This window comes from Hyla sarda, chromosome 12, assembly GCF_029499605.1.
Source record: "Hyla sarda isolate aHylSar1 chromosome 12, aHylSar1.hap1, whole genome shotgun sequence".
NCBI classification, from domain to species: domain Eukaryota; kingdom Metazoa; phylum Chordata; class Amphibia; order Anura; family Hylidae; genus Hyla; species Hyla sarda.
The window spans coordinates 44015222-44159400 of record NC_079200.1 but is presented as its reverse complement, the minus strand read 5'-3'; the positions used below and the strand labels follow the sequence as shown (position 1 = coordinate 44159400).

Genomic DNA, 144179 nt, shown 5'->3' with positions numbered 1-144179 from the left:
ACAGCTTAGATAAGTAAATAGGGTTGTCCCATAAGTGACTATGACCAGAGCCGTACCTAGTGCCCCTGGCGTGATGCTATATTGGTGCCCCCAACCCTGCCCCTGTAGGTAAATCCCCCAGATAGCTGCCCCTGTATGAAAACCCCCTATGTAGGTAGTAGGTAGCCCTCATATTAGTTTGGTAGTTTGTCTCCATATTAGCTAGGCAGGAACATAGAGTTCCCCCACAGTAGGTGTAGGCAGCAGGGTCCCTCCACAGTAGGTGTAGGCAGCAGGGTCCCCCCACAGTAGGTGTAGGCAGCAGGGTCCCCCCACAGTTGGTGTAGGCAGCAGAGTCCCCCCACAGTAGGTGTAGGCAGCACGGTCCCCCCCACTGTAGGTGAAGGCCACAGGGTCCCCCACAGTAGGTGTAGGCAGCAGGGTCCCCCACAGTAGGTGTAGGCAGCAGGGTCCCCCTACAGTAGGTGTAGGCAGCAGGGTCCCCCTACAGTAGGTGTAGGCAGGAGGGTCCCCCACAGAAGGTGTAGGCAGCAGGATCCTCCCCACAGTAGGTGTAGGCAGCAGGGTGGAGTAGAGTAGGTGTAGGCAGCAGAGTCGTCCCCCCCCCCCCCCCCCCCCCCGTAGGTGTAGGCAGCAGAGTCCTCCAAAAACATATATCAAAGAAATGATAATGGGGGAGGTACCTAAAACTTAAATTTTAATTGCACCAGATAAAATTCACCACATAAATAATAATCCAGTGCTCTAATGACCACATTCAAACAATAATAATAACTTGGCTGTCATATAACCAGATAGAAATCATAGATGGTATGCACAATCATTTTAGCATCAATCATCACATGTAAATCCACTTTAAGCAAGTCTCAACGCGTTTCCACCAATATTGATTGGCATCCTCAGGGGATATATAGAATGGATACTATGATAATCGTTATGTTTCTGCTCATAAATGCTTCAAGATGTATAGCAACTCATAGATTCATAGTGAATTGCAACAACAATCATATCATATGTGACAGTGTGGCAAGGAAAGGGTGCATTTCCCACACTGATTCTGCAGAAATCTCCACCTGTGGACTAATCAATGAGGCAGCAGAAAGGGGAAGGGTCCTTAAAAGCAAGAGAAACAGAATAATCTGGGCTCTCCCCTAGACAGAAGGGGCTGTTAGAGGGGGGAGACACCGTGTCCAGTGCCAGGCGGGCACAGCAAGGGCTGCTGAGGACAATAGCGTGGACTCCCGGAGTGAGAGACGCGGCTCCTGTAACATATAGCAGGTGGCTGTACGAATGGGACTTTATTTTCAAATGTGAACTGTGTCTTATAAGGCTGCAGGACTTATTGTGTTTAAACTGGCAGGGAAAAACCCATCAGTTATTAGTCAGGGCATGCTACATGTGTAGTGAGTGGATAGACAGCCTAGGAGTTATTTTTATGTTTTGTTTATTTTGTTTATCCTGCACCCTGTTTAATAAACTTGGCAAGGAGCCAGAATTGCAGAAAGGACTTGCTGTTTGCCGGTTTATTGTGGAAAAACGTGTCCTTTGGCTACGGCAAAGGACGATCCCAGAGTGAAACCCTTTACACATATTAGATTATGTGGTCAGATGTAGGGTACCCTTGGGGCATGGCAACCCCTGTCAGTAACCCTCATACAGTAGCAGCAGTGATCGCCGGTACCTGCAATAAAAACATAAAGAAAGGGGCTATAAACACTATGGGGGAGATTTATCAAAACCTGTCCAGAGGAAAAGTTGCCCATAGCAACCAATCAGCTCGCTTCTTTCATTTTTTACAAGGCCTCTTCAAAATGAAAGGAGCAATCTGATTGTTTGCTATGGGCAACTGGGCAACTGGGCAACTTTTCCTCTGGACAGGTTTTGATAAATCTCCCCCTATGTCTCAAGATCTCATCCTTAAATGCACAGTCTGTCACACACATGGCCAAAGAAGATCTAAAATAGACCTGCAAAAGAAAATGCCCTATCACTCTCCATGTTCCAGGTACCTGTTAGAAAAAAGATCACCGCACACTATGCCGCTTGGCAGCTTACTCACGATTACACCGTCGGTTCAGTAGATTCCACGATGGAGCTCATACCCGCAGTGGCAGGGAGCTGTGTATTTCTGACAACTACTGAGCGCTCTGTCTGATGTCATATCGTTTGCAGATGCACCACGTCAGCATGCCACGCCCTGCTTTGACGTAGCAGCGGTGCGGGTAATGGTTAGCTGTAAATGGTACTAAGTTCCCAGCCGGAAAAAAAAATGCGCATGCGCAAATCATGCATATAACAAAATAATTTAAGCTATGCGTTCAAAATCTTGTAGTGATTTTAGACTGGTAAGTATTAGGGATGTCCCAATACCATTTTTTAAGACCGAGTACGAGTACCAATACTTTAATTCTAGTATTCGCCGATACCAAGTATGAGTACTTTTATTTTAAAGGGAATCCGACCCCAGGGTGACCCGGTCTCTGGCGCTGCTTACCGTGCTGATATGTGGGTTGTTGTGTGGAATGGAGGCGGCTGCTGAAGTATGAGCCAAGATCTCTCTTCTCCATTGGACAGAACAGGGAATTTGCATTGGCGATGTCTCTGGAGCAATTATAGACAGCAGGCCCCCCTTATAGACAGCAGACCCCCCCTTATAGACAGCAGCCCCCCCCCTTATAGACAGCAGCCCCCCCCCTCCTTATAGACTGCAGCTTACCCCCACTTATGGACAGCTCACCTGCGGCTGTCCTCTGGTGTTGCCGCTCCGCGGTCCCGTTCTCCCGATCGCATCATGGCGTCCTACAGAGGAGCATGTGACATACACGTCACTCTGCTTCCTCCATAGCGTTACTCTGGGCGCAGGGGAGGAGGAGTGACGTGTGTGTCACATGCTCCTCCATAGGATGCCATGATGCGATCGGGAGAACGGGACAGCAGAGCGGGGCCGCACAGCAGCAGGTATCGGACATGGTATCGGGGACATTAAACGAGTCCCCGATACCTTGCAAATGCTGAGTATCGGCCCCGATACCGATACTAGTATCGGTATCGGGACATCTCTAGTCTGCCAAGTACATATTGAAAGAGTAAATGAGATATTAAAACACTGTGCTAATACCCTGTTATAATACACAGAGTGAGTGACCACAAGAACACCAATGCTGATAAATTACTATAAAGTGCAGTAGGGATTATTATATATAGGATCCAATAGTTAATCATGAACCCATATGTCTGATATAATATCCAATGGGGACATGTAGTGGCAATATCGATCAGTTACCTCAGGTATCTGACCTAATATAAAAGGGATACTCAATTTTCAGCTATAGTCGGTGCTGATCGACTATACCACTCAGGGGTGTGGAAATTTAAAAAAAAACTACTTGTCCAAGGGACTAAAGCGGAACACAATCCACTTGTCCCTCCAGAAAATCCACTTGTCCTGGCAGATAAAATAATTTCCACCAAAATAGTCTGATCCCCCCCACTAGACCACCAGGGATGGATATAAAATCCCTTTAGACACTGCTGACAGCGGTGATCTAATGGGTTAATAGGTGATCGCAGTATGTCAGGCTATTAGTGGCGGGAGAGCTGTAGTTCCTCTTACATCCCAGACAAGCCCAGATAAGTCTAGATGTAACTTTTTGATCACCTTATAAAAAATTTCTCATATGAAGTGACCAAAAATGAACAATTCTGGACTATTTTTTACATTTACACCGTTCACCGTACGGTTTAATTAACATCATATTTTAATAGTCTGGACATTTCCACATGTAGCGATACCACTTATGTTTATTTTTGTACATTATTTTTATTTAAAGAAAATTGGAAACTTTTATTAGGAAAGGGGCTTATTCACATATATACGCACTTTTTAAAATATTTTAATCACTTTTTTTCAGTCTCAATAGGGACTTATGTGTTACTGGGGGGGGGGTTCTGTTTCTCCAGTTTATATGGTGCATTTTGTGTCAGAAAATGCTGGAAGTTGCATTTATTTACTAGATAACTACAACTCCCAGCATGCCCTGATACAGTCTATGGTTGTGTGGGTGTTGCAGCATGTTACACTGTATAGTACAGTTAAGGTTATTGTGTAACATGCTGGGAGTTGTAGTTTTGGTTTGTGTCAGCTGCAGAGCCATAGGATGTGTCAAGGAATACTGGGAATTACAGTTAGTAACTACAACACCCAGCATGCCCTGATGCAGCCTATGGCTCTGCAGCTGACCCGAACCAAAACTACAACTCCCAGCATGTTGCACTTTATAGTTCTACAGTTTAGGTTATGGTGTAACATGCTGGGAGTTGTAGTTTTGGTTTGTCAGCTGCAGAGCCATAGTCTGTGTCAAGGAATACTGGGAATTACAGTTAGTAACTACAATACCCAGCATGCCCTGATGCAGCCTATAGCTCTGCAGCTGACCCGAACCAAAACTACAATTCCCAGCATGTTGCACTTTATAGTTCTACAGTTTAGGTTATGGTCCAACATGCTGGGAGTTGTAGTTTTGGTTCGGGCGTGTTTGTGTGCATCCGTGGGGCTCTTGGTCGGCGGGTGGGTATGAAGGGGGTGGGATTCTGGTGGTGCAATTTAGTGCGGGTGCCACTAAAAATAAATAAAATTAGATGGCACAACTGCCCTAATGCCCGTCTGCTCCTATACAAAACATTTATGCATACACATATCATACATGCACCAGCCACTGCCCCCATATACATACACACACACACACACACACACACCCGCCACTGCCCCCCCACATCATACATTACATACATACATACATACACTCACACCATACATATGCACCATACATATACACACATCATACATACACCTGCCGCTGCCCACCCCACATCATACATCACATACATACACATCACACTTAGACATCATACACACATCATACATTACATACATATCCCACATAGACATCATACGCACATACACTCACACCATACATATGCACCCCCCCCCCCCCCCATCATACATTACATACACTCACACCATACATATACAACCACCCTTCCTGTCGCCTGCATTCTTGGTCTCCTCACCTGAGCTGCCATGAGTGGACATCAGAGCTGTAGTCCCGGCCGGTGTGAGGTGAGATTTCCGTCCTCTCCTCTCTCCCCTCCCCCCGCTCTGTGTTTTACCCGTGCAAACAAGCAACCGCCCCGTGGTGGATTAGGTCCTGTCTAGACAGAGCAGGGGAGGGGAGGTGTAGAGCTGTGTGTGGGGGATGGAGCTGTGCACGGAGCTGTCTACATCCTCTCTCTCACCCTGCTATGTCTTCTGAGCTCCGTCCATCCTCCGGGAGGGGAGATAAGGGGGCTCTGCGGTCAGCTGGAGGCCGCCGCCCCCCTCCATACACTTCGAGCTGGTGTGAGGTACAGACTTCCATCGGCTCCTGCGCCTCACACCGACATTAAAGAAAAATAAGGGGGAAGTCTGTCTGTCCCTGCTCGCCCGATACAGGGCTAAATCTATGAACAATTCACCTGCCCGGCGCCCAAAACTACTTGTCCCGGACGTCGGGCTATAGGATTTCCACATCCCTGCCACTACTAATACCCAAAATGCCCCCCACAACATACATGTCACAAAAGTAGCTTGAGGACATACAACTATTCCCACTAATCATAAATAGAGCTACGTGCTGTGAACTATCAGGCAAGCCAGGAGTTTACATATTATATTGAGCCAGGGTATCAAAATTAATGTGTTAAAAAAAAAAAAAATCTCCAGAAAAGAGGCTATCCTTCAGGATGTGACTCCCCTTGGGGGGATCTAGTAACAGGAGAGGGAGTATAGTGTAGCATGGGCCTAGGGAACCTACTCCTTACCCTACACTAACTCAAGGCCCTACGACTAGGCAGGGGTACCCATCCTAAAAAGGATGGACCCGCTCTCCAACTTCCTACTTGGCCTATTTAAGACTCGACTAAGCTGTGGATCGAGCTCCAAACCTACTAAGGTCTCCACTCACTACCTCCAATCCACCGTAAAAGGGAGTCACAGCTATGATTGCATCCTTACTAGCATCTACAGATGGGGAATAGGAACCAGGGGGCAATACATTTAGAGGAAACAGAAGAAATGTAATTGGTCATTCAATCCTCTGGGGGACATCGTCCCCATTTCATGTATCCATCCGCATTCCTTCTGTAACAGAAGGTGGTCGAAATCCCCTCCTCTCACTGATGGAAAAAAGTATTTCTATGCCAATGAATTTGATGTCTTTCCAGTTCCCAGCATGTCTCTCGTTGATATGCCTAGCCAATGATGTATGACGTTGTTTTTGAATGTCCCCCAAATGTTCTAGTATGCGTTTCTTAAAGACCCTAAGGGTTTTACCAATATGTTGCATATGACAGGGGCATTCAGCCATATAGATCACAGATGAAGTGCCACAGTTTATGAAGTCTCTTAATTGATGCCATAAGATGAAAGGTTCAAGCTCCCCCCCAAAAAATTACAAAAAATTAAAAGTCCAAAATGTATTCAGTCCATATTAAAAACCAAAATCAAAATACCCTGTGTGGATAAAAACCCCACTCCGACGCGTTTTGGACTGGTTAGTCCTTAGTCATGTAATTTTTTTTGGGAGCTTCAACCTTTCTTTTTATGGCTTCATACATACCGGGGTAACGGCTCGGCTTCATCCTGGCTTATGAGTGCATAAACAGTGATTACTACAAACGGTGAGCTGGTTATATCTTCTTCTTAGCTGTATTCTCTTAATTGATGTCTTTTACCTGTCTCATCATTTAGGAAATTGTTACGGAGCTGGATGTGGATCCTCTAACCTGTGGGGCTGATGACTCAGATGGTATCGGGGAGCAGAGTCTAAGGTGCCGCTGGTCTTCACCAGAGCCCGCCGCAAGGCAGGATGGACTTGCTGCAGCAGGCAACACCCAGGTCGCTACCCCCGACACAGCTCGATCACACGGGTAGCTGGGAAAGGCGAAGTACCGAAACATAAGGCAGTAGCGTAGTCAAATGTAGCAGAAGGTCAGGGCAGGCGGCCAAGGTGCAAAGTCAAATAACGTAGCGGGAAGGTCTGGATATACGGGTAAGGCAAATAGGCAATATGGAACGCTTATTCTCAGGCTAGGGGCACTGAAGATCTGGCAGGGAAGTGTGGGAGGTGCAGGGACTTTATAATGTAGTGTCAGGTGCAACAACTAATTATGGGCGCACTGGCCCTTTAAATTCCAGAGCTCCGGTGCGCCCGGAGCTGAGATACAGAGGAGGAGGCGGCAGCGAAGCGTGATGAGTGACGGGCTGGGATTCGCATGCGGGCGCGTCCTGCGATGCGAATCCCAGCCCCGCCGGCAGACGGGGACACAAGGACACTGTGCTCACAGCGGGAGTTTGGGATCGGAGCACAGAGTGTAACATTAACCCCCCCCCCTTGGTTTCCCCCTCCTTTTGTGGTTCAGAATTTTTTTGAGAAGGTCCTGGTCCAAGATATTGTCCTGTGGTTCCCAAGACCTCTCCCCTGGACCGAATCCGCATTTTACTCTGACCAGATTAGAATCCAGGATTTCCTTAACAGCAAGAACATCAGAGGTACCAGAGATGGAGGAAGCCGAGACATGGAAGGAATTTGGGATCCGGAGAGAGGAGGGCAGATGGAGAGAATAAGCCACAGCATTAAGTCGTTTTTTGACTTTATAGGTACCCAAAAAGCGTGGACACAGTTTTTAAGAGGGTACCTTAAAGCAGATATATTTGGAGGATAACAACATTTTGTCCCCAGGAGAGAATTCTGGAGGAGGGCTTCTTTTCCTGTCTGCTTGCGACTTCATATGGGTCGTGGCATGAAGAAGGGAGTGACGAGTCCTCTGCCAGATGGAGGCGAAATTCCGCACCAGTTCGTCAGCCATAGGTACTCCGGAAGAAGAAGACGACAAGGGAAGAGGAGGACGAGGATGAAGCCCATAGACCACAAAGAAGGGTGAAGTCACAGTGGATTCAGAATCCCTATGGTTGTAAGAAAATTCGGACTAGGGTAGTAAATTGTCCCAGTCGTCTTGGCGAGCAGAGACAAAATGGCACAGATAGTCCCCCAGGACCTGGTTCACCCTTTCGACCTGACCATTGGATTGGGGGTGGTAAGCCCAGGAGAAGTCCAATTTAACTTGGAGACAAGAGCAGAGGGCACTCCAGAACTTGGAGACGAACTGGACTCCCCGGTCAGAGACAATATGAGTAGGCAATTCATGAAGACGGAAGATATGACCAAGGAATAGCTTGGTAAACTGCGGTGCAGAGGGTAAACTTGGCAAGGGCACAAAATGAGCCATTTTAGGAAATCGGTCCACAACAACCCAGATTATTGTATTCCTGCCAGAAGAAGGAAGGTCAGTAATAAAGTCCATTGCTATGTCGGTCCAGGGCAGCTCAGGAACTGTAGACTGTAGAAGGATGTAGTAGACCAGCATGCTTGGCACAAAAGGTCTTGTCCCGGGCACAGACTGAACAGGAATGAATGAAGTCAATGACATCTTGCTTTAGAGTTGACCACCAATACTGTCGGGAGATGAGTTGCAAGGACTTACGAATACCGGCATGACTGGCCAACAGAGAGGAATGACCCCATTTCAAGACTCTGAGTCTTAGGCGGGGAGTAATGTAGGTCTTCCCAGGAGGCAGGTGCTGGGTCATGGGATAGGATCTCATATGTACTCTTATCATCAAGTAGTCCCCCCACAGTAAGTGTGAGCAGCAGAGTTCCCCCGCAGTAAGTGTGGGCAGCAGGGTCCTCCCCTCTTCTTTAGTCGACCACAGTGATGCCTGTTCTGAGTGGAACCTGTCCTTTGAAACTACTGTGTGGTCTCGCTCACCATACTGGAGCTTAGTTTCAGGGTCTGCAGAAAAAATTCCAAAAGCATATGTATTTTCTTTAACATTGTATAACAAAGAAATTCTGCTAATAGTGAGCAGCATGATGACTATATATAACTTATTTATAGACTTGCTGTACAGTGATATTTGAATATTTTTTATGGTAACATGAGGCTATCCATCTGCTGATGTAGTACAACTCAAAGCATACGCTGCAAGATACTATTCAGCAACAGCTGGAGAACTGCAGGTCGCCTCCCCTATCTGGAAGAGTAATTAATCTTACTTAATATTTATCAGCAAGCGTTATCTGACTGACAACATTTACATTAATGGCAAACAATGATCTAATGAAACATCAACAATCGTATATCCTGTGGTACCGACAACTGGGGGGAGGCCAGTGCAAAAGCAACAGGATCTCTGTGCCGCGTCTTTATCCTGGAAAAGATATTTGTAAGGATTGCCATATAACGGTAATATGCAAATTTGGCAGTTCTTTTAGCTAGGAAGGCATGCTAATAAAGCTATGCTTTTGAGCCCTGAATTTTTTTATTTTTTTTTTAAACCAGATCAACATGGTCACTTGTAGACTACAATTGAAGGAGCACCTATTGCTTTAAGCCCCTACTGATTAAAACTCCTGCTGTATCAGTATGACATGCCAGATTTTTTTTTTAACCGATCAATGGGCCCTTTGCAATTACCATATATACTTGAGTATAAGCCGACCCGAATATAAGTCGAGGCCCCTAATTTCACCCCAAAAACCCAGGAAAAGTTATTGACTCGACTATAAGCCTAGGCTGGGAAATACATCATCCCACCATGTCATCATCCAGACCCCTGTCATTAACACCCCCATCATCATCACCCTGTCATCATCACCCTGTCATTTTCACCCCCGTCGTCATAACCCCGTCATCATCCCCCCTGTCATCATCCAGACCCCCATCATCATCACCCCCTTCATCATCACCGCCTGTCAACCCCTTCATCAGTGGTCTTCAATCTGCGGACCGCCAGATGTTGCAAAACTACAACTCCCAGCATGCCCGGACAGCCATCGGCTGTCCGGGCATGCTGGGAGTTGTAGTTTTGAAACATCTGGAGGTCCGCAGGTTGAAGACCACTGTGGCCTTCGTCATCATCCAGACCCCACTTTAGTTTTCTAATCACCTCCCCTCGGTGGGAAGGAAGGATGAGCTGGTCCGGGCCATCTATGCTGCAGGGACCGTCCGGTGGGGAGGGTTAGTCATTCCGGGCTGTCCATTTTTACCGGGAGGCCCTCTTCTCCGGGCCGGCCCCGGCCTAGTAACGTTGCCTTGATGACGACACACAGGGACGTCCATGCGCAGCAGACATACCTGCGCATGAACATCCCTGTGCGTCGTCGTCAAGGCAACGTCACTAGGACCAGCTCACCCTTCCTTCCCACCGAGGGGAGGTGAGTAGAAAACTAAAGGGGGGTCTGGATGTTGATGAAGGCTGCAGTGGTCTTCAACCTACGGACCTCCAGATGTTTCAAAACTACAACTCCTAGCATGCCCGTACAGCCGATGGTCCGCAGGTTGAAGACCACTGAGAAAGGATTGACAGGTGGAGAGTTCACTCGAGTATAAGCCGAGGGGGGCGTTTTCAGCACGAAAAATCGTGCTGAAAAACTCGGCTTATACTCGAGTATATACAGTACAACATAGTGTACATGAGAATGCCTTTTTCCTAGAATTTTTATGTATACCAGACATTGTGCAGTTACAGATGTTTTCATTTGTGTTGTCATGGACTTTTCCGCGTCCTCCACACCTGTTAAAGGGGACGTTTTATTAAATTGTGCCATATGTAATGTGGGGCAATGGATTTTTTTGGTAAAATCTTTTAACTTACAATGCCTGGGAGACATTCCTGCTGGCAGCAATGGTGAAGATATTAAGTTTGAAAGGTGCCCCCCACCCGCCTGTAAGTAGTCCTCTGGGCGCTAAGCCATCCTCTTCTAGTCTTGTCTGCTCAAGCTGTAATCACAAACCCTCAGCATGACTGACAGCTTGCGTCACTGCTCTTCTCCATATGCTGTCAATCATGCTGAGGGGGTGTGATTTCAGCCAGAGCAGATAGGACTACAGGAGGATGGCTCATGCCCAGAGGACTACTCATGGGCCGGCAGGGAAACCTTTTAAATGTTATCTTCACCATCACTGCTGGCAGGAACGTTTCCTGGACATGGTAAGGAAGAAGATTTTAATATATATGCCATTTCATGACTGGTGTTTCCTTTTAAAAGGAAGAATTGGCACAGATATAGTAGATTTTGCAGGTCACGTACATGTCTGACTAATGCACTCTACTTTAGTTTAAAGGGATTTTTTTTAGAAATAGTTGTCATATGATGTATGAACACCTTTAGCAGTATGTGTATGATCCACTAATAATATAAAGTATCTGGAATTCTTTTGGAATATTTTACTTTTGCCTGTCATTTATTTATTTATTGATTTAAGGAGTATTCCACCTTATAATACTTGTCTACTATCCAGATGATAGGATATAAATAGGTACAGAGGGTCCAACTGCTGGAAAGTCCCACAATCTTGAGAATGGGCACCTGAGCCTCACCACAAATTGAAGCAGCAAGTATCGTATGCATGTCGCTATTCCATTCATTGTCTATGGAGCTGCCGTTAATAGCCAAACATAAGTCCTTGGCTGCCTGACTTGCCAAAACATTTTATGTGAATATAGCTTGACATTCAACCCCTATCTGCATGCAGAAACTGCTTCCAACTGCTACCCCATTCAAACTGGGGAAATGGGACTCCACTGCTTGTGATTGATAGAGGGTTCCAAGTGGTTTTGCCCACCAAAACACTTAGTTATTACTTCTGCCTTGTAACATGGTGCTCCATCTTGCTGGAGAAAGCATTATCACCAAATTGTTCCTGGATTGTTGGAAGAAGTTGCTCTTGGAGGATATTTAGATACCATTATTTATTGATGGCAGTGGTCTTGGGCAAATTGTGAGTCAGTCCACTTCTTTGGATGAAAAGCTATTGCATACATGACTGGTCTCCGGATGTCTTATTGTTGGCAAGACACAGGACTCATGGTAACGCTCACTCTTTCTTCTCCAGATAGTCATTCTTATAGATGTCCCATAAAATATGAAGGGCTTGATCAGAGAAAATAGTTTTACCCTCAGTCCTCTGCAGTTCAATCCCCGTACTTCCTGCAGAATATCAGTCTGCCCTTGTGATGTTTTTCTTGGAGAAAAGGGGCTTCCTTACTCCACTCACTATTCTGCTGGTGGGGTCACTGTGTACATACATTACTTTACTTATCTTGTACTGATCCCAAATTACATTATACTCCAGACGTTATACTCCAGAGTTGTACTCAATATTCTGCTTGTAGGGTCACTGCATAGGTGGTGAGAGGATCAAGGGGCCTGAGGAGATAGGGAGAGGAGCAGGGGGGCTGGGGAGATAGGGAGAGGAGCAGGGGGGCTGGGGAGATAGGGAGAGGAGCAGGGGGGCCTGGGGATATAGGGAGAGGAGCAGGGGGGCCTGGGCATATAGGGAGAGGAGCAGGGAGCCTGGGGAGATAGGGAGAGGAGCAGGGGGGCCTGGGGAGATAGGGAGAGCAGCAGGAGGGCCTGGGGAGATAAGGGAGAGGAGCCGGGGGGCCTGGGGAGATAAGGGAGAGGAGCAGGGGACCAGTGGAGATAGGGGAGAGGAGCAGGGGGGCCTGGGGAGATAGGGAGAGGAGCAGGGGGGCCTGGGGAGATAGGGAGAGGAGCAGGGGGGCCTGGGGAGATAGGGGAGAGGAGCAGGGGGGCCTGGGGAGATAGGGGAGAGGAGCAGGGGGGCCTGGGGAGATAGGGGAGAGGAGCAGGGGGGCCTGGGGAGATAGGGGAGAGGAGCAGGGGGGCCTGGGGAGATAGGGAGAGGGGCAGGGGGGCCTGAGGAGATAGGGAGAGGATCAGGGGGCCTGGGGAGATAGGGAGAGGAGCAGGGGGGCCTGGGGAGATAGGGAGAGGAGCAGGGGGGCCTGGGGAGATAGGGGAGAGGAGCAGGGGGGCCTGGGGAGATAGGGGAGAGGAGCAGGGGGGCCTGGGGAGATAGGGGAGAGGAGCAGGGGGGCCTGGGGAGATAGGGGAGAGGAGCAGGGGGGCCTGGGGAGATAGGGGAGAGGAGCAGGGGGGCCTGGGGAGATAGGGGAGAGGAGCAGGGGGCCTGGGGAGATGGGGAGAGGAGCAGGGGACCAGTGGAGATAGGGGAGAGGAGCAGGGGGGCCTGGGGAGATTAGGGAGAGGAGCAGGGGACCAGTGGAGATAGGGAGAGGAGCAGGGGGCTTTGGAGATAGGGAGAGGAGCAGGGGGGCCTGGGGAGATAGGGAGAGGAGCAGGGGGGCCTGGGGAGATAGGGGAGAGGAGCAGGGGGGCCTGGAAAAATAAGGAAAGATTTGGGTGCCTGGGGAGATAGGGCGAGGAGCAGGGGGCCTGGGGAGAGGATATGTAAAGCATATACAAGTACATTTGAATTAACAGCAACTATATTAATTAATGTTGCTAATATGGGGGTGTAACATTTTTGGAAATGGGCTGCCATAGGGTACTCAGGCAAAAGAAAAAGTGAGAACCACTGCTTTAGAGAGCAGTTTTCCATTGTAAGAATAGAAACCTTCTGTTGCGCAGTACCTCACTGCTACCACTAGATGCCGGTATTTACAAGCATGTTTTAGTGTAGGTCACGTGACCAGTATCCTCACCTCACAGATTTGGCAGTAATCATGGTGTCTGCAGCAGATACACTCCACAGGAGGAGAGTTTATCTAGGTTTTGAATGGCCACGATCACCAAAACTATATTTTTAAAAAACCACAGAGCCATAGAAAATAAGTATATCTCTAATACTATTTCATTATTTTTTTCCCGCAGTTTCCCTTAGAAAACTGCATCTATAAAAGTGGCCACTAGAGGTCCTCATAAACTGTCCCACACCTGTTACTATGGTTTTTCTGAGGTTAGCAACATCAGCCTCTCAGTCAGAATACAGGAAGTGAGGAGGAGGCTTATAAGCCTGTGTGAGGATCTCCAAGCACAGAGAGGTGGGGAGAGCAGGCTGTGAGTGAGCTGCTGTGATTGGCTGAGAGGAGGCCACACCCCCTCACACCTCCCCAGCTCTCTGCAGCATTGAGGAGAATGATTCAGTGCACAGCTCCGTCCATAGCATAGAGAGAAGAGGGAGCACAAGTGTGACAGCATGTTCACCCTCATACAGCATCATGTACATCAGTAGTAAGGAGATGATGAGGAGGGGGTTTGTTACAGTGTGCCAGCCCAGTAGTAGGGAGATGGCATGAGGAAGGGGGTGTTAAAGTGTGTTATCATTGTGTGATCCCATTAGTAAGGTGATTACATGAGGAGGAGGTTTGTTACAGTGTGTCACCCCAGTAGTAAGGAGATTACATGAGGAGGAGGTTTGTTACAGTGTGTCACCCCAGTAGTAAGGAGATTACATGAGGAGGAGGTTTGTTACAGTGTGTCACCCCAGTAGTAATGACATTACATGAGGAGGAGGTTGGTTACAGTGTGTCACCCCAGTAGTAATGACATTACATGAGGAGGAGGTTGGTTACAGTGTGTCACCCCAGTAGTAAGGCGCTTACATGAGGAGGAGGTTTAAATATATTAGCAATTATATTATATATTATCAATATTCCTCCTCTCCCTTTTCATTACAGAGTGGGGAGAAGAGGGAGAGGCGGAGGGAGGGGAGGAATATTGATGAGCTGGGCGGTGCTGCGGCAAGCGGCGCTGATGCCAGAGTGCCAGTTAGCCCGGCCGGTGCTAGTTAGCACCTCATTAGCATATACCAAAAATCGAAGATTACGGACGAACAGGGCGTCGCATCCGGGCACGGTAAGCATCAAACTGATCAGTGTCCCCCACACTACCAGCCAGTACCGCTGGTTAGTGCAGGGGGAGCAAGCTGACAGTTTTCCTTTAAAGGGGTGATCCAACATAAGGTGACTTTAAAGAATCATAAAACAATATTTTCTAAACTAATTCAGATAATATACCCTAACTACTCCTAACACCCCTTCTTCCATTAAACATTTTTTCCAAGCTCTAAAAAGCTGTGTATCATACCTTTCCCCTTCCTCAAACTTCCCTAAACTAACTGTTTGACTTGCGCAGGGAACAGAACAGAGCCACCTAGTGCCCGTTTTTTCCATCACATTAAAAACATATAAATGTTGAGAATTTTAACAGCAAGTAAATAGCAAAGTGTCTTATAATTACATAAGGAACAATATATTAAGAGTTTAGTTTGGTGACAGGTACTCTTTAAGTAGCTCCAGTTTACCAAACTTTATCCCCTATCTAAAGCATAGGGGATAAGAGTTCAATCATGGGGGTCCTCCTGCATGGCGTCCTGGCTGAAAAGAGTTGTGACAATTACAGCACAAATCGGTGGTCAACACGCCCCCTCCAGGCATTTCTATGGGAGAGATGCATGGAGGCATGTGTCGGCCACCACCTGTCGGTCTGTTACTGCAAGGTGTGCTCCGTTGATCCAAACCTGCGGCACATGTATCTGCTTTTATGAAATAAAGTATTTTTCACTGGAATAATTACTGACGGGTGAGTGCAACTTTTTCTTGTTACGATTCGGCAGGCTGGATGTGGATTCTCTGTGTCAGCGAGGGATTGGCGTGGACCGTGTCGGTGGACCGGTTCTAAGTTGCTACTGGTATTCACCAGAGCCCGCCGCAAAGCGGGATGGTCTTGCTGCGGCGGTAGCAACCAGGTCGTATCCACCGGCAACGGCTCAACCTCGCTGACTGCTGAGAAGGCGTGGGACAGAAGGACTAGGCAGAGGCAAGGTCAGACGTAGCAGAAGGTCGGGGCAGGCGGCAAGGTTCGTAGTCAAATAGGAATAGCAGAAGGTCTGGAACACAGGCTTTGGACAACACTAAACGCTTTCATTGGCACAAGGCAACAAGATCCGGCAAGGAAGTTCAGGGGAAGTGAGGTAATATACACAGGGAGCAGGTGGAAGCTAATTAGGCTGATTGGGCCAGGCACCAATCATTGGTGCACTGGCCCTTTAAATCTTAGAGAGCTGGCGCGCGCGCCCTAAGGAGCGGAGCCGCGCGCGCCAGGACATGACAGCCGGGGGCCGGGACAGGTGAGTGACTTGGGATGCGATTCGCGAGCGGGCGCGTCCCGCTATGGGAATCGCATCCCCGCCGGCAGTGTCAGTGCAGGGCTCCCGGTCAGCGGGTCTGACCGGGGCGCTGCAGAGAGAGGAACGCCGCGAGCGCTCCGGGGAGGAGCAGGGACCCGGAGCGCTCGGGTAACATTTCTATTCTTTGATCACTGGTACCAAGAATCTGTGCTTGTGTTGGTGGTAAATGAGTCCGGTTTCTGTGGCCTGTTTTAACATGGGATGTGACTCCCACACATTGGTTGCACTGTGACTCCTACCTATTGCAGCACATCCACGCTCCCTTTGATCACATGACTTGCCCGACATCTCATGATACACAGGCTGTGGATCTGCGTGAGGGCAAATGCATGCACATGTGCACCAGTAACATCATCATGGGGCTGGCTTCACACACAACAGACTGAGCAGCACCTGACCTGTAATTCATTGTCTCGGGCAGCTGAGCAAGCTGGGAAAGGTCTGGGACAACACTCAATTTGTAGGTTGCAAATAATAAATATTAGTAGAAGTACACCAGCACCAGTATCAGACTTGAGAACGTAGTAGCTATATGAGTGGTGTTATGTACCTGTTCATCCACACGGAACTCGGTGGTGCAATGCGTTCTATACAGTATACGTTGGCCCCAGGAAGAGCCATTGACCTGTTTCAGAGATCAGTTTGCAAGGACATAAAAGACCTTTTGAGTCTGCCCCTAACATTTCGATAGAGGAGAGAGAGGCATTGAAATGGCTGGCTGAGAGGGAGGACATAGTCGTCTCAAAACCTGACAAAGGTGGGGGGAGTGGTGGTCTGGCGGAGAGAAGACTATGAAATAGAGGCCCGGAACCAGCTGGATAATCCAATTTTATATGAAAAACTACAATTGGATCCCACAGCTAAAATAATGGATAAGTTAAGAGGACATCTAAGGAATTTACAGAGAAAAATATTATAACGGAAAAACTGGCCGAGCGCCTCCTCCCCTCAAACCCTGCTAAACCAAGGTGGAACATTTTGCCCAAGACACAAAAAAAGGTACACCCACCCCCAGGGCAGCCTATAGTAGCTGGCATAGGTGCTCCTATGGAGCACCTGTCCAGCTACATAGACTGGCTTGTGTCCCCTCTGTTAAAACATACCCCCACACACATACGGGATACAGGAGACTTAATTCAAGCTCTACAAGATTTTAGATGGCAAGAGGGCTACAAGCTTGCCTCCATAGATGTGGAGAGCCTGTATACCCGCATTCCCCAGAGTGCGGGTATACAGGCTGTCCGGGAGTTTTTGGAGTGTACCGAAAAGTCAACAGCATTTGTGGACTTCGTGACTGAGTCACTGGACTTGATTTTGCGTAATAATGTATTTCAATATGAGGGCCAGTGGTACAGGCAGCGAACGGTCACGGCCATGGGCACTCCGGTGTCGTGCTCGTTCGCTAACCTGTTCCTGGCCATATTTGAGAGAAAGTATCTTTTCACCCAACAGAATCCTTACGTTGGTCACATAAAGAACCTCCTCCGTTTCATTGATGGCATTTTTGTCATCTGGGACGGAACGGAGGGGGCGTTCCAAGATTTTGTAAAATACCTAAACGAGGTGAATCAGGTCAACATGACCTTTACCAGTGTCTATGGAGGTGATAGCCTGGAATTCTTGGATGTGAAGCTAGAGGCTAGGAATAACAATATCATAACTACAGGGCATAGAAAACCCACATCCAAGAATTCCATATTCCATTATAATTCCTCTCATCCCGAACACACCAAGGATGCGATCCCCTTCAGTCAATTAACCCGACTGAAGAGGATCAATAATGACCCGGTTCTTTTTGAGAACCAAGCACAAGAAATGGAAAATTGTCTAAAAAAAAGAGGGTACCCTCCTAATGTTTTGAAAAAAGCCAAAAACAGGATAGATAAGATCCCCAGAGAGGAGCTACTTAAAACCAAAAACAGACAACAACAAAATGAAAGGTTAGTATTCTCTTTTAGGAACACACCATTGAATTACCAGATTAAAAAAACAATAAATACTTACTGGTACATGTTGCAGCAGGATCGCGACTTGGAGAAACACACAGAAAATTTGCCTATAGTAACGTACAGAGAGAATAGGACAGTACATGACACCATAAAAAAAATACCAAAAACAAAAAATTAACTGGTTGTCGGATAGTCGCCCCATAGACAATTTTGCTTGTTCCACTTGTTCGTTCTGCAAGTTTAATGCTAAAGCAAAGTTTATAAAATTGAGTGGACAGGACATTACAATTAAACAGTTCTTTACGTGCAGAACTAAATTTGTAGTGTACACCTTAGTTTGTGGTTGTGGCAGGTTTTACATCGGGAAGACGATCAGGCCCCTGTTCCATAGAATCCGGGAACATGTAAGATCACTCACTACAGGGGTTGGTGAATTATGAATGCCATGCCGGTGAGTCGGTCCCGTTTAGGTTCAGTGCCCTAGAAAGAGTAGAATACCCGACAGGAGGAAGGGACAGAAATCAGGAGCTCCTGAAGAAAGAATCCAGGTGGATCCTGCGTACGGAAGCCTTAGGTCAGCTAGGTCTTAATGAAAAATATGAAATGGGAGCTTTTTTAATTACTTAAGCTGAGGTTATATATTATGAGACTCGCAGAGTTAGGAGGAATGTGTTTTTAATCGTTTTTTCACTTGTACATGTTTTGCACACTGTTGATTGGTTAGGTTACCTGTGCCGGCAGGTATAAGAGCACACCCCTTACATGATGACATATGGCCTGACGAAGTGCCGAGAGCACGCAACGGTCCGTCGCCACCCACATCCCCCCGCACGCTAGGTCTCCTCTCACCTGCTGTACCTGTCTGCACATTTTAAAACCGAATAAAGAAGAAGGTGAACAAAGAACATGTGGTGAGTGCTGCGTTATTTTCTGCTTCTCTTGTCCATTGGATGTATCTTGCAAATAATAAACTTCTGGGGGAAAGAAAGACAAAGAAATTCGATACCAGCCACCAAACAAAGGTAAGTGAAGTATATTAGTAACTAGACTGCTACCCTGAGGAAGGAGGCAACTCCGCAACGCGTCGGATGTATCGTTGTTTTATTGTTTTATATTAATAAATGTCATTATTTCATACGAGCAAAGTCCCTGACGATATATGTCTATAAGAAAAGAAACCTGCAGGAAAAACATCAACTACGAAGTACCCATTGAAGGAAACCGCTGAAGGAACAAAAGTGGGAAAAAAAAAGCTTACCAGCCGAAGTCAGTCATGCTCCCCCCGGTGAAGTAAGTGCACCGATATAGTAATACCTTGTGCAATTTCAGCTGCTCTGGGGATAGCTGTGTCCGCTCCTCCAATTTTTTCTCTTTTTCCAGTCTTGATCGATTTCGGGTGGAAAACATTCCACCAGAGAAGAGTGTAGCGACAACCGAGAAGTTTCCCGATAAATAAAGACGTCTGTTACCGTTGTGAGTGGTCGGTTCATGGCCACTCACAGAGTTTGAAAGCTTGTGTGTGTGTGTGTGTTTTTTGGAGGATTAAAGTTTTTTACTGAAAGTGAACTGCAGCCGCTCCCAAGTTTTTTCCGTGTCTATTTTTCAGTAACCACTAGATGGTGATATATCTCCAACATTAAAAAAAAATTTTTTTATTGGAGTAATTTATATTTCACTGCATAATGCACATCAGGATCATATTACTATTCGGATTAATTCACAGACACCTTTTTATTTACCATTAAGTGACCATTTTGCACTTCAACCCACATTCAATTTCACATTAACAACATTTATAATCATTTAGAAGCCTTGTCTGCTAAAATGATTTGTGTATTTTATTTTAGAAATTGCAGTCTTGTTGTTATACAGTGGTCCCTCAAGTTACAATATTAATTGGTTCTGGGACGACCATTGTATGTTGAAACCATTGTATGTTGAGACCAGAACTCTATGGAAACCTGGTAATTGGTTCTAAAGGCATCAAAATGTCATCCAAAAATAGGAAAAAGTGGGGATTAAAGAAAAATAAGTAGATAAATAATATAGATAAAGCAAATCCTTATATATAAAAGTAAGAAAGATCTGCTGGGAGCTGTAATCACTGTCTATGTCAGTGTTTCCCAAGCAGGGAGCCTCCAGCTGTTGCAAAACTACAACTCCCAGCATGCCCGGACAGCCAACGGCTGTCCGGGCATGCTGGGAGTTGTAGTTTTGCAACAGCTGGGGGCACCCTGCTTGGGAAACACTGGTCTATGTAGAGGACAGGAGCTTCTTCAGGGTCCTGTACAGTAAACAGTGTCCTAAAAAGTAATGGAGTCGCCCTCACCTGGTGTCCAGAGGAGCAGCTAACCCTGGTACAGGTAAAGTGTACAGAACATGTAATACCTCCCTGTACTGTAGGGGGCGCTACCAGACACCAGTCAGTGCATACGCTTCAGTAATACAGGGGTTTTACCAGTGAATGCCCATTCTGATTGGTCAGTTCTTCCAGCCATTGACAGGTATCACATATCTGGACTGTCTGTACATTGTATGTTGAGTCTGGTTTCAACTTACGATGGTCCAGAAAATACCATTGTATGTTGAAACTATTGTATGTTGAGACCATTGTAAGTTGAGGGATCACTGTATGTGGTATTTTATGAATAGAAGAAAGTTTTTACATAATTCAGTACTGGTGATAAGGGCAACAGTGATTTTATTTTATTAACCCTCTCTCTGTTTCTTTGGTGTTGAGTGTGCTGATAATTGTGAACATATTTTTTATGCTTTCTCACCTTTATAGAAATAGAAAACAAAAAATGATGGCACTGCTTGGTGCATCTCATGACAGACATCAATGTTGCTCAACGTACCCTATTGACATATGATGGGGCTGTCGTTTTAGGCTGGAATCACGTATGTCCGGCATAGGTGAACTCAGTCTAGATCTTGACACAACTGATGACAACGTGCAGCAGTTGTCATCAGTTGTATGGCATCCATTGTTTCTGGACCCCAGACAACTGCGTTCCCCTGTCCGGTATGTCCAACCATCCTGCATCAAAATTGAGATGCTGGATGATTGTGAACTGCCCCATTCAAATGACATATGTGAACCCAGCCTTACTGGTACAAGACAGCATTCACAGTCTTGTTTCACACTACCATCATACAGTGATCCCTCAACTTACAATTGCCTCAACATACAATAGTTTCAACATACAATGGTCTTTTCTGGACCATTGTAACTTGAAACCAGACTCAACATACAATGCTATGGAATCTGCGAAACATGTCAATGACTGGAAGAACCAACCAATCAGAATGGGCATTTCACTGGTAAAACCCTGTATTCCTAAAGTGCATGCACTGACTGGTGTCTGGTAGCGCCCCCTATAGTACAGGGAGGTATTACATGTTCTGTACTCTTTACCTTTGCCAGGGTTAGCTGCTCCTTTGGACACCAGGTGAGGGTGGTTCCATTTTACTATATTAAGGACACTGTGTATACTGTACAGGACCCTAAAGAAGCTCCTGTCCTCTACATAGACCAGTGTTTCCCAAAGAGGGTGCCTCCAGCTGTTGCAAAACTACAACTCCCAGAATACTGGGAGTTGTAGTTTTGAAACAGTTGGAGGCACCCACTTTGGGAAACACTGAAATAGACAGTGATTACAGCTTCCAGCAGATCGTTCTTACTTTTATGTGTAAAGATTTGCTTTATCTATATTAGTTATCTACTTATTTATCTTTAATCCTCACTTTTTCCTATTTTTGGATAACATTTTGGAGACTTCAGAACCAATTACCAGGTTTCCATAGAGTTATGGTCTCAACATACGATGGTTTCAACATACAATGGTAATATTGTAACTTGAGGGACCACTGTATACTCTTCTTTCTGAGAATGGGTGTTCCAGAGGTTGGATCCCAACCGCTCATAAAGGGAAAGCATATACTTACTATATGCCATCAGTTTATGATATAGGAATACCCTTTTAACCTTTAGAGGACACAGGGATTTTTCATTTTTACGTTTTCATTTTTTCCTCCTCGCCTTATGAAAGCCATAAGTCTTTCAATTTTTCACCAACAAGCCCATATAAGGAATTGTTTATTGTGTGACCAATTATACTTTGTAAAGACATCAGTCATTTTACCACTAAATCTACAGTGAAGCAAAAAAAATATATTTCTATGGCAAAATTGAAAAGAAAAAAACAAAAAACTTTTGTTGGTTTACGTTTTAATGCAATGTGCTTTATGGTTAAATATTGTCTTTATTTAGCGGGTCAATAGGATTACAACAATTTATATAGGATTTGTTTTACTTTACTACTTTTAAAAATCATAACTTTTTGTAAGGAAATGAGTATGCTTAAAATTGTCTTCTTTTGACCCTTATAAGGCTGCGTACACACTACGGAATTTCCAAGTGTAATTCAGCTTAGAAATTATACTCGGAAATTCCGCTGCAGCAAAATCCCATTGCTGTCAATGGCCACGAAAGGATATTGTTTTCAACACAGGGTGCCTCCAGCTGTTTCACCACTACAACTCCCAGCATGCCCTGACAGCCAATAGATGTCAGGGCAAGCTGGGAGTTGTAGTGGTGAAACAGCTGGAGGCACCCTGTGTAGAAGAACTAAGGGCGGAAGTGTCGGCCCCAGGCCCCCAGCAGGCATCAGTGACGTCGCGACTGCTGGGGAAGTCTGCCTGGTAGTGAGCACACTACCAGGCAGACAAAAAAGCATTTTTAATATATTTACTTTCACTAGTCTGACAAGGGGACTGACAGTGATCAACAGATCGCTAGTATAATACACTGCACTACTATACTAGTGCAGTGTATTCTGCCTGTCAGCACAAGGCCATGGTAGCACAGCTAATTTCACCAAAATTTACTGCCTATTGATTTCAACAGGATTTCGCAGTCACATTCAGCCAGTGGAATTTCCGAGGTGGAATACCAGTCTTATATTTTGCGAGAGGGAGGAAGGCGCCTCATGTGCGGGATCAGCCGGTCTTATTAGTGGGGGAAGGGGACGGTAATTCCCAAGCCGCTTACCAGAGTTGGCTGTGCGCCCACACACAACAAGGTAAAGTGTAGAATAAATATATGTATAGGTCCTCCTGGGTAGAAGTAGAATCAAAACAGGATGACCGTAAATTCAGGAGTTAGTCCGGCGCAGAGAGGAACCATCAGGGAGCCAGATAAAATCAATGGATTTATTAGATGCAACGCGTTTCGCTGCGCATGCACAGCTTCATCAGGCATCTGATGAAGCAGCATGCCTGATGAAGCTGCGCATGCGCAGCGAAACGCGTTGCATCTACTAAATCCATTGATTTTATCTGGCTCCCTGATGGTTCCTCTCTGCGCCGGACTAACTCCTGAATTTACGGTCATCCTGTTTTGAGCCTTATATTTTGCGAAATCCAATTGGATTCCAAATCCACAATTCTGTTCAGCAAGGTTTGTGAATATAGCCTAAGGCTGACATTCAGTGAACTCTGCCATACTACACAGTACAGCTGCATACACCATGGCAAGTCTGGAGGCCTTCAAGACACTGGAGGTAAGTGTCGCACAGACGATCCACACATTTAACCGCAGCATGTGAAGGGTTAATCTCCCCGCATCAGAGGATTCTCCACTCCTGGTAGTTACAGTGGAAGCTTGGCTATCATATTGATGGCCCAGCCTCTGTGACCCCTAAACAGAAAAGCTGCACAGGCTTATTCTAGCCCGCTGTAAAAACATGGCGGACTAGAATAAGTACCCTTAAGGTGCATTCACAGGTGTGTATTTTCTGTTGCAGATCTGCTTGAGCAGATTTTGCTGCACATTGAACCCAATGGGCAGCAGAAACGCTGCAGCATAAATATGCATATCATTCATTAAGAGTTCAAACGTTTATTAGGGGGAGGGGCTTTTTTATTTTTTCAACTTGTTTTTTCACATTCCCCCCCCCCCACAATATTTTGATTGCAAACACTGAAAAATGCTGTGCTAAAGCAACACAGTATTGATCATTGTTATCGGCACTCTGCAGAGCATCATCGGACAACATGGAGGCTGGTAGGGACTGATAGCAGCCAGGACTTATATGAAGCGTGCTAAACTTGTGAGTGCGCTTCATATACCCTGACTGCGTGCCATGTATGCCCTGTGTCGTCTAAGGGTAAAAAATAGACAAATGTATCAGCTCTCATACAGCTGTGTTTTTTTGCATTACTTTTATTATATGTCAGCGATTGCCTGAGTGGTAATTGGTGTAATTGGCCGAGCCCCTGTCTCAGCCACGCTCCTCTTCCTGGTTCTGGGGCCGAATACCTCAGAGTAGGGCTCAGCCAATCACTGACTGAGGCAGGACACAGACACAGCTGCGGCCAGTGATTGACTGAACAGCAATTGATGTATTGAGCCCCAGCACCCAGAAGGGGAGAGCACCAATACCCAAGAGCAGCGTTACCAGAGGCAGTGGAGAAGCACGGAAGGCATGTGCAGCTTTTTCTTTATTATTACAGGTAGTGCAGGCCTTTCCGTCCCTTCCGTTGGATAACCCCTTTCATTGTTCATTTTAGGTGCATCGAAGCTGTAAAAATGGTTACACAATGAAATAAGAATTGAAATTAATTAGTCATTTACGATAAGTATTTTAGTTTTTCAAGTTAAAGCTTTTGTTGAAAGCACACAGCACTTCCAGAGCCTAGTGCGACATATCGGCTGAAAAGAGCTTAGTTGTTGTTCAACTTTGTGTGTGAGCCATTAAAAATGTGTTTCTTTTGTCACTTCCAATATAAATCCTCTTCAGCTGCATTCTAGAATAATTTGTTAACTGTTATTCTGCATTTCAATAACTTTTTTTTTTTTTTGTTATTAGTCCTGAAGAAGATTCATGTATTAACAGAAGAGTCATGTTTTGTTGTTTGTGTGTATATATACTTGTACTGCTAATCCTTGTTGAGGTCGATTTTAGGCGGATGAATGAAGAAGCATCTTGCTGAAGCGTCTGTGCACCAAAACCATTGGAAGATAAGTGCACAGATTATAGACATCAGTTTAAATAAGATGGAATTTAGGAATCCTGCTCGTTGTTTCTTGAATCTGAAAAGAAGAAGAATTATTTTGCAGCGTCAGAATTTAAAGGGGCAGTCCCATCTCATTAAAGGAGTATTCCGGCCAAAGAAATCTTATGCCCTATCCAAAGCATAGGGGATAAGATGTCTCATCGCGGGGTGCCCTCCTCTGGGACCTCTGCGATCTCTGTGCAGCACCCGCATTCTATGCAGGGCTGCTGCTCCAGTCTCTGAAACCTCTGTGTTTCCGGGACTGGAGTCGTGATGTAATGCCATGCCCCCTCCATTCACAGGGATGTGGAAATCCTATCGCCAACGCCCAGGACATGTAATTCCGTGCTCCAAACAGGTGAATTTTTCATAGATTTAGCCCTGTATCGGGCAAGCAGGGCCTGACTTACTTCCCCCTGTTTTTTTTTTTTTTTTTATAATGCCAGTGTGAGGTGCAGGAGCGGATGCAGACTTGCATAGGACGCACGTCTACACCTCACACCGGCACTCATGGTGTATGGAGCGGGCTCCCGACTTGAGCCCGTTCTATACTCGGCGCCCCCCAGCTGATTTCAGTAGCTAGGGGCCGCCGCTACTAGCCCGGCTGGCTAATAACCCATTAGATCACCGCTGTCAAAGTTGACAGTGGTGTCTAAAGGGATCTTATAACCATCCCTGGTGGTCTAGTGGGGGTGTATCACGATTCCAGGGAATTGATCCACTGTGGAGTGAGCCAGAGGGCTTACCTCTGCATTCATGCTGCCCCGATAGATCTGCATTTGATTGAGCCTGCCTTGAGCAGGCTCAACCAAGTGAACACAGATCAATGGAGTTAAATATAACTGCATTGATATGTATGAGGAATCTGATTCCTCCTAATAAAGTGTATTTAAAAAAAAAAAGTTTAATAAGTTTTAAAAAATACCCATTAACCCCTTCCATATTAAAAGTTCATATCACCCCCCTTTTACCATTTTCCATATAAAAATATGTAAACATAATAAAAATAAACATTTGGTATTGGCACGTGTATCATTGTCCTAAGTATTAAAAAATAACATTTTAAATCCCGTACGGTAAATGGAGTTAACGTAAAAAAAAAAATAAAAAAAAATAACAGAATTGCGTTTTTATGTTTATAACATTATATCCCAGAAAAAAATTTAAAAAAATGTTCAAAAAGTCCGATCAACACCAAATTGGTACCAATAAAAACTATATCGGTACAATTAGCCCTCATACAGCCCAGTATATATATTAAAAAAAAATTTATAGGGGTCAGGAATTTTTTTTTTATTAAAAAGTTTTAAAAAAATGTTTTATTATTAAAACATAACGGAAACTAAACAAATTTGGTATTGATGTAATCAGGCTGACCTAAAATATCAAAATAATATGTAAATTTGACCACAAGGTGAATGGTGAACAATTTGCATTTTTTTCTATTTCACCTCACAAATAATTTTTTGGGTTTCAGAGCATAAGTTATGGAAATATGAAAGGCGTCATTACAAAGTATAATTGGTCCCGCAAAAAACAAGCCTCATATGGGTCTGTAGATGGAAAAATAAGAGTTATGGCTATTATAGGACAAGGAGGAAAAAAACAAAAGTGGAGAAACTAATAAAGACCTTATTTACGTACTATTTTGGTTGAAATTATTTTCTCTACCAGGACAAGTGGATTTTCTTGAGGGATAATTAGATTGTGTTCCGCTTTAGTCCCTTGGACAAGTAGTTTTTTTTTTTTTATTTCCACACCCCTGATTTATATCTATTGGCGGGCCCCCTGAGATCAGACATCTTATCCTCTAGGGGATAGGATGTCTTTTGCCAGATTACCCTTTTAAAAATATGACATATTGCTAGGATATTCCATCACTTTATGATCTGATGTTTTTTATCACCAGCAATTCAGAGAATGAAGGGGTGCAACTCCTTCACAGAATTTCAAACAGCGGCAGGCACCCAGCTAGTGCATTTTATTTTATTTTATATTTTTTTAAGGCCACATTATGAAAGAAGCAGCTCTGGCCTGCTGGTGCCTAATGGTAAAACCTCTCTTTTTTTACCCAGTCTAGGAAAATATAATTCAAATATTCAACTTACTTTCTTGTCTTCCTAAGTTCAAATGAAAAAATCTTCTTGAGAGCTATAAAGTAAAGAAAGTTTATTAAAAGAAAGATATATTCTACACTGTTAATCCCAACCCAAGGCTTACAAGCCACATGTTACTCTCTGGCCCTGTACATATAACTCCTAAACTGTTAACAAGATTTCATTGCAACCCCAAAATAGGGGGTCCTCCTGAGTATAAGATCCACCTCTCTATGACATTTATATGCCTACAGTCAGTAGACTTCATGGATTAACTGGCACATGACATAGTTGCAGTTCTAGATATATTATGATTAAAGCGTACCTGTTGTCAACAAAAAAAATGTATACAATGTAGATAATACCGTTATATGTATATTGGTAAGATACATTGGCTAAAAATTGTGTATATTTTTGGGTGAAAAAATTCTTTCCCTGCAGCTAATGTCCGTGTGTCTCTATGAGGAGTCCAAAAACAGGAAGTGAGGGTAGGACAAGCAGGGACCGCTGCAGACTCCTGGCTTGTCAATCATCCTGATATATGAGCCAGGAGCATGTTATATGCACATTGTCCCGCTTGTCCACCCTCACTTCCTGTATTTGGACTCCTCAAAGAGACACACATGCAATAGCTGTAGGGACAAAAATATACACATTGTTTAACCAATATATATTACAAATATACATATAATGGTATTATCTATATTATATAAAAAGTTTTTGCTGACGACCGATACACTTTAACATTTGGCAACAGATTGGGGCCCAAATCAGTGCTTAATTCCTGTGCCAAGCAAATGCATACATACAACACACAATAGAAAAAAGCTGTCCGGCACTATCTGTATAAGGGGATGTGCAATTCTGACAAGCTGCTTATTGGGGAACTGAATGTCTTCTGCGGTGGTGCTCAGTATAACAGTCCAACATAGAAGAAAAAAGACGAAAGGCAACTCACCGCGATGTGAAGAAACTTTTATTCACTTCATGTGCAGATAAAACCGCGAGGCATCAGGCTGCTGTTTGCAGGGATGCCAGTGTGCCCTACCGGGTAACAATTGTTTTGTGCGAAATTGCGCTTCCACAGCTATCACGCCCCCTCCCGTAGGCTTGCATTGAGGGGTGGAGCGTTACATCACACGGGGGCGAAGGTGGTTGCCTGTAATCAGAGCGAACACGCTTCGGGGACTGATTACAAACGGGGTGCCGCGTGCATGATTCCGGGGGACCCCAGCGGCGGGACTCCCGCGATCAGGCATCTTATCCCCTATCCAAAAGATGTGTTAGCACCGGAGAACCCCTTTAAGGAGATGGGAATACCCATTTAACTTATTGCTATTTTTAATCAGTTGCAATTTTTTTTTAGCACATATCAGTGAATATTGTTCAATATGCAAAAGTGAAAAACAGCACAACAGACAATGGTATTAAAAAAATCCAAGTCCTTTTATTTACCCATCAAATAAGGTACATGCACAGTTTTAACTTCACAATGAATTCTTCATTGTAATGTTGAAACATTGCATATATCATTATTTGATGGGTGAATAAAAGGACTTGGATTTTTTTTTTTTTTTACTACTGTGGTCTAGAGTCATCCACTTTTGCATATTGAATTTTTATTGTTGTGGTCAGGTCTTGAGCACTGAGCACCTGAGGACTTGAAGTCTGACACTATGCACCATTCATCTTTTGTGTATGGACTCAGTGAATAATGTTGATGTCCTATGTCTTCTTAGTCCTTTTGGGAATAGCACCTTTCATGAAATCATTACCATGGTTGACATGACTTCTCAGTAATTTTCCCCTGTACATGTTCTGCCTCCTTGTCCACACAATAATTTTTAGAAATGCATAATTAATGTTTCTTAATATTTTGGTCTGGAACCTTGTAGGTTCCCCAACGTCTTCTGTACTTAGGAAGTATATGATTATGTTATTCAAAATGAACAAAAAGTGGTGTGTAATTTCTATTTTCATATTGTTATTACTGCTCTTGTGGGAAATCTCCAGCTATTCAGCTTATATTACTGTTGCCTGGATGATCACTCTGCTATATTTGGAAATATTAGGAAACGGTAAGTTTATATCTCAGACTATAATATAATAAAGGGGTTCTCCACCATAAGGGGATTTTAGTAAGTACCTGCCAGACAGTAATGGACATGCTTAGGAAGGATCTGCTCTTGTCTTTGGGGCTAAATGGCTATGTTGTGAGATTACCATAATGCTGCGGCTATCTTTTTTTGAACTGGGTATTTCCTGTTGAAGTTGTTCTATTAAACTACATATCCCATAGCTCCTTGTTTGAAAATGTGACGTCACTTTCCTCCCTCCCCCACATCAGCCACCCCACCCATTAAAAGACAAATGAGCTGTATTCCATTCAAAAAGCCAGTTTTTTTTAAAATTAGGGTGCCTACAGCTGTTTCAAAAATACAATTAGAAGCAAGAAACACAGATACCAGCTCACTCCTGTAAGCGCCCAGACTGGATTTGGACTGATCCGGTAAAGTAATGAACAAAGGAAGGGATGTCCAGCGCAGACTCTTGTGCAAAAGGAACTTCTTTATTGATTAAAATTCATAGTTGCTATGGGATACAACAAAGGATTCTTGCAGTGTGACGCGTTTCAGCCCGCAGGGCCTTAGTCAAGAATCCTTTGTTGTAGCCCATAGCAACTATGAATTTTAATCAATAAAGAAGTTCCTTTTGCACAAGAGTCTGCGCTGGACATCCCTTCCTTTGAAAAATACAATTAGTTGCATAATGATCTCCCGCCCAACCAGCAGTCGCTCCACTTGTTGAAGCAGGACAGGCTCTCTGACTAGTGATGTCATGTCTCCTAGGAAAATCTGAGACCTGAGTAAATCATAGAAGAATTGCGAGATCACCATCACACACTGGTACAAACACTAAGTAACTTTACAGCCCTTGTAGCATAGTCAAAAAAAAATAAAAAAATCGTGGACTATCCCTTTAAGTAAGCTGTGAGAAAATAGAGTCTTTTACATGGAGTTAGGGAAATATGGTACAAATGTGTTCTGCAGAATTCATAAGCCTATCACTCACTGTACCGATAGGTCTTCAGTGTTGTTAGGCTGGGTCCACACTACGTTTTGTCCCATACGGGAGCGCATACGGCAGGGGGGAGCTAAAAGCTCGCGCTCCCGTATGTTACCGTATGCGCTCCCGTATGTCATTCATTTCAATGAGCCGACCGGAGTGAAACGTTCGGTCCGGTCGGCTCATTTTTGCGCCGTATGCGCTTTTACAACCGGACCTAAAACTGTGGTCAACCACGGTTTTAGGTCCGGTTGTAAAAGCGCATACGGCGCAAAAATGAGCCGACCGGACCGAACGTTTCACTCCGGTCGGCTCATTGAAATGAATGACATACGGGAGCGCATACGGTCACATACGGGAGCGCGAGCTTTTAGCTCCCCCCTGCCGTATGCGCTCCCGTATGGGACAAAACGTAGTGTGGACCCAGCCTTACCTAGTGTCCTCTATTCATGCAGTGTAAAGGACTTAAAGGAATTTTCCTATTATAATTTGTTATAACCTATACATTGGTCATTGTATAAAACATTGATTGGTGGGGCCTGACAGCTACCAGGCTGCACGAACGATTGCTGAGCTGTGTATCCCATTAAACTTATCACTGTCAGCTGCACATTCCCTGTGTACACAGAGCGATGTGTAGCTGGTAACAATAATTTATATGGCTGAACAAAATATGTGATCAGCTGACGAATGTGCAACTGCTGATCACTGGCCATTTTACATGGGCCAAATATCATGAAAACATGTTCCTAGGAATTCTTATTTGACCGATAATCAGCCTGTGTAAAAGGGCTTTTCCTTACATCATGTAATGCAGCAGTTCTCCTGATAGCCTTGTTGATATTGATAACACTGATCATGGGGAAATAGTCCTTCCCATTCCTTACATGAATAGTCCTCAATATACACGATAGAAGGTAAAAACAACTTTAATATCCAGCATGCAACACATTTCGTGTCAGGTGTCACTTGGGGTCACTTGGTGGGGCGGGTAGAAGCCGGATCAAGCAGCATGACATGAAAGTGATCACAGGTTCCCGTTAAGGGTGCTTTCACACCACGTTTTGTACTTACGGTTCCCGAATATGGCTGGGAGGAGGGGGCGGGGCTTAATCGTGGCGCCCGCACTCAGCCGTATTCGGGAACTGGATTTAATGCATGTCTATGAGCCGTCCGGAGTGAACCGCAGTCTCTGGTCGGCTGTGTTTTCGTCCGTATGCGGTTTACCGACCGCAGGCAAAAACGTGGTCAACCGTGTTTTTGCCTACGGTCGGGAAACCGCATACGGCCGAAAACGCAGCCAACCGGCCGTATTTGGGAACCGTAAGTACAAAACGTGGTGTGAAAGCACCCTAAGAGAAGGAAAAGTATAGCTGTGTAGCTGCCTTGGGCTTGTTTACTTAAGGTGGTGGTGGTGGGGGGGGTTGCATGAACTTGTGAGTGACTCGGTGGAAGGGCCTCTTGTGTCCCGGCACATTTACTATATTACACAGCAAAAACAATAGTATGAATAAGTGGCTGCAAGACACCTCTAACTGAAACTTATGTCCTTTGAGAACAAAAAAGATGTCTAGTCCTCCTTCTTTCCCCAGACATCATCTGGAGCCCCCATACACATAAGATAATTGGCCACTCCCATTGAAATCAGTGGGTTCAGACAACTACAGTATTCTGTTATGTGAATGGGCATCTCCAGTCTTTATTGCATGAATCGTTCTTCTTTAAAAATAGGTAGAAAACCATTCTATTCTTGTCTAGTCTCTTCTAATAAATTCTCATAATACAAGTAAGAATAAACAGTGGGTGCATAGTATTAGATTAGTTATTTCGTGTTACCAGCAGTAGGTTACATTGGTTTGTAGTGGGTTACATGAAAACTATTAATTAAATCTTCCTTTTCCATTACAATCACTATGAACCAGGGGCGGACACAGACAGCAGAGGGCCCCTGTGCAAAGAATGTGCCTGGGCCCCCCTCCCCAGCACTGTGCCCCCTCATGTACCTAGACTCCACCGGAGGGCCTCCACTTACCCCGCGCATGTAGTGTCGCCACTTGCCTTGTCCACCGCAGGTGGATGGAACGGCTCCTGAGGTGGGCTCCGGGTGGCCCCTGTCCCTCTGTGTGCGGCCCAGTGAGTACTCCCCCGGGTCAGCCTGACCCGTATCTAGCTTGGAGGCAGAGGGCAGTGCTCCCCTTTACATTCACACCCCTGGACTTAGCACGACACCCCTTGGCACCCCCTGGTTCCTTTGCTCCTTAGTGATAGAAGTGACTTACAGGCAGGGCCAGACTGGGACCAAAAATAGGCTCAGGCATTTTAAAATAAACAGCCCATTTTTATGGTGGGGGTCTGACTCATGGGACCCCCACCAATATCCTTGGTTCAAGTGGCTCCCCAGATGTTGGAAAGCTGCAACTCCCATCATGTCTGAAGTGACTACAGCTGATGGGACAGTCAGGAGACTACACAATGATATCAGTGACTACAGCTCTGATGGGACAGTTAGGAAAATACACAATGATATCACTGACCTGACGTCTTCTCTGTTGTCTTTACTTTTCTTCTTCCTCTGGTCCAGACACCAGGATTTCTTCCATCTTCTCTGCAGAGTCTGACACCTGGACATCATTGGTTCCTTAATTTGTCAGTAGATCCTCATCCTCTGTATGATGACAATAATCATTATAACCTTGCCAAATACTGTACCCCCTGAATATAATACTGCCAACCACTGTACTCCCGAATATAATACTGACAAATACTGTTCCCCTGAATATAATACTGCCAACCACTGTACTCTATTAATATAATACTGCCAATCACTATACACCACTGAATCACCCCATACACCCCACGCACTCCATCCTCAGTCTCCTCATCACCCCATACACCCCACGCAACCCATCCTCAGTCTCCTCATCTCCCCCATACACCCCACGCACCCCTTCCTCAGTCTTATCCCCCCATACATCCCACACAACCCATCCTCAGTCTAATCACCCCATATACCCCACACACTCCATCCTCGGTCTCCTCATCACCACATGCACTCCATCCTCAGTCTCCTCATCACCACATGCACTCCATCCTCAGTCTCCTCATCACCCCATACACCCCACGCACTCCATCCTCAGTCTCCTCATCACCCCATACACCCCACGCACTCCATCCTCAGTCTCCTCATCACCCCATACACCCCACGCAACCCATCCTCAGTCTCCTCATCTCCCCCATACACCCCACGCACCCCTTCCTCAGTCTTATCCCCCCATACACCCCACACAACCCATCCTCAGTCTAATCATCACCCCCATACACCCCATGCACTCCATCCTTGGTCTCCTCATCACCCCATGCACTCCATCCTCAGTCTCCTCATCACCCCCATATACCCCATCCTCAGTCTCCTCATCACCCCATACACCCCACGCACCCCATCCTCAGTCTCATCACCCCCATACACCCCACGCACCCCATCTTCAGTCTCATCACCCCATACACCCCACACAACCTATCCTCGGTCTCCTCATCACCCCATACACCCCATCCTCAGTCTCCTCATCACCCCATACACCCCACGCACCCCATCCTCAGTCTCCTCATCACCCCCATATACCCCATCCTCAGTCTCCTCATCACCCCATACACCCCACGCACCCCATCCTCAGTCTCATCACCCCCATACACCCCACGCACCCCATCTTCAGTCTCATCACCCCATACACCCCACACAACCTATCCTCGGTCTCCTCATCACCCCATACACCCCATCCTCAGTCTCCTCATCACCCCATACACCCCACGCACCCCATCCTCAGTCTCCTCATCACCCCCATATACCCCATCCTCAGTCTCCTCATCACCCCATACACCCCACGCACCCCATCCTCAGTCTCATCACCCCCATACACCCCACGCACCCCATTTTCAGTCTCATCACCCCATACACCCCACACAACCTATCCTCGGTCTCCTCATCACCCCATACACCCCATCCTCAGTCTCCTCATCACCCCATACACCCCACGCACCCCATCCTCAGTCTCCTCATCACCCCATGCACCCCATCCTCAGTCTCCTCATCACCCCATACACCCCATCCTCAGTCTTCTCATCACCCCATACACCCTATCTTCAGTCTCATCACCCCATACACCCCACACAACTCATCCTCTGTCTCCTCATCACCCCATACACCCCACGCACTCCATCCTCAGTCTCCTCATCACCCCCATACACCCCATGCACTCCATCCTCAGTCTCCTCATCACCCCATACACCCCATGCACTCCATCCTCAGTCTTCTCATCACCCCATGCACTCCATCCTCAGTCTCCTCATCATCCCACGCACTCCATCCTCAGTCTCCTCATCACCCTATGCACTCCATCTTCAGTCTCCTCATCACCCCATGCACTCCATCCTCAGTCTCCTCATCACCCCATGCACTCCATCCTCATCACCCCATGCACTCCATCCTCTGTCTCCTCATCACCCCATGCACTCTATCCTCAGTCTCCTCATCACCCCATGCACTCCATCCTCAGTCTCCTCATCACCCCATGCACTCCATCCTCAGTCTCCTCATCACCCCATACACCCCATGCACTCCATCCTCTTCACCCCATACAACCCATGCACTGCATCCTCAGTCTCCTCATCACCCCCATACACCCCATGCACTCCATCCTCATCACCCCATACACCCCATGCACTCCATCCTCATCACCCCATACACCCCACGCACTCCATCCTCAGTCTCCTCATCACCCCATACACCCCATGCACTCCATCCTCATCACCCCCATACACCCCACGCACTCCATCCTCAGTCTCCTCATCACCCCCATACACCCCACGCACTCCATCCTCAGTCTCCTCATCACCCCATGCACTCCATCCTCAGTCTCCTCATCACCCCATACACCCCATGCACTCCATCCTCAGTCTCCTAATCACCCCATGCACTCCATCCTCAGTCTCCTCATCACCCCATACACCCCATGCACTCCATCCTCTTCACCCCATACAACCCATGCACTCCATCCTCAGTCTCCTCATCACCCCATACACTCCATCCTCAGTCTCCTAATCACCCCATGCACTCCATCCTCAGTCTCCTCATCACCCCATACACTCCATCCTCAGTCTCCTAATCACCCCATGCACTCCATCCTCAGTCTCCTCATCACCCCATACACCCCATGCACTCCATCCTCATCACCCCATACACCCCATGCACTCCATCCTCATCACCCCATACACCCCATGCACTCCATCCTCATCACCCCATGCACTCCATCCTCAGTCTCCTCATCACCCCCATACACCCCATGCACTCCATCCTCAGTCTCCTCATCACCCCATATACCTTAAGCACCTCATCATTATTACACAGCTGACACCCCCCCAGTCCTTCTCATCAACATTAAACCCCCTAATCACTACACCCCTGACCCCCCTTCTGGTCCTCCTTATCAACACTACGCTCTCCCAGACCCCCAATCCTCCTTATCATTACACTACCAACCTCTTCAACATCCCTCCTGTCCTCTTCATCATCATTACAATCCCCCCCTCCCCAACCCCCCACCGCCCTGCACCCGACCGTCGCTCTCCTCACCTTATCTGCTCAGTGATGCGGCTGTGAGGCGGGAGGGTTTGCTGCTCCTGTCGCTTCTGCCGGGGTCAGAGGTCATGACACGTGATGTCAGGGGCTTGGAACAGATGTGCGTGCCTGCGCGGGGCACGTCTGTTCCCATCAGCCCCTGGCCTGTCCTCTCGCCCGGCCGGTTTAAAGGTAAATTACTGCTGTCAGCGGCAGGTCCGGGACCTGTTGCTGCAGCATTTAGTATGAAGTACTGGCAGGGGGCCCTGCAGGGGCCCAGACTGTGAGGCCCAGGCTGTGACCTGGGCCACTAGGTGGGCCACTGAAAACGCTGGGCCCCTGTGCAGCCGAACCGGCTGAACAAGTGATATGTCCGCCCCTGCTATGAACACTAGGGACCCCTTTATGAGTCCAAGAGCTATGGAGGATTGTGCCTTAAAACACTCTATGCATCTACCTCCAATACTTGACAATACTTGATTTCATGATTGACAATTGATTTCCAAATTTAATAGTGGAGACCCTAAAATTATGTGATAAACTACACCGTTCATCTAGCATTACATCCACAACAGGCAGTATTTATTCCCCCTATTTTTTACTATTGGAAACTTGAAACTGTGGATATGATTCTCTAATTAGCCAACAGCGTGGGCCGTACTACACTGGGAATCCCTCTTTGTTAGGTTAACATGCCCGAAGAAGGTATTAGTGTAATACTTGTTAAAAAGAAACACTACGCAGGATGATTTGTTTGACTTGTGTAAGTCCAGTATTTACATAGTCCCATGTGTAGTATGTGTAGGGTCCACTAAGGAGATGTAACTGCTGATTTTACCTTTGTGTAAAAAGATATACAATACAAGAGAACATTTTTGCACTCATCATCATCATCAAACTTGTGTAACGTTTTGCTGAAAATTCCCTGACCTGCTATTTGGAAGACGGCCTAGAAGGGCCTCAAGGTCTAACAACAGCATAAGTCAAAGTCACCTTGAATTCACAAAAGAAAGTGCAGCTTTTCAACTTGGCACCTATTTGTTATAGTGAAAACACAATTTTTTATACACATGTAGGGATTATATTTATTATAAAATATTGTAAGCTGTATGGAAATTTTTATATTATATTTCTCTGCTTGTTTCATTGGCTATAATAAGTTAAAAATGAGTTCTCTTTATTGACATTGATGACCTATCTTCAATATTTGCTATACATGTCTGGTAGGTAGGGGCCCCAACTAAAGGACCCTCAGTAGTTGGAAGAATAAGGGCATGCTGACTCCCATTCTGTTGGGTGATGTGGCCTTTTGGGCACATGTGTCTCTATTCTAAAGAAGTTACAGACACAGCTAAACCAAAGGCAGGACCCCCTATATATATATATATGACATGCCAGCATGGTATGCCATAAAGTTAATGGTGCATTAAAATATTGTCAGATATATGTACTTAAACTGCACACTGCCATTTAGACTATATTTATATTTTCTCTTGTTTGATCCATTCTTGATTTTGATTAGAATGAAAATGCTAAAACTTACACTGAAATTGCACCATGATGAGGCTACACAAAGATGTTGTGCAATTTAAAAGTAACAGCAGTTATATAGTGACATTTGCAGCTTGTTGTGTTTGAAGCGGTCACACATACATCACAGGACTTTAAAAATGTGTAACAGTCCGGACTCTCCGGCCGCGAGCGCTCCCTGTCTGTGCCCGCATGCGAGTTTCAGCCCGTCACTCACCTTCTTGTGTCTCTGCTCCCTGGTGTCCCTGCAGCTCCGGCTTGCATGCCTCCATCCCCTAGGGCGAGCTCTGTTTCTTAAAGGGCCAGTACCAATTAATTAAAGTGTCTGCACCTGTCCCTTGTCCATAAGTACCTGCTTAGCCATAGTGAAGTCCTGTCTCCCAGTTACTGTGTATCTGTTCCTAGCTTCCATCCTATCCTGTACCTGTGTTCCTGCCCTGACCTTCTGCCATCCTGCCACATCCTGTCTGTCTCCTTCTGTGCCACGCCATCCCCAGCTACCTGTGTGGACAAGTCGTGCCAGGGGTAGCGACCTGGGTGCCACCTGCCACAGCAAGACCATCCTGCTTTGCAGCGGGCTCTGGTGAAAACCAATGGCACCTTAGACCCCACTCCCTGGCACGGCTCAAGTCTCCATCCACACAGGCCCAGAGGATCCACCACCTGCCGTGATTCCTAACAAAATGTTTGTGTAACCCCAGCTGTAGGTGACTAAACTTTACATGCAAATTGTAGGTTATGCTATGTCTAGTATTCTCTTTCGGGAAAAAACACACAAGCATCTATGCTAGTAATACAAAACGTCTCATTGTGAACATGAATTGCATGTTAGTTGTTTAAATTGTGTGACTGTTGTTATAAAAGTGGTCATATAAACTCACTGGTCCCTTTATTAGGTACACCTGTTCAATTGCTTGATAACACAAATAGCCAATCACATGACATGCATTTAGGCATGTAGATGTGGCCAAGGCAACTTGCTAAAGTTCAAACCGAGCATTGGAGAGGATGGAAATGAGGATTTAAGTAACTTAGAATGTGACATGGTTTTTAGTGCTAGAAGGGCTGCTGATCTATTGCGATTTTCACACACAACCATCCCTATGGTTTAATAGAATGGTCCGAAAAAGAAATATCCAGAGAGCGGTAGTTGTGTGGACAAAAATAGCTTGCTGATGTCAGAGGAGTATGAACAGACTGTTTCAAGATGATAAGAGGCAATATTAGCTCAAATAGCCACTCGTTACCAAGATATGGGGAATACCATATCAGAAAGCACAACACATCAAACCTTGAAGCAGATGGGCTACAGCAGCAGAAGACCACATTGGGTGCCAATCATATCATCTAAGAACAGAAAACTCGGGCTACAATGGAAGACTGGTGTGATGTGTCTTGATTCCAATGTAGCAGGGTCAAAATTTGGCATAAAAATCCAAGGCTCCATCCTGCCTTGTACAGCTCAAGCTAGTGGTGTAATGCCGTGGAGGGACATTTTTTTTGGCACACTTTGGGCCTCTTAGTACTAATTGAGCAGCAGTATTGTTGCCGACCAGATCAATACCTTTATGACCACAGTGGACCCATCTTCTGTTGACTCTTTCATTAGGATAAACCAGCATATCACAAAGCTCACATCATCTCAAACATGACAATGAGGTCACTGTACTCCATTGGCCTCCACAGTCACCAGATCTCAATCATATCAATTACCTCTGGGATGTGGTGGAATGGGAGTTTCGTATAATAGATGTGCAGCAGACAAATCTGCAAAAATAGCATGGTGCCATGATGTCAATGTGCACCATAACGTTTCCAACATTCCAGAAAAGGTGCCACAAAGAATTAAAGGGTAACTCTGCTCCCCAGCGTCTGGAACATTGAGTTCCGAACACTGTGTGCGGGCTTCCGTGTTCACGCCCGCCCCCTCAATGAAAGTCTATGAGAAGGGGGCGCGATTGCTGTCATGCCCCCTCCCATAGACTTGCATTGAGGGGACGAGACGTGATGTCACATGACGGGGCGTGACGTCACAAGGGGACGGGCGTGAACGCGGAAGCCTGCACATAGTGTTTGGAACTCAATCTTCAGGGATGCTGGGTAGTGGAGTAACCCTTTAAGGCAGTTCTGAAGGCAAAAAGGGTTCCAACACGGTACTAGTTAGCTTATGCTATATTACAAAAAATTAAGCTAAACTATGGTCAAAAAGCATCTTAAGTAACATAGTTCAAAACCAACAAGTTCAACCTATATCCCTAATGAGTCCCTACTGAGTTGATCCAGAGGAGGCAAAAAAAAAACTCATACTAGAGGTAAAAATTCCTTCCCGACTCCAAATATGGCAGTCAGAATAAATCCCTAGATCAACGTTCTGTCCCTATACATCTAGTATACATAACCTGTAATGTTATTACTCTCCAAAAATGCATCCAGACCCCTTTTGAACTCCGGGAGAGAATTCCACAGTCTCACTGCTCTTACAGTAAAGAACCCCCTCTGTTCTGGTGTAGAAACCTTCTTTCCTCTAGATGTAGAGGATGCCCCTTTTTTTTATAGATATAGTCCTGGGTATAAATAGATCATGGGAGAGTATGGTCCCCTGATATATTTATACATAGTTATTAGGTTGCCCCTAAGCCTTCTTTTTTCTAAACTAAATAACCCTAATTCTGATAATCTTTCTGGATACTGTAGTCCTCCCATTCCCCATATTACTCTGGTTGCCTGTCTTTGAACCCTCTCCAGCTCCCCTAGATCTTTCTTGTACACTGGTGCCCAGTACTGTACACAGTATTCTATGTGTGGTCTGACTAGTGATTTGTACAGCAGTAGAATTATTTCCTTGTCGTGGGCATCTATTGATGCACTCCATGATTTTATTTGCCTTGGCAGCAGCTGCCCGACACTGGTCACTACAGGTAAATTTACTGTTAACTAAGACCCCTAAGTCCTTTTCCATGTCAGTCGTCCCAAGTGTGCTCCCATTTAATATATAATCGCAGCCCAGATTGTGCATTACCTTACATTTATCAGTGTTGAACCTCATCTGCCACTTCCCAGCCCAAAACTCCAACCTATCCAGATCCATTTGTAACAGTGCACTGTCCTCTATTGTGTTTACCACTTTGCAGAGTTTAGTATAATCTGCAAAGATTGCTACTTTACTATTCAAACCCTCTACAAGGTCATTAATAAATAAATTAAATAGAACAGGACCCAAGACGGACCCCTGTGGTACGCCACCACTTATAATCACATAATCAGAATAAGTACCATTAATAACCACCCTCTGTTTCCTATCACTGAGCCAGTTACTTACCCACTTGCACACATTTTCCCACAATCCAAGCATTTTCATTTCATGCACCAACCTTTTATGTGGAACCGTATCAAATGCTTTGAAAAATCCAGATATACGACATACAGAGATTGCCCCTGGTCCAGTCTGGAGCTCACCTCCTCATAAAAGCTGATCAGGTTAGTTTGACAGGACCGATCCCTCATAAACCCATTCTGATATGGAGTCATACATTTATTTTTATCAAGACACTCCAAAATAGCATCCCTTAGAAAACCCTCAAACAATTTACATACAACAGAGTTTAAAGGGGTTGTGCGCTGCCCTGCCTTTCGGAGCTCCGCACGCAGCGTCCAGAAGTTCATTACTCCAAACGCTGTGTGCGGGCTTCCGTGTTCGCGGCCGCCGGGCGTGACGTCACGCCCGACCCCTCTTGACGTCACGCCCGCCCCCTCAACGAAAGTCTATGGGAAGGGGGCGAGACCGCTGTCACGCCCCCTTCCCATAGACTTCGGAAGGGGGCGGGCGTAACGTCACGCCCGGCGGCCGCGAGCACCGAAGCCCGCACACAGCGTTCGGAGTAATGAACTTCCGGACGCTGCGTGTGGAGCTCCGAAAGGCAGGGCAGTGCACAACCTCTTTAAACTAACAGGCCTATAATTCCCAGGGACACCTTTTGACCGCTTTTTAAATATTGGCACCACATTTGCCATGCGCCAGTCCTGGGGAACAGTCCCTGTTACTATAGAGTCCCTGAATATTAAAAATAGGGGTCTGTCTATTACATTACTTAATAACTTTAGAACACGGGGGTGAATGTCATCTGGACCTGGTGATTTGTCTACTTTGATTTTTTGTAAGTGGCACTGTACTTCTTCCTGGGTTAGATAGGTGACCTGTACTGGGGAGTTTACTTTATCTCGCTTGATTTCACCTGGCATTTCATTTTCCTCTGTGAATACAGTGGAGAAGAATTTGTTTAATATCTTTGCTTTTTCCTGATCCCCATCTATAATTTCTTCCTCATAATTTTTTTAAAGGGCCTACACTTTTTGCTTTTGTTTGACCTTTTTGCTATTTATATAGTTAAAGAACATTTTGGGGTTAGTCTTACTCTCTTTGGCAAAAAGTCTTTCTGTCTCTATTTTTGCAGCTTTTATCAGTTTTTTACATACCGTATTTATCGGCGTATAACACCCAATATTTACAGTTAAATTTAAGTTAAAAAAAAATAAATGTAAAATAAATTACTTGGACTAAATGCCACATCATCCCCCCAACTTTGATTTCCCCTGCACCTCAGTTTGGTCCCATCCCCCCCAGTGGCACATCATTCCCTGTGCCACAGTTACCCATCTCATCGCCCCCTCCATGTCTAATCATCCCCCCCCCTCATCATTTACCCCTGCCATAGACCACTAGCCATACAGACATTACCCCTTTAGTGTCTCATCACCCCCTCATCATTTCCCCCTGTCTCATCATCCTCCCCATCATTCCCCCCCTCATCGTTCCTCCTATGCCATTCTTCCCATGCCTCATCATTCCCCCTTTTCCCCTGCTTTTTATAGTTTTTTTTTATCTTCCTTACCTGGCTGCGCTTCGACAGGCCAGGTCAGGCGGTGGGTTTTGCGGGCTGTGTAGTCAGGGAAGCAGATGAGTGACGTCCTCTTCCGGCTTCTCTGCGCGGTAACAGGGACGTCACTTTTCATTTCCTGCAGTCGCCGCTGGTCACTTTTCTAAAGTGGCCGGCGCTTCGGCCACTCTGAATAGTAGGGGCTGCAGGAAATGAAAAGTGACGTCGCCCGCAAGACCCTCCGAAGCACAGCCAGGTAAGAAAACTAATTTTTTTTTAAAAAGCAGGGGAAAAGGGGGAATTATGAGGAAGGGGAGGTTAGGAAAATAAAAAGCAGAGCGGGGAGAAGTCTGAGCCTGCAGGAGACGGCGCTGGTCACTGATTTAAAGTGGCCTCAGCCAGGCTGCTGATCCTTAACAAGCAGCCGCCGCTGCGGCCACTTTAGATCAGTGACCAGCACATTTATCGGCGTATAACATGCAGGCAGGCTTTTTGCCTTACATTTAAGTTTCAAAAGTGCGTGTTATACGCCGATAAATACGGTAATTAACATTTTCCTCTATAGCTTTTTAATGCTTCTTCACTGCCGTCCTGTTTTAGTAGTTTAAATGCTTTATTTTTGTCATTTATTGCCCCCTTAATATTTTTATTCATCCACATTGGCTTTCTTTTATTTCTGACCATTTTATTCCCATAAGGTATATACATCTTACAGTGAGAATTTAAGATATTTTTAAAAGTCTCCCATTTAGTGTCAGTATTCTTGTTTTTGAGGACCATTTTATACTGAGTTGATCAAACTTTGCCTTCCTAAAGTTAATTTTTTTTGTGGCTTCTCTTCTCATACTGTATATCAAGCTGGGCCAGGCTTAGGATCCGTGCAAGACCAGTGGGAGGTGAGCTGAAGATTACTCTTTTTCTTTCATCGTTACATTATATTATGATCACTATTTCCTAGGTATCCTTCTACTTGCACATTAATTACTCTGTCAGGTCTGTTGGTTAATATTAAGTCTAATTGGGGCGCCCCCACTGGTCGGGCCCTGCACCATTTGGGACAGATAATTGTCTTTAGCTATAGTCAGAAACCTGTTTCCAGAGATTCACAGGTCTCAGTCTCCCAGTTTATATCAGGATAGTTAAAGTCCCCCATTATTATCACCTCACTCTGATTTGCTGCCTTGTTTATTTGCCTCAGTAATTGATCTTCTTCCTCTTCCATTATGTTTGGTGGCTTATAGCAAACCCCTATCAGAATTTTTTTTATTTTTATCTCCATATATTTCTACCCATAATGACTCCATATTATTGTTTCCCTCCCGTATATCCTCCCGAAGTGCGGCCTTCAGACTGGACTTTACATAAAGACAAACTCCTCACCCTTTCCGTTTTGGCAGATCCTTCCAGAATAGACTATATCCCTGTATGTTGAACGCCCAGTCATGGCTATCGTCCAACCAAGTCTCTGTTATACCCACTAGGTCATAATTTTCCTCAGACATCAACCACTCCAGTTTCTCTGTTTTATTGGACAGACTTCTGGCATTAGTCAACATTCAAAGGCGTATGTTTTTTCTTCCTATGAAGCCTATCACGCCCCCTCCCGTAGGCTTGCATTGAGGGGCGGAGCGTGATGTCACACGGTGGCGGAGGCGTGACATCACACGCCGCCCACCCTGTGGTCGCCGGTAATCAGTCCCGGAGCGAACACGCTTCGGGGACTGATTACAAACGGGGTGCCGCATGCAAGATCACGAGGGTCCCCAGCGGCAGGACTCCCGCGATCAGGCATCTTATCCCCTATCCTTTGGATAGGGGATAAGATGTCTAAGCACCGGAGTACCACTTTAACTATTCAAACCCCTCCCTCCGCTCCAACCCCAGGTACATTAATGAATCCCCCCTCTCTATCTACACTATCTTCCCCCTCTACGTTGTAGGTTCCCTCCCCCCCCCAGTCCCTAGTTTAAACATTCTTCCACCCTTCTAGCCATCTTCTCCCCAAGCACAGCTGCACCCTCCCCACTGAGGTGCAGCACATGCCTATGGTAGAGCCGGTATCCGACAGCGAAGTCAGCCCAGTTCTCCATTAACCCAATCAGCAACCAATCAGATTGCTCCTTTCATTTTTGAAAAGGCCTCTGAAAAACGAAAGAAGTGATCTAATTGGTTGCTATGGGCAACTCAGCAACTTTTCTGCTGGACAGCTTTTGATAAATCTCCACCACTGTAATACATGAAGAAAGTTGGGTACCTGTACTGCTTGAATTCCCTGTGGGACACATTGGAGGCGCTCAGACTCACTTATCACTTTCCTCTACTCTTAGTGTAATGTTGTATCTTCTCCCTTCCTGCTTTGCCTGGGTGTGTACATACACACGATTACCCCTTGCCCCCTAATCGTTTGCCTTGGTGATATTTGCTTCTTGTGGACATTGTCACAGAGATGTTTCATGCTTTGTGCGACTGGTTTCCAGTTAGTTTTTGTTTTTCTTTTAGTTTTGTTTTCCTTCCCCGCTTGTTATGGAATTTTTCTGTATTATTCTTTTTTTTGTTTCTCTTTTTTTCTGTATATGTCACATAACAAGAAAAATGTTCAATAAAATATGTTTAAAAAAAAAAAAAAAAAGAAGAAAGTCTGCACCTGATAATGCAGAGGTATTAGATTCCGAGAGGAGTTATTATCCTGGTATATATAGTTGAATTTGGTTTTAAAACTAGTTCTATCTAGGGAAACCTGTTTGAGTGAAATAAATCAGTTATAAGCAATTAAAAGTGTTAATTGGGAATTAAAAACATTTCTATGACGTAGTATTTGATGAGGATACAACAATATTTGGTATAACATATAGGATACAACATTCAGATTTTATATTAGCATTAACATTCCAGTTTGAACAAAGGTTTTCAGTAAAAAACTAGTTTGAACTAGGGAAAAACAGTAAATCCTAGTTTTCACAAAGACATTCAGTTGAAACTGGTTTTCACTAGGGAACACCGGTTTCAACTAAAAACCAGTTTTAACTGTAATTCATACATACATATATGTAGATAGATTGATCAATTTACTCACTTCAGATACCCTGTCCTGAGTCTGTGATAGTTGCAACATTTCTTCATATCTCTGCTGATATAGATGAAGGAGTAACACCAGGTACAGACTCGGATTTAGTGTAGCCTGGAAGCATGGAAAACTGTTTTATTATTGTGGTAGGCTACTGATCTTCATGTAAAGGGGGGACTGTTACTTGGTAGACTATGTAATGTTGCCTCTACACCAAGCGTATAAGAGGGAGAAACACCCGTAGAAGTTTTCAGGGGTAGTAAGGTAAGGAATCACTGATACAGAGATTAGTAAGTGTATGTGTACCTTTCGCTATTCTCTCTTTGGATGAGCTCCATGTTTTTGTGTCTGCGGTATAAAAATAAATGTATCTAAGCCCCTTACCCTAACAGATATGGGGATAGGGCTCAAATTGTGACTTATTTTGGCTGTATAGATAGAGTGGGGAAAAACAAAATGAACAAGACTATGTTGCCTCAGGAGACAGTAAGTAAAACCTAGAGGACTCTGGTATTTGCGTATGTTGTTGTAATGTCTGTATTCCGTGTTTATTTGAGTTTGTGTGTATTCGCACCTGCTTTATGCCTGACCAGTTTTTGCATGTTGTGTGCTTTGGTCAGGATAGTGTTAATGTTTCCAGCCAATAGGCTTCTGCGTGGAGTTATTTAGACCCCAGTTCTGCTGGTATTCCTGTCTGTTTCATATAGCACCTCAGTCTGTGTCTGTTCACATATTTTCTGAGTTCAGCCATGGTTTCTTATCCTGTATTTGTGTATCTCTAGATTTTAATCTTATGTTTGTACTTTTTTCGGGGTTCTAGTGTTATGCTTTGTATATATTTAGTCTACCTTGGTTAGGCCCGTGTTCAGATTTTATTCTGTTATCTGTCCTGTTTAGTGCTTGTATCAGTCCTGTATAGTTCTTGTTCTCAGTCCAGTGTTCAGTATTCAGAGTTCCTTCTTAGAATCTTGAACCGTTTTCCTCCACGTTATGGAGTTTGGTTTTTTAAGTTTTTCTTGTATCTGTCTAGGGTACATTGTGTTCTAGTAATCCTGACCTATATGGTGTCTGGAGCAACCAAAGAACATAGGCGTATATAGATCAAAAAATATTGTGATTTTATTAAACATATATGCATCAAAGAGACATACTTTTAAAATCACTAAAAATGAGAAGATATCAAATACAGTGACAGAGACTAGTCTACAAGAATACAGAGTGGGAGGTCTGCAAGACATGTAACTACACAAATACAGGCTGAACAAGCATGCAATAGGTCACGCCCCAGAAGAAGCAAACAAAGCGAAACCTTGGGTGGTGTCGGAGGTCTTACTGCGCTCCCACTAGGTGATACTTGTCTATATCCCTACTACTGTAGAGCATGTACTATTTTTACTATTTAACTTCAGTATTGTAGGGCCCATAGTCTATACATTACCTATTGCATGCTTGTTCAGCTTGTATTTGTGTAGTTACATGTCTTACAGACCTCCCACTCTGTATTCTTGTAGACTAGTCTCTGTCACTATGTATTTGATACCTTCTCGTTTTTAGTGATTTTAAATGTATGTCTCTTTGATGCATATATGTTTAATAAAATCTCAATTTTTTTGATCTATATACGCCTATGTTCTTTGGTTGCTCTATACTCAATGCGTAGGATCTTTGGGCATTTTTTTGTATGCATAACTGTATGGTGTCTGACATCAGTTTACTCGTTCATCCCCTGTGTATCCTGGTCCTGTTTAGCCATGTTATTATCATGTTTTCCAGTCTTCTACATAATATCATATCTGCCATTTTTCTTGTCTCTGGTTCTTGAACTGAGTGTGTGTATTTAGTACTTAGTACTGTTTGTTAGTTATTTTGTTAACTCCTCGAGTTATTAACATGTACCCCTACTTTGTACAGTCTATGTTTAATATTCTGACTCTGTTTCCCCAGCACATTAGCGCAGTGTGTGGACCGCCTTCGTGGTTGTAGATCTGTCACATAGGGCTGATATGGAATAGGAAGGGACAGGGGCTGTGGGTGAGATTAGGGCTTCCCTGTCCATACATACATGATCATGATACAGTAGTTGTGGACTAAAACTTGCAGCCCTTGCTGCATCTACTTTTTTCTATTTGTTAGGACATTACATTGATTAGATTTTTTTAGATTCTTATTGTTTTATTGTACGTTTACACATTAGAAAAAAGCAATGCAACCCTGCTGATTTTATCAAGACTTGTCCACTGCCTAATGTGTATGGGGACTCAGCTGATCAGAGTGTGAGTGTGTATAGGGAAATCATGACGAATAATTGTTGGGTGAATGAGCGTTTTGTTAATAGCTATTGGTGTATGGACACCTTTATTTGAAATGGTTTGCATTCATAAGACTGGTTCCCTGAACTCCTAGACAGTTCAAGCTTATATCAACAGTCAGTATCACCTGTGTCTCCTGGTGTTTTCTGTAATGCTCGCTCAAGTTGAATCCTTCAATTTCACACTCCACTGTTTGTTTGCACATCTCACATGTTCTTACTGTGTTTAGTTCTGCCCCTAGAGTTCAAAATGCATTTGTCAGGCTTTATTTTCCACAATAAAGAGGATCATGTCATCCACTAAATGTTTGCATTACAAGCACCTTTTCTTAGGACCTTGTACAGTTCCTCTGTCAATCCTTCTGGAAATGTATAAATAAATTGACTGCTCAGCATTACCATTCCTTGTCAAATAGGGTGACACAGTGTGACAGTCTCAGCACTGGTTAGATGAACATGCACATTAGATAGTTGTTGGTCAAACACTCCTTTGTCCAACACCTATTCCTTCTGAACATCCCCCCCCCCCCCCCACCACCACCCTTTATTACATATCCCCAGGCCGAGAGTGCAAGTGCATGTGTTCTGGATAGGGGAGTGGAAATTATCCACTGCTTGACAAATCTGATGGGAGAGATTTATCAAAACCTGTGCAAAGGAAAACTTGCCCAGTTGCCCATAGCAACCAATCAGCTTGCTTCTTAAATTTTTAGAAAGGATTGTGAAAAATGAAAGAAGCAATCTGATTGGTTGCTATTGACAACTTGGTAACTTTTCCTCTGCACAGGTTTTGATAAATATCCCCCATTGTGGCTTATTTACCAGAGTAAGTCAGGACTCCTCCACACATTAGGGGTTTGTTCCATTCTGTTGTTTGGCAAACAATAATGTGGAGAGACATGCCCCAATGACCAGGGATAGCAGAGGGACAGCATAACAAACTTCTAAAAAAAAATTTACCCAGTATTATTTGATACTGAATACAAGAATGTACTAAAAACATGCCAGGAGAGAACTCACGTCCTCTTTTACGGCTATACTCATATCATGATTGTGGTTAGAGAAGAGCGAATTTTCGCCAAATTTTCGGATTTTATTAGCAGCGAATCTTATAAAAAAAATGGCTATTTCTGGCCTACAGAGTAGAGATGAGCGAAGTTACAGTGATAGTCAAGAACCTCGTGGCTCGGCAGTTGCTGACTTTAGCCTGCATAAATTAGCCTGCATAAATTAGTTCAGCCTTTAGGTGCTCCGATGGGCTCCAGCCCACCAGAGCACCTGAAAGCTGAACTAATTTATGCAGAGAGCCTCAATAGGGGTGTAGAACACTTTGCCTTGCTGTAACATGCATAGGGTGTGTGCTGGGTTAGTGAATTAATACTGTTTTATTTAATGTGCCAGCAGCATGAGGAGACCACATGGCGGTACAGTGACACAGCCTGGAGATGGCAGATGCATGAGGAGACCAGATATTGGCTGAATGACACAGCCTGTAGATGTCGGCAGCATGAAAAGACCATATGGTGGCTGAATGACACAGCCTGGAGTTGGCGGAAGCAAGAGCAGACCATATAGTGGCTGAATGGCACAGCCCGGAGTTCGCGGCAGCTTGAGGAGACCATATAGTGGTTGAATGACAGCCTGGAGTTGGCGGCAGCACAAGGAGACCATATAATGGCTGAATGACACAGCCTGGAGGTGGCCGCAGCATGAGGAGAACATATGATGGCAGAATGAGACAGCCTGGAGCTGGCATCAGCATGAGGAGAACATATGGTGGCAGAATGAGACAGCCTGGAGGTGGCATCAGGAGCCCTGAAAGTGACCCGGTGACATAGTGGGGCGGTGGGTGGCAATACCAGTACCCTTTGATGAAGGTGGGTGAAAAAGGAGAACTTGGCATCAGATGTGTGGCATTAGGTGGGTGGCAGGATCAGAATAGAAGCTGAGGCAAGTAGGCAGATGAAAACGGTCTCTTTTGTAAAAGTGTTAGTGTGCACAAGTAAGTATTGAGGGTACGTAAAACTTAACTTGTAATAATATTCTTAGGATAAAATATATGTACCCAAAATTTTTTGAAATCAAACAAAAGGAAAGGTGTGCAAAAAACACCATGTGCCATCTACACAACCAAGTATTGATGTGATGCAAAGACCTCTAAAAAGTGGAAGGGAACAACATATGGTTCATTGCAACCGGTGGGGCTAAAAACTTCCCCTGTAAGGCCCTACTCTTGCATTATTAATTCCCTTTTTGGCAAGTGTTTCTTGCCAAATATAGAGAGAGAGAAATAGGGAGCGGTTCCTGTGTGGGACCACCCTTTTTAGGGCGAGTAACACTTGCCAAGAAGGGAATTACTAATGCGAGTGTAGGGCCTTACAGGGAAAGTTTTTACCCTCAACGGTTACAATGGACCAAACGTTGTTCCCTTCCACCTTTTAGAGGTCTTTGCATCACATCAATACTTGGTGGTGTAGGTGGCACATTGTGTTTTTTGCACACCTTTCTTTTGTTTGATTTAAAAAAAAAATTTGGGTACACATATTTTATCCTAAGAAAATTTAAGTTTAAACTAATGCATATCCTCAATACTTACTTGTGGTCTGATGCTGAGGAATGTCTGTAACTGGGGAGCAGCGCCTTAAATATGTTTTGCACTATCCATATTTGTGAAGTGTTGGTGTGACACCATGGTCAATATACTTTGATGAATCAGGCATTGGTGGGTGGAAATCCTGGCTGATCCATGCCTGATTCATCTTCACAAAGGTCAGTCTCTCCACATTTTTCGTGGACAGACGAGTTCTCCTTGGGGTTACTATGGCCCCCGATGCACTAAACACCCGCTCTGATGGCACACTACTGGCCGGGCAGGACAGCTTTTCCAAGGCAAACTCTGCTAGTTGCGGCCACAAATCAGGTTTGGCTGCCAGGAAGTCCAGTGGATCTTCAAGGTGTGTTGGCATGGGCATGTCAAGGTATACCACCACCTGCTGGTGTTACGCCGAGCACTCCGGCTCCTCTTCCTCCTCCGGAGCGCTCGCGGCATCTTCTGCCCTGCAGCGCTCCGGTCGGCAGTGCTGACCGGAGACGCTGCTCTGTTGTGCCCTGCGGGGATGCGATCCGCCTAGCGGGACGTGCCCGCTCGCGGATCGCATCCCGTCCCACTCACCTGTCCCGATCTCCTGCTGGGTCCCGATGCGTGCGGCCCCGCTTTCTAGGGCGCGCGCGCGCCGGGGCTCTCAGATTTAAAGGGCCAGCGCACCGCTAATTGGTGCCTGGCCCAATCACCCTAATTAGCTTCCATCTGCTCCTTGTATATAAAAACCCACTTCCCCTTCCTGTCCTTGCCGGATCTTGTTGCCTTTGTGCCCTGAGAAAGCGTTTAGTGTGTTCCCAAGCCTGTGTACCCAGACCTTCTGCTGATGCCCCTGACTACGACTCTTGCTGCCTGCCGTGACCTTCTGCTACGTCCGACCTTGCTCTTGCCTTGTCCCTGTGTACCGCGCCTGTCTCAGCTGTCGGGGTTGAGTCGCTATTGGGTGGAACGACCTGGGGGTTACCTGCCGCTGCAAGTCCATCCCGCTTTGCGGCGGGCTCTGGTGAAAACCAGTAACCCCTTAGATTCCGTTCCCCTGGTACGGCCCACGCCATCAACCCACTGACACAGAGGATCCACCTCCAGTGTCCTCGCTGTATACCAGTCCGGATCCTGACAGCTGGTTCAGGTCCTGCTACAGGTCTACCTGCTGCTGATGAGTTGCTTCACTATGCGGGTGAAGAAAGCTACTCATCAGTGACTGTAGACTCAGGCTGCTCCTGCCACCCCACCTCTCCCCAGCAACCATGGCAGTGGAAGGTGAACACAGAGCCAGACCTTTGAGAGGATGGACGATGGCACAGATAGGCATCAGCCAACTGACTACATAGGATGTCTGTCAGCACCAGCAGGGTTAACAGGTGCTGACAAGGTGTTGTTTGCAAGGTTGCCGGGTTACGCCCTGCTGTCTGAGTGGTTAGCTACTGATTGGCCACATGTGCATCTCCCTATATTACCAGGCATCAGTCACTGGGAAGATGCCTGTGAAAGCGGTCATTACCTGAGTAGCTAGCATTCCCTTATTTCCTTGTATACCCGGCAACTTGACTTCTGGCTTCATATCTGACTTCTCTTTGGTTATAGCGATTTGGCACCTCTTCCCACTCCTGGCTTGACTCTGTTTGACTGACATCGACTTTATGTGTGTATGTTTAGTTTGTCTTTGTTAGTTGCTTGTTTCCCTGTTGCTCCTGACAACTGACAGGATTGTATTTTATTGTGTTGACATTTGACTCCCCTCACTTATTTAGGAAGGGATTGTCCACCAGTTTCCGGCCTATCATTTAGGATAAGCGGACAAGTAGGCAGGGACAGGGGCGCGGGTGAGCGTAGCGAGCACTCCTTCCCTGCCCGTACGTGACATTTTCACAGGCCAACTACTACCTGCATCTGCTATGATGGAAGCAATGACTGCTTTAGTAGAGCAAATGCAGTGATTAACTCTTTCAGTACAATCTCTTGCTGAGAGGGTTCAGGCTCAGGAGACAGCTAATGGTCAGTCAGTGGTCTGTCCTCCAGCTGTTTCAAGTGACCCTAAAATTAATCTTCCTGACTGTTTTTCAGGTGACCGAAAAAAATTTGTTGTTTTCAGAGAGTTGTAAGCTATATTTTCACATGAGACCACAGTCTACTAGCACAGAGGACCAGAGAGTAGGACTTATATTGTCTTTGTTGCAAGGAGACCCTCAAGAGTGGGCTTTCTCCTTACCTTCCTCAGCTCCTGAATTAAGTTCAGTGGATGCTTTCTTTTCTGCTTTGGGCCTTCTTTATGATGAGCCAGGCCGTGCAGCCTTTGCAGAATCACAGCTAGTCAATCTTAAGCAGGGAAAGAGAACAGCAGAGGAGTACTGTGCGAATTGGTGCACGGCTTCGGGTTGGAATGATCCAGCCCTTAGGTGTCAGTTCAGACTAGGATTATCTGACGCTATTAAGGATGTTTTAGTAAGTTATCCATCACCTGACTCATTAGAACAAGCCATGACATTAGCTATACGACTTGACAGACGTATGAAAGAAAGAAATCGAGAGCGGACTTTTAATTCTATTCCTCACTCTCCTTCCTCCATGTTTCCTTCTTCTCCTGTCTCTCATATCTCTTGCGAGGAACCCATGCAGATAGGGAAATTTTCCCCTCAGCAGGGAAAATCCTTTCGGAAGAAAGACTGGTGGAGAGAAGTGTCTTCAGGTCCAGAATTGCACCAAACGCCAGTAGCCAGGAGACATCAGCGCCTAAATGACAATCAGGGAGGTCATTTAGGCGCAGAGGTACCTTCGAAGTTATCTTCAAAAATGTTGTTACCAGTGCAAATATGTTTTCAAAAAAGAAAAATATTTGGTAAAGCTTTTGTTGCTTCTTGTGATGTGTGTGCCCGAGCTAAGACTCCTCGGATTCATCCTGCAGGGGAGCTGTGTCCATTATCTATTCCTAAGAGACCCTGGACTCATATTTCTATGGATTTTATGACAGATCTACCACCATCTGAGGGAAAGACTGTTTTATGGGTGGTGGTGGATAGGTTTAGCAAACAGTGTCATCTTATTCCTTCGAAAAATCTTCCTTCAGCTAAGATTCTTGCTGACTTATTTATAAGGCATGTTGTTAGGTACCATGGATTACCAGAAAATATTGTATCAGATCGAGGAGTACAATTTGTCTCTACATTTTGGCAAGCTTTTTGTAAACAATTAGGTGTTCAGTTATCTTTTTCTTTCGCTTTTCATCCGGAATCTAACGGTCAAACTGAAAGGTTGAATCAAAGTGTGGAACAATACTTGAGATGTTATGTGGCAGACAGGCAGAATGAATGGGTGTCCTTTCTGTGTCTAGCTGAGTTTGCCTTGAATAATCAAGAACATTCTTCTACCGGTATGTCACCATTCTTTTGTGTTTTTGGATTTAATCCACGGTTTTCTTCCTGTAACTATACTGATAGTGATAACCCTGAGGTCAACACCACTATGAGTTAACTGTGCACAGTTTGGGCTCAGGTTCAGAAGAACCTGGAAAACGCCCAAGTACTGCAAAAGAAATCGGCCGACAAGAGACGTACTTGCGGCATAAAATTTTAAGTTGGTGATAAAGTGTGGTTATCTACGAAAAATCTTCATCTCAAGGTTGCGTCTAAGAAACTGGCATCTATGTTCATTGGACCTTATGAGGTAATTGAAGTTATTAATCCTGTGAGTTACAGATTAAAATTACCATCTTCTTTTAAGATTCATAATGTGTTCCATTGCTCCTTATTTAAACGTTATGTTCCTACTCAGTCTCCAGTCCCGAGTCTGCCTCCCCGGGTTGAGGTTGACGGAGATCTTGAGTATGAGGTCGCTAGAATACTGGATAGCAGAAGGGTACAGAATTCTGTCCAGTACTTAGTTCATTGGAAAGGTTATGGTCCGGAGGAGAGATCGTGGGTTCCGGCCTCTTCTCTCCATGCGGCCACTTTAATTAAGAAATTCCACGATTCTCACCCAGACAAACCTAGTCCCAGTTTTAAGGGTGGCCCCTCTTAAAAGGGGGATACTGTCAGCACCAGCAGGGTTAACTGAGCAGGTGCAGGTGCTGACAAGGTGTTGTTTGCAAGGTTGCCGGGTTACGCCCTGCTGTCTCTGAGTGGCTAGCTACTGATTGACCACATATGCATCTCCCTATATTACCAGGCATCAGTCACTGGGAAGATGCCTTTGAAAGCAGGCATTACCTGAGTAGCTAGCATTCCCTTATTTCCTTTGTAAGGATTCCTCCTTGGGGATTAGCTCCGGGATCGTCCTGGACACTGCCAAGGGACACGTTTCCACTCAATAAACCCACAGACAACGGTTATTCATGCAAGCCTGGCACCTTGCCAGCTTTATTTAGACAGGTTGCAGGGGGAAAACAAACATAACACAGGAACAAAATAAAATCCTAGACCGTCTGGTCACTGACTACACATATCAGCATGCCCTGACTACTAGCTGGTGAGCTACCCTCAGCCAGTTAAACATGTGACTCCTGCAACCTGTTACTCACAGTTAACACCACTTCTTGGACCACGCACAGATTCCAGCTGTGTGGCTTCCTCAACAGGGTCCGTGTGTCTCCCCCTACAGCAACATGCTGTTTTCCAGGGAGAGCCCCAACTATTCTGTTTCTTTTCCTTTTAAACACACTTTCCCTTCCTGGTAACTCATTAATCAGGCCACAGGTGGAGCATTCTCCAGAGTTAGCAAGGGAAATACACCCTTTCCTTGCCACACTGCCACACCTTGTATACCCGGCAACTTGACTTCTGGCTTCATATCTGACTTCTCTTTGGTTATAGCCATTTGGCACCTCTTCCCACTCCTGGCTTGACTCGGTTTGACTGACATCGACTTTATGTGTGTATGTTTAGTTTGTCTTTGTTAGTTGCTTGTTTCCCTGTTGCTCCTGACAACTGACAGAATTGTATTTTTATTGTGTTGACATTTGACTCCCCTCACTTATTTAGGAAGGGATTGTCGACCAGTTGCCGGCCCATCATTTAGGATAGGCGGACAAGTAGGCAGGGACAGGGGCGCGGGTGAGCGTAGCGAGCACTCCTTCCCTGCCCGTACGTGACAATGTCTCTATGGTAGGTCAGTTTATCCTTCCTCTCAGTGGGTGTAAAAAAGGCCCCCATTTTGTGCAGGTAGCGAGAGTCCAATAAGGTGCAGAAGTCATCCTGCTGCAGAAAGGTGACAATTCGGCGGTCACTACGCTAGCAAGTTAGCATGCATTGGGCCATTTGTGCAAGTGACTCGGAGGGACTCCCTGCCTCCATCTCCACTGCATACTGCCACGATGTGTCAGGGTCCTCTGTTTTGCCTTCCTTATAACCCTCTAGCTGCTACTGCTCCTCCTCTCCTGTCAGATGACTAGAAAAACCAACCATCTCAGGAAACCTAAACTGTGCTCCACTGTTCCCCTTCCCCTCCAGTTCAGCCCCCACAGGGCTCATGTGGCCGTGAGATGTAGGTGCCATGTCTCCAGTGCCCTGACCAGCCATCATTTCCAACACGTGTTGTAGTAGATGAAGCAGTGGAATGACGTTGTTCATCTCATAATCCTGGCAACTGACTAATAAGGTGGCTTCCTCAAAGGGCCTGAGCAAACGGCAGGTGTCACGTATGAGCTGCCACTGGTTGACATTGAAGTTACACAGGGGAGTCCCCCTCATCAAGAAATCGGTGATGGCTTTTCTCTGATCGTATAGTTGGTCCACACATGGTATGCTGGAGGGGAACTGAGACTTGTCCTTGTAGTGGAGGCTGAAGTCACAGTGGAGGATGAGGAGGTGGAGCCGCACACTGTCACAGGACCAACGGCCTGAGAGCGCAGAGGCGGAAGCGTCGTGATCTGTCCAAGTTACTGTTGTGGCTGTGCAGGAACCACATTTACCCAGTGGGCCATAAAGGACATGTATTGACCGTAGATACAGCCCCACACGTCGGCGCTGCCGTGCACTATGGTACACACCGACAGGCTCAAGGACTGGCCCACCTTCTGTTCCACAAAATTGTGCAGGGCTGGTACTGCCTTCTTCGCAAAGAAATGACAGCTTAGGACTCTCCACTTCGGCTTGGCACAAGCCATCAGTTCTCTGAAACTGGATGAACATGTTAACCAATCGATGACAGCAGATTGGTTGCTGGTCGAGACATGATCGCTAGCTGATACCGGGAGCTCAGGCCTCTCGCTGCAACTCCTGCTGCCACTTGCCCCTAGTCTGCTGCGACCTCTGCCTGATGCATTTAGGCCTCTGCCACTCTTCTGTGCATGCCCTGGCACTTCTCTGCCTGACATACCTAGCGCGTATATGACGGGAGTACAATATGCTCCACTATGCTTAAAACAGTATTTGTCTACAACACCAGCAGGTGTATACTTTTGGCTGGCCTTTCACAGTATCTAGGCCCTTAACACTTTAACAGGAACAAAATGATACACCACTTAGAAGTACGCCCAGGTTACATTTAATAGAGAGCTTTTAGTGCTCTGCTCACCCTAACTGGCTGGCTACTATTAGCTTTTCAGTTATTGTACACACCAGTGCTACAGCACACAGTCGCTGTGTACTACACCCAAAATTGTCCTTTCTCTTTCAAACTCACACCCTTCCCTATCAGTGCTTCTAGGATGGATTTGGGCTTGAGGTGAATCACTGCTGTTAAAAAGCTTTTCTGTGCAACACACTGCTCTCTGTCCCTCTCGCTTTGCAATAGAACGCTGATGTGACTGTGAGGTGAATCGCTGCTGTAGAAATGCTTTTCTGTGCAACACACACTGCTGTCTGTCCCTCTCTCTCTGTAATAGAACGCTGATGTGACTGGCCGCAAGATGGCTGACGATTATATAGGGCTGTGACATCACAGGGGTGGCTGCATGCTGCATGTGATTCAGGGTCATCCCGACTACCCGGTTTCCTGCCTTGCCTTCCTGCCTTCCAAGGATTCCTTGCCCCATGTCCACACATGAGGAATCTGCCATTTTAAATGCCCAGCCCCTGGAGCCTGGACCGCACTAAATGGAGTTTAATGAAGCGATTCTCGCGATCAAATCGCGGCGATATTCGCATTTGTTACGAATAGAATTTTTCCTAAAATTCGTAATGAATTTGGATTCATCAGATTAGTTTTGCTCATCCCTAATTGTGGAACACTTCTGGCCTATATGTGCTTCACTGTGCCCACAATCATTAGCCAAATGTATTAGAAAAGTGTAGCATTTTGGCATGTATGACTTTTGCCCACTTTTCAAAACAATGTATTCCTGTAAAAAAGTAAGAATTATTTTGAAAAATATATACACACTAAGAGTACTGTGCAAAAGTTTTAGTCAGGTGTGGAAAGAAATGCTGCAAAGTAAAAACACTATAAAAATATAAGGGTTAATAATTATTTTTCAAGTAACAAAATGCTAAGTGAATGAACAGATGAGAAATCTAAAACAAATCAATATTTGGTGTGACCGCCCTTTGCCTTCAAAGCAGCATCAGTTCTTCTAGGTACACTTGCAGACTGTTTTTGTAGGAACTTGGTAGGCAGGATGTTCCAAAACATAAGGAGAACTAACCACAGGACTTAAAGGGGTGCTCCGCTGCTCAGCGTTTGGAATAAAATGTTCCGAACGCTTAGAGCCGGCCCCGGGAGCTTGTGATGTCATAGCCACACCCCTCATGACGTCACGCCTCGCCACCTCAATGCAAGTCTATGGGAGGGTGTCACGCCCCCTCCCATAGACCTGCATTGAGGGAGGCGGGGCTATGACGTCACGAGCTCCCAACGCCGGTTCTAAGCATTCAAATGCTGAGCAGCTGCATTACGTCAGTGCGCCGCGCCATGCAGTGCATAGCAACGACGCAGGGGACGCACAACGGAGGCCTAAAGCAGCGCGGACCCGACCCCAGCAACAGGTAATTATGCAACCGGTGATGGGGGGAGGCAACGGGGCAGCGGCGCCGGCAATGAGTGCCGCTGCCCCTTCTCTCCCCCTGGCTGTCGGCGCCGCTTCTCTCCCCCTGACTATCGGCGCCGGCAATGGGGCGCCACCACCGATAGTCAGGGGGACAGAACGGGCAGCGGTGCCGATAGCCAGGGGGAGAGAAGGGCCGGCAGCAGGGCTCTAGACCCCAGGAAAGGCAGGGGGAGAGAAGCCGGCAGTGATGGCCTCTCTCTCCCTGCCTTTCCTGGGGGTGTATCGGGGTATACACGCGTACACACACACCCTCATTTTACCATGGATATTTGGGTAAAAAACGTTTTTTACCCAAATATCCTTGGTAAAATGAGGGTGCGTGTTATAGGCCGGTGCGTGGTATACCCCGATAAATACGGTATGTGGGGAGTAATGAGGGTGATCCTATCAGTCCAGTAGTAGTCTATGGTTGGATTAGGGACTGTACTGTATGATAATAAAGTTATATATCTTTTAACTAGTACTTAGTCTTGGACTTTGTAGCTTAACACTATTTGTAATCCTCATTATTTGTAAAACATCTTGGCAACTAAGCTCCTTTCTCCTGTGTGCACTTTATTTGTATTGTGGATAATTATTACCAAATATCATAATCATGCATGCTAGATTTGTAATTATTGCGTTTGTATCTTAATGAATTTTTAATAAAATTCTATTGGTTGTGAAAGGCTGTATAGACTCTGTTGGTTTCTGGTTTACAATATAATATAGAGAGTTGCCTCTACATATTGATGTAGGATGAAGATAGATGCAGTATCTTACTAATTAGCATGTGGATTTAATCATATTAGTAATGGCTAATGTACATCTAAGTAGAACTATAGTGTGCTTAAACATTCATTCTGGTATCATCCTGGAATAATCCGGAAGGTGCTAGGACCACTCGGAAATGTGCTGTCTCATAGATGGCAGTGCATTTCTGAGTGAAATCCTAAAAAGGAATAGACAAGTCTATTTTATTCGTCCGGAATCAGGATTTCCGCGACAGAAACATCTGCCACGGAAATTGCACCGAGTGCACAGTGCAGCAGAATCCCATTGAAATCAATGGGACTGTGATGCATTGGAATGTCTGTGCGGAATATTCCTGTGGAATTCAGCACACTCATTCCACTGTGGTAGAGGGTCTGATGCAAAGGGCAGGTGGAATTACCCTAGGGGCAGATGGCATTAACCCCATGTATTCGTGATGCCAGGGCGTGGTTTATCCTCAATACCACCTGAAGGTATACCGCTGGATCCTGGGCTAGGCACGGGGGCCACAAAGACTCCGACGCCAAGTTACGGACAAGGGTAGCTTTAATGAGGTTAGACAGGTGGAAAAGTCTATACAGTTCAGCCAGGGCCCACGGAGGTGACCAGTGACTTCAGAGACCTTAAGGGCTTGTTGGGACTTGTAGTAGATGGGGTCAATATAATGCAGGACATTTTGACTTGACAAATGATGACTGTGACTGCCTTGACTAGTGGCTGACAACACTGTGACTGTGGCTTACTTGCAGATTTTGTAGATGGTGGCTGCAGACTGGACTTGAGGCCTCTTTGACTCTGAACACACACACTTAGGCTCGACTGCACTGGACCTCAGCAGGAAGCAAGAGAGCTAAGGGCTCAAAGAGAGTGAGCTAGCTCCACCCAGGGCTTATATGGGGGGGAATAGCAGGGAGCCCATGGGCCATCCTTGGGTCATCTGGTCACTGATACCTCCTTGGTAACAATCACATGACAATTCACATGACAACCTTCTTAAAGTTATAACACCTCTTTACACATTTTATAATAAACAAATGGTGAAACATATGTACATAGGGGGACACTGCAGGAGGCTGCCTGACAGGGCAGTTAGGGGTATAGGTAACACCTCCTGTACTGGGCAACCACACCGCTGTGTGAACATACCCTCAATGTGGCAAGAAATATTAATGCTGTTTTGGAGGCAAAGGGTGGTTTATTTTCTGTTCATTCAGTTTGCATTTTTGTTCATTGCTAAAAATAAACTATTACCTCTTCTATGTTTTTTTAAAGCATTCTTATTTTCTACTCCTGAGCCTAATAAGGGTTATTTGCCTTTCTCTGGATCAGCAAAATACAATGGGGGATATTTATCAAAGTTGTCTATGTCCCGCATCAATATAGACCAAACTACAGAGTGTTAGGCCGGTCTATTGTGCGCCTAATTTATCAAAAGGCGCACGGCTCTTGATAAATTCTGTGCACAGACTTCGGGATCTATGCTTTAGACTGTATTTAAACCTGCTCCAGCATGGTCTAACATTTCGGCGTACTTTCAGCTGATGCGACTTGTCGCTGAAAAGTCGTTTTTGATAAATTCAGCACCAATGCATTTTTCCATCTAAAATAGACTGGAATGCATCATGTACTAAAAATCCTCTAGAGCAAAAGTCGCAAAAAGTCGCACATATTTAGACTGCGACTTCCTGTGCGACAAATTTAGATGGGAAAAACCAGTCTAAATCCTTTGATAAATATCCCCCTTTGAGTTAAACTTCATATACTCTTTTACCCTTAACCTTATCAACTATGCAACTAAAGGCATAAAAAGGTATGGTAACTTCTATAGGTGCTGTACTACAGCTTTGGACACCTGAGCTTGTAGGAAATCCTAATTGTTTTTTTATTTGCATGTATCTTTAACAAATCATTTATCTGTGAATATCTTTTTGCTGTATTTCTCTCACCTGATTTAATTTTAGCCAGCAGCCACTTCTTTAGGCATTCGCTGTGAACATACTTTAAACTCCCAGAGCACTGACAAGGTGCAATAAGATCGTTTTCTGTGGTTTCACCTCCCATGAGACAGATCCTGCAAATATCTCCTTCCTCTTCTGAATCTTCCTGTAGTAAACTATGAAGTGTGAAAAGAAACATGTTATCTGACATTATTAACATGTAGTTCTGGATTGCAGGCGGCTGAACAAAAGTTGTTCCTCAGCAACGGATAATTAAAATACAATTAAAAGATAACAGCTTCAACTCATGATAAATGAATTTCTACAAATGTCTTGCATTGCCACAATGTTTGGTGTTAGGCTCCTGAAGGGGGCTGCATTTAGTTGCTTAGAAGTACTTGATCAGTAACAGGCAGTAATATCACCCTTCACCTTTACCCTGTTTAGTATACATTTTTGCCACTGCATATTTTCTCACCTTTCCTGTAGCTTCTTTAGCTTCTCTGGGTCTGTTTTGGGCTTTTCATCATCTTTATTTAGTAATATTGGTGTAATATTTTCCAAATTTCTTCTTTCAGATTGCCTTTGCATTGAAAGGGTGTGAAAGACAAGATCCAAGTTCTCGCGTAAAAGTGTGATGTTGGGAGCTGTAGAAGACATGCTGAGTCTTAAAGGGGCAGCAGCATTTTGAAGAGTAGAGTATTCCCTGCTATCAATCTCTCTACCCTGAGAATTTAATATTGTTGGCGATTGTGCATGGTTTGCATGGTTTTGCATATTAGTATTTGGACTAATCTCAGAATTCTGGGACAGTGTTATTGATTCATTTATTCTTGGAACTTCCACTACATCCCTCAGATTTCGAGAAGAGTTTGGGGACTGGTCAGCTGTCTCTGTCACTGTTGGACTGTGCAACATTCCTGATGTTTGCATTGATTGTACGTTATTCCTTTCAAAATAGGAACTATTTCCTGTGCTAACTATGTCAAAACCATGTGATGTAACATGGCGTAACATGTCTTGTTTTGGAACACTTGGATGTTCCTCATCACTGTCATTGCTGTCCTCTTCGGCTGAGTCTGTATAGTCAATGTGAAGTGAAGAATTAGATGCTTGGGCACTTATAGGTACGAGTTCTGGTAATGCAATATCAGAAACATAAGACAGGTTGTTGTCATCAAACCTGTCATCATCTTCGTTCATGTTTCTCTGTGTTTGTATATCTTCGGGTTCGCTAAAGGTTGATGGTCTTCTAGAGATTTGAGGTTGTTCGGTTAATTCATGTGAGTTTAATGGTGAAAAACTTGCAATATCATGGTGATCCACGTGATCACTAATCTCTTGCTCTTTGTATGGATGTTGTATTGAATTTAAGTTGGTAATGGCTCCATTTGTGACCCCTTTTTTCTTTAATTGTTTCTCATTTTTAACTAAAAAAAAAAAAGATAAGAAATGCTAAGTAAATTAATTGATCAAATGAGAACAAAATGTATTGCTCAGGTTTTTTTTTCTTTTCATTATACTTCTAGTTAGGCCTCATTCAGGCTGTATACTGTACCCATACTTAAAGGGGTACTCCACCCTTAGACAACTTATCCCCTATCCAAAGGATAGGGGATAAGATGTCAGATCACCGAGGTCCCGCTGCTGGGGACCCCCGGGATCTCAGCTGCGGCACCCCGCTATCATTACTGCACAGAGCAGACTCGACCAGCGATACAGGGGCCGGAGCATTGTTACGTCACGGCTCCGCCCCTCGTGATGTAACAGCCCGCCCCCTCAATACAAGTCTATGGGAGGGGTCATGGCGGCCACCACGCCCCCTCCCATAGACTTGCATTAAGGGGTGGGCTGTGATGTCACGAGGGGGTGGAGCCATGACATAACTATGCTCCGGCGTAACGATGCTAGAGGGCTCAGAAGGGAAGGAACGACAATGGGATTTTGGAGAGTGAGTTTTTCTGAAATGGTTTTTGGGGGGCATGTCACCTTTAGGAAGACAGCAAAAAAAAAAAAAAAAAAACACATGGCCTACTATTTTGGAAGCTACACCCCTCAAGGAACGCAACAAGGGGTACAGTGAACCGCAACACCCCACAGGTGTTTGATGACTTTTCGTTAAATTTGGATGTGTAAATTAATTTTTATTTTTTACTAAAATGCTGTTTTTTCTCCCCAAATTTAACATTTTTACAAGGTGTAATAGAAGAAATGCCCCCAAAATTTGTAACCCCATCTCTTCTGAGTAAGGAAATATCCCATGTGTGGACATCAAGAGCACTGCGGACTTGGTCAATTTATGAAAAATTTCAATGGAAAGGGAAAATTTAGTACTGCATGGAGGTGTGATACTCCCTGAAGCAGTTTTTAATGCAGAGGCCCGGATGATCGGGGCAAGTGTCACATTGAGTGGTGGTATCCTTCCATACCCCCTCCTGTTACACACTCTGCATTTTTTCTGGGATCGTCCCTTCTTTCCAGTGTGGGGTACTTCACCTGGAAAGTGTTGGCCTGGGACGATCCTGGCACCTATATTTCCAGTTTCTTGGGAAGTCCGGCCTGCTCTTTGCCGGGCGCCAAAGATCAGGGCCCTTAGGACTTCTTGTAACTGGAGGAATGTCCCTGTGTTGCCAGTGTACTGGGACAGTACAAAAGAGTTGTACATGGCAACCTTTACTAAGTAGACCACAACTTTTTTGTACCATACTCGTGTTTTCCCCATGGCCATGTATGGTTTGAGGACTTGATCAGAGAGATCAACTCCCCCCCATATACCGATTGTAGTCCAGAATACAGTCAGGCTTGAGGACCGTTGTTGTGGTACCTCGCACAAGGACAGGTGAGCTGCCGTTACCATGAATTGTGGTCAGCATAAGGACATCCCTCTTATCCTTATACCTGACCAGCAACAGGTTTTCATGGGTAAGGGCACGGGACTCACCCTTGGGCATAGGTGTCTGAACAAAATTTTGAGGGAGGCCTCTCTGGTTCTTCCGCACAATCCCACAAGCGGATGTGGATCTGGCAGCAAGGGATGTGAACAGAGGGATGCTGGTATAAAAGTTGTCCACGTACACGTGGTAACCCTTATTCAGCAATGGGTGCACAAGGTCCCAAACGAGTTTCCAGCTAACACCCAGAGTGGGGGGACATTCTGGGGGTTCAATACGGGAATCTCGTCCCTCTTATACTCTAAACTTGCAAGTGTACCCGGAGGTACTCTCGCAAAGTTTGTAGAGTTTCACGCCATACCGTGCCTGCTTCGAGGGAATATACTGGTGGAAGAGGAGTCTCCCCTTAAAACTGATAAGAGACTCATCTACCGAGAGCTCCCTGAGGGGTACGTAGGCCTCCCAAAATCTGGCCCCAAAGTGATCTATGACCAGCCTCACTTTGTAAAGCCGGTCATAGGCGGGATCAACTCGGGGGGGGGGGGGGGGGGGTGGGACATGCCGCATTATCAGCGTAATGCAGGCATTTCCGAATGGCCTTGAACCGCCTCTGTGCCATGGCCATACTGTAAAGTGGTGTCTGGTAGAGGACCGCTCCAGTTGACCAGGCCCATATGCAGCACGAGGCCCCAAAATGTCCTAATTTCGGCTGCACTGACTGCGTACCATTCATTTGGCCTAGCCATAAGCGAATCAGGGTGGTGGACAATGAACTGTTGGGCGTACAAGTTCGTTTGCTCCACCATTAGATTGACAAAGTCGTCACCGAAAAAATAACTAAAATATTTGAAGTAAAGAGTATGCCTCCTCTGCTGTAAATGCCCGGCGATCCATCGCCATTTTTCTACTGTGGTGGGGGCAATGTCGGGGAGGAGTGTGTGTGTGTGGGGGGGGGGGGGGGGGAGTGTGTATGTGCTTGGTGTTAACTCTATATCTTTATATAAAACATTGTGTGACTATAAATCACACACCATTATATGGGGGGGAAAAAAAAACAGTGGGCCAAATGCAGCGCCCTGAACCCCTAATAGGGCCCAGGTTACGCTGAAAAATCTGCGTGGGGTGGGGGTGGGGAATTTTTTTTTAATTACTTTTTTTAACCTCCTACCTGTCCCTTTACTGTAAACTCACCCTGCACTAATGGACACTTCTTCAGCCTTGAGGGGCTCAGAACTCGGCAGAGGAGGGGTCCCTGGCTCTCTCACAGCTCTGCCTGCTGACTGAACGCGGTATGCGAGCAGAGCTGCGAAAAGGGGACATTAACCCCTCTCCTGGCGGCTGCTATTAGTCGGCCTACCAATAGCAGCGCTCCTGGGGGGGGGGGGTGACGAAATTGCCACCTCCCCATAGATACAGAAGGTGATTGGGGGTGTATTCTATCCTGAGACACCCCCCCCCCCATGTCGGCGATCTCCGCAAATCCCCAATCAATTCAGATCAGCGATTTGCATTGATTCCGGGCTGGCCGCATCTCTGATGACCCGATTGCCCGGAAAATAGGAATGATGGGAGCTGTCAGAGACAGCCCTGATCATCCTAAAGGATAGGAGCGAGGTGGCAGGGGTGCCACCTCCTCCTATCCCCTGACATTGGTCAGTTAGGACTAACCGACCAAGGGCAGTTGGGGGCGGGAAGGTTAAAGTTAATTTCCCCCGCTCTGTCCCGGCTTCCAGATGGCGGCAGGTACCTTGGGCACCGAGGACCGGCGAGTGGAGCAGAGGAGGATCGGCAGGCAAGTGGAGGAAGCCACAGCGTCAGAGGCAGCAGTGTAGATCACTGTAAAGTGATCTTCCCTGCTGCTTCTAGGAGTTTCAAAACTACAACTGCCAGCATGCCCAGGCAGCCTTTAGCTGTCTGGGCATGCTGGGAGTTGTAGTTTTGCAACATCTGGAGGGCCACAGTGTGGAGACCACTGTACAGTGGTCTCCAAACTGTGTCCTTCCAGATGTTGGAAAACTACAACTCTCAGCATGTCCAGGCATGCTGGGAGTTGTAGTTCTGTAACATCCGACCCTTCAGATGTTGCAGAACTACAAATCCCAGCATACCTGGACAGTCTCAGCATGCTGGGAGTTGAAGTTTTGCAACATCTGGAAGGGCACTGTTTTGAGACCACTATACAGGGGTGTCCAAACTGTAGCGCCCCAGATGTCAATTCAAAGCATGCTGAGACTGTCCAGGCATGCTGGGAGCTGTAGTTCGGCAACATCTGGCCCTTCAGATGTTGCCGAACTACAACTCCATGCTTGCCTGGACAGTGGTCTCAAAACTGTTCTCCACCAGTTGTTGCATAACTACAACTCCCAGCATGCCCTTCGGCTGTCTGGGCATGCTGGGAGTTGTAGTTTTGCAACAACTGGAGGCACACTGGTTGGGAAACATTATCTGTTTCCTAACTCAGTATTTCCCAACCCATGTGCCTCCTGCTGCTGCAAAACTATAACTCCCAGCATGCACTGACAGACCATGCATGCTTGGAGTTGTAGTTTTGCAACAGCTGGAGGCACATGGGTTGGGAAACACTGAGTTAGGAAACAGACAGTGGTGCGGAAACACTGCAGTAGTTTGTTACCTAACTTAGTGTTTCCCAATCCCAACCAGTGTGCCTCTAGCTGTGACATAACTACAACTCCCAGCATGCATGCCCCCCCCCCCCCCCTCCACCCTCTCATGAGACTGTACAGGGTACATTCACATGGGCAGGGGTTTACAGCAAGTTTCCCGCTTCAATTTTGAGATGCAACAAATTTTCCGCTGCAGCTCAAACTCCCAGCAGGAAACTCATTGTAAACCCCCACCCATGTGAATGTACCCTAAAACACTACACTACCCCTAAATAAAGAATAAAACACTACATATACACTACGCCCTTACACTGTGCACCCCCCCAATAAAAATGAAAAATGTGCCTCCAGCTGTTGCAAAACAACAACTCCCATTATTGCAGGACAGCCATTGACTGTCCAGGCATGTTAGGAGTCTTGCAATAGCTGGAGGCACCCTGTTTGGAGAAAACTGACGTACAGTATTTTTGGTGGAGGAGGCAAGTGTAATGCTTGCATCCAGGTACACCCCAATGAAAATCCCTAATTTACGCATCAAATGCGCATGGCGCTCTCTCACTTTGGAGCCCTGTCGTATTTCAAGGCAACAGTTTAGGGCCACATATGGGGTATTTCCGTACTCGGGAGAAATTGAGCTACAAATTTTTGGTGGCTTTTTCTCCTTTTACCCCCTTATGAAAAGGTAAAGTTGGTGTCTACACCAGCATGTTAGTGTAAAAAAAATAAAATGTTGTGCTAACATGCTGGTGTTGCACCATACTTTTCGTTTTCATAAAAGGTTAAAGGAAAAAAAAAAAATTTGTAACACAATTTCTCCCAAGTACGGAAATATCCCATATGTGGATGTAAAATGCTCTGCGGGTACATTTGAGGCCTAAACTGGTGATTTGCACAGAGGTGGCTGCTGGTTACAGCGGTTCTGACATAAACGCTAAAAAAATAAATACCCACATGTGACCCCATATTGGAAACTACACCCTTTACGGAATGTAACAAGGGGTACAGTGAGCATTTACACCACACAGGTGTCTGACAGATTTTTGGAACAGTGGTCCGTGAAAATGAAAAATTAAATTTTTCATTTGCACAGCCCACTGTTACAAAGATCTGTCAAATGCCAGTGGGGTGTAAATGCTCACTGCACCCCTTATTTAATTCTGTGAGGGGTGTAGTTTCAGAAATGGGTCACATGTGGGGGGGGGAGGGGTTCACTGTTCTGGCACCATGGGGGCTTTGTAAACGCACATGGCCCAGACTTCTATTCCGACCAAATTCTCTCTCCAAAATTCCATTGTCGCTCCTTCTCTTCTGACCATTGTAGTTCACCCACAGAGCACTTTACAGACACATATAATATATTTCCTTATTCAATAGAAAAGGGGTTACAAATTTTGAGGGACATTTTCACCTATTACCCCTTGTAAAAATGAAAAATTTGGGGTAACATCAGCATTTTAGTAAAAAAAATAAATAATTCATTTTCACATCCAACTTCAACACGAAGTCGTCAAATACCTGTGGGGTATTAAGGCTCACTGTACCCCTTGTTACGTTCCTGGAGAGGTGTAGTTTCCCAAATAGTATGCCTTGTGGGGTGTTTTTCACTGTTCTGGCACCATGGGGGCTTCCTAAATGAGACATGCCCCCAAAAATCATTTCAGCAAAATTCACTCTCCAAAATCCCATTGTCGCTCCTTCTCTACTGAGCCTTCTAGTGCACCCACAGAGCACTTTGCATCCACATATGAGGTATTTCCTTACTAGAGAGAAATTGGGTAACAAATTTAGTTTTAGTTTTTTTGCTACTTTTACCCCTTGTAAAAATAAAAAAAAATATGGGTCTACAAGAAAATGTTAGTGTAAAAAATGAAGATTTAGAATTTTTGCCTCCACTTTGCTGCTATTCCTGTAAAACACCTAAAGGGTTAATAAACTTTCTGAATGTCATTTTAAATTAGTTGAGGGGTGCAGTTTTCATTATCTGGTCCATCATGGGGTATTTCTAACATAAAGACCCTCAAATTCGCTTTAAAACTGAACTGGTCCCTGAAAAATTCAGATTTTGAAATTTACTTGAAAAATTGGAAAATTGCTGCTGAAATTTGAAGCCCTCTAATGTCTTCAAAAAGTAAAAACATGTCAACTTTATGATGCCAACATAAAGTAGACATATTGTATATGTGAATCAATATATAATTAATTTGGTATGTCTATTTTTCTTACAAGCAGAGAGCTTCAAAGTTATAAAAATGCTAAATTTTCAAATTTTGCAAGAAATTATGCAAGTATCGACGAAAATTTACCAGTAACATAAAGTAGAATATGTCACGAAAAAACAGTCTCTGAATCAAATTCATAAGTACAAGCATCCCAGAGTTATTAATGCTTAAAGTGACAGTGGTCAGAATTGCAAAAAAATGCTCTGGTCTTTAAGGTCAAAATGGGCTTGGTCCCCAAGGGGTTAAGCCAGTACATGTCCGGGCCCGTCTGAGAGCATTTCTAGAGAGCATTTGGATGATCCAGAAGAGGATTGTGAGAATGTCATATGGTCAGATGAAACAAAAGTAGAACTTTTTGGTAAAAACTCGACTCGGCGTGTTTTGAGGAGAAAGAATCTCCTTGGCGTGTTTGGAGGAGAAAGAAACACTATACCTACTGTAAAGCATGGGGTGGAAACATCATGCTTTGGGGCTGTTTTTCTGCCAGGGGACAAGGACGACTGATCCTTGTAAAGGAAAGAATGAAAGGTCCTGGAGTGGCCTAGCCAGTCTCCAGATTTCAACCCCATAGAAAACCTTTGGAGAGAGTTGAAAGTCTGTGTTGCCCAGCGACAGCCCCAAAACATCACTGCTCTAGAGGAGATCTGCATGGAGGAATGGGCCAAAATACCAGCAACGGTGGCCCTCATTTACTAAGAGTGGAGTGTAGGTTTCTTTGTGAGTTTTAATTCCCTACAATTTATTTTCCACGGTATTTACTAAGGTTTCCCTACATTTTCCACTTTCACTACACTTTTTGCTTTTTCTTACACATGCTCTGCTCTGCCTGGTTTTCCTCAGTTCAAATCCCCCACATTTTATGTGGAAACCTTAGTAAATATGTTGTGTTTTTGTGAAAATGTCGGGAACAGGCCCCTTTTCAGAGACCACGCCCCAATTTCCTGGCGACCTCGCCCCTTTTTCAGGTTTTCTCAGCAAAATGGAGAGTTAGTCAGGTTTTTTTCAATTCTGACGCAAATTCTGGCGCAAAATCTGGCGCAGACAGAATCTGGCTCACAACCTAACAAAACATGTCGGGTTTGCAATAGTTAATGAGGGCCAGTGTGTGAAAACCTTGTGAAGACTTACTGAAAACATTTGACCTCTGTCATTGCCAACAAAGTGTATATAACAAAGTACTGAGATGAACTTTTGTTATTGACCAAATACTTATTTTCCACCATAATTTGCAAATAAATTCTTTAACCCCTTAACGACCACGGACATAAATGTACGTCCTGGTTTGGCGGCACTTCGCGCACCAGGACGTACATTTACGTCCTGTGTATGACCGCGAGCATCGGAGCGGTGCTCGTGTCGTACACGGCAGGTTCCGGCTGCTATCAGCAGCCGGGGACCTGCCGGTAATGGCCGACATCCGCGACATCCCCCAAAATAAATGAAAATTGTCCGTTTTTCCCATTTTACCAAAAAAGCGTAAAAACTTTTTTTATAAACATATTTGGTATCGCCGTGTGTGTAAATATCCGAACTATCAAAATATTATGTTAATGATCCTGTACGGTGAATGGCGTCAACATAAAAAAAAATTTAAAGTCCAAAAATGCAGCTTTTTTGTCACATTTTATAAAAAAAAATAATAATAATGATATAAAAGTTTTATACATGCAAATGTGGTATCGATAAAAAGTACAGATGATGGTGCAAAAAATGAGCCCTCATACCGCCCTATATACGGAAAAATGAAAAAGTTATGGGTGGTCAAAATAGGGCGATTTTAGATTACTGATTTTGTACAAAAAGTTTTAGATTTTTTTAAAGCGGTACAAAAATGTAAAAGTATCTAACCATGGGTATCATTTTAATCGTATTGACCCACAGAATAAAGAAGACATGTAATTTTTACCATAAATTGTACAGTGTGAAAACAAAACCCTCCAAAATGTGCAAAATTTGGGTTTTCATTTAAATTTCCTCCCTAAAAAAAAGTTTTTTTGGGTCGCCGTACATTTTATGGTAAAATCAGAGGTTTCATTACAAAGTACAATTAGTGACGCAAAAAACAAGCCCATATATGGGTCTGTAGATGGAAATATAAAAGAGTTATGGATTTTAGAAGGTGAGGAGGAAAAAACTAAATTAACCGCACGGTCAATGGCGTACGTGCAAAAAAATTTCAAAGTCCAAAATAGTGTATTTGTGGTCACTTTTTATATCATGAAAAAAATGAATAAAAAGTGATCAAAAAGTCAGATCAATACAAAAATGGTACCGCTAAAGATCACGGCGCAAAAAATGAGCCCTCATACCGCCCCGTACGTGAAAAATTTAAATGTTATAGGGGTCAGAAGATGACAATTTTAAACGTATACATTTTCCGTGCATGTAGTTATGATTTTTTCCAGAAGACAACAAAATCAAACCTATATAAGTAGGGTATCATTTTAATCTTATGGACCTATAGAATAAAGATAAGGTGTAATTGTTACCGAAAAATGTACTGCGTAGAAGCGGAAGCCCCCAGAAGTTCCAAAATGGTATTTTTTCTTACATTTTGTCGCACAATGATTTTTTTTCCTGTTTCGTGGGTAAAATGACTGATGTCATTACAAAGTAGAATTGGTGGCACAAAAAATAAGCCATCATATGGATTTTTAGGTGCAAAATTGATAGAGTTATGATTTTTTAAAGGTAAAGAGGAAAAAATGAAAGTTCCAAAACAGAAAAACCCCTGATCCTTAAGGGGTTAATGTTGGGCTAATTTAAAGGTTTGGGTAATTTTTTCCTGTGTTTTAAGATACACAGAGATAGTAGATCAAACTGGAAATCACAAGTATTTTTCCATGTCTGGACTGGTGGCAGCTACACTGAGTTTATAGGAAGTGGGCGGTGTGTAAATTGGATTTTTTTTATCATTATTTTTCGGTCTAGTACAGACAGATAGGGATTTTTGAATTGTCATATCATCAACATAAATCACATACCTGGTAGGAGTAGGCAAGGATGACACCCGTGGGTTATTAAACTGAACCTAAAGCACATGTTAATCTAAGTGTGGTTTGGTTAAACCACTGTAGTGTTCGGGTGTTACAGCTTTCTAAGTATAATACACAGTCTAAGTAAAAACTTAGCAAGCAGATGGCCCAATGTAACAAATTATTCCCTAGTTTTTTCAGGTTAAAATAAATAACTCCACTTGCCAAAATGACTATGACTATTGCAGGTTTTACAAAAATTGCATCTATAACAAAACAGAAAAACACCAATAGATATATAAGCAAGTTCTGGTCTAATTTCTCCTTTACTAATATATGTCCAATTTTTATTGCTCTTTATTGCATAAAGCTTAGTATAAAGGTAGGGTGAACTCACATTCACTGATGTCCGGGTCTAATGGTTTGTTAGACGCTTAAAAGCTAAAAGTGTATCAGCTCAGACCTGTGAAAGTCGCTGCTAATGAAGATTATCCTGAAAAGATCCTCTCTGACGGCATGCCCATCATTCTAATGTTTTCTAATGGTTCTGCCTTGTAAGGGTGCTTTGACACAGTAATTTTTTAAAGCTTTCTTACACATTCCATTACTATTTTTAAGATAATACATGAAGATATACTATTAGAAATTAAAAGGAAAACATCAAATGTTTGCAAAAAAAGCAAACATGAATGTAATGGGCAACTGGTAAGGATATACTCTGCTACCCAAGCAGTCTACCTTTAGGCCACTTTAAAGGTTGTTGGCTAAGTAATCCATCAGATCTGCAACCTTTAATGCAGATGGCTACCATGTCGCTACCTCTGAGTGTGGTCTCGGTATGGGTTTCGCCTGGCCCAGCAGACTAAGAAAGTCCGATGCTAAGCACTGAAGGGTTGGGCAGAAATAAGTAATGATAGAGAATGATGTCTAGGGCTGGCAGCAAAGATTTATTGTCAAGAACTGGCAAACATGTTAGGGTTGATTGCACAGGTTTTCAGTAAACAGTCCAGGTCATACACAGGAGAAGCACTCTAGTAAAGAGGATCAAACAGGAACGTAGTCTGGAAACAATTCCATATGTAGAGAGAAACCTTCACTGGAAAACTAGCTCAGGCAAGATGGAGTGAGTGTGCTTGCCTGAAAGAACCAGAAGTGGTAGTGAAATGAGCAGTTGCATTGCAGCAGAAAGGAGCATGGATCAGCAAAGGTAACCTGGTGGCTATACATGTTGGGAACAGTAGTATGTAGAAGGGAGTGCACCAGCATTACAACAAAAACAGAAGTAGCAGATCTTATAAACAGTAGGGACTAGGGGGATTTATCAAAACCTGTCCAGAGGAAAAGTTGCTGAGTTGCCAATAGCAACCAATCAAATTTCATCTTTCATTTTTCAAAAGGCCTGTGACAAATAAAAAAAAGAGATATGATTGGTTGCTATGGACAACTCAGTAACTTTTCCTCTTCACAGGTTTTGATAAATCTCCCCCTAAATTCTCATTGGCTGCATGTTAAAAGTAGACAAATAAGATATCAGGACATATGGAACTGACCATGAAATGCTAATAGTGATATATAGGTTAACTAGTAAGAGTATCACCTGGAGTCCTGGGCTCTTTTTGCTGCGATTTAAGTACATTTTTACTCTCTGCTGTTTCCGATGCCGCACGTGTAACACTTGGCTTGGCAGAAAGCTGGTGGACATGTAATCTTTTCTTTTCCACTGTGATCCGAGGCTGTGACACTATCAATTTGAAAATTTTTCGTAAATTTCAATGATAATGATGTTATTATGTCTTTATTATGATAGATCCCTGGAGCAATTACATTTCACCTTCAGAAAATTAGAACAGTAACGCATGTTCCTTCACTTTAATACTAGCATGTCGTTTGCCAGAGGCTAATTTAAAGTGAATCTGTCGTGAAAACACATAAAATTCATTTTAATAACCATTTATTGCCATGGTTTCTTACAATTATATATTGCACCTTACTACCTGCCAGTACTTGGCCTTGTTAGCATGCTGTTACTTTATGGAATCTAGCGTTACAATTTCCAGTCATACAATTAGCACTAGTTTTCACTTGTTGATTTTAATTTCTATGCTATACAATCTGTTATGCAGCTGTTGAACCCTGGGCCTAAGGACACTGGGACCAAATGTATTGAAGATTAGGAATTTAAAGGCTGGCTTTAAAAAAAAAAGTTTTAAGTACTTTTATATGTCATTTTATATTTATAAAGTGCACCCCGTTAACATCTCTGTGGTTACAGACTGCAAACACTGTGTAATTGTATCTTGAAGTCATACTCCCATATTCCCAATGTCTTATAAGGGCAAGGTCACAAGGGACGCATCTGCAGGTATTTACACTGCGGATGAGCCGATGGCCGTCACACGAGGGACTGCAGAGTGAGCTACCGGCTGTGGCTGGGTAGCCCTGTGTGTCTGGTCGAAGTGACGAATTTCCTGCTGTAGAAATCCACTACTACGAGAAGACACAAAGAGCTTCTCGACCACAGGAGCTTGCTCTGCAATCCCTCTGTGACTGCTGTTGGTGCATAATCAGCGTGAAATACATGTGACCCTGCCTTTAACATATCAAATGTATGTTCACAAAAAGACAGTTTAAATGAAGTAATTCACGACTATAGGATGGTCCACTGACCATCATATGTTAAAATATTACTGGTCTTTAAGGTTTTTATGTTTTATTTTTTTTTTATCTCGTAGGCTGTATTTCCACTTGGCAGTTTTTTGGAAAACTGTCACTGCAGTTTTTGAGCCAAAGTCAGAAGTGGATCAAAAGGAATAGCACATATAAAGGAAGGATTTATCCTTCTCCTTCCTGCTGGATCTACTTCTGGATTTGGATTAAAAATGGCAGTGGCAGCATTCCAGAAAACTGCCAAGTAAAAACGGAGCCTTAACGGGGTACTCCGGTGGAATTTTTTTTTTTTTTAAATGAACTGGTGACAGAAAGTTAAACAGATTTGCAAATTACTTCTATTAAAAAATAATTACCCTTCCAGTACTTCTTAGCAGCTGTATGCTACAAAGGAAATTATTATCTTTTTGAATTACTTTTTTGTCTTGTCGACAGTGCTCTCTGCTGACCCGTATCAGGAACTGTCCAGAGCAGGAGAAAATACCCATAGCAAACCTATGCTGCTCTGGACAGTTCCTGATACGGACAGAGGTGTCAGCAGAGAGCACTGTGGACAAGACAAAAAATAAATTCAAAAAGAAAAGAATTTCCTCTGTAGTATACAGCTGCTAATAAGTACTGAAAGGATTAAGATTTTTAAATGGAAGTAATTTACAAATCTGTTTAACTTTCTGGCACCAGTTGACTAGGACTACCCCTTTAAGGTGACAGCATATGACTAGGATATGCCATCACTTTATTGGTCCCCCACTACTAATTGCTATGAACAAGCATTGCTATTATCATTTATCAACAGATCCATTTACCTGTGATCAACTTGTGTCCTTGATATGTCATGCTAGGGTTGTAAACAGTCTTCTTTCTTAAGATGTCTTTGTCCTTCTTTATAGCAGGGAGCTTGGACACTGTGCTTTTATACTTTCGTTCTCTTCTTTGTTTCTCCTCAATTCCTGACACTTCTGGCATCTTTCCAAAACCACAAGAAAGTTATGAATAATAGTTGATTCAGCAGTGGGCAGTAAAATCTGCTGCAGAAAATCTACAGCAAAAATATGCACGTGTGAACTGACCCTAAGGGGTTTTCACAGCTAAGTTTGCTATTCAATGAAGTCAATGGTCAAAATCAGCTGCCTTTACCTATTTTACCACAGCTGCAGTCCAAAGCAATATAATAAGGTAATTACATAAAACTTTACGCACTAAAAATCTGGTGCAATTTCTGCCAATGAAAGGAACATAATACATGACTTGCAACACTTTCTGATGTGTTTTAGATACATTGTAGAAACCTTTTTGACTTGTTCAGCAAAGGGGTGTGCTTTTGTTTTAATTCTTATGCCATTTGCCAAAAATGTGCCAAAATGTTTTCATTCAATTGTGGTATAAAGTTAGCCAAATGATAGATGGTGCACACTTAGGCTATGATTACATGCTGAAAATCCAATTTTCCACTCAAATTCTGTGCAGAAAAAGTAAAATGCAGATTCACTGCAGATATGCAGAATTTGCACAGAATTTGAGCATAATTCAAGTGGAATTTCTGCAATTAAGCATAGATTTCGCTCAAATTTAGAGTCCCATTAACTTCACTAAGTATCTGAACAGAATTCCACAAAATTTAAAGACATATTTGAATTTTTCAGAATGCAGAATGCAGAATTTCTGTGGTGGTCTGTGAATGGGACAGCGTAATCCCATTGTACATAATGTGCAGTACATTTTACCATGTGAACATAGCCTTAGACTACACTCAACTACTTTTAGTTAAGGTCCACTTATCCAAGTCTGTTGCCATGTGAAGTTTGAAGCTGAAAGGCCTGGTTCACATATAGTTGCCTCTCTGCCATGCAAGAAAGCGGCGCTGCCTGTTGCAGAAATAATCATTTCCAGCTAGGGACTCACAGGTGATGTCTTCTCTGATAGAAGTCCTTCACTTTTCCTTCTCTGCTTCATTTGGGCCAAAATGTCATGTACTCTTCTTTCAGCTCAACTATGCAGAGTATTGCTTCCCAGAGATCTTTGGATCTTCACCCTCTATACCAGCTCCAAATATTGACCCACAAAGGGTCTAATACTGCCACACATGGCATCCCTAAATATTAACACATACTGTACTCTGAATATTTTAGTGTAACATGCTGTGCCCCTAAATTTAATATTGATGCACAATACCCTGAACCAAATAATTACGTGACTGTGCCACTTCATACAATAAATTATACCACTGTGTCCCCTCAAACAATGAATTATGCTACTGTGCCCCCTAATTAACTGTGCAACTGTCCTCAAAGTTATGTGTGCTACTGTCCCCAAATGAACTGTGCCATTGTCTCCATAAGAAAATGTGCTGCTGCCTCGCAATGAACTGTGCCACTATAATCATAATGAAGCATCCCACGCCCCCTCAATGAACTATGCCAATGTCCCCATAATGAACTGTGCCACTGTCCCCATAATGAACTGTGCCACTGTCACCATAATGAACTGTGCCACTGTCCCCATAATGAACTGTGCTACTATCCCCCATGAACTGTGCCACTCTCCCTCAATGAACTGTGCTACTGTCCCCATAATGTTCTGTACCACTGTCCCCATAATGTTCTGTACCACTGTCCCCATAATGTTCTATACCACTGTCCCCATAAAGAACTGTGCCATTGCCCTCATAATTTTCTGTACCACTGTCCCCATAATGTTCTATACCACTGTCCCCATAAAGAACTGTGCCACTGCCCTCATAATGTTCTGTACCACTGTCCCCATAATGTTCTGTACCACTGTCCCCATAATGTTCTATACCACTGTCCCCATAAAGAACTGTGCCACTGTCCCCATAATGTTCTATACCACTGTCCCCATAAAGAACTGTGCCACTGTCCCCATAATGTTCTATACCACTGTCCCCATAAAGAACTGTGCCACTGTCCCCATAATGTTCTATACCACTGTCCCCATAATGTTCTGTACCACTGTCCCCATAATGTTCTATACCACTGTCCCCATAAAGAACTGTGCCACTGTCCCCATAATGTTCTATACCACTGTCCCCATAAAGAACTGTGCCACTGTCCCCATAATGTTCTATACCACTGTCCTCATAATGTTCTATACCACTGTCCCCATAAAGAATTGTGCCACTGCCCTCATAATGAATCCTGTGGATTGCAGCTGCCACTTAATAGTTCAAATGTGCACTACAAAAAGCTCCAGTATTGCCCTAACCTGAATGACTTTTTAGTTTATACCTCTCTACAATAAAATGATAATTTGCAACAATAAAGGGACTACTTATACATGTCTGCTATTCCTATGCTGGGGTCATCAGCCTTATATGGTTAGATACGTTATTGGCTGGTCATAAATAAAGCTTCAGTTGTTACTTATGGACCAAAATACGTCAACATTTCGATGGCCTGCTGTTTCTCAGTGATTGTGAGCAAGCATGTTACGCCGAGCGCTCCGGGTCCCCGCTCCTCCCCGGAGCGCTCGCAACATCCTCGCTACTGCAGCGCCCCGGTCAGATCCACTGACCGGGTGCGCTGCGATACCGCCTCCAGCCGGGATGCGATTCGCGATGCGGGTGGCGCCCGCTCGCGATGCGCACCCCGGCTCCCGTACCTGACTCGCTCTCCGTCGGTCCTGTCCCGGCGCGCGCGGCCCCGCTCCCTAGGGCGCGCGCGCGCCGGGTCTCTGCGATTTAAAGGGCCACTGCGCCACTGATTGGCGCAGTTGTTCTAATTAGTGTGTTCACCTGTGCACTCCCTATGTATACCTCACTTCCCCTGCACTCCCTCGCCGGATCTTGTTGCCATTGTGCCAGTGAAAGCGTTTCCTTGTGTGTTCCTAGCCTGTGTTCCAGACCTCCTGCCGTTGCCCCTGACTACGATCCTTGCTGCCTGCCCCGACCTTCTGCTACGTCCGACCTTGCTCTTGTCTACTCCCTTGTACCGCGCCTATCTTCAGCAGTCAGAGAGGTTGAGCCGTTGCTAGTGGATATGACCTGGTTACTACCGCCGCTGCAAGACCATCCCGCTTTGCGGCGGGCTCTGGTGAATACCAGTAGTAACTTAGAACCGGTCCACTAGCACGGTCCACGCCAATCCCTCTCTGGCACAGAGGATCCACCTCCTGCCAGCCGAATCGTGACAGTAGATCCGGCCATGGATCCCGCTGAAGTTCCACTGCCAGTTGTCGCCGACCTCACCACGGTGGTCGCCCAGCAGTCGCAACAGATAGCGCAACAAGGCCACCAGCTGTCTCAACTGACCGTGATGCTACAGCAGCTACTACCACAGCTTCAGCAATCATCTCCTCCGCCAGCTCCTGCACCTCCTCCGCAGCGAGTGGCCGCTTCCGGCCTACGACTATCCTTGCCGGATAAATTTGATGGGGACTCTAAGTTTTGCCGTGGCTTTCTTTCACAATGTTCCCTGCACTTGGAGATGATGTCGGACCGGTTTCCTACTGAAAGGTCTAAGGTGGCTTTCGTAGTCAGCCTTCTGTCTGGGAAAGCTCTGTCATGGGCCACACCGCTCTGGGACCGCAATGACCCCGTCACTGCCTCTGTACACTCCTTCTTCTCGGAAATTCGAAGTGTCTTTGAGGAACCTGCCCGAGCCTCTTCTGCTGAGACTGCCCTGCTGAACCTGGTCCAGGGTAATTCTTCCGTTGGCGAGTACGCCATCCAATTCCGTACTCTTGCTTCCGAATTATCCTGGAATAATGAGGCCCTCTGCGCGACCTTTAAAAAAGGCCTATCCAGCAACATTAAGGATGTTCTGGCCGCACGAGAAATTCCTGCTAACCTGCATGAACTCATTCATCTAGCCACTCGCATTGACATGCGTTTTTCCGAAAGGCGTCAGGAGCTCCGCCAGGATATGGACTTTGTTCGCACGAGGCGTTTTTTCTCCCCGGCTCCTCTCTCCTCTGGTCCTCTGCAATCCGTTCCTGTGCCTCCCGCCGTGGAGGCTATGCAAGTTGACCGGTCTCGCTTGACACCTCAAGAGAGGACACGACGCCGCATGGAGAATCTTTGCCTGTACTGTGCCGGTACCGAACACTTCCTGAAGGATTGTCCTATCCGTCCTCCCCGCCTGGAAAGACGTACGCTGACTCCGCACAAAGGTGAGACAGTTCTTGATGTCAACTCTGCTTCTCCACGCCTTACTGTGCCTGTGCGGATATCTGCCTCTACCTTCTTCTTCTCTACTATGGCCTTCTTGGATTCCGGATCTGCAGGAAATTTTATTTTGGCCTCTCTCATCAACAGGTTCAACATCCCGGTGACCAGTCTCGCCAGACCCCTCTACATCAATTGTGTTAACAATGAAAGATTGGACTGTACCGTACGTTACCGCACGGAGCCCCTCCTAATGTGCATCGGACCTCATCACGAAAAAATTGAGTTTTTGGTCCTCTCCAATTGCACTTCCGAAATTCTCCTTGGACTACCGTGGCTTCAACGCCATTCCCCAACCCTTGATTGGTCCACAGGAGAGATCAAGAGCTGGGGTACTTCTTGTTTCAAGGACTGTCTTAAACTGGTTCCCAGTACTCCCTGCCGTGACCCTGTGGTTCCCCCTGTAACCGGTCTCCCTAAGGCTTATATGGACTATGCTGACGTATTTTGCAAAAAACAAGCTGAGACTTTACCTCCTCACAGGCCTTATGACTGTCCTATTGACCTCCTCCCGGGCACTACTCCACCCCGGGGCAGAATTTATCCTCTGTCCGCCCCAGAGACTCTTGCTATGTCTGAATACATCCAGGAAAATTTAAAAAAGGGCTTTATCCGCAAATCCTCCTCTCCTGCCGGAGCTGGATTTTTCTTTGTGTCCAAAAAAGATGGCTCCCTACGTCCTTGCATTGATTACCGCGGACTTAATAAAATCACGGTAAAGAACCACTACCCCCTACCTCTTATCTCAGAACTCTTTGATCGTCTTCAAGGTGCCCACATCTTTACCAAACTGGACTTAAGAGGTGCTTATAATCTCATCCGCATCAGGGAGGGGGACTAATGGAAAACTGCATTTAACACTAGAGATGGACACTTTGAGTATCTGGTCATGCCCTTTGGCCTGTGCAACGCCCCTGCCGTCTTCCAAGACTTTGTTAATGAAATTTTTCGTGATCTCTTATATTCCTGTGTTGTTGTGTATCTGGACGATATTCTGATTTTTTCTGCCAACTTAGAGGAACACCGCCAGCATGTCCGCATGGTTCTTCAGAGACTTCGAGACAATCAACTTTATGCCAAAATGGAGAAATGTCTGTTTGAATGTCAATCTCTTCCTTTCCTAGGATACTTGGTCTCTGGCCAGGGACTACAAATGGACCCAGATAAACTCTCTGCCGTCTTAGATTGGCCACGCCCCTCCGGACTCCGTGCTATCCAACGTTTTTTGGGGTTCGCCAATTATTACAGACAATTTATTCCTCATTTTTCCACTATTGTGGCTCCTATCGTGGCTTTAACCAAGAAGAATGCCAATCCTAAGTCCTGGTCTCCTCAAGCGGAAGACGCATTTAAACGGCTCAAGTCTGCCTTTTCTTTTGCTCCCGTGCTCTCCAGACCTGACCCATCTAAACCCTTCCTATTGGAGGTTGATGCCTCCTCAGTGGGAGCTGGAGCAGTCCTTCTACAAAAAAATTCTTCCGGGCATGCTGTTACTTGTGGTTTTTTTTCTAGGACCTTCTCTCCGGCGGAGAGGAACTACTCCATCGGGGATCGAGAACTACTGGCCATTAAATTGGCACTTGAGGAATGGAGGCATCTGCTGGAGGGATCAAAATTTCCAGTTATCATTTACACCGACCACAAGAATCTCTCCTATCTCCAGCCTGCCCAACGGCTGAATCCTCGCCAGGCCAGGTGGTCTTTGTTCTTTGCCCGTTTTAACTTTGAAATTCATTTTCGCCCTGCCGACAAGAACATTAGGGCCGATGCTCTCTCTCGTTCCTCGGATGCCTCGGAAGTAGAGGTCTCTCCGCAACACATCATTCCTCCTGACTGTCTGATCTCCACTTCTCCAGCCTCCATCAGGCAAACTCCTCCAGGGAAGACCTTCGTTTCTCCACGCCAACGTCTCGGGATTCTCAAATGGGGTCACTCCTCCCACCTCGCTGGCCATGCGGGCATCAAAAAGTCCTTGCAACTCATCTCTCGCTTCTATTGGTGGCCGACTCTGGAGACGGATGTTGTTGATTTTGTGCGGGCCTGTACTGTCTGTGCCCGGGATAAGACTCCTCGCCAGAAGCCTGCTGGTCTCCTTCATCCTCTGCCTGTCCCCGAACAGCCTTGGTCTCTGATTGGTATGGATTTTATTACAGACTTACCCCCATCCCGTGGCAACACTGTTGTTTGGGTGGTCGTTGATCGATTTTCCAAGATGGCACATTTTATTCCTCTTCCTGGTCTTCCTTCAGCGCCTCAGTTGGCAAAACAATTTTTTGTACACATTTTTCGTCTTCACGGTTTGCCCACGCAGATCGCCTCGGATAGAGGCGTCCAATTTGTGTCAAAATTCTGGAGGGCTCTCTGTAAACAACTCAAGATTAAATTAAACTTCTCTTCTGCTTATCATCCTCAATCCAATGGGCAAGTAGAAAGAATTAACCAGGTCCTGGGTGACTATTTACGGCATTTTGTTTCCTCCCGCCAGGATGACTGGGCAGATCTTCTACCATGGGCCGAATTCTCGTACAACTTCAGAGTCTCTGAATCTTCTTCTAAATCCCCATTTTTCGTGGTGTACGGCCGTCACCCTCTTCCCCCCCTCCCTACTCCCTTGCCCTCTGGTTTGCCCGCTGTGGATGAAGTGACTCGTGATCTTTCCACCATATGGAAAGAGACCCAAAATTCTCTTTTACAGGCTTCATCTCGCATGAAAAAGTTTGCCGATAAGAAAAGAAGAGCTCCCCCCATTTTTTCTCCCGGAGACAAGGTATGGCTCTCCGCTAAATATGTCCGCTTCCGTGTCCCCAGCTACAAACTGGGACCACGCTATCTTGGTCCTTTCAAAATCTTGTGCCAAATTAATCCTGTCTCTTACAAACTTCTTCTTCCTCCTTCTCTTCGTATTCCTAATGCCTTTCATGTCTCTCTTCTTAAACCACTCATCATCAACCATTTCTCTCCCAAACTTGTTTCTCCCACTCCTGTTTCCGGTTCTTCTGACATCTTCTCCGTGAAGGAGATACTGGCCTCCAAGACGGTCAGAGGTTGATTGGGAGGGCTGTGGTCCTGAAGAGAGATCCTGGGAACCTGAGGACAACATCCTAGACAAAAGTCTGGTCCTCAGGTTCTCAGGCTCCAAGAAGAGGGGGAGACCCAAGGGGGGGGGTACTGTTACGCCGAGCGCTCCGGGTCCCCGCTCCTCCCCGGAGCGCTCGCAACATCCTCGCTACTGCAGCGCCCCGGTCAGATCCACTGACCGGGTGCGCTGCGATACCGCCTCCAGCCGGGATGCGATTCGCGATGCGGGTGGCGCCCGCTCGCGATGCGCACCCCGGCTCCCGTACCTGACTCGCTCTCCGTCGGTCCTGTCCCGGCGCGCGCGGCCCCGCTCCCTAGGGCACGCGCGCGCCGGGTCTCTGCGATTTAAAGGGCCACTGCGCCACTGATTGGCGCAGTTGTTCTAATTAGTGTGTTCACCTGTGCACTCCCTATGTATACCTCACTTCCCCTGCACTCCCTCGCCGGATCTTGTTGCCATTGTGCCAGTGAAAGCGTTTCCTTGTGTGTTCCTAGCCTGTGTTCCAGACCTCCTGCCGTTGCCCCTGACTACGATCCTTGCTGCCTGCCCCGACCTTCTGCTACGTCCGACCTTGCTCTTGTCTACTCCCTTGTACCGCGCCTATCTTCAGCAGTCAGAGAGGTTGAGCCGTTGCTAGTGGATACGACCTGGTTACTACCGCCGCTGCAAGACCATCCCGCTTTGCGGCGGGCTCTGGTGAATACCAGTAGTAACTTAGAACCGGTCCACTAGCACGGTCCACGCCAATCCCTCTCTGGCACAGAGGATCCACCTCCTGCCAGCCGAATCGTGACAAAGCATATAGCCAATTAATGGACGGCAATTGTTAAAAAACATTGAAATGTGCCTTTTTCTGTCAACTTTTGCTAGCAACCCAAAATTTAATAGGCAGCCTGTTTTATTGTATCAGAAAATAGCCTACTGATTCTTTGATATTGGTTTAATCTGGGAAAATGGCTTTTCATTGTATGTGACAGGTTCCTTTATAAATCACAACATCTATTTTATTCTATGCAGTTCTTATCACATAAATAATTTGTTCTGAATGTGTTACATTCACCGTTGTTGTTTTTATTTTTTATTTTTTTTAACCTGCACAAAAATAGTTTTGCTTGTGAAAGGAGCGATTATTAACTACAGAGACATAAATAAAATAGATTAGGACTAAGACTTTATTCACATGTCAGAACCGTGCATATTGAGGCACACAAATTCTTTGCAGATCTGTACTATTGTATAGTTTACTAAGGGCCACGATTTTGGTGGAAAAGAAGGTTGCAAATATTGGAATTGTTCTGCACAAAGTTTTGTAACACATTTGATTTACCATCTTTGCCCCTTTCTCAAAATGTAGGTGAGGTTTAGCAGAATGAGGGCCTCCTAGAATTTGATTTACTATAATTTATGTCAGAAATTGTTGTCAATTATAATTCACCAGGATTCAAGATACTTGATGCTGCACATTTGCCAATGACAACTGGAAATGAGGCTTTTACATTGATGAAGAATAGCAGAATACATTTCTATTTCCTACCAAACAATTCATTTTTGATGGCTGACCACCATTAGGCTGGTTGTTCTATGCTGTGGCTGCCATATCTGACCAAAAGCACCTACATTTCTCATTGGACCACTGGCTGTTGTATTCGGGCATGGTTTTGTCTACATGCGGTAGCCACTGTGCGAAAGCCTGTCCTATGTGTCCTGTAATTGTTAGATTGTTAGCACCTCCTGTTGCCAGAAATAGCTTCCAAACTGGTGAACAATCTGTTTCAGAGGAATGACTAAGGCTATACCTACATGGCCATTTTGGCTACATCAAGGTTTGCAAGTCCAAAAATTTCTGGACGCAAAGACTCAGGGCTAAGATAACTGAATAGGGTAAAATTTAGATCCTACAGTCACAAGAAATCCATCCTAGCATCCATCCATTTGGTCCCTCGACCCTTGCTGTAGCTAATATCTCAGTGTAGCTTTAGCCTAAATAGGTTTTCCTACTTGATGTATTTCACTTACCTACGGGGTAGCATGATTGACTGTTTCTGTATCTACCATAAACAAGTAAGGTTGAGGCAGCGGACAAACAAAACTCCAGAAGCAACAAAATAAAAAGCTCTTATTAATGTCTATAGTAGAATTGTGCCCCTTCACCACTTTCCTTTACAAAGGTTTCTTCTCATTTCCATTAAAGGGGTACTCCGGTGAAAACCTTTTCTCTTTTAAATCAACTGGTGGCAGAAAGTTAAACATATTTGTAAATTACTTCTATTAAAAAATCTTAATCCTTCCAGTACTTATTAGCTGCTGAATGCTACTGAGGAAATTCCTTTCTTTTTGGAACACTGATGACATCACGAGCACAGTGCTCTCTGTTGACATCTCTGTCCATTTTAGCAACCATGCATAGCAGATTCAGAGCAGATGTATGCTAAGGGCAGCATGGGGGCTCAGTGGTTAGCACTGCTGCCTTGCAGTGCTGGGGACTTGGGTTCAAATCCCACTAAGGACAACAATAAATAAAGTGTTACTATTATTATAATAACGTCAGCAGAGAGAACTGTGCTCGTGATGTCATCAGAGAGCATTCTAAAAAGAAAAGAATTTCCTCTGTAATATTCAGCAGCTAATAAGTACAGGAAGGATTAATATTTTTTAATAGAAGTAATTTACAAATATGTTTAACTTTCTGCCACCAGTTGATCTAAAAGAAAAAAGGTTTTCACCGGAGTACCCCTTTAAGGTTAGTTTTTTTTTCTTTCTCCTTTGTGATACTGTTTCTGTCTACAATTGTTTATCAGTAATTATTAGACTGAGCACAGTGCTCTCTGCTGACATATCTGTCAATTTTAGGAACTGTCCAGAGCAGCATATGTTTGCTATGGGGATTATCTCTGACTCTGGACAGTTCTTAAAATGGACAGAGATGTCAGCAGAAAGTGTTCCAAAAAGAAAAGAATTTCCTCTGTAGTATTCAGCAGCTAATAAGTACTGGAAGGATTAAGATTTTTTAAATAGAAAACATTTACAAATCTGGTTAACTTTCTGGCACCAGTTGATAAAAAAAAAAAAATTTCCATCGGAGAACCCCTTTAAAGGGGTACTCCGCCCCTAGACATCTTATCCCCTATCCAAAGGATAGGGGATAAGATGTCAGATCGCCCGGGTCCCGCTGCTGGGGACCCCGGGGATCGCTGCTGCAGCACCCCGCTATCATTACTGCGCAGAGCGAGATCGCTCTGCACATAATGACGGGCAATACAGGGGCCGGAGCATCGTTACGTCACGGCTCCGCCCCCTCGTGATGTCACGGCCCGCCCCGTCAATACAAGTCTATGGGAGGGGGCGTGGCGGTCATCACGCCCCCTACCATAGCCTTGCATTAAGGGGACGGGCCGTGATGTCATGAGGGGCGGAGCCATGACATCACGCTGCTCCGGCCCCTGTATCGCCCGCCATTACGCACAGAGCGAACTCGCTCTGCGCAGTAATAATGGCGGGGTGCCACAGTGGCGTTCCCCAGGGTCCCCAGCAGCGGGACCCCGGCGATCTGACATCTTATCCCCTATCCTTTGGATAGGGGATAAGATGCCAGGGGCAGAGTACCCCTTTAAGTGCCCTGAGGAAATTACTTTGATAGGTCATCCTTTGGTCATACAATCAACTTCTATTGCACACAGGCCACATTATTAAAAATGACTAATACACTCAATGTAAAATAACCCAAAATACAATTAATTGGCAGCATTAGGTTGTATGCTTCATTTTTTTTTTCTAGATAAGGTTGTCCACTACAGGACCTCATAGACACTGTCTTGGTGGGTCAGTCCGCTGCTGATCACAGATCATTATAGTATAAAGGTAACTACAGTACGTTGCTTTAATAGAAAACTATGTAGCATTACCTCTGTTTTTGCAGTCATCCCATTCTGCCATGGTTTACTGTAACTTCGTGCTGAGTGAATGTTGTGAAGATTTGGGGTACGCTGGGATGCAGCTTGTTTTTCTCTCATCTGCTCAGTATTCTCTCTTACCACCTCCCGATGGCGCAGATGGGCCTGCAATATAAATATCCGCTCTTCTTGCAGCAAATGAGCTTATCAATTTCTTTATGTTCTAGAAATATACGGCACATACTGAGAACTTATCCTCTTCTTTACTGATCTGCTGGAGCCACTGAATCTAACCAACTTTATAGATAGCTTGTTGCATCCATATTTTTAAATGCTTTTTAATAAAATTTAAATGCTGCATGACAGAAATGCTGCAGATTGTAATTGCAGATTTGTAGTACATTAGCAGCGGACAACAGGCAAGTGTATGAGCGGTAACAAATCTCATCTTTATGCTGCTGACATTTTCCACATGAAAATATGAGCAGATTTTCACAGTAGATTTAACCACTTAGTGTACCACAGCAAAATCCCGTTTTGAGGACGTAGCTTAATAAAACAATTTTAAATGAAGAGTGTAACCGCTAAAGATGAGCGAGCGAACCTTGTCTCACTCAGAACTTTGGAAGGTAAGCGGCTCGCCGAACTTTCGAACATTGCCAGGCTTGTGCGTGCCTGGCAATGCAGGTAAGAATAGCAGAAGGGATGGCATTTTGGTGATGGTGCAGTGTGCTTTAAAACAAGCTGTTAGTTACCATGGGTTACCGCATGTGCTCTAACTTTAACTTAACCTTAAAACTTTATAACTAATTTAATAACTTCCTAGGTGTTAGACAGTGCTTTAGAACTCTTAGGCAGTGTTATAGATGTGTTTAAAGGCTATATTACCCGTATTTTTCGCCCTATAGGACGCTCCGGCATATAAGACGCACCCAAATTTTAAATGAGGAAAATCTAGAATACAATGTGAAGTATAGGTCACAGTGATCTTCAAGCAGCGGACCTCCAGATGTTGCAAAACTACAACTCCCAGCATGCCCGGACAGCCGTTGGCTGTCCGGGCATGCCAGGAGTTGTAGTTTTGCAACATCTGGAGGTCCGCAGGTTGAAGACCACTGGTATAGGAGGTAATACTCACGCTCCGGACCTGTCACCGCTGCTGCCCTGGAAGCCACCGCTGCCCTCCATTGCTGTCGCCGCGTCCCCGGGGTGTCCACGTCGCTCAGGAACGTCTCTGCTGCCCGGTATCCTCGCTCTCCATCGCCGCCATCACGCCGCTATGCACGCTGCTCCTATTGGATGACGGGGCGGCATGCGCGACAACGTGATGACGACGAAGGAGAGTGCCGGCCATGCAGGGGATCCCGGCACGGAGCAGACACCGTGGAGGCAGGTAAGGTCCCTCCCGGTGCAGCCGGGTTAGTATCACTTCCCCTTCAGACGCGGCGGTCAGCTTTGATCGCCGCGTCTGAAGGGTTAATACAGGGCATCACCGCGGTCGGTGATGTACTGTATTAGCCGCGTGTCCCGGCCGTTGGGGTGTATTCGCCGTATAAGACGCACCAACTTTTCCCCCCCCCAAGAAGAAAAAGTGCGTCTTATAGAGCAAAAAATATGGTATATTGCGATTTTATTGCAGAGAACATGTTCGCTGCGAATTGAACTTTTTCGAAAATTTCTTCAAGCCCTTTGAACTAAAGTTTTTAAAAGTTACCTTAACTTTAGTAAGATATTTGACTTATTTCAGTATCTACAACCATTTTTTGTTGGATTTGGTAATTGACTAAATGTTTGGGTCTGCCAGGGTCACTTCGCCAGGCATTTTTTTAAATTTTTACATCATAAGGGAATGTCCAGATAATGTAAAATTCTCTGTAAATTCTGATGCAGATTTCACAACTAAATCTGAATAAAGACTATGGGGGAGATTTGTCAACACCTGTACAGAGGAAAAGCTGACCAGCTGACCATTATTTCAGAGGCCTTTTTATTTTATTTTTTTTTAATAAAATAAAAGGAAGATAGTGTAGATAGAGAGGTGGGAATTATAAATGTACCTGGGGGTGGAGCGGAGGGAGGGGTTAGAATAGTTAATAGAAATAGGCTTCATAGGAAAATAAAACTTACACCCTTGAATCCCATTAACCCCAATAACATAAAGGATGGAAATGTAAAGTGTATGTTCACAAATGCCAGAAGCCTAGCAAATAAAATGGGGGAGCTTGAGGCCTTGATACTGGAGGAACATATTGATATAGTTGGGGTCACTGAGACATGGCTGGACTCCTCGCATGACTGGGCTGTCAATCTGCAGGGGTTTACATTGTTTCGCAAGGATAGAATGAACAGAAAAGGTGGTGGAGTCTGTCTGTATGTAAGAAGTGGTATGAAAGTCAGTGTGAACGATGCCATAGTGTGTGATGATTCTGAGGATGTGGAATCATTGTGGGTAGAATTACAAAAGGAGGGAAATACTGAAAAAATAATATTTGGGGTAATCTACAGACCCCCTAATATCACTGAAGAGATAGAAGTTCGGCTTCATAAACAAATAGAGAGGGCCGCCCGGGCAGGTACAGTGGTAATAATGGGAGATTTTAACTATCCAGATATAGATTGGGGTCCGGGGTTGGCTAAAACTACAAAGGGGAGAAAATTCCTAAATTTATTGCAGGATAATTTTATGGGCCAGTTTGTGGAGGACCCAACAAGAAGTGATGCCTTGTTGGATCTGATCATTTCCAACAACGCAGAGCTGGTTGGTAATGTAACTGTGCGGGAAAACCTTGGTAATAGCGACCACAATATAGTTACTTTTGACTTAAAATGTAGAAAACAAAGACAGGCGGGGAAGGCAAAAACATATAACTTTAAAAAGGCAAATTTCCCTGGGCTGAGGGCTGCACTACAGGACATAGACTGGGGGGAGGTGTTCTCAAATACTGATACAGAAGGTAAATGGGACATCTTTAAATTAACTCTAAATAACTATACAGCTAAATATATACCAAAGGGGAACAAATATAAACGATTGAAACTAAATCCTACATGGCTGACACATGATGTTAAAAGAGCAATAAACAGCAAAAAAATAGCCTTCAAAAAATACAAATCTGATGGGTCAGCGATAACATTTAAACAGTACAAGGAGCTTAATAAAATCTGTAAAAATGTAATAAAAACAGCAAAAATTCAAAATGAGAGACAGGTGGCCAAAGAAAGCAAAACTAATCCTAAATATTTTTTTAGATATATAAATGCAAAAAAACCAAGGACAGAGCATGTAGGACCCCTTAATAATGATAATGGGGAGGTTGTCACAGGCGATCAAGAGAAGGCGGAGCTACTGAATGGGTTCTTTAGTTCTGTATACACTATGGAAGAAGGAGCTGACATTGGCCAGGTCAGTGCTGGTAACACATCATGTAATGTACTGAACTGGCTTAATGTAGAGATGGTACAAGGTAAGTTAAGTGATATAAATGTAAGCAAATCCCCAGGACCGGATGGACTACACCCAAGAGTTCTTAGAGAGGTAAGTTCAGTAATATCTGTACCCCTGTTCATGATATTTAGAGATTCTCTGGTGTCTGGTATTGTGCCAAGGGACTGGCGCAAGGCGAATGTGGTGCCAATCTTCAAAAAGGGCTCTAGGTCTTCCCCAGGAAATTATAGACCGGTAAGTTTAACGTGCATTGTGGGTAAATTGTTTGAAGGACTTATAAGGGATTACATACAGGAATACATAGGGGATAATTGTATTATAAGTGATAGCCAGCATGGGTTTACTAAGGATAGAAGTTGTCAAACCAATCTAATTTGCTTTTATGAAGAGGTGAGTAGAAGCCTTGACAGAGGAATGGCTGTGGATATAGTGTTTCTGGATTTTGCTAAAGCATTTGATACTGTCCCTCATAGACGTCTGACAGGTAAGTTAAGGTCTTTGGGTTTGGAAATTTTAGTTTGTAACTGGATTGAACACTGGCTCATGGATCGTACCCAGAGAGTGGTGGTCAATGATTCGTACTCTGATTGGTCCCCGGTTATTAGTGGTGTACCCCAAGGATCAGTACTGGGACCGCTGTTGTTTAATTTATTTATCAATGATATAGAGGATGGTATTAACAGCTCTGTTTCTATCTTTGCAGATGACACCAAGCTTTGTAGCACAGTACAGTCTATAGAGGATGTGCATAAGTTACAAGATGACTTGCATAGACTAAGTGTCTGGGCATCCACTTGGCAAATGAGGTTCAATGTGGATAAATGTAAAGTTATGCATCTGGGTACTAATAACCTGCATGCATCGTATGTCTTAGGGGGGATTAAACTGGCAGAGTCACTGGTAGAGAAGGATCTGGGTGTACTTGTAGATCACAGACTACAGAATAGCATGCAATGTCAGGCTGCTGCTTCCAAAGCCGGCAGGATATTGTCATGTATCAAAAGAGGCATGGACTCAAGGGACAGGGACATAATACTCCCCCTTTATAAAGCATTGGTACGGCCTCACCTGGAATATGCTGTTCAGTTTTGGTCACCTGTCCATAAAAGGGACACTGCGGAGTTGGAAAGGGTGCAGAGACGCGCGACTAAACTAATATGGGGCATGGAACATCTTAGCTATGAGGAGCGATTAAAGGAGTTACAATTGTTTAGTCTTGAGAAGAGACGTTTAAGGGGGGATATGATAAACGTATATAAGTATATTAATGGCCCATACAAAAAATATGGAGAAAAACTGTTCCAGGTTAAACCCCCCCAAAGGACGAGGGGGCACTCCCTCCGTCTGGAGAAAAAAAAGTTTAGTCTCAAGGGGCGACACGCCTTCTTTACCGTGAGGACTGTGAATTTATGGAACGGTCTACCTCAGGAACTGGTCACAGCAGGAACAATTAACAGCTTTAAAACAGGATTAGATACATTCCTGGAACAAAATAAGATTAATGCTTATGAAGAAATATAAAATCTCATCCCTTCCCCAATATCGCGCCACACCCCTACCCCTTAATTCCCTGGTTGAACTTGATGGACATATGTCTTTTTTCGACCGTACTAACTATGTAACTATGTAACTATGAATCTGACTGGTTGATATTTATTGGCATTTATTACCTGTGAAAGGTGTGATGTAAAAAATAAGCTGTTACCCATGGACATTACTGACAAGTATTGTAGGGGTAGGGGAAACTCCAAACCTGGGCATAATTAGTGCACACAGGTTCCTTTGAAATAAGCCAACTTTTCCTCTGCACGGATTTTGATCTCCCCCCTAAGTAATTATATATATTTTTTTTATGGGAATCTATAGTTTCTATGGCACCAGTTTTTCTGATGCAGATTTGTAAATCTGTTTTGTGGACATAAAGTAATTTCTTCATTTGTGTTCTGTACTAGGTAGCCTGGATGTGGATTGTAGATTTGATGTGGCTTATCCATTGCCAAATCTGAAGCCAAAACTGCGACATGCAATGTAAAAATTTGTGGCAAAAATCCAAAAAATGCCAGAGAAGACACAGACCAGACTACATGTGCAGAAGGTAACCTGGTGGTTGTGTCTTTGACTGGGAGCAAACAATTGGCATTACACTAAAGATCCGAATTTTCTAGAAGTAAATATCCACTGTCTGAATGTGCCCTTTGAGGATGTGCGCACATTGAAGATTTGACAGGGATTTCAATGTAGATTTCTTGCTGATATGCACCTAATATATGTCACTAATCTACGTCCCATGCATAGGGCTGGGCGGTATGCCGGTTCATACCGAATACCGAAATTTTTGTGCTGCACGATATGAATTTTAACCCATACCGCAATACCGGTTTGGCCCCTCCCCCTCGGGAATGAATGAATCAGCCCAGCGCTGCGCTGTCCCCACATCGGGGAACTAATCATATGTGACCCGCGAGCGCTGTTCTGCCCCCTCCCCCCAATTAGCAGCCTAGCGCTGTCCCCATCGGGGTAAATACTCACGTCACCTCCTCTTCCTCCTGTTTGTTGCGGCCGCCGGCGCTGACACTCTATACCAGTGGTCTTCAACCTGCAGACTTCCAGATGTTGCAAAACTACAACACTCAGCATGCCCGGACAGCCAACGGCTGTCCGGGCATGCTGGGAGTTGTAGTTTTGCAACATCTGGAGGTCTGCAGGATGAAGACCACTGCTCTATACTGTGCGGTATCCCTATGCCCGGGCTGCAAGAAATAAACAAAATAAACTTTAACTCACCTCCCGTTGGTCCGGTATCGGCCTCATCTGCTTCCAGGGGACAGGAACGTCGGACAGCCGTCAGCCTATCACCGGCCGCAGCGATGTTCCGCCTCGGCCGGTGATAGGCTGAGCCCACTGTCATGTAAGAAGCCGGCCAGAGCTCCTTACATTACAGTGAGCTCAGCCTATCACCGGCCGAGGCGAAACATCGCTGCGGCCGGTGATAGGCTGACGGCTGTCCGTCCCCAGCGTAAGGCCGACGTCGGAACATGCGTTAGTTTACCTTTTGCAGCCCGGGCATAGGGATACCGCACAGTATAGAGTGTCAGCGCCGGGGCCGCAACAGACAGGAGGGCAGCGCTTGCGGGTGACATGTGAGTATTTATTCTGATGGGGGCAGTGCTGGGCTAATAATTAATTTGGGGGGGGAGGGGAGGAGGAGGAAATACCGTTATATACCGTGGAACCGCCAGAAGTTACAAAAATACTGTGATACACACATTTCGTCATACCGCCCAGCTCTACCCATGCATCCATAAATGTGAATTAGGTTTCCGCAACACCCTCACATGTTACAGATAAGATCTGTACAGCAAACAAAAAAAATACATTTTACTTGTTCCTGTGGATTCTGCATGGGAAAGACAGCAGGTTATCTGTGAATGGTACACAGGACATTAAATATGATGAAGAGGTCTATAGCATAAAGGGTGACTCTTTGAAGAAAACCTCTATAGAGGTGCTGTACATGAGGTTATACAAAAAATTTAGATTCTTCACTGGAAGTATGATTTCGAGCACCTTCATCTCTAATGGTCATTAGTCCAGATGTCTGAGGACGCTCGGCTGAGCGAAACATGTCAGGTGGAAGCTACATGTGTCTATGTTTTAAAGTCTTGTGTTGGCAGAGTGTAAAATAAACTGTTGGTGGACTGCAGCTACCAGCACCTCATGAAACAATGAGAGGCCGATAAGGCTGTGCAATACAATGAGAGGCCGATAAGGCTGTGCAATACAATGAGAGGCCGATAAGTCTGTGCAATACAATAAGAGGCCGATAAGGCTGTGCAATACAATAAGAGGCCGATAAGGCTGTGCAATACAATGAGAGGCCGATAAGTCTGTGCAATACAATAAGAGGCCGATAAGGCTGTGCAATACAATAAGAGGCCGATAAGGCTGTGCAATACAATGAGAGGCCGATAAGTCTGTGCAATACAATAAGAGGCCGATAAGGCTGTGCAATACAATAAGAGGCCGATAAGGCTGTGTAATACAATGAGAGGCCAATAAGTCTGTGCAATACAATAAGAGGCCGATAAGGCTGTGCAATACAATGAGAGGCCGATAAGTCTGTGCAATACAATAAGAGGCTGATAAGGCTGTGCAATACATTATAGAGGTGCAATCATTGTCACAGGTAAAGTACACCTTATAGTTAGCCCACTCTGGCAATATAGGTTGCTTATTAAGTTCTTGTGCTATCATATGTTTTTGATTGTAGAATATGGAATGAAAGGGGACTGCAATCCCTCGTTCCTGGGATCTTGTGATATTGGTAGCTGTTAATGTAGTGTTACCTGGTACTGTTACCTGGTACACTGCAAGGGCATCCTATAGTACCACCCTACTATAAATGCTAGACAGTACACATAGACTGAGCTGCAGCCTCATCTCCTGTAGTAGCCATATTATCCAATAAGCAGCACATAGAATGCTGATGTACAAAATGAAGACTGGCGCTCTGCATAGTCTAGGACAAAATTATTCCTGTTAAATTGGCACAGTAGCAAAATGTGTGTCTTGTTTAAGTTATGTAAATGTTAAAGTCCTGTTCTTGAAGCAGAAAATAATAATGGGTTGGCCTTATATATGCAGAAACAAATCTATCATATACGATCTGTTAAGCAGTAATTTAACAGGACAGTAAAATATGCATGATTTATAAGGGACATAGTCAATTAACATCTTCTGTCTTTATTGTCTGTGCCAAGGTAGAAGACAGCTTGTGCTAATACTGATCTTTGCCAAGCTAGCATGGCCTTATTTATAGCTGACGCACAGTTAATGAAGTCCATTATACAGGAAAATGCAACGGCTACACTCAGACATTTATTTGACAATGGAGCATTAAGTCTACAAGCCAATACCTCCTCATTTGCATTATGTAAAGTTGTATTGGCCTTTGCTGTCTTTAAATGGGCACTCTCAGATACAAAAACTTTTGATATGTTGTAAAGAATGTATAACCAATATGTTTTGCAATTACTTTCATTAGAAAATGTTCAGTATTTCATACTGAAAAAGCCAGTCAAACCACTGCCCCCCCCCCCCTGCCTGCTTGGAAACATACTAGTCCTGCTGTGTCCATGCGTCATCACCTATGTCATGGACACACTTCCTTGATTGACAGCTGTGAGTGCAGGGCTCAGAGCTGGAGGAAAAATCCTCCCACTGTCACCTTGTGTCGCGCTACTGTCAGTGAGGACAAGCTGGGAGTTGTAGTTTTGCTAATGCTAGGGGAGATGTGAGCAGACAGCCTACTGAGGGAGGGGGCGGAGACCTGTACAGTGAAGCCACGCCCCCTTCTTTTGAGAGGAATTCAGACTATTGAGCTAAATTAAAAGTGCAATAAAAAAAAAAAATAAAGGTGCAAGACACATAAAAATTTGATGAACATGATCAGGATTAGGTACTAAGAGATATATTTAAAAAAAAATGTTTTTGTTGGATCTGACGGGTACGCTTTCAGGATCAGATTTAGAAAAAAAAAAATCATAAATCCCTTATGCTTTGGTACCTCTAGGAAGCACAGAATCCTTTACAAAACCCATGACATATTCCATCACTTGCTATAGTACTAAAGGTATTATTCCCTAGAAATATTACTTCTGTGAAACAATATAGTGTGTCACATAAGTAGGACACCATCTTAAAAGGGTATTCCAAGGGATGACATATTTCTTTGATATGCTATCACTTGATGATTGGTGGGTTTCTAACCTCTGAGACACCCACTGATTCTAAAAATAAAGGGGTGCACTGGTCAATCAGCGCTAAGGCCTGTGCACAGCCTTTCTTGCACAGTGAAACTGCAGCACAGCACCATTCAAGTGAATGAAGGTGGCTGCAATCCTCTGCATGGTTGAGTAAAACAGTACAGTGGCCCCTAATATCAAAATTGGTAAGGGTCTCACATCGGAATTACACCAGTCATAAAGCAACATCATGTTCTAAATCTTTGAGATGGGAATACCCCTTTAAGATAATGTCCTCCGTATGTACCACACAGTATTGCCCCCTAGAGCTAATGCTTCTAGAGAAAATACCCTAGGGTCCAATAGGTCAAAAATACTCCTTTGATGTCTGTTTTATGGTAAGGTATAGCGTTAGTAGAGTGGATAATTACCTTATATTCTGCATCAATTGTTTGCTGCACATGTTTCATGTGATGTCCATTGACAATTGATTTATGTCTATTCCAATTCTTTTCCATCTTTGGTATTACTTTTTAACCTGCAAGTACAAAATAAAAAAATATTTGTATTCACTTATGAAGGGGAATTATGATAATTTCTTATATATTTATTTTCCATTACTAGAACACTAAACACACAAGTGGGAATAGCTTACATAAATTCTTGTCTGTTTTCCTTATTTCATGCCAAGAAGCTAGATTCATTTTAATGGAAACCCAGCTGTAACATCCCCGTACCTGTGTCTCAGTTACTATTTCTAAGAAGTAGTTTTGGGGCTGTGAGAAAACTTTCTGCAAGCTACTTAAGTGTGTTTGGAGTACTGTAAGTTAACTTGCAAAACTGTTAACTAGTAAATAGTTAAAATCGGTATATACTGTTGTATCAGAGGCATGATGCCTTGGTCACATAATGCTTCCTAATCTTATGCTATGAGAGAAATCCATATTTCAGGATCCTCTCCCAGGAGAAAGAGTGGACCCAAACCTGTTAGTTCAAGTATGGTTCAGGCTAGCAAAGTATATGCATCTCTTATTTCTGCTTCTGATGGGAAGATCAGTAAAACCAGCCTAGGTCTGTCTTTGGCCAAAGCAATATTTCCTAGCTTTTCTCCTGCTAGGCATACCTACACCTCGGCCAAAGTGTTATTTCTAAATGGAGTCCTGTTCTACAAGCAAGAACAGTTATGTTCCAGTCTACACTACACAAAATACAGGGCTTCAATTCTTTAGCTCTTCTAGAGGAGAAAACTGAACAAGAACCCCTTGTGACGATCCGTCTTGGGGATTAGCTCTGGGATCGTCCTGGACCACGCCACAGGATGCGCTTCTTCTCAATAAACCAGCAAACAAACGCTTATAATGCAAATCTGGCACCTTGCCAGTTTTATTAGACAGGTTGCAGGGAAAGAAATAAACAAAAAGCAGGAACAAAACAAAATCCTAGACCGTCTGGTCACTGACTAAACAGATCAGCTTGTCCTGACTAACAACCGCTGAGCTTCCCTCAGTCGGTTAAACTTATGTCCCCTGCAACCTTCTACTCACAATTCATGGCAGTCTCTTTGAGCCCCTCATAGCTCGGGCTGTGTACTCCTCAGCAGGCTCCGTCTCTTCCCTACAGCCCACACGCTGTCTCCTAGGAAGAGCCCCCATTACACTGAGTCTCCATCTCATATACACCTCCCTTCCCTCCTGCCTCATTACTTAAGAAGCAGGTGAGAGCTTCTGCAGGGTGAGCCAAGGAAATACACCCTCTACATACACATTTTCTCAGTGACCTACGGTCAGAGTTAGCGCTAGGTGGCTATGACATCATTAATACCCTCCGTATCGTGCCACAACGAAAATTTGTGAGTAAAAAGTACCTCATCAGTACCTCATCAAGTACCTGATCAGTAATGAACAAGCTAAATGTGCTGTGTAACATCTGTATTCTCTCTACATATGCATCTATCACTAGATTTACACATACTTAAAGCACCTAAGACACCTTCGATTTAGTACATCTGCTGCAAAAGTAACCTTTAAAGGGACAGTATTCAAATAGTTGTAACATTACTTGCTGTGCAAAAGTAATTGTGTTGTAATGGATTTGTCCTGTTACAGTAAAGAATATTTTAATAATATTTTGAATATTATTTGGGATGGCTGGCTTTGTATGATGTTATCAAGCTATGGACAATTCATTATTCAGGTTTCTTCTTACCCATTCTCACTCTATGCCTATACATATATGTGTATATATATATATACCGTATTTATCGGGGTATACCACGCGCCGGCCTATAACACGCACCCTCATTTTACCAAGGATATTTGGGTAAAAAAAGTTTTTTACCCAAATATCCATGATAAAATGAGGGTGCGTGTGTGCGCGTGTATACCCCGATATACCCCCAGGAAAGGCAGGGGGAGAGAGCCCGTCGCTGCCCGCTTCTCTCCCCCTGCCTTTCCTGGGGTCTAGAGCGCTGCTGTCGGCCCTTTTCACCCCCTGGTTATCGGCGCCGCTGCCCGTTCTGTCCCCCTGACTATCGGTGCCGGCGCCGATAGCCAGGGGGAGAGAAGCGGCGCCGACAGCCAGGGGGAGAGAAGGGGCAGCGGCACCCATTGCCGGCGCCGCTGCCCCGTTGCCTCCCCCCATCCCCGGTGGCATAATTACCTGAGTCGGGTCCGCGCTGCTCGGGTCCGCGCTGCTCCGCTGCTCCAGGCCTCCGTTGTTGCTATGCGCTGAACGGCGCGGCGCATGACGTCAGAGCGCCGCGCCGTGCATAGCAACGACGCTGGGGACCAGCGTCGTTTCTATGCGCGGCGCGGCGCTCTGACGTCATGCGCCGCGCCGTTCAGCGCATAGCAACGACGGAGGCCTGGAGCAGCGGAGCAGCGCGGACCCGACTCAGGTAATTATGCCACCGGGGATGGGGGGAGGCAACGGGGCAGCGGCGCCGGCAATGGGTGCCGCTGCCCCTTCTCTCCCCCTGGCTGTCGGCGCCGCTTATCTCCCCCTGGCTATCGGCGCCGGCACCGATAGTCAGGGGGACAGAACGGGCAGCGGCGCCGATAACCAGGGGGTGAAAAGGGCCGACAGCAGCGCTCTAGACCCCAGGAAAGGCAGGGGGAGAGAAGCGGGCAGCGATGGCCTCTCTCCCCCTGCCTTTCCTGGGGGGGTATCGGCGTATAACACGCACACAGACTTTAGGCTAAAAATTTTAGCCTAAAAAGTGCGTGTTATACGCCGATAAATACGGTATATATGTATATGGTAGCAGGGTGTGATGAAAGCAGATGTTGTTACCCCAGGGGCAGATGGCATTAACCCCTTGTTTTCGTGACGCCAGGATGTGGTTTAGCCTAAACCAACCAAAGTTATACAGCTGGATCCTGGGCTAGGCACAGACTCCGACGCCAAGTTACGGACAACTGTAGCTTTACTGAGGGTAGACAGTTGGTAAAGTCTATACAGTTCAGCCAGGGCCCAAGAGGTGACCAATGACACAGAGACCTTAAGGGCTTGCTGGGACTTGTAGTAGGAATGGACAATTAAATGCAGACCATGCTGACTTGACAGATGATAGGGACTGACTTGACTTGAATCATAAAGCTGTGACTTTAGCTTACTTGAATTGATGGTGGCTGCAGAACTTGACTTTGAGGCCTCCAACACTCTGGACACACACACTAGGCACGACTGCACTGGACATCAGCAGGAAGCAAGAGCTAAGAGCTCCAAGAGAGCGAGCTAGCTCCACCCAGGGCTTATATGGGGGAGACTAGTAGGGAGCCCATACAGTGGGGATCAAAAGTTTGGGCACTCCAGGTAAAAATTTGTATTAATGTGCATAAAGAAGCCAAGGAAAGATGGAAAAATCTCCAAAAGGCATCAAATTACCGATTAGACATTCTTATACTATGTCAACAAAAGTTAGATTTTATTTCCATCATTTACACTTTCAAAATAACAGAAAACAAAAAAATTGCATCTGTTAAAGTTGGGCACCCTGCAGAATTTATAGCATGCACTGCCCCCTTTGCAAAGCTGAGACCTGCCAGTGTCATGGATTGTTCTCAATCATCATCTGGGAAGGCCAGGTGATGTCAATCTCAAAGGTTTTAAATGCCCAGACTCATCTGACCTTGCCCCAACAATCAGCACCATGGGTTCTTCTAAGCAGTTGTCTAGAAATCTGAAACTGAAAATAGTTGACACTCACAAAGCTGGAGAAGGCTTTAAGAAGATAGCAAAATGTTTTCAAATATCCTCTGTTCAGAGTGTAATTAAGAAATGGCAGTCATCAGGAACAGTGGAAGTTAAAGCAAGATCTGGAAGACCAAGAAAAATATCAGACAGAACAGCTCGTAGGATTGTGAGAAAAACTATTCTAAACCCACGTTTGACTGCACAATCCCTCCAGAAAGATCTGGCAGACACTGGAGTTGTGGTACACTATTCCACTATAAAGATATACTTGTACAAATAAGGTCTTCAGAAGAAAACCTCTTCTACGTCCTCACCACAAAAATCAGCATTTGAACTTTCAAATGAACATATACACAAGCCTGATGCATTTTGGAAACAAGTTCTGTGGACCGATGAGGTTAAAATTGAACTTTTTTGCCAGAATGAGCAAATGTACGTTTGGAGAAGAAGGGGAACAGAATTTAATAAAAAAAACCTCTGTCCAACTGTTAAGCATGGGGGTGGATCAATCATGCTTTGGGGTTGTATTGAAGCCAGTGGCACAGGGAGCATCTCACGAGTAGAAGGAAAAATGGATTCAATAAAATTTCAGCAAATTTTGGATGCTAACTTGATGCCATCTGTGAAAAAGCTGAAGTTAAAGAGAGGATGGCTTCTACAAATGGATAATGATCCTAAACACACCTCGAAATCCACGAGGGATTACATCAAGAGGCGTAAACTGAAGGTTTTGCCATGGCCTTCATAATCTCCTGACCTCAACATAATTGAAAATCTATGGATAGACCTTAAAAGGGCAGTGCGTGACAGACAGCCCAGAGATCTCAAAGAACTGGAAGACTTTCGTAAGGAAGAATGGGCAAAGATACCTCAAACAAGAATTGAAAGACTCTTGGCTGGCTACAAAAAGCGTTTACAAGCTGTGATACTTGCCAAAGGGGCAGTACAAGATATTAACTCTACAGGGTGCCCAAACTTTTGCAGATGCCATTTTTTGTTTTCTGTTATTTTGAAAGTGTAAATGATGGATATAAAATCTAACTTTTGTTGACATTATAAGAATGTCTAATCTGTAATTGTATGCCTTTTGGAGATTTCCTTGGCTTCTTTATGCACATTAATACAAATTTTTACCTGGGTGCCCAAACTTTTGATCCCCACTGTAGGTCACTCTTGGGATCACTGGCACCTCCTGGGTAACAATCGCATGACATAACTCTTAAAGATACAACACATTTTATAATACAATACACTGCAGAACATATGTACAGGGGGGGAAACAGGTACAAGGGGCCCTGGGGACACTGAAGGAGGCTGCCTGACAGTGTCCTCGACGCCCAGTCCTGGAGGGCGGAAGACTTAAGTGGCCACTGGGGCCTAGTGACAGTTCCTGTGGCATTATGCAAAATGTCCTTCACAGGTCTGGTTATAGAACAAGGTAGAAAAGAGTCCATGTAGCACTGTAAATGTCCATACATGCTCTTTGGTTTGGTAAACATGTGAGATTAACAAGCTTTGTAACTGCTCTAGGAACACATTTTAGACCATAATACACACAAGTTTGCAGATTGGGCTGCCTTAGGCTATCTACCCAATGCTTTGGCTACTGGGGCCCCTTCGGTTCTTAACGCGTACCCGTCAGATTCAACAATTTTTTTTTTTATGTATATCACTCAGTACCTAATCCTGACCATGTACATAAAATTTTTGTGTGTCTGGCACCTTTATTTATTTTTTTATTACACTTTTAATTTATCTCACTAGTCTGAATTCCTCTCAAAGGGAGGGGGCGTGGCCTCACTGTGCAGGTCTCTGCCCCTTCCCTCAGTATGCTGTCTGCTCACATCTCCCCTAGCATTAGCTATAACTCCCTGCTTGTCCTCACTGACAGTAGCGGGACACAAGCTGACAGTGGGAGGATTTTTCACAGCTCACAGCTTTTAGTTTCAGGGGAACCCACTGGCCAGTAGAGTACCCTGTACATGAGGACAGAAAAATGTTAGACAGATATATACATTGGACATTTGTGGCCTGGGACTACAAGTAATGTTACAGTCCTAACTTAAGTGTTTACATATTAACTGACTATGTGTGGTACATAACCTTACACACTTTACTATATTGTGAGATAATTTGTACTTTGCGGGAATTTGTCCTTGTGTTGACCTTTGTGACCTGCGCGACACCACTTCTGGAGAGTCTGGAATGCCTTTGACTTTGGGAGCTCTTGGAACCTCTGGAAAGGCAGCTTGCTCTTCCTCAGCGAATAGTCCAGGAATGGTTGGATTCAGAGTCGCTGGCAGCAGTGGTGGAGAGACTGGTGACAGGGTCGGCGCTCTAAAGACAGTGGTATAAGCTGGAGCCAACAGTGACAAGACTGGGACTGGTGTGGAGGTTAGTGTTGGTTGGACCGGCCCTGGGGTTGGTGAGACACAGAAGATCGCAGGCTGACTCGGAGAAAACATGGGGAAATCCATAGATGGATGGTTCCCTTTGCCTGGGACGTACTCTCTCGCAGGTCTGACAGCTGGAGGAGATGGTGCTGGGAGCACTGACAGATCTTCTTTTAGACACAACTTGATTCGGTTTCGGTGAACAAATTTTGGCTCATATCCATGCTCTTGTACTTCATACACATCAGAATCTGGATAGGGTATGGCCGTCACCTGTACGGTTCTGTCTCCCAGATAGAGTCTAACTTATAGGTTCTTGAAAACTTCCACAGCCACACTTTGTCGCCCAATTGTCGCCCAATTTGGCAGAGGCATGACGATTATAGTCCTGTTGTTGCCTTTGCTGAGCCTCGCCCATCTTCTTGCCAACAATCTCTTTGGCTTCTTGGATTCTTCTCTGGTGGTCAGGGACCCACTCCAGGGAGGCTTGCGGAGAGGTGTTGAATAGGGTTTGGAACCCAAATGCTCGGTCCTTAGGCAGCTGCCCATTTCACCCCCTATTTTCCAATTGCATAGGTTCCAGTAGAAAATAAAAGATGTCATTACAAAGTACAATTGGCCCTGCAAAAAATAAGCCTCATATGAGTCTGTAGATGGAAAAATAGGAGTTATGGCTATTATAGGGCGAGGACAAAAGTGGATAGTCACGAGCAGGGGCGTAGCTAGAAACCTGACGGCCAGCTTCCCCAATCCCTGATGACCCCCTTACTCGGCCGCACAAAGATATCAGTGACAACAGCACTGATGGGACACAGTCAGGAGAATACACAGTGATTTAATTGACTTACAGGCAGGGCTGGGCTGGGGCCAAAAATAGGCCCGGGCACTTTAAAATAAGCAGCCCATTTTTATGGTAGTGGTCAGACTGCTGGGACCCCCACCAATCACCTCGGTTCAAGTGGCTCTCCAGCTGTTGCTAAGCTGCAACTGCCATCATGTCTGAAGAGTCTCGGGAATTAAGGAAGTTGCCATTTTGCTGGAGCTGGAGAGCCACAGAATGGGGTACAGTGTCACCCATCATCACTGCTGAACTTACAAGTGACTCCAGCTGATGGGACAGTCAGGAGAATACACAATGATATCACTGACCTGAGTGATGTCTTCTCTGTTGTCTTTCCTTTCCTTCTTTATCTGGTTTAGATAATAGGACTTCTTCCAGCTACATCTTCTCTGCAGAGTCTGATGCCCCGACATCATTGGTTCCTTAATTTGTCAGCAGATCCTCATCCTCCGTATAAAGACAATATTCATTATGACACATTATAATTCTGCCAAATACTGTACCACCTGAATATAATACCGCCACGCACTGTACCCTCTCAATATATTAGTGCAACACATTGTACCCCCTGAATATAATACTGCCTACCACTGTATCCTCTAAATATAATATTGCAACACACTGTACCCCCTGAATATAATACTGTCACAACCTGTACCCTCTAAATATATTATTGCCACAAACTGTACCCCCCCAAATATAATACTACCATACACTGTACCCCCTGAATATAATACTGCCACGCACTGTACCCTCTAAATATATTATTGCCACATACTGTAACCCCTGAATATAATACTGTCACACTGTACCCCCTGAACATAATTCTGCCATACATTGTACCCTCTGAATATAATGCTGCCACACACTGTACCCCCTGCATATAATACTGCCACACACTGTACCCTCTGAATATAATACTGCCACACACTGTACCCCCTTCATATAATACTGCCACCCACTGTACCTCTGAATATAATACTGCCCCACACTTTACCCCCTGAATATAATACTGCCATACACTGCATACCCCTCGCCCTATCCTGTCTTATCAACCCCCACTCAATGCTTGGTCAGCTTATCAGCCCAATGCCCCCTCCCCATACACCCCACCCTCAGTCTCATCATCAAACCCCCCCCCCCACCCATCCTTGGCTCTTCACCCCCGCACTCCATATTATCCCCCCCCCACATCCTCAGTCTCATCATTGCACCCCCCCCCGGCACCCCATCCTCAGACTCCTTATCATCATCATTGCACCCCCCTGTTGCACCCCCATCTCCCCGCACACACCCTCATCATCATTACCTCCACCCATCCTGGCTCTTCTCATCATCATCATCGCGCACACACCCCCCCCTCAAACCCCATCCTCAGTCTGCTCATCCACGACCCCGTCCATGATCTCCTGCTCATTAATATTACACCACCCCCAGCACCCGATCCTCGGTCTCCTTACCTTCCTGGAGATCGGCAGTGCTGCGGTGTGAGGATGCGGGGAAGGCTGCTGCTCGTGTCACTCCCACTGCAACGCGGGGCTATGGGGCCCGGTTGCGATTGTGACCCCTGCGACCTCTATAGCTACACCACTGGTCATGAGTAGTGATGAGCGGCATTGCCCATATTGGAATTCACGATATTTTGCGAATATATAGACAAATATTCGTCTTATATTTGTTATATTCGCGTATTCGAGGAAGAAAACAGTGAGGGGGTGGGCAACTTTACTATTGGTTACTAGGGATGTTTTTGAGAACCTCTGACAAGTATATTTGCATCATTCTAATTGGCCCACAAGTGAAAAGAAGGAATATGCGAATATGTGCATATGCGGAAAAAAGGTGAATATTCGTAATTTCGAATATATAGCGAATATATTCACAATATTCACGAATTTGTGAAAAAATTTGAAATGCGAATATTCGCGCCCAACACTAGTCATGAGGAAGAAGTAGATTTTTCTTCGTTTTAGTCCCTTGGGCAAGTAGTTTATTATTAAATTTCCACACCCCTGTGGGTCTGTAGGTGGAAAATTAAGTGTTATGGCTATTAGAAAGCAAGGAGGCCAGACCTAATTTCTTGTAATGTGACTCAACTGTGCAAACATCCTGATATTCGTTTGTCTTAAAAGTGAATATTTTTAAGGTATAAATAAAAGGTTATGTTTGAGCATGTTGCTTTCTGATGGGTTGTACACACAGAGCCTGCAGCAGCCACACCACATTGAAAGCTATGAATGGTTTTACCTCAGTTCCTGCTCCTCCTCCAAAATACACAGGAAACCTTCTATAGGTGTGTGCACATGGGCAAAAACCTTGCCCCGTGCTGTACCACATTTCTTCTTAAGTTGGGGTTACCAAGCATAGTCCTGTCATGAATATTCTATTGATATCAAAAAGAGAATTTAAAGCGGAGCTGCACAGCAAACAAGGGACTAGTAACTTTTTTTCCTCTTTTTTTCCGCAATACCCCATTTTCTATTGAAATCAAAAGGCAATTGCTTTTATGGGTGAAACTGCATGTTTTTTTATGTGGAAATCAGTACAGTTTTCACATCAAAAGCCACAGTTTTTGTCCATGTGGACATGCTCTTACATTGATGGTAATGTAACATTAGTATGAAGTAAAAGAACAGAACAGATCTTTCCTGTGTTTAAACTCACAGTTCCCCCCTACAGTACAAGAGCCGAGAAAAATGCTCAATGACCCAAGTGCATGAAAAAGTGCAAACGTGTCACACAAAAAACATGCATGAGGATGCGTTCTATCGTAAGCCCTTCTAAGAAAGGAGAGAGGGTCCCGAGAGAGGGTCCCCCTTACAAACCATACTCTCCCCCTCCAGGACAAAAGGTACCTGCAAAGTTCCAGGTTCAAAGTCCCTCTTCAGTAAAGCTACTAAGAGGACCACAAATGCTCCTGGCATCCACTTGATGGCCACATACACCTCCCCTAAACCGACATGAGGGACACAAAGAAAAGACACAAACGTGGCACAGTAGCAAAAATGAATAATAATTTAAAAAAAAAAGCGAATGTGCCCCATGAAAAACCACCCGGACATCCGCCCGGATCTATGAAAATTCCCCTATACTCGACAGCCGGCAGGTCAGAAACACAAGAAGTGAGTGCCCAAAAGCGTGAGAGTATGTGCGATGTGCTTTCACTCATGTGGGGTCGTTCTCCCTATGAGTTACGTCACCCTAGGGTCACCACTCTCAGGGGACTTTAGCACCTCGGCTCTTACCCTAAAAGACACAAAGGGAACAGGCCACTTCAGGGTGACCGCCAGGCATACGGCCAACCCCGGTACACCTGCAACACTCCGTGTGGTTCTTTATTCTGCCGTAGTGCTCTACCACACTGCCAACTAACAGAACAGATACTACACTTGATGTTAGCATAAGGCCAAGAAGCGATAGTGAACCCTCATTGCCTCTGACTAAGCCCACTCCATTATTTCTTTTTTAAAGGGCTAGCACTTAATTGCTATAGTAATGCTGGTTCTCACGTGGTCCTTGTGAGAGAGAAAATGAGGATACTCGTGTGGCGCTTGCTGGAGAGTGTTGTTAGGAAGTATCGATTAACCGACAATGGACTTTATTACCACCTACTCTGCCGTCCAAAGAACAGTAAAGACCAGTTTTACAGAAACACTGGCATATATTACTGTCAGATCCCTACCTGAGGGAAGTCCTCCCGAAGGTCCCCCGGATTACCTACCAACGTGCACCCAACCTTCGGGAGATGATTGCCCCAAGCATATTAGTACATACGTACATTTATAGATATGCTGTTAATGCCGGGACTGCAGCTGTTGCAAGGCAGTCTCGGGTGGATGCCAAACAGTGGTAGGAAGTATATGCCGGGTCTGGGCTGGGAAGACCGTTTGGCATTTACCACTGTTTGCAATATACTTCCGACCCGGCATATACTTCCTACCACTGTTTGGCATCTACCCGGGACTGCCTTGCAACGGCTGCAGTGCCGACATTAACAGCCTCCCTCTGCAGGTCCGCATGGCTGGCACTCAGTACATACGTGCCACTAACATTTTTCATAGTGATAGCATCGCACGGATATAACTTTTGCTACATTGGGAACTGTTGCATTAAATAGTAAATACAAATATTGAACGTGCAGAGCTACGGTATTATTAAGTGATTGTTTCATTAGTGACTCACAGCCATTTGTGATATCTATTATGATTGTTTGCAATTTTGTATCTATAAATACATGTGACTACTCTTATCTGGGAGATTCACAGCTGTAGGGCCCAGCGCTCTCCCTGATTTGCACTTGTCGTATTTGTATATATTTATATAATTTTATGCTTATCTTAAATAAAATGTAGTCTGGTACATAACGCTACAAGAGCATTATTTAATCCATTTGGGGATCACTTATGTATCTTTTATCCGCTAATTTTCTTTTCTCTATCTTCTATTCATTAATCACTAGTCTTTTCTTTTCATTCTTTTCTTTCTCTTGTCCATTCCAAGCTCTGCTTTTCCTTTTCTTATCTTCTACCCACTCACACATATATTTATACATTTTTCATAAATTTTAAATGCTCATTTTATGCTCACGTTTATTCACACTCATTTTTGTGGTGATTATACCCATATCATAGGTCTCTGACATTATTCCCATTCTATTTTTACATTTTTATTTCACCACATACTGTATTACATTTTAAACACAGTTTCTTTTCAGACCTTGAGAACCAGTAACACTGTCTGTGTGCGCCCATTGGAACGAAGGAGCGGAGCATTGGAGCATCAAGGAGGAGGATGCGCGTTGGCCGGCATGGTAAGTTACCAGCTGCACGTCAGCTTCGGTGCTCCGACCACTGCTCTTCCGGTCCCGGGACCTACTGCTATGGTCTATAGGCCATAGCAATAGATCGTGACCCCTGACCGGAGGAGCGGTGGACGGAGCACTGAAGTGGGGCAGTACACAGGCACACAGCCTCCAGCCATACACTGTATATAGCCGATGGTTGTATGTCTGTGGGGGAACTATACTGCCAACCTAATGTGGGGTAACTAGAACCTAATGTGGGGGAACTATACTGCCAACCTAATGTGGGGGATCTATACTGCCAACTAAATGTGGGGGATCTATACAGCCAACTAAATGTGGGGGAACTATACTGCCAACCTAATGTGAGAGAACTATACTGCCAACCTAATGTGGGGGAACTACAACCTAATGTGGGGGAACTATACTGCCAACCTAATGTGGGGGAACTATACTGCCAACCTAATGTGGGGGAACTTTACTGCCAATCTAATGTGGGGGAACTATTACTGTCGGCCGGCCGGTCTGGCAGTGCGAGAGCCTGGAGCCAGGGCAGGATGCAGGGAGTAAAAACGCTCGGACCCCAGCTCCCATTTTTGTGCCTTGCATTTGCTCTCCGGCTCACCTGCAATTGCTCCGCCCCCAAATAAGAGCCAGCACAGCTACGCACGTCGGCCGGCTGCCGCGTAATGACGCTTGCTCACGTCACACTCCCAGAATTCAAGGGCTGGCGTCACTATGTCCTGACTCTAGGAATTCTAAGAGTGTGACCTGACCGAGCGTCATTACGCGGCGGCCGGCTGACGCGCGTAGCTGTGCTGGCTTTTATCTGGGGGAGGGTGCTGCCCTGAATTCCTGGCAACTACAAAGGTACCAGCCGGGGGTGGGGGGTTCTCTAATCTGGGGGTACTACCCACCTACTGGGGAGGGGTCTAATCTGGGGGTACTACCTGCCTATTGGGGGGGTTAATCTGGGGGTACTACCTGCCTACTGGGGGGGGTTAATCTGGGGGTACTACCTACCTACTGGGGGGTCTAATCTGGGGGTACTACCTGCCTACTGGGGGGTCTAATCTGGGGGTACTACCTGCCTACTGGGGGGTTAATACGGGGGTACTACCTGCCTGCTGGGGGAGTTATTCTGGGGTTACTACCTGCATACTGGGGGGGATAATCTGGGGGTAATACCTATCTACTGGGGGGATTAAGATGGGGGTACTACCTGCCTATGGGGGGGGTGTTAATTTAGGAGTACTACCTGTCTACTTGGGGGAAGGGTGTTAATCTGGGGATACTACCTGCTTACTGGGGAGAGGGGGTCAATTTGGGGTACTACCTGTCTACTGGGGGGAAGGGGGTTAATCTGGGGTTACTACCTTCTTACTGGGGGGGTGGGGACAATCTGGGGGTACTACCTGTCTACTGGGGGGATTACCTGTCTACTGGGGGTCTAATCTGGGGGTACTACCTGCCTACTGGGGGAGGGTTTTAATTTGGGGGTACTACCTGTCTACTGGGGGGAGGGGGTTAATCTGGGGTTACTACCTGTTTACTGGGGGGGAATAATCTGGGGGTACTACCTGTCTACTGGGGGGGATTAATCTAGGGGTACTACCTGTCTACTGGGGGGTCTAATCTGGGGGTACTACCTGCCTATTGGGGGGGGGAGGGTTTTAATTTGGTGTTACTACCTGTCTACTGAGGGGGAAGGGGGTTAATTTGTGGGTACTACCTGTCTACTGGGGGGAAGGGGGTTAATCTGGAGGTACTACCTGCCTACTGGGGGGGTCTAATCTGGGCGTACTACCTGCCTACTGGGGGGATTAATCTGGGGGTACTACCTGTCTAATGGGGGGGAGGGTCTCATCTGGGGATACTACCTGTCTACTGGGGGGGGGGGGGTCTAATCTGGGGGTACTACCTGCCTACTGAGGGGGTCTAATCTGGGCGTACTACCTGCCTACTGGGGGGGATTGATCAGGGGTACTACCTGTCTACTGGGGGGGAGGGGGTTAATCTGGGGGTACTACCTGCCTACTGGAGGGTGTCTAATCTGGGGGTGCTACCTGCTTGCTGGGGGAGGTCAAATCTGGGGATACTACCTGCCTACTGAGGGGGCTAATCTGGGGGACCTACCTGCCTACAGGGGGAGGGAGGTCTAGTTTGAGGGGACTACCTGCCTACACACCTTCCAACCTAACTAACGGGAGATGAGACATGGGGGGAGGAGAATGTGACATGACATGGGGTGAGAATGTGGCATGAAATGGACATGTGACATGGGGGGTAGAAATGAAATGGGGGAGATGTGAAATGGGCTGTGGACATGAAATGGGGGAATAGATGTAAAATGGGGGGGGGGGAGATTGGACATGAAATTGGAGGATTTCACCATTTGTTTATTATATCGAAATCGCAATATTTAGGTCCATAATCTCAATTGTAGTTTCCCCATATTGTGCATCCCTACTAGCTATGTACCTGGCTACCTAACTACCTACATCAACGTTTCCCAACCAGGGTGCAAAACTAAGACTCCACAGCCAAAGGCCATCTGGGCATGCACAACAGCTAGAGGCACCATAGTTGGGGAAACGGTGACCTACCTACATACCTGGCTACCTGCCCTTTTACTGAGTGGGACACCAAGGGGGACATTATTACAGGCCTATAGATGGGGAGATTGTGTAGCGTTAAGTAGAGCACTAGAAAAATGCAGAGTCTAAGATGTTCTGCAGATGAAGAGAGATGAAGTTTTGGCTGGAAGAAGACATCATGGCAGTTTGAGTCGGACAGGGAAGAAAAGAAAAAAGGACAACGCTGACCAGAAAAGACGTGACCTGTGAGTTCCTTCATGTAGTTGTAATCACTTATATGGTATATATCCTGTGTACAGCTGGTATGTACCTCTATATGGTCCTGTATATAATCACTTATATGGCATATATCCTGTGTACAGCTGGTATATACCTCTATATGGTCCTGTATATAATCACTTACAGTATATGGTATACAAATCCAGTGCATAGGTGGTATACCTCTATATGGTGAATGTATGTTGGGATGTTGGTGTTTTGTATAGGCGATTTTATTCAGTAACAATATAGCGGTATTAGTCAGTGGGGAAGTATTATTTGTCCATTACTGGTAACACACAAAACTAGCACAGTACACTCTTTTTAATTTTGTTTGGAGATGCTGACCTTTTTTTTTTTTTTTTTTTTGTACTGGTAAGATTAGTAAGTATTATTGATCTCAGATTTGTTCAGTAACAGTATGATGGTAATATGTTTGGTGGTAATATTCCTCTTTTTACTGTGGTATTATTGGTAATTTTGGTCTCAGTATACAGGATTTGGTCAGTAACAGTATGATGGTGATATGTATGATGTTAATATTCCTCTTTGTATACTGGTAATATTGGTCTCAGTATACAGGATTTGCTCCATTACAGTATGATGGTAATATGTATGGTGATAATATTTCTCCATGGATACTGGTATTATTGGTCCCAGTATACAGGATTTGCTCAGTAACAGAATTATGGTAATATGTATGGTGATAATATTTCCTCCTTACATACGGCTGTTATTTGGTAACTGTCTAAGTTTATAATGTGTAAGTGTGTGTGTATATATCTCTTTTTTTTTTTTTCATTATGTACCCTATTATAACCAACTATGATTGATGTGGTCCTTTTTGGCTCCGCCTTCACATAGCCACACCCATGAACGATGTGGGCTGCTTAGTCTAAAATGCCTGGGCCTATTTTCTATCCCAGGGGGAACTATACTGCCAGCCTAATGTGGGAGAACTATACTGTCTACTTAATGTGGGGGAACTACAACCTAATGTGGGGGAATTATACTGCCAACCTTATGTGGGGGAACTACAACCTAATGTGGAGGAACTATACTGCCAACCTAATGTGGGGGAACTACAACCTAATGTGGGGGAACTATACTGCCTACCTAATGTGGGGGAACTACAACCTAATGTCGGGGAACTACAACCTAATGTGGGGGAACATACTCCCAACCTAATGTGGGGAAACTACAACCTAATGTAGGGGAACTATACTGCCTATCTAATGTGGGGGAACTACAACCTAATGTGGGGGAACTATACTGCCAACCTAATGTGGGGGAACTACAACCTAATGTGGGAGAACTATACTGCCAACCTAATGTGGGGGGAACTACAACCTAATGTGGGGGAACTATACTGCCAACCTAATGTGGGGGAACTACAACCTAATGTCGGGGAACTACAACCTAATGTGGGGGAACATACTCCCAACCTAATGTGGGGAAACTACAACCTAATGTAGGGGAACTATACTGCCTACCTAATGTGGGGGAACTACAACCTAATGTGGCGGAACTATACTGCCAACCTAATGTGGGGGAACTACAACCTAATGTGGGAGAACTATACTGCCAACCTAATGTGAGGGGAACTACAACCTAATGTGGGGGAACTATACTGCCAACCTAATGTGGGGGAACTATACTGCCTACCTAATGTGGCGGAACTGCAACCTAATGTGGGGGAACATACTGCCAACCTAATGTGGGGAAACTACAACCTAATGTGGGGGAACTATACTGCCTACCTAATGTGGGGGAACTACAACCTAATGTGGGGGAACTATACTGCCAACCTAATGTGGGGGAACTACGACCTAATGTGGGGGAACTATACTGCCAACCTAATGTGGGGGAACTACAACCTAATGTGGGGGAACTATACTGCCTACCTAATGTGAGGGAACTACAACCTAATGTGGGGGAACTATATTGCCTACCTAATGTGGGGGAACTACAACCTAATGTGGGGGAACTATACTGCCAACCGAATGTGGGGAAACTATACTGCCAACCGAATGTGGGGAAACTATACTGCCAACCTAATGTGGGGGAACTATACTGCCAACCTAATGTGGGGGAACTATACTGCCAACCTAATGTGGGGGAACTATACTGCCTACCTAATGTGAGGGAACTATACTGCCTACCTAATGTGGGGGAACTATACTGCCAACCTAATGTTGGGGAACTATACTGCCAACCTAATGTGGGGGAACTATACTGCTTACCTAATGTGGGGGAACTATACTGCCTACCTAATGTGGGGGAACTATACTGCCTACCTAATGTGAGGGAACTATACTGCCAACCTAATGTGGGGGAACTATACTGCCAACCTAATGTGGGGGAACTATACTGCTTACCTAATGTGGGGGAACTATACTGCTTACCTAATGTGGGGGAACTATACTGCCTACCTAATGTGGGGGAACTATACTGCTTACCTAATGTGGGGGAACTATACTGCCAACCTAATGTGGGGGAACTATACTGCCAACCTAATGTGAGGAACTATACTGTCAACCTAATGAGGGGGAGCTATGCTGCCAACTTAATGTGGGGGAACTGTACAAAAATATAAAATTGTACTATTCTGATCGCTACAAGGGTCATTTTTTGCGCTGTGATTTGTAGTTTTTATCGGTGCCATTTTAGTTTTGATGGGACTCTTCAATTGCTTTTTAGATATTTTTTTATGGTATTTGACTTGACCAAAAATGTGCAAATCTGGTAGTGCACTATTACGACTTTTGGGGCCCCACTTTTGATTTTGCCCAGGGCCATGCTAAGCCTAAAACCAGACGTGATGGGGGGACAGGTGCAAGGGGGGGGGGGGGGGCCAAGGGACACTGAAGGGAGGCTGTCTGACAGGGCAGCAAGGGTAACAACTACCGTATTGAGCCACCACATACTGTACTGTACTGTAATACTGTAATATCACTATAATTTTTTTTTATTATTAGTTATTTTACCACACCAGTAACCAACTTTTTACATAAAGTAGCAAACATTATACTTCAGCGTGCATAAACAAGTAGCTAATGAAGTAGTTTCCAGCCATTAAATCTATTTTACCCATGCAGATTTCCCATATGCCAGCCTGACACTTACAGTAGCTCCTGTGTGTCCACCTCAGCTCTTCCACATGATTCTGTGTTACAGGTTTTGTTCTGCAGGAATACAGAGTTGTTTTTGTGACCTTCTGCAGGGAGAAGCGTCCCTGGGTGTCCATGGCAATGGTAGGGGGAGCTAGGAGAAGTAATGGAAGGAGCTATGGTCTCTATAGCAACGAGGCCTGGCCTGATCCCTGCACACAAACAGCCTTCTGCAGAGTGAAGTGTCAGGGCTGTGTCAGCTCTCTGCATCTCTATTGTACTAGGACATGTCTTAAACAACTTTAGAAATACTAATGTATGTAAAACAATTACCAGTTAACGCAGATTTTAATTTATTTTGGACTGCATCCTTGAGGACTGAAAACTCTTTTTCAAATTCTGTATTTACTCAGACTTTTTTGGGTATAAGCCTTGTCAGTAACCTTGGCTGTCAGTTTTTATTGAGTGATTTTATTGAGTTTATTTTATTTGCAAAAAGAATAATGTGAGATTCATCTATGGGAAATACAACATACAAGAGTTTTTACAGGTTGCAGTCTTGCGCTAGCTAGTGTCAAGAAATAAAATCAAGGTTTTGGCACCTTGTAGCAGCAATGCTCTTACTCCCATGAATAACAACGTATCCCCTATCCACAGGATAGTAGGGTAAGTGTCCAATCACAGAGGATCCGACTGCTGGGATGCCCTCCGTGTGAATACACCCTTAAGTGTTTTCCAGTTGGATGTGATGTTTTTTTTATTGTTCCCAGGCTGCTTATTAAAATATCAAACACTGTAATTCACCTTCCTCCTCTCCCTCTTAACTCCAGTATCGGGGCACCCCTTCCACGGCCTGTGACTCTGCTTTTTCCTAAGATGCAGAGTGTAGTGTCTACAGCTGGGGAACTGAAAGTGCCATTTGCCAATCACTTACCGAGGCAGTAGACTGCTGCAGCCAGTGATTGGCTAAGTGGCACTGTCACATCACATCAACATCTCCAGATTGTTTCAGGAAGAAGATTGGCAGTGGAGACCAGCCAGAGAAGGGACACCCAGGTATCAGAGTTTCGAGGGAGTGGAGCAAGTTGAATTAAAGTGTTTATTTTGTTGGGCAGCCTGGGGACAGTAGAGAATTTATATATTTTACCGGACAACCCCTTTAATGTTCTGCTAATCTGATAGTATAGCTTCAGCAGGTTTCTGTAAACTCTTCCTAAGGGTAGGTTCACATGGACAGATCCACAGCAAATTTTACGCTACGGATTCGCCGACAATGGACCCCTACATTGTGCCTCAAGCTGTGCCTGCTCATAGCAGCAATCCGCCATAGCAGCAATCCGCCATAGCAGCAATCCGCCATAGCAGCAATCCGAAGCAGCAATCCATTGTCTGTGCAGCGTAAAATATGCTGCAGATCCATTTGTGTGAAGTTGCCCTTAGACTAGGTTTCCACATGTATATGGTGTTACTCACTTGTTTTAGCGTCGCAGGACCTGCGGGTCATGTGACACGGTTCAGAACTCTATGGTATGTTGAAGGACCTTAGGTGGTTCTTGAGTCACGTGTTATCCCATAATGCCATGTAACGGTGAGTGACAGTTGTTTCGGACCAATCCAAAACGGCCCGCCCCTGCCCATATAAGGGAGCTGCGGCCATTGCTCGCTCTCTTGGGTTGCTGGCACTGAATGAGGTAGGACCTCCGCAACTTTCAAGTACGTTTACCAGGCCAAAGCCTTGCGGCCTCCGCCTACATCACCGCAGTTATAGATATCTAATTCCCCGCTACTCAACGCAAGATCACTGGACCTAAACGCAGCCCTAAATCCAGCGGATCTATGCAACGGAATCCTCCTAAAGCTAAACTGAGCTTACCTGATCTCAACCAACTGTCAATCGCTGCTCAGATACAAATAGACTTTGTTCATGGACTGTTATTGCTATTGTCTGCTTCAGCAAATCTTCAGTAAAAGTTCCTGCAAGTTTCAGGTGACAGTGGTTGTGGACAATCCATTTATTACGCATTCACCTATCGTTCTTGGGAAGGGTGGCGATAGGCCTAGCACCGTTACAGTATTTAACCCTCACCCTGGCGTCACCAGTGACAAGGGTTAACAGCACCCTTTATTATCCAGAACCGCAACACCCCAACTACCCTATACCCCCACCAGGCTACCACAAAACTAATGTCCGTTTTCTGTGTTTTTGTATTTTTCTGTTTTGTTTTTGTTCAGACACTAGGTTTGTGTCTGAACAGTTTTCTGTGCTATTCTCCCTGGCTAGGGATGAGTTAATGCTCTTATCCTATGGCAGCTTGGGTGGGGTTATGTAAACCCGAGCTCTGCTGAAACTGACTGCTGGTCATAAGTGCTTTACTCTGACCATGGCTGTTTTATTATGCACCTTGCTTTTGTCTGTTTTAGTATTCATCTGAGCTATAACCATGGTTATTATTTTTCGGTTTATGGTATAGGTTTTATCGAGCTTGGTTTTAGTACATTTGTCAGGTTTTTGTATTTATTTATGTTCGTTCTGCATTTACCGTGTTATATATCTTAGTCTGTGTTCACACTGTGCATTTTTTCAGTTCTGTTTAGACCTTGTTAGTTCCTGCGACTCCTAGGATAGAATTCCTGAGCCTAGGGCTATCTGTCTATCTAGGAGTGAGTGTATCTTGTGTCTGTACCCGTGTTTGCTGGCATTTAGTATTTCTGTTTCATTCTAGGCCAGTATCCTGATCACACAATGGAGTGTGCCTACTGGCTATTAGTCTATTTGGCTTTGGTATTGATGTCCCTCCATGTTTGGAGTGGGGGGTCTAGTGTGTTATTTGTTCTGTGTTCAGTGTGAAAAGTGTTCTATATTTCCTCACTCCTTTAGTGTTTGATATTCAGTTCATCTGTTCATTACCTGCATCTGCTGGTTTTGTCTGCTGTATATTTATTCACTATCTAGTCTTGTTCATTTATTCATATCTGCCATTTATCTTGATTCCGATTTCTGAGATGTGTGTTTACTTTATCCAGCTTTGTTAGTATTTATATCCTGCCTGGTTTATCTGGTTGTTGTTGTTGTATTCCGGTTACATTTCTGACTGGTCCCCCGACTATGTACAGTATCGTTTATTTAGTTGACCTTGACGCCATTGCACTTTAACGCAGGAAGGGACCGGTGCCCAGTTGTCGATCCATCATTTAGGGTGGATGGGCAAGTAGGCAGGGAGAGTGTTTCTAGGGACAGCTTAGGGCTCACTTCTCCCTGCCCTACCCCCACTGATGACAAAACCTGTGTGGAAAAAAAATATTGGAACCCATCTATGCAACATTAAGGTCATACATAAAGTCCTGGAAAACTCTGCAGCCTTTCCAATGTTTATATTTCTTATCCCTTACCTTAAAGAACCATAACTAGAATAATCAAGAAGACTAACCGGAGGGGGGAAAGTGACTTTGTTTCACATTCTCCCACTGTGAAGTAAGTCACATAGGCCATACATGTACAGTAGGGCAAAAGAGTATTTAGTCAGCCACTTATTGTGCAAGTTCCCCCACTTAAAAAGATGAGAGAGGCCTTTAATTTTCATCATAGGTATACCTCAACTATGAGAGACATAACGAGAAAAAAATCCATAAAATCACAGTCTGATTTTTTACTATCAAAGATTTTTATAGAAAAATTTAGAGTACAAGTAAAAAGTTGCATATAATTATGTTCAAAGTATGAAGACAAATCCAAGAACATAGAAACAAACCAGTCAGGAGGCGACCTCTATACCAATAAGAAGCAACTGGATCCAAAAAGGTGTAAGTGAGTCAGATCGGCCTCTAAATCTTATTATAATCCACAAAAAAAAAGTTGGGGCTCAATCATTAACAACTTGGTATGACATAAATGTATAAAGACAAGCAAGTCCCAGGGTATCTGGGAGGTAAACACGACAAGGACAGAAACACAAGGGAGGACCCACAAAAACACAAAGGATATAGACAGAAGGGTAGGGAAGGAATAGGGGAGGGGGGTAAGGAAGAGAGAAGGCGGGAGAAAGGGAAAGGGAGTTCCATATGCTAGAAATAATATCAAGGAGAATTACTAAAGTACTCCATCCAAGGCTGCCAGGTAGCATCAAATGCTTTTTGGGAGTCTAGAAGAATGCTAGTTAGTTTGTCATTAGCCATAATCCAGTTTAACTCAAATCTAATAAGCTGAAAGGGAACGGTAGTCGATTTCCAACTAGTAGCTATAGCAATCTTGGCAGCCAAGAAGATGTAGTAGATAAGTTTACGTATTCCCTTAGGGGCGTTAGGAATCTGTGCATTCAGTAATGCCTGCTCTGGAGATTTTTCAGGTTGATACCTGTAAGAGATAATATCAAATTATATACACATATCCAAAAGCATCTCACTCGTGGGCAGTCCCACCAAGTATGGAACATAGTTCCTATCTGTTGGCATTTACGGAAACACAGCGGAGAGGCTTGCTATTCGAAATGAAACCAGGTACCACCTAAGCAACACGTTCCAGCCTGCTTCCTGCAAGGATGTATTAATGGAGAGTTTTGAAGTTACAATAGCGCTATTAGCCCAGTCCTTCAGCTCGAGTGATCTCCTCAGGTCACATTGTCTGATTTTTTAAGAATTTATTTGCAAATTATGGTGGAAAATAAGTATTTGGTCAATAACAAAAGTTCATCTCAATACTTTGTTATATACCCTTTGTTGGCAATGACAGAGGTCAAACTTTTTCTGTTAGTCTTTACAAGGTTTTCCCACATTGTTGCTGGTATTGTGGCCCATTCCTCCTTGCAGATCTCCTCTAGAGCAGTGATGTTTTGGGGCTGTAGTTGGGCAACAGGGACTTTCAACTCCTTTCAACTACAATGTTACTCAGGCACCACAGGAAGGGAGCAGTGCTCTTTAATAGGTGGTACCTGGAAGGAATTGGCTGGGAATCTAATAGGGAGTGTACCCTTCGCCCTATTATTCTCAGTCAGTGTTCGTGCATAGCCCCTAGAGGGCAGAGGAGAAACTGTAGCCATGGCAGAAGCAGGACATGGTACAGAGCAGGCCGCCTGATGTAAGTAAGAAATAGGACACACAGTACGCAGGTGGTCCCGTACGTGCATCCATGGAAATAGCAGAGCGGAGCAGCAGCGAGGACGCGCGGGTATGGTAAGTTACCAGCACGTCATCTTCGGTGCTCTGACCTCCGGTCCCGGCACCTACTGCTGTGGCCTATAGGCCATTGCAGTAGCTCATGACCCAGGACCGGAGGAGCGGTGGTCGGAGCACTGAAGTGGGGCAGTACACAGACATACAGCCTCCAGCTGTATATGGCTGAAGGCTGTATGTCTCTAGGGGGCCACTGTCTACCAAATGTGGGGGGAACTATACTGCCAGCCTAATGTGGGGGGAAACTATACAGTACTGCCAACCTAATGTGGGGGAACTATACTGCCAACCTAATGTGGGGGAACTATACTAACAATCTAATGTAGGGGAACTATACTGCCAACCTAATATGGGGGAGCTATACTAATAACCTAATGTGGGGGGAACTATGCTGACAACCTAATGTGGGGGAACTATACTGCCAACCTAATGTGGAGGAACTATACTGACAACCTAATGTGGGGGAACTGTACTGACAACCTAATGTGGGTAGTACCTAGAGGGGTAGTCTATAGTCTTATACGACGAGTATATCCCAAACTCTATATTTTAACTGTAAAAGTTGGGGGTCATCTTATACGCCGGAAAATACGGTAATAAATGTAATATACTCCCTTCCCTAATAATAATAATAATAAGTTTGAATCCCCCCCTTTTCCATTTAAAAAAATAAACATAATCATATGTGGTATCTCCTCGTGCGAACATTTCCAAACTATAAAAATATAATGTCAATTAAACCGCACGGTCAATGTCATATAAATAAATAAAAAAATCCAAAATTGCGTATTTTGGGTAATTTTGTATACCCTAAAAAAAATTTTATAAAAAGTGATCAAAAAGTCCCATCAAAACAAAGATGGCACCGAAACAAAAAAGTGAGACCTCATAGATCCCCGTATGCGGAAAAATAAAAAAAAGTTATAGGGGTCAGATGACAATTTTAAACATACAAATTTTGGTGCATGTACTTTAAATTTTTTAAAGTAATAAAATAAGACCTATATAAATTAGGTATCCTTGTGACCATATGGACCTACAGAATAAAGATTTGTTTTTTCAATTTTGCCCCACAAATATTTTTTTCTGGTTTCACAGTAGATTTTATGGTGAAATGATTGATGGTATTATGAAGTAAAATTGGTGGTGCAAAAAACATATCGGTTTGTAGGTGGAAAATTGAAAGTGCTATAATTTTTCAAAGGTGAGGAGGAAAAAATAAAAGTGCAAAAATGAGAAAACCTGTGGTCCTTAACCCCTTAAGGACCGGGGGTTTTTCCGTTTTTGCATTTTCGTTTTTTGCTCCTTGCCTTTAAAAAATCATAACTCTTTCAATTTTGCACCTAAAAATCCATATGATGGCTTATTTTTTGCACCACCAATTCTACTTTGTAATGACGTCAGTCATTGTGCCCAAAAATCTACGGTGAAATGGGAAAAAAAATCATTGTGAGACAAAATAAAAAAAAAAACGCCATTTTGTAACTTTTGGGGGCTTCCGTTTCTACGTAGTACATTTTTCGGTAAAAATGACACCTCATATGTATTCTGTAGGTCCATACGATTAAAATGATCCCCTACTTATACAGGTTTGAATTTGTCGCACTTCTGGAAAAAATCATAACTTCATGCAGAAAAATGTATACGTTTAAAATTGTCATCTTCTGACCCCTATAACTTTTTTATTTTTCCGTGTATGGGGCGGTATGAGGGCTCATTTTTTGCGCCGTGATCTGAAGTTTTTAACGGTATCATTTTTGCATTGATAGGACTTATTGATCGCTTTTTATTCATTTTTTCATGATATAGAAAGTGACCAAAAATGCACTATTTTGGACTTTGGAATTTTTTTGCGCGCACGCCATTGACCGTGCGGTTTAATTAACGATATATTTTTATAATTCGGACATTTCCGCACGCGGCGATACCATTTATGTTTATTTTTATTTTTATTTACACTGTGTTTTTTCTTTTATGGGAAAAGGGGGGTGATTCAAACTTTTAATAGGGAAGGGGTTAAATGATGTTTATTCACTTTTTTTTTGCACTTTTTTTTTGCAGTGTTATAGGTCCCATAGGGACCTATAACACTGCACACACTGATCTTTTACATTGATCACTGGTTTCTCATAAGAAACCAGTGATCGATGATTCTGCCGCATGACTGCTCATGCCTGGATCTCAGGCACTGAGCAGTCATTCGGCGATCGGACAGCGAGGAGGCAGGTAGGGGCCCTCCCGCTGTCCTGTCAGCTGTTCGGGATGCCGCGATTTCACCGCGACTATCCCGAACAGCCCACTGAGCTAGCCGGCATGCTTTCGGTTTCACTTTAGACGCGGCGTTCAACTTTGAACGCCGCGTCTAAAGGGTTAATAGCGCGCGGCACAGCGATCAATGCCGCGCGCTATTAGCCACGGGTCCCGGCCGTTGTTAGAGGCCGGGCCCGAACCGCTATGACGCGGGGCCACGCCGTGGCCCCGCGTTATAGATCGGGAGTGGACACATGACGTTCCAGTACGTCATGTGTCCTTAAGGGGTTAAGGACCAATTTGGACATTTCCACTTAAAGGTGTACTCACGTTTGTTTCCAAGGTTTGGACATAAATGGCTATGAGTTATTTTGAGCGGACACAACATTAAACATTTGGCTATGCTACAAGGGCTGTAAAGTTAAAGGGGTATTCCGGTGGAAAACTTTTCTTTTTTAAATCAACTGGTGTCAGAAAGTTAAACAGATTTGTAAATGACTTCGATTAAAAAATCTTAATCCTTCTAGTACTTATTAGCTGATGAATACTACAGAGGAAATTATTTTCTTTTTGGAACACAGAGCTCTCTGCTGACATCATGACCACAGTGCTCTCTGCTGACATCTCTCTCCATTTTAAGAACTGTCCAGAGTAGAAGAAAATCCCCATAGCAAACATATGCTGCTCTGGACAGTTCCTAAACTGTCAGCAGAGAGCACTGTTGTCATGATATCAGCAGAGAGCTCTGTGTTCCAAAAAGAAAGTAATTTCCTACTAATAATTACGCTACTAATAAGTACTGGAAGTACTGGATTACGATTATTTTTTTTATAGAAGTCATTTACTAATCTGTTTAACTTTATGACACCAGTTGATTTAAAAAAAAAAAAAAAAGTTTTCCACCGGAGTACCCCTTTAATGTAGTTCATAATATAGTGTCTGTACCTGTGAGTGATGGTGGTCTCGGATTTCTTCTGTGTTTTGGTCCCAAAGTTTATCGTTAACAGCATAAAAAATGGGGTTTCCCAGTTGCAGTGTAGCCCAAGACATTACATCACTGAGTGGAGCGACAACTGGGTGGGAGAGAGATTATTGTTACGCCGAGCGCTCCGGGTCCTCGCTCCTCCCCGGAGCGCTCGCTATACTCTCGCTCCCGCAGCGCCCCGGTCAGATCCACTGACCGGGTGCGCTGCGATACCGCCTCCAGCCGGGATGCGATTCGCGATGCGGGTGGCGCCCGCTCGCGATGCGCACCCCGGCTCCCGTACCTGACTCGCTCTCCGTCGGTCCTGTCCCGGCGCGCGCGGCCCCGCTCCCTAAGGCGCGCGCGCGCCGGGTCTCTGCGATTTAAAGGGCCACTGCGCCGCTGATTGGCGCAGTGGTTCTAATCAGTGTGTTCACCTGTGCACTCCCTATGTATACCTCACTTCCCCTGCACTCCCTCGCCGGATCTTGTTGCCATCGTGCCTAGTGAAAGCGTTCCCTTGTGTGTTCCTAGCCTGTGTTCCAGACCTCCTGCCGTTGCCCCTGACTACGATCCTTGCTGCCTGCCCCGACCTTCTGCTACGTCCGACCTTGCTTTTGTCTACTCCCTTGTACCGCGCCTATCTTCAGCAGTCCGAGAGGTTGAGCCGTTGCTAGTGGATACGACCTGGTCACTACCGCCGCAGCAAGACCATCCCGCTTTGCGGCGGGCTCTGGTGAACACCAGTAGTGACTTAGAACCGGTCCACTAGCACGGTCCACGCCAATCCCTCTCTGGCACAGAGGATCCACCTCCTGCCAGCCGGCATCGTGACAGTAGATCCGGCCATGGATCCCGCTGAAGTTCCTCTGCCAGTTGTCGCCGACCTCACCACGGTGGTCGCCCAGCAGTCACAACAGATAGCGCAACAAGGCCACCAGCTGTCTCAACTGACCGTGATTCTACAGCAGCTACTACCACAGCTTCAGCAATCATCTCCTCCGCCAGCTCCTGCACCTCCTCCGCAGCGAGTGGCCGCCTCAGGCCTACGACTATCCTTGCCGGATAAATTTGATGGGGACTCTAAGTTTTGCCGTGGCTTTCTTTCACAATGTTCCCTGCACTTGGAGATGATGTCGGACCAGTTTCCTTCTGAAAGGTCTAAGGTGGCTTTCGTAGTCAGCCTTCTGTCTGGAAAAGCTCTGTCATGGGCCACACCGCTCTGGGACCGCAATGACCCCGTCACTGCCTCTGTACACTCCTTCTTCTCGGAAATTCGAAGTGTCTTTGAGGAACCTGCCCGAGCCTCTTCTGCTGAGACTGCCCTGCTGAACCTGGTCCAGGGTAATTCTTCCGTTGGCGAGTACGCCGTGCAATTCCGTACTCTTGCTTCAGAACTTTCCTGGAATAATGAGGCCCTCTGCGCGACCTTTAAAAAAGGCCTATCCAGCAACATTAAAGATGTTCTGGCCGCACGAGAAATTCCTGCTAACCTACATGAACTCATTCATCTAGCCACTCGCATTGATATGCGTTTTTCCGAAAGGCGTCAGGAGCTCCGCCAGGATATGGACTTTGTTCGCACGAGGCGTTTTTTCTCCCCGGCTCCTCTCTCCTCTGGTCCTCTGCAATCCGTTCCTGTGCCTCCCGCCGTGGAGGCTATGCAAGTTGACCGGTCTCGCCTGACACCTCAAGAGAGGACACGACGCCGCATGGAGAATCTCTGCCTGTACTGTGCCGGTACCGAACACTTCCTGAAGGATTGTCCTATCCGTCCTCCCCGCCTGGAAAGACGTACGCTGACTCCGCACAAAGGTGAAACAGTCCTTGATGTCAACTCTGCTTCTCCACGTCTTACTGTGCCTGTGCGGATATCTGCCTCTACCTTCTCCTTCTCCACTAAGGCCTTCTTGGATTCCGGATCTGCAGGAAACTTTATTTTGGCCTCTCTCATCAACAGGTTCAACATCCCAGTGACCAGTCTCGCCAGACCTCTCTACATCAATTGCTTTAACAATGAAAGATTGGACTGTGCCGTGCGTTACCGCATGGAACCCCTCCTAATGTGCATCGGACCTCATCACGAAAAAATTTAGTTTTTGGTCCTCTCCAATTGCACTTCCGAAATTCTCCTTGGACTACCCTGGCTTCAACACCATTCCCCAACCCTGGATTGGTCCACAGGGGAGATCAAGAGTTGGGGTACCTCTTGCTTCAAGGACTGCCTTAAACCGGTTACCAGTACTCCCTGCCGTGACCCTGTGGTTCCCCCTGTAACCGGTCTCCCTAAGGCCTATATGGACTTTGCTGATGTGTTTTGCAAAAAACAAGCTGAGACTCTTCCTCCTCACAGGCCTTATGACTGTCCTATTGACCTCCTCCCGGGCACTACTCCACCCCGGGGCAGAATTTATCCTCTGTCCGCCCCAGAGACTCTTGCTATGTCTGAGTACATCCAGGAAAATTTAAAAAGAGGCTTTATCCGCAAATCCTCCTCTCCTGCCGGAGCTGGATTTTTCTTTGTGTCCAAAAAAGATGGCTCCCTACGTCCTTGCATTGACTACCGCGGTCTTAATAAAATCACGGTAAAGAACCGCTACCCTCTACCTCTTATCTCTGAACTCTTTGATCGCCTCCAAGGTGCCCACATCTTTACCAAACTGGACTTAAGAGGTGCTTATAATCTCATCCGCATCAGGGAGGGGGATGAATGGAAAACGGCATTTAACACTAGAGATGGACACTTTGAGTATCTGGTCATGCCCTTTGGCCTGTGCAACGCCCCTGCCGTCTTCCAAGACTTTGTTAATGAAATTTTTCGTGATCTCTTATATTCCTGTGTTGTTGTGTATCTGGACGATATTCTGATTTTTTCTGCCAACCTAGAAGAACACCGCCAGCATGTCCGCATGGTTCTTCAGAGACTTCGTGACAATCAACTTTATGCCAAAATGGAGAAATGTCTGTTTGAATGTCAATCTCTTCCTTTCCTAGGATACTTGGTCTCTGGCCAGGGACTACAAATGGATCCAGACAAACTCTCTGCCGTCTTAGATTGGCCACGCCCCTCCGGACTCCGTGCTATCCAACGTTTTTTGGGGTTCGCCAATTATTACAGACAATTTATTCCACATTTTTCCACCATTGTGGCTCCTATCGTGGCTTTAACCAAGAAGAATGCCAATCCTAAGTCTTGGCCTCCTCAAGCGGAAGACGCCTTTAAACGGCTCAAGTCTGCCTTTTCTTCTGCTCCCGTGCTCTCCAGACCTGACCCATCTAAACCCTTCCTATTGGAGGTTGATGCCTCCTCAGTAGGAGCTGGAGCGGTCCTTCTACAAAAAAATTCTTCCGGGCATGCTGTTACTTGTGGTTTTTTTTCTAGGACCTTCTCTCCGGCGGAGAGGAACTACTCCATCGGGGATCGAGAGCTTCTGGCCATTAAATTAGCACTTGAGGAATGGAGGCATCTGCTGGAGGGATCAAAATTTCCAATTATTATTTACACCGATCACAAGAATCTCTCCTATCTCCAGTCTGCCCAACGGCTGAATCCTCGCCAGGCCAGGTGGTCTCTGTTCTTTGCCCGGTTTAATTTTGAAATTCACTTTCGCCCTGCCGATAAGAACATTAGGGCCGATGCTCTCTCTCGTTCCTCGGAGGCCTCGGAAGTAGAGCTCTCTCCGCAACACATTATTCCTCCGGATTGCCTGATCTCCACTTCTCCAGCCTCCATCAGGCAAACTCCTCCAGGGAAGACCTTCGTCTCTCCACGCCAACGCCTCGGAATCCTCAAATGGGGTCACTCCTCCCATCTCGCAGGCCATGCGGGCATCAAGAAATCCGTGCAACTCATCTCTCGTTTCTATTGGTGGCCGACTCTGGAGACGGATGTTGTTGATTTTGTGCGGGCCTGCACTGTCTGTGCCCGGGATAAGACTCCTCGCCAGAAGCCCGCTGGTCTTCTTCATCCTCTGCCTGTTCCCGAACAGCCTTGGTCTCTGATTGGTATGGACTTTATTACAGACTTACCCCCATCCCGTGGCAACACTGTTGTTTGGGTGGTCGTCGATCGATTTTCCAAGATGGCACATTTTATTCCTCTTCCTGGTCTTCCTTCAGCGCCTCAGTTGGCAAAACAATTTTTTGTACACATTTTTCGTCTTCACGGGTTGCCCACGCAGATCGTCTCGGATAGAGGCGTCCAATTCGTGTCAAAATTCTGGAGGGCTCTCTGTAAACAACTCAAGATTAAATTGAACTTTTCTTCTGCTTATCATCCTCAATCCAATGGGCAAGTAGAAAGAATTAACCAAGTCCTGGGTGATTATTTACGTCATTTTGTTTCTTCCCGCCAGGATGACTGGGCAGACCTTCTACCATGGGCCGAATTCTCGTACAACTTCAGAGTCTCTGAATCTTCTTCCAAATCCCCATTTTTCGTGGTGTACGGCCGTCACCCTCTTCCCCCCCTCCCTACTCCCTTGCCCTCTGGTTTGCCCGCTGTGGATGAAATAACTCGTGATCTTTCCACCATATGGAAAGAGACGCAAAATTCTCTCTTACAGGCTTCATCACGCATGAAGAAGTTTGCTGATAAGAAAAGAAGAGCTCCCCCCATTTTTTCTCCCGGAGACAAGGTATGGCTCTCCGCTAAATATGTCCGCTTCCGTGTTCCCAGCTACAAATTGGGACCACGCTATCTTGGTCCTTTCAAAATTTTGTGCCAGATTAATCCTGTCTCTTATAAACTTCTTCTCCCTCCTTCTCTTCGTATTCCTAATGCCTTTCACGTTTCTCTTCTTAAACCACTCATCATCAACCGTTTCTCTCCTAAACTTATCTCTCCCACTCCTGTCTCCGGTTCTTCGGACATCTTTCCTGTAAAGGAGATACTGGCCTCCAAAAAGGTCAGAGGAAAAACCTTCTTTTTGGTTGACTGGGAGGGCTGTGGCCCTGAAGAGAGATCCTGGGAACCTGAGGACAATATCCTAGATAAAAGTCTGGTCCTCAGGTTCTCAGGCTCCAAGAAGAGGGGGAGACCCAAGGGGGGGGGTACTGTTACGCCGAGCGCTCCGGGTCCTCGCTCCTCCCCGGAGCGCTCGCTACACTCTCGCTCCCGCAGCGCCCCGGTCAGATCCACTGACCGGGTGCGCTGCGATACCGCCTCCAGCCGGGATGCGATTCGCGATGCGCACCCCGGCTCCCGTACCTGACTCGCTCTCCGTCGGTCCTGTCCCGGCGCGCGCGGCCCCGCTCCCTAGGGCGCGCGCGCGCCGGGTCTCTGCGATTTAAAGGGCCACTGCGCCGCTGATTGGCGCAGTGGTTCTAATCAGTGTGTTCACCTGTGCACTCCCTATGTATACCTCACTTCCCCTGCACTCCCTCGCCGGATCTTGTTGTCATCGTGCCTAGTGAAAGCGTTCCCTTGTGTGTTCCTAGCCTGTGTTCCAGACCTCCTGCCGTTGCCCCTGACTACGATCCTTGCTGCCTGCCCCGACCTTCTGCTACGTCCGACCTTGCTTTTGTCTACTCCCTTGTACCGCGCCTATCTTCAGCAGTCAGAGAGGTTGAGCCGTTGCTAGTGGATACGACCTGGTCACTACCGCCGCAGCAAGACCATCCCGCTTTGCGGCGGGCTCTGGTGAACACCAGTAGTGACTTAGAACCGGTCCACTAGCACGGTCCACGCCAATCCCTCTCTGGCACAGAGGATCCACCTCCTGCCAGCCGGCATCGTGACAATTATTGTGCAACTATTTCTATTTTTGCAACAGCTGGAAGCTCCATGTTAGAAAACACTAGTCTTTTGCATGGAATGCAGCTCATTTGTGTTTCAATGGGTGGGGTGGCTGGTGTGTGGGAGGGAGAAAGTGACCTCACACTTACAAACAAGGAATTATGGGACTATGAGTTGAAGAAAGGTACTCCAACAGAAAATAGCCAGTTCGCAAAAAGATAGGTCAAAGACAGCCCCAAGACAAGCATAGATCCTTCCTAAGCATGTCCATTACTGTCTAGTAATAAGTACTAAAATCAATTTATGTTGGATAACCCCTTTAAATACTGGTATACAGCCTGTGCAGATTATTGTTTGCCTGTTTTGTTAATGCAACTGTGGTTGAGGATTGACAGATGTATTTCTTTTTGGTTACATAGTATATCCAGCCACCATCTTCTCTATAACATGTTTTACTTTTATTCTTTTATCCTGTCCTTACAATGGGACTTATTCATTTAACAACATCACTGCACTTCAGACATGAAATCTTTCCTATTCCATGTGTTTCCAGTCTGCAGTCGTCTCCATCTTTCAAAACTGCCATAAAAATAGTTTAAAAAAATTAAGGTTGTGTATCCTTGGTCTCCATTGCCCTGATCACCATGGAAACCAGTGATGAGATGGGATACCTGTATCACTTGGGAATCCTTTCCAAACTAGAATCTCTTATCCAGTTACCTAGCAACTGCCATCCATGTGGTTTCAAGTTTAGGCTGTGTGATGTTGCCTGTGCTCAGAGGCCAAAACTGCATGGAAATATAGAATGTGACAGCCGATAACTACAATGCGAAGAGGGCTCTAAATAGCCTGCAAACGCAAGTCATCATGATTATGTTCCCAAGAGGTTCACATATCTGAAAGAAATGAATATTACAGACCCACACACTTGTATATAAAGGTTACCTGCTGATATGAAATTGTTGTAAGTTAATTCTACTGTACAGGAGACAAATTAGCTGAATACTGTAGCATTTTAAGTATAGGATGTCCATGAATTGGGCAGACCCTCTTCTGTATGGTCCTTTTCTTTGCCTCTTTTTTTAAAAAGAAAGAGACAAATAGCAAAAGGTGGTGTGCACCTAGTGCAGATCTTTAGGGGGGAATAATACTGGATATAAAGGTTGGCACCTTACCAAGGTGGTGTGTTATGCTCAAGGCACAACACCTATTAGGATATGTAGATTGTGGTCTGCAGCGACCAGGTCCCTCCGGTCTCAACGCGCTGGTCACCGGTAACAAGTCAAAGAGCAAGAAATGCAACAAATGCCAAGAAAATGGGACATCAGACAGGGCACTTGACCAAAGGCAGCAATATACCTAGAATCCAAGTAGGAACAGTATTTTGATAATAAAAAATGCAACGCATATACAAGCGTTTCCAACCTGGAATGGGCTCTTCGTCAGGCATATGCCCGTTCCGGGCAGGAAACGCTTGTATATGCGTTGCATCTTTTATTAATAGAATGACGTTTCTACGATTCTAGGTATATTGTTGCCTTTGGTCAAGCACCCCGACTGATGTCTCATTTTCTTCGCATTTGCTGACTTTCCTGACCTTCCTTTTTTTTTTTTTTAAATAGTTTTTTTCTCTTTTTATCCATGCGTGCTTCCTTTTCCATATACAGTGGGGATCAAAAGTTTGGGCACCTCAGGTAAAAATTTGTATTAATGTGCATAAAGAAGCCAAGGAAAGATGGAAAAATCTCCAAAAGGCATCAAATTACAGATTAGACATTCTTATAATATGTCAACAAAAGTTAGATTTTATTTCCATCATTTACACTTTCAAAAGAACAGAAAACAAAAAAATGGTGTCTGCAAAAGTTTGGGCACCCTGAAGAATTTATAGTATGCACTGTCCCCTTTGCAAAGCTGAGACCTGCCAGTGTCATGGATTGTTCTCAATCATCATCTGGGAAGACCAGGTGATGTCAATCTCAAAGGTTTTAAATGCCCAGACTCATCTCACCTCGCCACAACAATCAGCACCACGGGTTCTTCTAAGCAGTTGTCTAGAAATCTGAAACTGAAATTAGTTGACGCTCACAAAGCTGGACAAGGCTATAAGAAGATAGCAAAATGTTTTCAGATCTCAATATCCTCTGTTCGGAATGTAATTAAGAAATGGCAGTCATCAGGAACAGTGGAAGTTAAAGCAAGATCTGGAGGACCAAGAAAAATATCAGACAGAACAGCTTGCAGGATTGTGAGAAAAACAATTCAAAAGACATGTTTGACTGCACATTCCCCCCAGAAAGATCTGGCAGACACTGGAGTTGTGGTACACTATTCCACTATAAAGAGATACTTGTACAAATATGGTCTTCATGGAAGAGTCATCAGAAGAAAACCTCTTCTACATCCTCACCACAAAAATCAGCGTTTAAACTTTGCAAATGAACAAATAGACAAGCCTGATGCATTTTGGAAACAAGTTCTGTGGACCGATGAGGTTAAAATTGAACTTTTTGGCCGGAATGAGCAAAGGTACGTTTGTAGAAGAAGGGGAACAGAATCTAATGAAAATAACCTCTGTCCAACTGTTAAGCATGGGGGTGGATCAATCATGCTTTGGGGTTGTATTGCAGCCAGTGGCACAGGGAACATCTCACGAGTAGAAGGAAAAATTGATTCAATAAAATGTCAGCAAATTTTGGATGCTAACTTGATGCCATCTGTGAAAAAGCTGAAGTTAAAGAGAGGATGGCTTCTACAAATGGATAATGATCCTAAACACACCTCAAAATCCATGGGGGATTACATCAAGAGGCGTAAACTGAAGGTTTTGCCATGGCTTTCACAATCTCTTGACCTTAACATAATTGAAAATCTATGGGTAGACCTTAAAAGAGCAGTGCGTGACAGACAGCACAGAAATCTCAAAGAACTGGAAGACTTTTGTAAGGAAGAATGGGCAAAGATACCTCAAACAAGAATTGAAAGACTCTTGGCTGGCTACAAAAAGAGTTTACAAGCTGTGATACTTGCCAAAGGGGACAGTACAAGATATTAACTCTGCAGGGTGCCCAGGGTTTGGTCTTTTTGCCTTTATTATCCCTTTAAATTGTTGAGTAATGTTGTAAATGGATTAATAAATCACCTGTAAAAATGCAGAAATCTAAAATGACAGTACATAGCCGTCACACCTCCTCCCATAGATGTGAATGGAGGTGGCGTGGTGGCTGGCATCGCTAGTCATCGGGCACGGAGCAGAGTTTGCTCTGTGCAATAAATAACAGGGGTGCCACAGCAGAGATCACGGGGGTCCCCAGCGGCAGGACCCCCACGATCCAACATCTCATCCCATATCCTTTGGATAGGAAATAAGATGTTTTCAGTGGAGTACCCCTTTGAACAGAACCTTGATTTTCTGCTAAAGATTTAACAGTTCTGGGGCAGTGAAGGTTTCGAGCTCAGGATACCACTGCAAATGAATGTCATGGTGACTGTCTGTCAATAGCAGAACACTTAATGTAAAATGAAAATGGTCTGGGAAGAGAATGTAATGAAAATGCCACCTGTCTCTGGATGGTGGACAAGGAAACTTTGGGAGCTGCTCGTGCTTGTGAAATCAACCTCTCTACTGGTGGTCTATCTAAGTCATTGAAGTCTGTTTACCGTATGTGCATGCCCTCCTGTAATTACTGCTCCCAAAAAACTTGGTCAGAATTTCTTGAAATGACCATCCTGTTTCTTTTAGTCCAATGATGTTCAGCCTCTCAAAGTCCGTCAACTGGGCAAAATGTATTCAATCGCAAAATGTATTCAATCGCATTGTAGAACCATGTCTAGAAGTCATTCATGTCTCCTCCAAAGCTACACTATCTAAAAGTAGTGTGTTAGTTTTTTTTTCTTGTTGTGTTTCTGTTGCATGTTTTTACCTGCATTTTTCTTATTACAAGTCGTTTGATTCTTTCATCACACGATTTAATGATTTCTATTGAAGAATGCGCAGAAAAAAACCTCCACACAGGTACACATGTAATTTTTTATTTTTTTTCCTATAGAGGTCTTTAGAAGAAAAACACCACAAAATCGATAAAAAAAAAAAAAAGACAAAAACAAAACCGTCAAGGAATGGAGTTCATTTGATGTTTCCCTATTGACCCTAAGCTAACATCTGCCCGTAGCGTTTTGGCACAAAAAAAGTCCATGCAGTGTTGGTTTGTTTTTTGTGTCCCCTGCAGCTAATAACCTGTATTATTGATTTATGGTATAGCTCTTTGTTTTGTACAGTGGAATCAGGAGGTAGTGAATTGTAAACTTTTTTCAGTAAGAATACAACGGTAGGTAAAAGTAAAGGAATTTCCTATTATTATTTCGATGCAGTGGATAAAAACCCTGATGAGCACATTAATGATCTGATTTCTTAAAGGGATTTTCCCACCATTGGCACTTGTTCCCAAATCCTTCTATATGGATAGGCGTGCGATTAATTGGGGGGGGGGGGGGGGGGACTCTGACTGAGTACAGAGCTCTGCTTTAGAAATTGAATGGAACATAAGTGTGCATGTGTGACTCATTCCGATGGAGAATTCAGGATGCCTATTTTTGAAGGTCATATGCCCCCCCCCCCCCCCCTTGATCATGCACCTGCCCCCTAGCCTGTGAATAAGGGGAAATGTGCCGTGAGACAATCCCTTTAATATATTTATGCCATCAGAAATTTAGGGGCCTCTTACACAGCACAATGTCTACCCCCCAAATCCTCTTCCACTCTGAGTGTGCCCCCAATTTTATTTTATTTTTTTAACAACATGTTAAATTATAAAGACAGTAAAAAGTGAGTCTTACCATCTCTGGTGATTTCTGTAAGTAACTATTTTTTGGATACCATTTTCTAATTTAAGTCATTCACTTACCTTTTCCTTGTCTATTCAGCATCACGAATTTCCCTAGTCACAACTTGTCTTTACAGAACCTGCCAAACAAACATTTTAGGCTCTGTAGTTTTCTAGCATCTATAGTTCCCCATACAACAATAAAGCTGGCCTTCTTCCCTTGCTGTCCCACGCAGCTAGTTAGGTTGCTCCAGTAGGTAAACCGTTGCCTTCAAGTAGTTTCTCCCATTATGTAGCTGCCTCCTGCATATATGAGCATCCGTCCTGTTTAAATGAGTAGCCCCCTGTATACTGTATATTCGCAACCCCTCTCTTTAAATTTGCAGCCCTCCCTGTACATAATAGCAGCCCCCTGTATATATGAGCAGCCTCCCTGTAGGCAGTAACATACCCCTGTATTTGTATTTCTGCAGCCCCTTGTATATATTAGAACCACCCTTAAGGTAGTAGAAGCCCCCTTTATATATGAGTACCCCCCCCAGTAGGTAGTAGCAGCCCCCCTGTAGGTATATGTTCCATATAGCCCCAAATAAGCCATAGACTACTACACCTATCCTACCCCACTCTAGTGCTCAACAATAGGCGTCTACACCTATTGTACCCCACTCTAATGATCAACCATAGACTACTTTACCTATCCTACCCCACTTTAGTGCTCAGCCATAGACTACTACACGTATCCTACCACACTCTAATGATCAGCCATAGACCACCACACCTATCCTACCCCCCTCTGGTGCTCAGCCATAGACTACTACACCTATCTTAACTCAACTTCCTCCCCACTCCTACCAGATTAATCCCCTTCACTCCACGTTTACTTGACTCACACTTGTTTTGCTTGGCAGCTGTCACACTTTATTTCAATGGCTGAGATGACCCGGGGGAGATGGCTGCTATCAGGAGAAGAAGCAGTAGCTGCAGTAAGTGAGGACCCTGGCAAAGTTGGGAACCATTTTGGGCCTCAGGCAGGGGGCAGAGCCAGCAGCCCTAGCTTCTGTACCGACACTAGGGGATTCAAACCAGCTGACATTAGTCATGGTGCCTAGTTCCCGTTACTGGGGTCCTGGCTCTACCCCTCTGATGATGGCCCTGTCTCCAGAAAATGGTTATGCTCCTTGTGTGTGAAAATCTTTATTAACTAACAAATAAAAGTTGTTGTTTTTTTTCCCTTGCATTGGCATGGATTAGTTATAATAGCCATTGATATGAGATATGCATCTGCAGATTATTAAAAGATCAGCATATTTTAGTATTATATGCTGTTAAAGAGGTATTCTGGGGTCTAAAAATAGTTATTATATTACTGGGGCTGGTGGGAAAAAAATCATACTTACCTACCCCTGGTCCCCTGCAGATTCCGTTTGGCTCCTTCCAATCCCCTGATGCTTGGCTGGGAATGGGGAGTCTGGATGGGCATGGTGAAATGCAACATGCTTGACCCCTACTACTGGTTATCTGTCATTGTGGTAAACTGAGGAAGCCACTGTAAACATTAGATTGTAGGCCAATTCCACTGAAATCAGCGGTCAGCTATGATCTAAAGTGTATGACTAGCTTTGGACCTCTAGCTGTTGGTAGTCACCTTTTACATCCATAAGAAAATGTCACTGTCCGCTCGTAGTGTGAAAACTTTTATTCTTCCTGAGCAACACATACTGCAATGTTTCAACTCGCCTAGGTTTCTTTGTCAAGCACAGTTGTATGCTGCTTTTTGCTCTTTCAGCTTTGACGTGCCACGAATGAAGTAGCACATGAGCTCTTTCATGACTCTTCATAAACATCATTGGATTCTGTTCACTTTACTTATTAACAGACAACCAATCCCTGCTGGACCTGAGATGAAAGTCTGAACTGTTAATAAAGTCAGATTGAGATACCAGAGAGGGGCTGCCTGCATTCACATGGGGGGCTTTAGTCATAATTAACGTCAAAGACCAATATTTACCTGAGCTTCTGATCACCTACCCCAAAAAAATGGTACATAGGGTGATGTCACACATAGTACATCCGCCGCGAATTTCATGATGCGGATGTGCTCAAGCCAGTCACTAGAGCAGGCTCATTGCTTCGGCCGGGAAGTCCTGTGTATCTTCAGTGGGTGTCAGATTTGCGGACACTGTAAGCAGACACAAAGGGCTTCGCCGCCGCAGCAGGGAGCTCACTCTAGTGACTGGCATTGGTGCATCTGCGCATGAAATACGATTTGGATGTACTCTGTGTGACCCTACCTTTAAAGTGTTACTGTCAAAGAGACATATCAAAAGTTCTGATTGGTCGGGACGTGGGTGCTGAGACCCCACAATAACTAGAACCAGTCACGAGAAGTATTCAGCAAAGCATTTATTTCCTCATCTATTTTCTCCCTGGAGAATACTGATTATATAAGAATTATTAAATAGAGCCCTTTTTCTACTCAAGGACAGAAGCGCTTAGGTGAGTGCTTTCCCCTCCGCTCGTTTCAGTGATTCTGGTCTCAGCACTCAGGGCCCCACTGATCAAAACATTTAACAGGTCAAATTTTTGCTGTGTTTTTTTTTTTATTTTATTTATTTATTACTGTTACCTTTAAAGCTATTATTGTTCTTTTAAATAAGGATACAAAAATATGACTTGCCTTGTAGTTAGATATTAATTGCCAATTATTTTTTTATTATTATTATTGAAGACACAATAGAATTCCTTGTGCAGAAGTAGGACATCCATATCTGGAACATACACACCCAATACTCAAATGTTTTATTGTCCTTGTGGTATCTTTCATCTCATATGAGACTATTCCCGGTCTTTAATTCAGCAGTTTATTGTACCCTCACATGTATCTGTCATATTTTAGACAGCTGTGAGCTCTGGGTGCTGCCTTTTGTGTAGTGCTTGCGCTCTATGAAGAATTATGTATACAGAGCTAAGTATTGAACTTACTATTTTCTTTTCTTTTTGTAATAAGGAAGTTGGAGCTCTTTGGGGCCAAACTCAAGAGACTAAGATGTGAAACTGGGCAGCAAAGGATAGAAACACCACAACAAGCTGTCACGGGCACTAAATAAAATGAAGAAGACAGGCAGTGACAGGGGCAATTGGTCTGTGCCGTTGTGTAGCGTATAAACTATTGTACTTTTTCCCTACTGGCCGGAACAATTGATTTGGTCTTGTGGTTTATTCAAGGCCATTAATCAGTGGTGGTGACGCCTGCCCTTGCCATCTCTTCTGTGAAGCAGCTCACTTATCACCCCCCCTGTGGGATGGCGTTTAAGTGGCACGGACTGAAAAGCGAAATATGACACATTTTTTCTGTGTACAAGGTTACAAAGCTATATTGTATTTGCTTCCTTTACAATATACCTTTACAATGTACATACGTATTGTGTTGCTATATGACAAAGCCTCACAGATTCTTTTTTTATTTGCACTGCAAGCTGACTTCATATGTGCTTTATGTTTTATGTATATTTGAAAACATATTCTTATCTGCTTAAAGATGTTACATAAGATTCGGAAATAAATGATTTTCCCTCACAGAGCACCACTCTGGTACATGGGCTGTGTTTGGTATTGCAGCTGTAATTTCAAACATAGCCAAAGTCATGAATTCCGTGGTAGCAGGTGGGGAGAAGAAGCAGTCTTTGCATTAATAATCTTGTACCAATCCAGAGCTACAGCCTGTATTATACCCTGCAGTTTGGGGGGAGTTTCTTTCATTGAGTTTTCCAGGATCACCAGAAAAGTTGGCTGGGGATTGAAGGGGACAAAAAAAAAAAAAAAAATGAAAAACAAACTTATATATACTCACTCTTCTATTTTCTCCTAGTCAAACCAGTCTAGAGTCCCCAATGGAAGTGCCCCATGACATATGAGTACATTATGTATGGGATGCTGCAGCCAATTACCAGCCTCAGAGGTCACTTGCAATGGAAACCCCTTTCAAATGCTCGGAATACAGCTAATAATCAGATTTGGTGCAGATTTCACAACAGAATCTGTATCTTATTGTACATATGAATGGGGCCTTATATTTTTATAAAGTCTTGCTACTTTTATTTCATTTTTGGGAAGAAATATGCAAATGAAACATGGACCTAACATTTGATGATGTGAATTCTCCCACAGTATACACCTAGGAAGTCACACACAGGGCCTCATGAACTATGGTGTTTCCCTTAAAATTTTGGTAAAAGTGCATAGGGAAATGTACAAAACATGCTTGAAAGTTTAGCCATTTTTCTGACCAAAACGTCACTTTCTACTTTCTGTAATGTGAGCCTGGTTTTCGGCCTTTTTTTTTTTTCTTTTCTTTTTTTTTTACAATCCGAGTCATTTATGAAATTTTTTACAGTTCACTTTTACTTTTGTCTTCGATTCAATGTTGTTATAAAAAAAAAGATACAGCTTAGAAACATCTCAAAAGTTTCGATGAGTTGGTGTCTGAGTGTTCAGACCTCAATGGAATAAGCGGTGAGAAGTACGTGCTTAGCGTGTTCCCTTCCGGCTCTATGGGATCGTCTTGTTCACATAGAAGCAGAGTGGGGAGTGAAGCTGGCGCCCCTTCTGGCGATAGCAGGTGAGGTTTAAATAACCTTACATACTGTGGGTTTGTTTTGACAACCCCTTTAAGATCTGCAGCCCATGTTTTTCAATACAGAGGTATCTACATACCAGATGTTACCTTATGTTTTTCTTGTTCTAGACATATATTGACCCAGGTGAGATGAGGAGCAGCATAGGAAAGGTATCCTTGTGGTGCTAAAGTACAGTAATTCATTGTGACTGCTATTAATTGTGATCTCTGTTAAGGGGGCACTGTGGCATCTGATAAACGGGCATGTAAAATAAATTGCAGAAGTGTCCTCCATGCCCCACATTGGTTTGTTCTTAGATCATTAGTAGATTAGCTTCACTAAATGTTGGTCCAGGACTGAAAATGTTTAGCCTCTCCTAGCTAAATAATAAACTAAATTCTATATAAAGAAAACAGTTCTTCTTTCCTTAGTCCTGTATATTGAATCTGCAGTATTAGTCACATACATGTGAAATGATCAAAAGCTTCTCAAATTCTATAGTTTATTTCTAGTAAGAATTCAATGTCCTAGATATTTTCTGAATTGAATGGCAGGGGTCCTGTACTATATAGCACTTTGGGAGTGGGCAGAGACCTCCTTTTGATGAGTGTATAGAGCCTTCCGGAGGGATGTAAAAGTAGGCCAAACATGACGGTCATTTCAGAAATCTTTGTCTTTGAAAGCATTACTGGTATGTGAAATAATAGCTGTCCAGAATGAATATATGTATTGGTGGGGGGAGAGAGATTACAGACTTTAGACTGTCTAATTGAGAATTAAAACATATTGACCAATTATAATTAACCAAGACCGCTCATAAACAGATGGTACTGTGTCATTCATGAGAGTCTGTAGGCCGCAGTACCAAATGCTTTCCTGGATGGTATCATTACATGGCATTTCAGCATGTAACAGTAACCCTATTTAATCCAGTATACAGTAGTACAAAATGTTTACCGTATATACTCGAGTATAAGCCAGGAAAAGTTATTGACTCGACTATCAGCCTAGGGTTTGAAATACATCATCCCCCCATGTCATCATCCCCCCGTCATCATCCAGACCCCGTCATTAACACCCCCTCATCATCACCCTGTCATTATCCCCCCCTTCATCATCACCCTGTCATTTTCACCCCCGTCATCATCACCCCGTCATCATCACCCTGTCATCATCCCCCCCTGTCATCATCCAGACCCCCATCATCATTCCCCCCGTCATCATTCCCCCCCTTTCATCATCACCGCCTGTCAATCCCTTCATCAGTGGTCTTCAACCTGCGGACCTCCAGATGTTGCAAAACTACAACTCCCAGCATGCCCGGACAGCCATCGGCTGTCCGGGCATGCTGGGAGTTGTAGTTTTGAAACATCTGGAGGTCCGCAGGTTGAAGACCACTGCGGCATTCGTCATCATCCAGACCCCCCCCCCCCCCTTTAGTTTTCTACTACCTCCCCTGGGTGGGAAGGAAGGGTTAGCTGGTCCGGGCCATCTATGCTGCAGGGACCGTCCGGTGGGGAAGGTTAGTCGTTCCAGGCTGTCCATTTTCCCCGGGAGGCCCTCTTCTCCGCTCCGGGCTGGCCCCGGACTAGTGACGTTGCCTTGACGACAACGCACAGGTACGTTCATGCACAGGTACGTCTGCTGCGCACGGACGTCCCTGTGCGTCGTCGTCAAGGCAAGTTTTGACTCACCACTGTACTGGGAACTCTAGCAAAATGGCGGGCTGACTTGAGAAGATATTTTCTTTAGGCTTTCCTCAGGATTCTCCACACACGTCTTCCACCTCCTTTCGCCACTGTACTCGACATTAACTCAACTTAGACTGAACTGGAGCAACTCCTCCCACCCACCCTACACTATATACATGAGAATTTGGGGGTTCCTATTGGGCAGGCAGGGTCACCTGGTTAAAAATGCATCTCCTGCTTATAGCACAGTACATAAATAACAAAATTCAGTAAACACAGTGAACATCACAAAGTGCTTGAACATAATACACAGTGGGAATTCAGGTAGAAGAAACAGACATGGTCGCACATCTACAATACACAGTGAGCCCAGCATAAGCGCATCAGGCATGCCCAAGGAGATCCGCAGCCCACAGGACAGCCTTTGGTGCTAGGACACCACAGCAACACCTCCATGACTCTTTGCTTGTAATTTGCATAAGGCATCCACTATGTCTAGTTTAGAAGTAGAGAGGACCAAGTCAGACCTCAATATTCTATAATCATTGTTAATTGAGGAGTAAAAACTGTACATGTTAGCTGGAATTGGCAGCTATGTCCTACAATTTTGTCTGAAGATAATATAACGTTTACAATAAGGAAATGAAGAATGAAGGGGGTAGCACCAGTGACCTTCATGTCTCACACTATGGGTGACCAGATCTGCAAACACTTTTAGTTGGATCTGTGCTCCCAGTAAGTGAGCTTTTCTAAAATGTATTTCTGGTTCACTTTAGCAATCCAGGAATATATAGGTTGTGTGGTACATTTAGAAAGTTTTCAGAACCTTGCACAGTTTTTTTACATTTTGTTATGTTGTTAAATTTCTCCCATCAATCTACTCTCAATACCCTATAATGTCAAACTTTATTGTAAATGTACGGCACGGCTATGAAGCAATTGCAGGAGCTGTGCGTGCTTCATAGCGGCATAGTTTTGGCGGTTATCAGCAACTGGGGACTCACTGATAATGGTGGACATAAGTGATCACACTGATGTCCACCATTAACACTATAGATGCATATCACTGCATCCATAGTGAACATGGAGGTGCCATTTTCTTTGAGTTAGCTCATCAGGCCCCCGCAGTGCTACTATTGTGGTGGTCTGATGAGCACAAATGGATGCCGGAGGTCTCTCTTCAGCCTCAGGTGTGCAGAATTGCCGATCTGCCTGCGCAGTCTTCAGAGCCAGGCTGTACAAGAAGATTGCCGATATTAACTCCTTAAAGGGATACTCCGGTGCTTAGACATCTTATCCCCTATCCAAAGGATACTGGATAAGATGCCTGATCGCGGGGGTCCCGCCGCTGGGGACCCCCATGAACTTGCACGCCGCACCCCAGTTAAAATCAGTCCCCGGAGCGTGTTCGCTCAGGGTCTGATTACCGGCAACCACAGGGCCGACGGCATGTGACGTCACGCCTCCGCCCCCGTGTGACGTCACGCGCCACCCCTCAATGCAAGCCTATGGGAGGGGGCGTGACAGCTATCGCGCCCCCTCCCATAGGCTTGCATTGAGGGGGTGGAGTGTGATGTCACACGCCGCCGGCCCTGTGGTCGCCGGTAATCAGACCCGGAGCGAACACGCTCTGGGGACTGATTTTAACTGGGGTGCGGCGTGCAAGATCACAGGGGTCCCCAGCGGTGGGACCCCCCGATCAGGCATCTTATCACCTATCCTTTGGATAGGGGATAAGATGTCTAGGCGCCAGGGAACCCCTTTAAGGACGCAGGGCATACATGTATACCAAAGTGTTCTGATCAGCTGAGAGGACAACGGGAGAGCCCTTAACTGCCTCCTCGCCATCCAAACGGCGCTCCAGTGCTGCAGTCAGCCATGGATCACTGATAACACTGATCCATGCTGTGCTATGGCATAGCATTAAACAGTATATGCAATCTAAGGATTGCATGTAATAGTCTCCTATGGAGACAAAAAAATTGTGTAAAAATTTTGAAATAAGTTAATAAATGTCAATTAACCCCTTCCCTAATAAATATTTGAATCATCCCCTTTTCCCATTTAAAAATAAATAAATATGTAAACAAAAATAAACATGTGGTATCGCCGAGTAATGTTAATGAAACTGTATTGTCAATGGCACATACGTAAAAAACACCAAAGTCCAGAATTGCGTGTATATGGTCATTTTGTATACTCAAAAATTTATCACACGTCCCTGTATACACAAAAATAAAAAAGTTATTGGGGTCAGAAGAGGACAAATTTTCATACAAAAAGTTATAATTTTTTTAAATAAGTCAGACAAAATAAAACCTATATAATTTTGGTATGGTTGTAATCATATGGACCTAAAGAATAAAGATAAAGTACTATTTTTACCAAAAAGTGCACTATGTAGAAGTGGAAGCCCTCAAAATTTACAAAATGGTGTTTGTTTGCCTTTTGATTTTGCCCCGCAAATAATTCTTTATGGTTTGGCTGTAGATTTTATGGTGAAATGATTGATGTAATTCCAAAGAAAAATAGGTGGTGCAATAAACAAGCCCTCATATAGGTCTGTAGGTTAGAAGATATGGAAAAAATGAGAGTACAAAAATGAAAAAACCTTAAAGAGTGCCTTTCATGATCTTGTTAAATTTTATAATCCTCCCAGTTCACTGCCCCCATCATGATAAACCACCCCTGCCTTTATTTTTACTATTTTTTAGTTTGCTACCTTGATATTGCTCTGTATTTTCTGCTCAGTCTTAGTCAGATTCACAAACTGGGAAGGGGCGTTCATCTGAAGCCATACAGGGGAGAACTTCCTCCCTCCCTCTGCTGCACACAGCCCAGAGCAGTTCAGTGTGTGAGATGAGCTATGATTGACTAAGGCTGCACACACCCCCCTCAGAATTTCCTGCTTTTGGACATCTGCCAGGCCAGTAGGAGTCCAAAGTCTGTGCAAGAGATGGGGGGGGGGGGGAATGTGCTCTGGACAAGTAGGGAGACATCTAGTGGCAGCTTTTTAAAACACAAATAAAGCAGAAAACTTCATTAAAAAAAAACAATAGCAAAAATTTGTTTTAATGACAGTGCCAATTTAACCCCTTAAGGACCAAGCGTATTTCCGTTTTTGCACTTTTGTTTTTTCCTCCTTACATTTTAAAAATCATAACCATTTCAATTTTGCACCTAAAAATCCATATGATGGCTTTTTTATTTGCACCACCAATTCTACTTTGTAATGACATTAGTCATTTTACCTAAAAATCTATGGCAAAATGGGAAAAATAATAATTGTGCGACAAAATTTTCGAAAAAACGCCATTTTGTAGCTATGGGGGGCTTCCAATTCTACGCAGTACATTTTTCGGAAAAAATAATACCTTATCTTTATTCTGTAGACCCATAAAATTAAAATGATACCCTACTTATATAGGTTTGATTTTGTTGTACTTCTGGAAAAAATCATAACTACATGCACGAAAATGTATATGTTTAAAATTGTCATCTTCTGACCCTATAACTTTTTTATTTTTCCGCTTATGGGGTTGGCATGAGGCTAATTTTTTGTGCTGTGATTTGAAGTTTTTATCGGTACCATTTTTGTTTTGATCAGACTTTTTGATCGCTTTTTATTCATTTTTTTATGGTATAAAAAGTGACCAAAAATATGCTATTTTGGACTTTTGAATTTTTTTGCGCATACACCATTAATCGTGCGGTTTAATTAATGATATATTTTTATAGTCCGGACATTTACGCACATGACGATACCACATATGTTTATTTTTATTTGCACAGTTTTTTATTTTAATGGGAAAAGGGGGTGATTCAAATTTTATTTGGGAAGGGGTTCAATCACATTTATTAACTTTTTTATTTTAACTTTTTTTATGCAGTGTTATAGATCCCTCTAGGGCAGTGATGGCGAACCTTTTTGAGCCCGAGTGCCCAAACCGTAACGCACGCCAACTTTTTTTCCTTCAAAGTGCCTGCACATCAATTAAATTAGAATACTGATGTGTGTGGGGTGATGTATTTATTTATTTTATTTTATTTTATTTATTTATATAGCGCCTACAGATTCCGCAGCGCTTACAATTATGGGGTACACACAAAGACAAGTATCAGACATAAAATTACACAATAACTATTCAAACAAGAGGTGTGGGGATATGTTGAGGATATGTTGGGGATATGTTGGGGATATGTCGGGGATATGTTGGGGATATGTTGAGGATATGTTGAGGCCAATTAAAGAATGTTATAGGCCTGTCTGAAGAGATGTGTTTTTAGACCATGTTTGAAACTATGGATGTTGTTGTTGAGTCTGAGGGATTGAGGGATAGCATTCCAGAGAATCGGTGCAGCACGAGTGAACTCTTGGAGACGGGAGTGAGAAGTTCGGATTATAGAAGATGTTAGTGTGAGATCATTAGCAGATCGTAGAGAACGTGTAGGATGGTAGACGGAGATGAGAGAGGAGATGTAGGGAGGTGCAGCATTGTGGAGAGCTTTGTGTGTGAGACTGAGGATTTTGTACTGTATTCTGGACTGAATTGGTAACCAGTGTAGTGACTGGCACAGGGAGGAGGCGTCGGTGTAGCGGCTGGAGAGGAAGATGAGTCTGGCTGCGGCATCAAGGATGGACTGGAGAGGAGAGAGTTTGGAGAAAGGAAGCAGATTCAGTAGTGAGAAACGGGCGGATTCTTGAAATGTTTTTGAGATGCAGGTGACAAGAACGTGAAAGGGACTGAATATGGGGAGTGAAAGACAGATCAGAGTCAAGTATAACTCCAAGACAGCGAGCCTGCTGCCCGGGAGTTATGGTAGTACCACATACTGAGATGGAAATGTCAGGGTTAGGTACAGTATCAGTTTATGGAGAAAAGACAAGAAGTTCTGTTTTAGAAAGATTTAGTTTCAGATATAAAGAGGACATGATGTCTGAGACGGTAGAGAGACAGTCACTGGTATTCTGTAGGAGTGCAGGGGTGATGTTAAAGGAAGAGGTATAGAGTTGGGTGTCATCAGCGTAGAGGTGGTACTGGAAACCAAATCTACTGATTGTTTTTCCAAAGGGGGATGTGT

The 144179-nt window shown here is 44.7% G+C and overlaps 1 protein-coding gene across 4 annotated transcripts; it reads right to left on the bottom strand.

Annotated features, from left to right (window-relative positions):
- Positions 1 to 23449: 23449 nt before the first annotated feature.
- MARCHF10 (membrane associated ring-CH-type finger 10) lies at positions 23450 to 114049 on the bottom strand. 4 transcript variants are annotated; one of them, XM_056548541.1, is made up of 11 exons: positions 113867 to 114048; positions 96088 to 96194; positions 86480 to 86632; positions 75123 to 75282; positions 73247 to 73390; positions 61419 to 62370; positions 60950 to 61116; positions 47802 to 47911; positions 45375 to 45479; positions 27233 to 27275; positions 23450 to 25161 (listed from the first exon to the last, which is right to left on the bottom strand). In XM_056548541.1, the coding sequence occupies exons 2-11, from the start codon at positions 96172 to 96174 to the stop codon at positions 25133 to 25135; spliced, it is 1950 nt and encodes a 649-aa protein (XP_056404516.1). In that variant the 5' UTR covers positions 96175 to 96194; positions 113867 to 114048; the 3' UTR covers positions 23450 to 25132. The 4 variants fall into 4 exon arrangements, with proteins under 4 accessions (XP_056404516.1, XP_056404519.1, XP_056404520.1 ...); XM_056548544.1 differs by lacking the exon at positions 113867 to 114048 and adding an exon at positions 103092 to 103186; XM_056548545.1 differs by lacking the exon at positions 86480 to 86632 and having other exon boundaries at positions 113867 to 114049.
- Positions 114050 to 144179: the final 30130 nt, after the last annotated feature.

Excerpts from the sequence above, each read along its gene's own strand:
- MARCHF10 (XM_056548541.1), bottom strand. The coding sequence starts at position 96,174 with ATGGAAAAGAATTGGAATAGACATAAATCAATTGTCAATGGACATCAC. Across the intron at positions 61,117-61,418 it reads CTAAAGAAGCTACAGGAAAG|TTTACTACAGGAAGATTCAG; the intron begins GTGAGAAAATAT and ends CACACTTCATAG. Across the intron at positions 25,162-27,232 it reads GAACTTAGGAAGACAAGAAA|ATTCAAGAAACAACGAGCAG; the intron begins GTAAGTTGAATA and ends TCTTCTTTTCAG.